Source organism: Saccopteryx leptura, chromosome 4, assembly GCF_036850995.1.
Source record: "Saccopteryx leptura isolate mSacLep1 chromosome 4, mSacLep1_pri_phased_curated, whole genome shotgun sequence".
Classification (NCBI taxonomy): Eukaryota; Metazoa; Chordata; class Mammalia; order Chiroptera; family Emballonuridae; genus Saccopteryx; species Saccopteryx leptura.
The window spans coordinates 31,037,197-31,181,375 of record NC_089506.1 but is presented as its reverse complement, the minus strand read 5'-3'; the positions used below and the strand labels follow the sequence as shown (position 1 = coordinate 31,181,375).

The window sequence follows — 144,179 nt, the reverse complement described above, 5'->3', positions numbered from 1 at the left end:
GTTTTAGTTCACCAAATCCTCAACTGTTGTAGTAATATAAGGTTATAGTAATTAAATATATAGAAATATAAAAATATTGAAGATATATAAAAGTAATTAAAAGGATATAAAAAATAATTATTAAAATTAAAGTTATGCCGTTTGGATAGGAATTAATATAGTGGCTTAGTGCCATAACTCTGTAATGTGATAAACAAACTCTGACTTTCGAGCAGAGCTCAGTTAGTATGTGTGTGAAGTTATACATAGATAAGAAGTAACTTGGTGCCATAACTCTGTAATGTGGTAAACAGATTCCGACTTTCAAGCAGAGCCCAGTTGGTATGTGTGTGAAGTTATACATAGATAAGAAATGGCTTGGTGTTATTTACATTAACTTTGTAAATTAATGAAAATAAGAACATTTTAAAAAGTGGTCGAATATAAACATTTCAGTAGATTGACATAAAGAGGATTCCCTGCAAGGAACTCCCAAAAAGGTGGTTTGAGGTGATAATCCTGTAGATTGACACCTGTTAGAAGGCATTGTCCAGAAAGGGTACTAAAGCTGAGGGGCCCTGTGCTGCAGTAGTTGCCCAGACTCCAACGTTGATGTGGACTGTCTCCATGCCGCTCTGAGCTCTGACCAAAGCCAGCCGAGAGGAGAACACCAACAGTGCCCCCTTAAGCTGTACCCAGGCACACCAAAAGGATTTGTGAGTAATAAATTGCCTGTGTGATTATTGCAACTAATTTGTGTGTCGGTCGTGTCTTTCCTCTGGTGGCATTTAACAGTGGCATCCTCATAGCCGCCTCAAGAGTAGTCTCAAAGAGGCTGCTAACCCCGCTGATAAGCAGGAGTGTCCCACTGCATGGGGAAGTTGAATCAGGGATGCCTAGTCGATGTAGAGCTTGGCTCTACTGGGACATCAACCATGTTCCCTCATGAGTCCTAACCCCCTATTCTTCACTGCTCCTGAACACAGAGAAAATATAACATTGTTATTATCTATTTTGATTTCTAGTTTAAGCTTCAATCTTTTTGTTTTTTAAGTGAGAGGAGGGAAGACAGTAAGATAGACTCCTGCAAGTGCCCCAAACAGGATCCATCTGGCAACCCTTCCTTGGGCAGATGCTCAAATCAACCAAGCTATTTTTAGCACCTGAGGCTGTGACACTTGGGCCAACCAAGCTACAGCACCTGGGCCAACACTCGAACCAATGGAGCCACTGGCTGTGGGAGGGGAAGAGAGAAAGAAGGGAGAGAGGGAAGGAGAGAGAAGCAGATGGCTGCTTCTCTTGTGTGCCCTGACCGGGGCTCAAACCTGGGATGTCCATACACAGGGCCGATACTCTATCCATGGAGCCAACTGACGAGGGCCTCAGCTTCTATCTTAATGAGGCTAGGTTGAATACTCATGACATGGTGTTCAAGTTTTTAGACTTACCTTTTGCCCAACACTGAAGCAGATGTTTTTGGTCTTCTTTGACCAATTTTATCTGCTTAGCAAGCTAAGGACTCCTGGGACCTGGGACTTTGTGCTGTAGTGCTCATTTCTAAACATTAGGATGAGAAAACTCTTCAGATCAGGCCATTCTTCTCTGGTTATGTTCTGGGATTGATACCAAAAAGACCATTTCATAAATCTGATGCTTTACATTTGTAAAACATTTATTCTCCAAGCTTATCTAAAACACAATGTCATGGACTTTTATCACCTCATTCATATAAAGAACTCAGAGCACAAGCATGGAAAGGTTGGTTAATATTTCCTTACTTCTTCTCAGTTTATGTTGGCAACAAGGACACCATGTGATTTCAGTGCATACAAAGACACTAATAACAACATAAATAATATTAGCAGTGGAAGTTCTCCTGGAAGGTGAAGACCTTTAAGATCTCATGATACATCATTCCAGAAAACAGAGTTATTTCTGCCTCTGTTAGAATCTTCTCAGGGGGTGAGTTTCTCTCAGGGCCCTAACAGAGCTAGAATCAATAGCAGGACATGTCCAGGATGAAATAAACCAAGACCCCAGGCTCCCTACCAGATGTCAGCATAACAGTGTCATAACTGTAAGGTATTTTTCCCCACCGAGAAGGAAGGAAGAGGCCAGAGCCGCAAAGTGTGGAATAATAAATGGCTTTATTGAGTACAGCGCATCCCGCCTGGCAAGGTTCCCTGGCCCCGAGGTAAGATGGAGGCTAGGGAAGTTGCAAGGATTAAACCACGTGGGAGATATTTAAAGGGGTCCCTCTAGGGAAGTCGAGCTAACATGATGTGGTGAAATCCCACTGGCTGGTAGACGGTCGCTTTTTTCCAGATGGTTCCTGTGAAGCTTCGTTTGGCACACTTGGTTGTGGGCGGTTCTAGCCAAAGTTCGCTGGTCTGAGTTCCCCAAGTGACCATCCCCCATTATCCACCAACCTTACATTCTGATCTTTTGTGTTAAATAGAAAAAGGGGCACCATTTATTCATCTGGCTACTTCCTGCTGAAAAGGGGCGTCATGGGGAGGGGGAGATCGGAAGGTGGTGGCTTTGAGGGGTGTCAGGAGGAACATCTGTGTGGCCGTGATTGGAGAAACTTCATGGATGCAGTCCTGTAAGGATTTTAAAAAACAGGGAGTAATAGGGGAATTTGTAGGGTCCAGCCTTTTGGTGAGCTGGAGATGGATGGAGTCCAGTGGTTCCGACTGCCAGTGGTCCTGTAAGGAGGCAAGCTTGAGGCAAAACTGCATGTCAGGAGTGGTGTAAAAAGGGGTAAGGAAGGGATCCCATCCATTCCCATAACCGAGACCTGTGAGGGAATTAGAGGTCCAGAGTGGCAAAACAGAGAAGGTAGCCCCTGTGTCCACAAGAAATGAGATGGACTTACCCACTTGTTGCAGCATACCCTGGGTTCTCCGAGTCCAGGCTGTGTCCTAGGAGTTCGAGCGATACACCCACCTGGCTGGATTGGCCTTCCCATTTGGGCGGCTTGTCCTCCATGTAGAGGTGCTGAGGAAAAACCTGTTGCCCAAAGGGGCAATCACTCCACCAGTGACTGGGCTGTTTGCAGTCAGGGCAGGGCTCAGTGGGCAGCCGCTGGCAGGGGCCCTGCCAGGACCAGTGGTCCTGCTTGCCACACTTAAAGCAAGCTGCTGGTGGCTCTGCTGGTCTCAGGGTTGCCACAAGAGTTGGGGTTTGGAGCGTTACCTTCTGCTGTATTGCGGGCCTGGCAAACAGCCTTGGCCTGTTTCTACTAGTTGGGACCGTTAAAAACTTTAAATGCCATGTTCACAGGTTCTGGATAGGGGTTTGAGGGTTTGGGTATAAAAGGAGGAGGGCTCATGCGGAGCCCGGCACCCAGATCCCGCAGGAAACACTGGAGCCAAAGGCAGGACAGGGCCAGAACTTCCTGCAAGAAAATTGGGGTTGGACGTCCTGAAAACCGGTGTAAGAGCCAATGCCAGGCTGAGAATGGCCTGACAGAGGAGGGGCTTAAGAACACAGTGAAGGGAGGGGCCCCTGGCCAGCAGGGGAGGAGAAAGAGATGGTAGTGGTGAATAAGAAACAGGTTTTTGAGAAGGGAGGGGAGGGGGCTCTCAGAGGGAAGAGACCTGAGCACAAAAGAGGTCCGCAGAGGGACCAGAGAAAAGTCCTGAGAGAGGTGCTCCCAGGGGTCAGACAGGAGGGAGAGAGGGTTGGGAGTCCACGGAGAAGGAAAGATTAGGAGTGGAGGTTTTAGGTGAGGTTTCTTTGGCCAGAAAAAGGCCTGCACAATGGAACAAGCAGCACAGAGATTAAGGATGGGTGCGCGAATAATTAGAAGCCGTGTATGTAAGAGATCTCCAATCAGTTCCCAGCTTTTTTGGCTATAGTTAAATTGGTGAGGGTGTTAACACCGAAAGTCCCTTCAGGAGGCTAATTCAGTGGGTTCTGTGGCCTGGCCACAGCGGAGAAGAAGAACAGTTTCTTCTTTAGGGAGGGAGCTTCCTGTGCCCCCACAGCCGCCCTTAGTCCTCGGAGTGGTCAGATTTGAGTGTTAGCATCATAAAACTCAAGCTCTGGCCACGGACGGAAAAGGTAAAGTGGATGTACTTGGGGAGGTCTCCACAGCACATGCACTCGGACGGACGGAAAAGACTTCACTGACATACCTATGGTTTCGAACAGGGAGTCTCGTAGGCAAGGGACTTACCACACCGTGTGCCGAAGTGGGTGGAAGGTCGGAGATCCTGGTTCTTTCTCCTAGTTCTTTCTCGGAGGGGATGAGGAAGAGGAGCGGTCCTTGTGGACTTCTACTCTTCCCGGGTTTTTGGCACCAAAATGTAAGGTATTTTTCCCTGCCGAGAAGGAAGGAAGAGGCCGGAGCCACAAAGTGTGGAATAATAAACGGCTTTATTGAGTACAGCGCATCACACCTGGCAAGGTTCCCTGGCCCCGAGGTAAGATGGAGGCCAGGGAAGTTGCAAGGATTAAACTGTGTGGGAGATATTTAAAGGGGTCCCTCTAGGGAAGTTGAGCTAACATGACGTGGTGAAATCCCACTGGCTGGTAGACAGTCGCTTTTTTCCAAACGGTTCCTGTGAAGTTTCTTTTGGCGCACTTGATTGTGGGCAGTCCTAGCCAAAGTTCACGGGTCTGAGTTCCCCAAGAGACCATCCCCCATTATCCACCGACCTTACAATAACATCTCTTAAACTCACTTCTGCAAGGGAGCATCAGAGAGAAGCAGCAGCTGTAGGAACTGCAATAAAGACTTACAAGTGAGCAGCTCTTTTACAGCTGCTAACAGTCAGGGGACAGACAAACTCTTTGATCTCATCTTTCAAAGTTGCTTTGAAATAAAGAGCTCCCCCAAAAATATCCTAGAGATTGAGACAACACAGAAACTACTTCTTTTGTCCTTAAAGCCCATGAATAGGAGGCCAGGTATCTTACTTCAAAATTATGGGCTACAGTAAGAGAAATAAAGGGCCATTTACTTTGTGTGAAGTTTATTAAGGAATGAGCCCCAGGATCATGCACCATATCTCAACATTGTCCTGAGAAGCAGAAAAGAAAAATTACTTACTTTCAGTGACTACCATGAGAAAGCAGCCATATGACACAAAGTGCATCAAGAGTGTGGATGATAAGAGCCATTTACAGGCTGACAACTTCAAGTCACAATAGTGGTGGGAAGAACAAAGAAGTGGGAGAGAGAGATCCTGCCCCGAGCGAACATAGAGCAGGCAAGAAATTGCCTAAAAGAAAAGAGCACTTCAAGAATGAGTTGAGGCCTGACCTGTGGTGGCACAGTGGATAAAACATCGACCTGGAAATGCTGAGGTCGCCGGTTCGAAACCCTGGGCTTGCCTGGTCAAGACACATATGGGAGTTGATGCTTCCTGCTCCTCCCCCCTTCTCTCTCTATCTCTTTCTCCTCTCTCTCCTTCTCTGTCTCTCTCTCTCCCTCTCTCTCTCTCCTTTCTAAAACTGAATTAAAAAAAAAAAGAATGAGTTGAAATAGATGTGGACCCTGGAGAATATACTCTTTGAATTCTGGTTTCTGGAAATTCACAAGACATGTAATAATCGCCTCAAAGACGAAATCAGAGATTGTATTTTCAATAAAGTCAACCACTTCTGAAAAATAAAGAACCAGTTCAAACAATAAGACACAAAGATATTACAGAGGGATGCTGTAAACCTCTTGCAAGACCCAGTGGAAAGTGCCAAATAAGTCGACATTAAAGCAGCTAGACTGACACTGGTCTGATCTGACCTCAGCTCCTCATCAACTCTATGTGAGAACATTATGTTGGCCTGAGCTGTGGTGGCACAGTGGATAAAGCGTCGACCTGGTTGCCGTTTCAAAACCCTACACTTGTCTGGTCAAGGCACATGTGGGAGTTGATGCTTCCTGTTCCTCCCTCCTTTCTCTCTCTCTCTCTCTCAGTCTCACTCACTCTCCTCTCTAAAATGAAAAAATTAAAAAAAAGAATACTTTAAAAAAAAGTACAAACTTTCAGTTATAAAATAAATAATTTATATATAAAAAAAGAACGTTGTGTTGATTAACAACTAAATTAACTTTTGTATAACATACCCAAAGTAAGGGACATTAGCTGAAATATTTAACTGTTTAAATTTGTTAGTCATACATCTCCCTCAAGGAATAGTATGATTGCAAACATAGCTAAGGGAAACCCACAGCTGCGGTCTCAGCACCTCACAACCATGTAGATAGAGCCATCTGGGAACTAGACAGCACATCACTAGAAGCACACGAATGCAGAGAATTGTTCCTCCAGGCAGCTCTAACTGGTATAGTCCCAGGTTGCTACCAATGCTACCTTAATCCTTCCCTTCCTCTAAGACAGAGGTCAGCAATCTATGATGGCATGTGGGTCAAATTCAGCCAGCTGCCTGATTTTGTAAAGGAGTTCTTTGGGTTCATTTGTCTACATATTCTGTGGCTGCTTTCTCACTACAATGGCAGAGTTGAGTAGTTGCAACCATCAATACACTTTCTCCATCGCCTGCATCCTTCCTTTTCTTTGTCTTCCCTCTTCCCTTCTTACGGCTATTGTCCAGCCATAACCTTAACCCCAGAAAGTATATATATCTCCATCTAATCAGCCAGTCCAGAATCCAGCTGCCACTACTGCTTCATTTTCATTTTGTTTTGGAGTCTGGAGAATTTTTCTGCTTATTAATTTCATCTCATTGGTTTTGTTAAATTAAAAACACTGCTTTTTTTTTTTAAAACTAAATCATTTTTTAAAATTTTATTTATTTATTTTTAGAGAGGAGAGAGAGACAGAGAGGGAGAGAGAGACAGAGACAGAGAAGAGGGGAGGAGCTGGAAGCATCAACTCCCATATGTGCCTTGACCAGGCAAGCCCAGGGTTTCGAACCGGCGACCTCAGCATTTCCAGGTCGATGCTTTATCCACTGCGCCACCACAGGTCAGGCTAAAAACACTGCTTTTAATAACAAGTCAAAAAGTACAGAGGAGCCTGACCTGACCTGACCTGTGGTGGCACAGTGGATAAGTCGTCGATCTGGAATGCTGAGGTCACCGATTCAAAACCCTGGGCTTGCTTGCTCAAGGTATATATGAGAAGCAACTACTATGAATTGATGCTTCCTGCTCCTTCCCCTGCCTTTCTCTCTAACCTCACTCTCTAAAAATCAATAAATAAAATCTTTTAAAAAAATACAGGGAAACTATTTTTAAAGAGACTCTTTCCTCCCTTCTACTACTTGAAATTATCAGTATTAATAGCAATCCCTCCATACTTTTTTTCCAGGGGTGACTACTTTTAAAAATCTGTAGTATTATAAGGCTGAAAGAATAAAATACTTAATATTTAACATGCAGAGGACATTCATTCACTCAAGAAATATTTTTGAATACCTTTATGTTTCAAGCAATACTCAGTGCTAGAAAATCAACTTAAAATTCTCTAAAGCAGATACCTGAATAGCAAATAATATCAGTTATTTCTTTTTTATAGAGTAATTCAATAGCCCCTACTATGCTTAATAAAGTAATAACAGTTTTATTGCACACACTAGTTAGTTAAGCCAAGGACAGGTGACATTAGGCACAAGGAAGACTAATAAACAGTTAAAGTCATTTGCCAGATCTCAAAAGAAAATCAACTCAAAATCCAGGGTAAAAAAAAAATTGGTAGGAATCTTCTTATACTCTTCTATAGTCATCAGCTATATTTAGCCACAAGTCTGGTTCTCAGCCTTCCAAGGGGCTTGGTAGGAGTGTACTTTTCACATCCTTGAAAGTAGGTAGCACTGTGACACTTTCACTGGAACTAGGAGATTGGAAAGAGGAAGACCACTTAGTAGGCCTACACAAAACCAAGGCACAAAGCAAAGAGGGCCTCACCTAAGGCAGAAATCGAGGCGCTATAGTAAATCACGTGTCTACTAGAGATTTAGGATGATGGAACTCAGTGCTTAGAGAATGAGACGATGAGTGAGAGCAAATGTCCAGCTTCCGGCCTGCATTATGGGTGGGAGTAAATGATTCCATTCACTGAGAAAGCATAATTGAACTAAAGAAGGACCCTGATGAGTTTGAGATAAAATGTGTCTGAGGTACCATGTGGAGATGTTTGGAAGTTAGATAGACAAGACTGAGATGATAGAATGCAGCCTACAGTAGAGGCAAAGATTTGGGGTTAGAGAATAAATAATAATTAAGTTCATAAATTTGGATTAGTTCTTTCACAGAAAGACTGAAGCAGCCATGTTCAATATAAATTTCTGCAGTAATAAAATTGCTCTATATCTGCCCAGTTCAATACTGTAATCATTAGACATATGTGGTTAGTGAGCATTTTTTAATGTGGCTGGTGTAACTAAGAAACTAAATTTTTAATTTTAACTTTGATTTACTCAAATTTAAAGGACATGTAATCAGTGGCTCCCATATTGGATAATAGCACAGTTCTCAAGTGAAAGGACAAATGAGCTAAGATTATAGTCTCAAGAACTACTGTCAAATATACTCTATTTATGTGTGCCCACATACATACCCATATATGCACTCAGTGTATATGTGTGTGTGTGTGTGTGTGTTAAAATGAAATAATTTCAATTTCTGCTTCCAGCCAAGATGGAATAACAGAGACCAAATTTACTTTCCCACTTGAAACAACTAAAAAAAAGGTGGGAGGGCAAGATATATAAAACAACATGTTTCAAGAGATTGGACCTTGGGCAATGAAATGACAGTGATTCCCTGTCATAAGAGGGAATGACAGTGATTCCCTGTCATAAGAAACAGTTGTGTGATCGCCCCAACTTATAGAAAGTCTTCAGGCTGTGATACAAAAAGAGAGAAACAGGCAGACCGTGTCTGATCCTCTTAGGTAATGAGATAGAGTTGGGAAGCTGGAAAGCCAAAGTACCTAAAATACACAGGGTAAATTACCAGAAAAGACAGAATTTCTTAGAGAGACAGAGTCATAGGCATAGAGTATGAGTGCTCTCTGTATAGTGTTCCCCTTGAGTTTTAAGTAAGCACATGCATGGGCAGTGCTCTCTGTATAGTGTTCCCCTTGAGTTTTAAGTAAGTACATGCACGGGAAGAAACCACTTGAGGCCAGGATAAAACAACCAAAAACTTTAGAGAAAACAATCTTTTGGGCTCACACAGAGCCAGGAATAGTTCTGTTCACACTACTGGGGAGGGGGGACCTCATGATTCCTTCAGCATTAGATAAAATACTCAGAAAAAACTGGCCTTGATAGCTGGGAGAAAAATTAACCCTAGACTAATATTTCTCAATCTTAGGCAATTATTGCCTCCCAGGGGCTGTTAGGCAATGTCTAGAAACATTTTTGGTCATCACCCTAGGGAGATGCTATTGGCATATAATAAGTAGAGACTGATAATTCTGCTGAACACTCTATAATATGCAGGCAGCCCTCCACAACAAAAATGATCCAACCCAAAATGTCAATAGTGACAAGGTTGAGAAACCCCACCTTAGACTAAATGCTGCCCTGGTCTCACCTGACAGTTTAAAAGCAAGCCATGAAATGATCACATTTCTAAATAACTTGGCTGCATTCCACAATAAAACTCAAAAATATTTATAGAAATACAGAAATATACAATACCTAATAATTTAAAATTCATGTCTGGCATCCAATCAAAGATTATCAAGAATGTAAGCCAGGAAAATAGAACATAATAGAAAATAGCATCATCAAAAAAACAATTGAGGCCTGACCTGTGGTGGCGCAGTGGATAAAGCATCGACCTGGAAATGCTGAGGTCGCTGGTTCGAAACCCTGGGCTTGCCTGGTCAAGGCACATATGGGAGTTGATGCTTCCGGCTCCTACCCCCTTTCTCTCTCTGTCTCTCTCTCCTCTCTCTTGGTCTCTCTCTCTCCTCTCTAAAAATTAATAAATAAAATTTTAAAAAATTGTTAAAAAAAAAACCAATTGATCAATTGTAACCAACAGAGAAATTACGCAGATAATAAAATTAGTAGACAAGGATACTAAAAGTTATTAGAACTGTATTCCATATGTTCATGAAGGTAGAAGATTGAGCATGTTAAGTGAACACATGGAAAATATTAAAAAGACCCAAATAGAATTTCTAGATGTGAAAACTGATGTCTAAGATGAAAAATATGCTGTGATATTAACAGCAGATTTACTAATGCAAAACAAAAGATTAGGGACTATGATATAATAATAAAGTATCCACAATGAAATACAGAAAAGAATCAACAGAGCATCAATGATCTGTGGGACTCTAGTGGCCTAATGTACATGTAATTGGAATCTCTGAAGAATAAAAGAGAGAAGGTGGATGGAAAAAGTATTTGAAGAACTAAAAACATCAGATCATTTACAACAACAAGGATGGAACTTGATAACATTATACTGAGTGAAATAAGTAAATTAAAAAAAAACTAAGAACTATATAATTCCATACTTAGGTGGGACATAAAAATGAGACTCAGGGACATGGACAAGAGTGTGGTGGTTACCGGAGGTGGGGAGGGGAAGGGAGGGGTTGGGGGGATAGGAAGGGCACAAAGAAAACCAGATAGAAGGTGACAAAAGACTATATGACTTTGGGTGATGGGTATGCAACATAATCAAATGTCAAAAAAACCTGGAGATGTTTTCTCTGAACATATGTACCCTGATTGATTAATGTTACCCCATTAAAATGAATTTAAAAAAAAGAAAAACCAACTATAAATAAATACCAAAATATTTTGATGTCTGATGAAAGCTATAAACCCACAAACTTCTTATTCACGAAGTTTGATAAATCTCAATATGAAGAAAATGCAATTGTTTTTATATAGGTTTTGATAGAAGCTTCAAGACTGTGGATGCCAGCCTCACCTGTCAACTCATTTGTCATGAGTTGAAGTATATCCCCCAAAGAGATATATTGAAGTCCTAACACTCAGTACTTATGAATATGCCCTTATCTTGAAATAGGGTCTTTCAGATTTAATCCAGTCAAGATAAAGTCATACTCAGTTAGGGTGGGCCCTTACCTAATATGACCGGTATTCTTATAATAAGATAAAATAGAAACACAGACAGAGACTCAAAGAAAGAATGCCAGGTGATAAAAGATCCAGAGACTGAAGTGAAGTATCTACAAGCCAAGAAACTGTAAGGATTGCTGGCAATGCCAGAGTCTAAAGGAAAGTCATGGAACAGAATCTCCCTTAGAGCCTTCAGAGAGAGCATGGAGCTGCTGATACCTTGATTTTGAACTTTTAATCTTCAAAACTGTGAGAGAATAAGTTTCTACTGTTTCAAGTTACCTAGTTTATAGTCATTTGTTATGGAATCCCTAGGAAACCAATATGTTGTCTATGCAGGACCTGTACAGAATCAGCCAAAACTGTTTTTGTCACACTCAGCCTAACCCTCTTTCCCTACCTTAAAGATAAAAAAAAAATGTGAAATTGAAAATTGCAGGATTTTTCCAATGTGCTCTGAGTCTCACCCTCACCTCCCCTCTCAGTGTCTGATGAATGAATTGATGCAGAAGGAGATGACAGGTAATCTCTTACCCGCCCCTGTACAGCCAGCCCAAAACCCACAGAGATGGATTACTAAGGCATTGGATCAAAATGACAAGGAGTTAAAATTTCTAAGAAGGGTTCCACTGATTCAAGGCTCTTAAAAACATTGCCCTCAAGCCCAAGAAAAGGACCTGGCTGATGAAACTACCAGAAGGAGTGTCAGTTACTCAAGGAAAACTAAATAGTCTGTCAGGCAGCACTGCTATAACCTGATGCAACGTGCAGAGAGGATCTCAGGACAGTGAACCTATTCGGTCTCTGGCTGTCCCCAAACACATCGTAATTCATATCAGGTTGTAGTGGTGTGCTTTATGGCGCAGCAACCCTTTTATTCCTCAGTCAGTGACTCTGAGCACTGAGGAGCACTTGGAAAGAGCACATGCAAGAGCACATACAGAGAGGTAGTGGAGGAAGGGAGGCCTACAGGCCCCTGACAGCTACCTGGGCCTTCTATTTCACATACAGATGCTCAGTGAGGCATCACATCTCTCAGTCCTTCTGTATGCATGGTGTGAGTGATATGAGTGACGTGTGCTTGTGTGTATGTGTGTGTGTATGTCTGTGTGTGGTGTATGTATGTTTGTATGGGTCGTATTGTACGTGGTATATGTGTGGAGTTGTGATGCAGTATGTGTACAGTGTGTGTGTCTGTGTATTGGGGAAGGATGAGGGGAGGGGGAGGGGACCTAATCCCTGGCTACAGGATTAGATTGAACAAAACAAGTCCTGAGTAACAGCTGCAGCATAAGCAGCAATTTGGAGCTGATCCATTGTCTGGACTATTTTTAGCAGTGATGCTGCTGTGACTTTGCACTCTTCCCTAATATAATTGATGACAGCAGGATTCCATTGGGAGTAGCAAGGACAGCTAAGAACTCTCCCTTTTCCATATCACACCATCCCATAATCCTTTTGAACAAATCATGAAGTATTTCTGTACCTCTGAAACCTCTCAAATGCTACATAATATTTTCCAAAAATCAAAGGGCAAAAGAAAAAATTGGTTGAATATATCAACACTAACACTATATGGGAACTTGTAATCTGTCACTCCAGTCACCTTAAAATCTGTAAACTAAGCAAAAAAATGCCAATGTAGTGAAAATTCATGATTAGCATTCACTAGAGGCAACAAAGAAAGGAAAATAGTATCATAGTATGAATTTAGTAACTTCTAGGCCCATTATAAAGCTATAGGGTAGGTAGCTATTAAATAATATTAGTATCCTTTTATAAGAGGAGGCTATATCATAGATATTACAAGAATTCATATCAAGATTATTAAGAGATATTAGTTGCCCGAGCAACTCGTCAGAAATGTAATAAAATGAAATGAAATGAAATGCTATTATAGACAAGCTCATGAACTCCAAGAATGCCAAATCTGGTGAAAAAGCAAATCCTCACTTCAGTAAAATTGCATGAACAATCAGGAAATGCCTGTGAGAATCACAGATTAATTATGAAACCAAAAGACACCTGAGCTCAAAACTTTCCTTTTACAGGCAAGGAAATGAATTGTCAAAGAGGTTAATGACTAGTCCAAGGTCATATCTCTTATGAGAGGCATCTCTTCAATTAATCCAAATCTTCTGACTTGTTGCCCAACATTCTTTATACTTCCTGAATTATACTGATACTCTCTATGTCTGGCCCTATGCTAGGTGTTATAGAACCAGAAAGATGAAAACCCAGTGATGGCCAATCAGGAATGCACTAGAATTCTCTTGTTAGTATGACTATCCTGAGATAGAGAAAAAAAACTGAATTATGACCACCATGAGAAGCTGAAGTCAAATCACCACAGTCTGCAGACTTTAATAACTGCTTCCCCAGTGGAAATGGATGGTGACCACTCTCTGTTCCTAAGAGTCCTCCTTGCTGCAACTCTACCACTCCAGGCCTAACTCTTAAACTGGACTGCTCTGTCAGCCCTGGCATGGGGAGGGAGTTGACTTTGGGTGAAGAAAGTCCAAGTATATAGATGGGAGGTAATGGGGAGACTAATATAATTTCATTTTCATTTTAAACACCTATTGATGTAGGCACTAAATAGTACAAAATTGAATAGTACACAGTACCTGCTTTTAAAGATCTTAATTAAGTGACAAATAGATAAATGTATCAGGTGCTATACCAGAGGTAGGTAATAAATCCTGATCTGAGAAAATATTTGATAATGAGCATAGAAGTTGATCTTCAAAATAGAGGCAGATGTGACCAAAAGACACAATCAACAGAAGGAAAAAGCAACTATGGAATGAGAAAATATATACTTCCCACAAAAATTAGGGGATATTTTATAACTTCATACTCATTTTAAAATATTCCTTAATTTTTTTGAGCAGCATATTTGTAAATTATATACCTGATAAGGGGTTTTATTCACAATATATAAAGAACTCCTACAACTCAACAACAATAAATAACCCTGTTAAAAGTGACCAGGTGGTGGTGCAGTGGATGGACTGTCGAACTGGGACACAGAGGACCCAGGTTCAAAACCCTGAGGTTGCTGGTTTGAGGACCAGTTCACCTGGTTTGAGCACAGCTCATCAGCTTGAGCCCAAGGTTGCTGACGACTTGAGCAAAGGGTCACTTGCTCTGCTGTAGCCCCCTGGTTGAAGGACATTTGAGAAAGCAATTAATGAACAACTAAGGTGCCACAACAAGGAGTTGATGCTTCTGATCTCTCTCCCTTCCTGTCTGTCCTTATCTATCCCTCTCTCTGTCTCTGTCTCTCTCTCTCTGTCTCTGTCACTAAAAAAAAAGTGGGCAAAACTTGAATAGACATTTCTCCCAAGATGGTATACAAATGGTCAAGAAGCACATGAAATGATACTTAATATTAGTAATCATTAGAGAAATTTAAATCAGAAACACAATGAGATATCATCTCATATCCACTAGGATGGCTACCATGGGAGAGGAAAACAGAAAATAGTAAATGTTGGAGAGGATATGGAGAAATTAGAACCTTTGTATATTATTGGTAGGAATGGTAAAATGGTAGGACCACTAATGGAAAACAGTATGGATGTTCCTTAAAACCTTAAAAATATAACTATCATATGATACAGCAATCCCACGTCTAGATATTTATTCAAAGAATTACTATCAGGTTCTCAAAAAGATATCTGCACACTCATAGTCATATTCTCACTCACAATGGCCAACAGAGGAGTATCTATTTATAAATGAGTGGCTAAACAAAATGTGGAACATACACACAATGGGATAGTCAGCCTTAAAAAAGAAGGAAATACTGTCATACACTTCATGACCAAACCTTGAAAATACCATGTTAACTAAAATCGGCCAGTCACACAAAAAAGAATATACTGTATATATATATATATATATAATAGAATCACATTTATATGAGGTATCTAAGGTAGTTATACTCATAGAAGTAGTCTGCCAGGAGCCAGGGTAAGGGAATAATGGGGATCTGATGTTTAATGGCTATATATAATAGTTTTAGCTTTGTAAGATGAAAAAGTTCTGAAGATCTGATGTACAGCAATATAAACATATATAACTGTATTAAACTGTACACTTAAAAATGGTTTAGCCCTAACTGGGTAGCTCAGTTAGTTAGAGCATCATCCCAATATGCCAAAGTTGCAGGTTGGATCCCTGCTCAGGGCACATACAGAAACAGCCAATGAATGTATAAATAAGTGGAACAACAAATTGATTCTCATTCTCTCGCTCTTTCTCTCCTCATTCCTCTATTTCTAAAATCAAATTAATTAATCAATTACTAATTTTTAAATGGTTTAGGTGGTAAATTTTATGTTATACACTTTTTATCACTATTTTTTTTTAAAAAAAAGAAGCCAGTAAGTTTCTCAGGCACAACAAGCTCTTTTTATTTCTTCTCACATCTTACCACCAGACAAAAAGTTGACTTACAAATTCAGAGCATTGTCCTCAAAAAAGAAGTCCCTAGTATGACCTCATATTACTAGAATATGAGCACTGGGAAAGTGCTGGAGTCCCTGATGAGGTGGGGAAATCTCCAAGGTTAAGTTGGGAAGGGCAATGAGTGCCTTAGATTGGTGGGAAAGAATACTCTTGGCAAGTAGAGGCCAATCAGATAGATCAGCAGAGGCCAGGTCAGGAGCCAGTAACAGCAAATCTGCAGACTGCCCAAGAGGGAAATCCTTCCTCACCAACGTCCACAGACTGAAAGGAGCATTCAATAATTGCTACCATGAGACTGTTGGATCCTATAATTTGCTGATATGGAGAGAACCCTTTTTGCTGATTTTCTTTGCTTTTATTACATTTTCTTCTGAAGCACTGTGGCTTGCAAGTGGTAAAATTAGTGTCAGGTTTGGGCAACAGTCAATGAATGAAAGAGAACATTGTCCCCAGAGTCTGAGACCAGTTGTACCACCTCCCAGACAAGTAATTCAAGCAAGTGACTTAAACTTTCTGATATTTCATATATAAATCAGAAAAAATGGGAGTAGTAATGTCAACTCAAAGGCTTGTTTCAAAGATGACAAAAGATAATGCAGATAAAACTCCTAACACTGTAGCTGCAGTTTGAAAAATGATGATCTGAATAAATTAGACCTACAAACTTTAAGAAGCTCTATGCCACATTATCATCCCAACATACTCACTTTACTACTTATATGGAAGCATGCCTGTTCAGATCAGCACCATCCTGAACTCTCCCATTCACCTTATGGAAACTCTGCCCTTCCTACTATATTAGTCACTGACTGATTCTCCCAAAAATAAGAGAAGACAAGACAGAGGCAGGGAGAAGGGCACATCCCCAGAACCAATCCCCAGTACCAACCATTATATTCAGATTTTCATAGGAGACATTTGCATAATATGCAGCTTGGGTCTTATTATACCCCTGCTCAAAAATCTTCTGTGGTTTCTGATATGCATGCTAAAGTGTGTAAGGAGAACAATAAAATGGGTTGATGGAATGATAGACGACCAGATATGTTTAGATACAGATTGCATAAACCAGTTGCTGGTCATAGAATTCTTTTAATTTTTCTCCATGGCTGAAAATTTTCACAATAAAATGTTGAGGGGGGAGAAAATTATTCCTGTCTCCCTAACAATGCAGTTTATGCACAAAAATGTTCAGTATGCACTTGTTGGATAAAACTACAAATGGGTGATAAATACTTGGTAACAGGTAAAAATTTCCACTGATGGAAATAGCACAAATCCCAATAGCATGTACACTATAGGTATTTAGTATAAGATCTGAGAAAAAAAATGATAACTTTTCATTCATTTTCCAAATCTTGTCAATATTCATTGTGAATGGATTACATTTTATCTGTACAGGTTCTCTGGAAAGCTTATCTAGACATGAAAAAAATCCATGTGGGTCTTACCACACAGATAATATGTGTTTATGCCAACTATAATGTCAAATCTATTCTTTTATCAAGAATTGACTAACCAAGAAACAGGGATGCACCAGTATAAATTCTAGTCTCAACTCTATTAGCCCTTTTCTATAAAGCAGTCATCAAGATTCTCATCACAACTGTACTTTGGGTCCCACAATCACCAGACAGGAGCCATATCAACTATATTAGAAGGTGGAACAGCCCTGCCTCAGAGACATTGCCCCTGAGCCCTCTTATTTGATATTCTGCCCCCTGTCAGGTATTACCTGTATGTTTCCTCTGTAACAGATGTGGCGATGATCATCATAATTCGTAACCATTACACAATAGTTTAAAGTCACAAAGTATTTTCCACATATATCATCCTTTTTAATGCACATAGCATTGCTCTTAAGTAATGTCATCTCCCTTTTATAGATGCATAAACTGAAGATGAACAACATTATGAAATTTTCTCATGGTCAGTACTGGAGGCAAGGACCAAGCCTGGGTCCCCTGGTTCTAAATCTTGTCTTGTTTTTACTGTATTGTCATCCGTCAAGGCTCTTTTATTAGATGTGGCCTCCATTTTAAATCAAAGTGATCTCTACAGTTCACAAACTTAGGACCTCTTAAGATCTCTGTACCCTGTTCCTGGCTGCCATTTTACTCCAGGCAGCAAATGGAGAGTGAATGCCACTGAATCAGGACACTCTGGAAACTTTTCTCCCCCTGGCTGAGGATGCCCTATTATTCATCTTCCCCACATGTCCAACTCAGCCCACAAAGAGTTTTAAGAGCAATTTTTAAGATAGATACATTTGACAGTGCCCCAAAACCTCCTCCTCGTTAAAAAAAAAGTGCAACTAGTCATCTCCACCATGCAAACAGGCACTGGATGACAGCTAAGGTGGATCTTGGAACATACATCCTCATAAAATATTGAAAGATAGAACTTTTCAAAGTCCCCTGAACCAAAGGTGCAAAGTGATGCTCACAGAACTTCAAATAAATAGTTAACACTTCTGCAGATATAACAAATAAGTTAAAAAGAAAAGATTCATCATAGAAATTGTCAAGTAAATGGGAACTAAAGGGAACAGGAAATGAGGAGGATGCAAGTGAGAAAGAAATGCCAAGTGTTTTGCATGTTTTGTCTCATTTAATCCTCATGACCACCTAGCTAATAGTTATTATTGTTCCACTTTACAGTAGAATAAATTTTTTTTTTTTTTTTTTTTTTTTTTTTTTTTTTTTTGCATTTTTCTGAAGCAGGAAACAGGGAGAGACAGTCAGACAGACTCCCGCATGCGCCCGACCGGGATCCACCCGGCACGCCCACCAGGGGGAGACTCTCTGTCCACCAGGAGGCGATGCTCTGCCCATCCTGGGCGTCGCCATGTTGCGACCAGAGCCACTCTAGCACCTGAGGCAGAGGCCACAGAGCCATCCCCAGCACCCGGGCCATCTTTGCTCCAATGGAGCCTTGGCTGCGGGAGGGGAAGAGAGAGAGACAGAGAGGAAGGCGCGGCGGAGGGGTGGAGAAGCAAATGGGCGCTTCTCCTGTGTGCCCTGGCCGGGAATCGAACCCGGGTCCTCCGCACGCTAGGCCGATGCTCTACCACTGAGCCAACCGGCCAGGGCTACAGTAGAAGAAATTGAGGCACAGAATCATTAGGGTATATGCCCAGGGTCGACTAGTAGAAGACTTGGGTTTCAAACTCAGACCTGTTTGAATCCAGCTATCATTTTATCACAAAGAGAACTAAGAGACGAAGAGAGAGATGTCAGGAATCATACAGGTTCATTCTTTTCAAAAAAGTTTGTAATTCATTGTTCATCTCACCCCATCAAGCCATTAGTAGCTCAAAAGGCCACATTATGTCCACTGTAAGAGTTTTTTTCCCAGTTTCTGACACACCGTCATACTCACTGATAGGACTCTCCAGTGTCTCCCTTGCAGAGGTGACCTGAGTCCATGCTAGCATTAGCAATGGAATTCAGTATTGTCTGCAGTCATATGTCTGGCTTCCTGGCAAGGAGTGAGTAGGTCATTTTAGGTGTCTCTGTCACAGTGTGTCAGGGGGAAACCAGAGACCACTTAAGTCAGAACCCAGATTGTTCTGTAGGCCAAAATTTTGATGTTCACCTTACCTAGGAGTGGAAATCCCAGGTATGGGCTGGTTTGTGCCACCACAGTTCACACTGGTCAGATTTTCTCCAGGGAAAGAGAAGTCCTTCATGTTGACCAGAGTACCAGGCTCTGGGCCACCAAAGAGACTTGTACTGTGCTAGGACTGGACAAAACATTAGTGGTCTCACCCAGTGATTTTCAGGACACCCAGCTCCCTCCTCTGCATTCATTTACACTTTAGGTTTTCTATAGAATTTTTTTTTTGAAATCTGTTGCTGGAAAAGAAAAAATTTAAAAACAATACATGATTCTAAATCTTTCATCTTTACCCTGGGAGACTGAGTCTCCCACAAATGCATGGGCTTGCAGGGTCACTCTAATAATCACGATGGGCAGGGTTATGCCAATGCAACAAAAACTTCAAAAGTCCCAGTGGCTTAACATAACAAAAAGCTATTTCTTACTCACACTGCATGCCCAACATGACCAGTGGTGGGACTGAAATAATTTAACAACCAGTTCCTGCCCTAATGACTGCTTTAAGTATAAAAAAAATGATATAGTAAAAGTTGGCTTATTATTTCGTGCATTTAATACTTAAATAAGAACAATAAGAGATAACCCAAACTAGATTATGTTATAAGAAAGTTTTAAAATATGAATGAAAAAAATATAAATAATACCTTAGAAAAAACAATAAAACTGTTATTTAAGATATTTCCATATCATTTCTTGATTGGCATCCTCACTTGCAATTTTTTTTCACCTATGGATGGAATGAACATTACTACAGGCATTTAGAATACGCTGTTGCACAGGTGAATGCCAAAAAAGGAGTAAGGAATGTAAATTTATGATTTCCACATTGGGAGGCTGCCCAGGCACCCACCTTAGAGAGAACCCCGATTACAAGTACCATTTTAACAACCATTTTGTCAAACTCAACAAAAAATTAGGTACCTGTTCTGGTGCAAACTGGCTAAATCCCACCACTGAACACGATTCTTCCTAATTCCTCCTCAGCAACCCAGACTGACAAGGGCTCTATCTTCACACATGCTTATGTAGTTACCACAGCAAGGAAGAGGGCAGTTGGCATCTGGCATTAGTGAGTCATTGCTTCTACCCACAAGTGACATGTCTCTTCCAATCACATTTCCGTACCATTGATGTCATATGGCCACACCTGACTTCAAGAGGCTAAAGAACAATAATCTGGGTACCTAGCCAAGTGGAAGATGGAAACAATGTTTGGGAACAGCCCTAATGACAACCAGAGTCACAAAGCTAGTTAAGGGCAGAGCCAAGAACTCTAGTCTTCCAACACCCTCTTTATGTATTTTTGTATCCTGGTCCTTCCAGGCCTAAGACAAGCTTACCTTCTTCACAAAGCTATCCCTGTGATTCTGGCCCATTTTTCTCTCTCCCTTTATTTCACTACTTTGACTTTTTTTCTTCTTCTTCTTCTTTTTCTTCTTCTTCTTCTTCTTCTTCTTCTTCTTCTTCTTTTTTTTCTGAAGTGAGAAGTGGGGAGGCAGAGAGACCAGACTCCCACATGTGCCTGACCAGGATCCACCTGGCAAGCCTACTAGGGGCCGATGCTCTGCCCATCTAGGGCATTGCTCCATTGCAACCAGAGCCATTCTAGTGCCTGAGGTGAAGGCCATGGCACCATCCTCATTGTTCAGGCCAACTTTGCTCCAATGGAGCCTTGGCTGTGGGAGATGAAGAGAGAGATAGAGAGAAAGGAGAGGGGAAAAGGGGAAGAAGCAGATAGGTACTTTTCCTGTGTGCCCTGGCTGGAAATTGAACCCAGGACTTCCACACCAGGCCAATGCTCTACCACTGAGCAAACCAGCCAAGGCCACTCTTTTGACTCTTTAAACTCTGTTTGGATACACTGGTGACTGTCTTCAAAGAAAGCACAAAACCTTCACTCCTTTAAGTCTAGGGAATATTTATGAGGTAAACATGCCTGTGCACTGAATGCAGAGTGTGCAGTTTTTAAGAGACCTTTCTATTGATAATGGATCCTACAGTCTCAAAAAGGGGTGCCAGAAAGAGAAATATCCTTCACTCCTGGGCTCAGTACAATATGAGACAAGGGAATTAAGAAGGGATAGTCCCAAGTGTAAGAGGATGCAGCAGGAACTGAGCCATGGGAAGCATTCTGACTCTATGAAGCAATGGTTGCTAGTCTGGATATTAATTTTGTTTTGTTTGTTCTGCAATCCACACTCATTCCCATTCCTCTCCTGCATTCTCCCCTGGATACCATGGGCTGGACTCCTAGAAGTAGAATCTCAAAATCCCCTTGCCTACAGAGGGATGAATGTGATTTATGTTCTGCCAGTGAGATGCCTTCACATGTGACTTGAAAGGAATAAAGGAGACAGAAGCCATTCTCTCATTTCTGCAGTAGTGGCACCAGATGCATCAGTTTTACATAAATAAGGGTGTCAATGGCCTCTGTGTTCCCATGCCAGTCACTCACCTCAGGATGGGAAGAGGCTGTGAAATCAGCAGCTATTTCCTGCTGGTTCCTGGCTCTCGGGTGACCACCTCTGGCTCTGGACAGGAGAATAGCAAAATTGAAAACTGATGGCTGATCCCCTGATTTTCACTCCTCAGGCTTCCCAGTGGTTTTTTAAACACCCAAATACCTGAATAAGATTATATAAAATTCTCATTTTTCTGACCAAACCCTGACTGGAACAATTTACCTTTTTAAATCTTTCCTTTCTGAGAATAAAATTAATACATAAAGTATAAGAAATAAATTTAAAGCAACTATAACTCACCACCCAGATATTACTCTGTACATATGTTGATGTATTTTATTCTACTCTCTTTTCTATACAACATTGTTCCAGTCCTAATGTATAGATATTTCAATATGCACACAGATGATTCCAAACCCTAGTCGTCCAGTTTCTGGAGCTCCTCTCCTCATGTGATCTTGTCCTCCACTTTACCTCGGCCACTCACATCCATGGCCACATCCACAATGGCCCTGTCATTACCAATCACTGCAATTTTCCATAAACTCATTTTTATGTATCTCACCTGCTGACCATCATTTACCTTTCCAGCTCTTACCCTCTGGTACCCAAAATCCATCAATACTGAGATTCCTCATAAGACCACCAACTTATTGGTCCTACGAACTTCTCCTTCTCCCTCACTCAGCTTATCTGTGATAAATAATTATAATCAATTTACTCCCTTATATCCCCTAATCCCCCTTGGCTTTCTCTTACTTCATCATTTTACTGTGATAATACCACAGCACTAATTAAATCCAACTTGCCACCTATACTATATGCCACCTATATGCCTACCCCAGTGCAGCTGGATGTGACTGAAGGAAAATATACCATCTATGATGACTGGCCTCACTATAACTCCAAAACACAAACCTCAAATATGCTCTTAAAGCTTCCCAACAATTATACTTTTATTTCTTAGTCTATTCACTCTTTTCTAAACCTAGGTGATTATTTCACATCTCTTCCTCTCTTTTCAACCTCTAAACTCTATAGCTCAATCAACTTTCTGAACCTAAGATCATGATTCCTACTTCACTAAGAAAATCCTCACATCTGAATAGACATCTTCTAAGGAAGACATACCAATAGCCAATAGGCACTTGAAAAGATTTTCAACATCACAAGTAATTAAGGAAATGCAAATCAAAACCACAGTTAGATATTACTTTATACCTGTTAGAATGTCTAGCATCAAAAAGACAAGAAATTAAGAAAATGTGGACAAAGGGGAACTCTTGTATACTGTTGATGGAACTGTAAATTGGTACAGCCATTATGAAAAACAGTATGGAGATTACTCAAAAAAATTAAGAATAGAACTACCTTATGATTCAGCAATTCCCATTCTGGGTATTCTGAAGAATATGAAAACACTAACTCAAACTCATGGACGTAGATAAAAATGAAGTGATATCAGGCGGAGGATGAGGAGGGGATGGGGAGAAGGGAGTAAAGAGGAACAAATATACAGTGACAGAAAATGATTTGACTTTGGGTGATGAGTAGACAACATAATCAACAGTTCAAATGCTATTGGAATGTTTACCTAAAGTCTATGCACTCTTATTGTTCAATGTCACCCTATTAAATTTAATTTTCTAAATAAAATAAATAGATAGATAAATAAAAGAAAACACTAACTCAAAAAGATATGTGTATCCCTATGTTCATTTTAGCTTCATTTACAATAGCCAAGTTATGGAAACTTCCATTGACAGATGCATAGATAAAGAATATAAATCTATACACACACACAACAAAACACACTACTCAGCCATGAAAAAGAAAATGGAACATTGGTATTTGCAACAACATGTATGGATCTTGAGGATATTATGCTAAGTGAAATAAGTCACACTTTTATGTGACAAAACATATGATTTTACTCATGTGGACTATAAAACAAAAAACTAAAAAGCAAGCAAAATAAAAACAACCTCATAGATACAGACAACAAATGAGTGGTTACCAGAAAGGAAGGGGGTGGGTGGGGAACGAAATGGATAAAGGGGATAAAATATATGATGACAGATGAAAACTAGACTTTCAGTGGTGAGCATACAACAGAGTATACAGGTGGAAATTATAATATACACCTGGAATTTATATAATGTTATTAACCAGTGTTACCTCAGTAAAACAAAATAATTTTAAAAGAAAATCCTGAGTACTTTATCCATCTACAGTATCTGTACTCACACACTGTGCCTTCCTGGATGCTCCAAAATTCAATTGTTTCTTAAAAGCCAATGTTGCCACTTATCTACCACATGCTATTCCTTCCAGCCCGTTCACAGACATCACCCCAGCAATCCTCACCATTCTCTCCTGCATCAACTTTCCCACTCTGGGTGATCTTTCTTATCAGAAATATATTCTATTTCTCCCATCTTTAAAAACCAAACTCTTTTAAACCTATATCCCCTGACATCTTATATTCAATTATTGCTCTTCTTTGTAGCAAAGCTTCCCCCCAAAAAAAGTTGTTTATGCTTGTTTTTTATAAATTCCTCTTCTCATTTTTAATTAAACCCATTCAAATAAAAATGTTTGTTCACATGACTGAAATTTGTCCGATAGAGGTTACAAATGACCTCCATGATGCTAATTACAATGCTATCTCAGTCTTCCTCTTTTTGGCACTTACACAACACCACACTCCACTAGATTTCCTCCTGTCTCACAGGTCCTTCCTTCTCAATTTTCTTGTAAGTTTCTCCTCTTATCTCAGAACTCTAAATTTTGTAGTGCCCAGAACTCTTCCTTGACTATTCATGCTCCTTGGAGATCTTATTTGGTCTGATGGCTATAGATGCCATCTATCTCCCAACATCTCTAACTTTACACTCTAACCTAGACATCTCTTCAGAATGCCAGACTCATATACCAAACTGCCTACTCAATGTGTCTAATTGGAATATACTTGACATCTTAAACTAAAAATTTCACAATTCAATTCCTGAAGTGTCCCTCCAGAAACCTACTCCGCTATCTCAAACAATGACAGCACTATTCTAGTTGCTCTGGCCAAAATTGTTGGCATTACACTTGATTCCATTCTTTCTCTCATACCTTATATCTAAAGCTATCTCCAATAGCTGTCAACACCTTCAATATATGTCCAGAAGGTGTCCACTTCTCATTATCTCCACTGCTACCATCCTAGATCAGGCCACCTTCATCTTGCACCTGGATCACTATAAAACATTCTAATTGGTCTCTCTGCTTCCATGCTTGGCCCCTAACATCTACAATCAAGTGTAAAGGTACAAAGTGATCCTTTAAAAACTCCAAGCCAGATAATATGACTCTTCTGTTCAAACTCCCCAGTAGTTCCCATTCAATTCATAGTAAGCCTAGAATTCAATAAAGCCTCATATTTTCTGTCTTCCTTGTTCATCTCTGACCTTATATCTTACTGCTTGCCTCATCGTCACTCTGCTCCAGGTGATCTGTTTGCTTCACTGTTGCTAAAATGGGCTCGTTCCTTAAAGCCTTTGTGCTGACTGTTCCCTATGCTTGGAATAATTTTCCTGTGGTACCCTCATAACTAACTCTCTCACCTTTCATGAATAGTTCCCTTCAATGATGTCTCCCTTGGCCAACTCTAGATTTTTTAAATTAATTTTAATGGGGTGACATTGACAAATCAGGGTACATATGTTAAGAGAAAACAATCTCTAGGTTATTTTGACATTTGATAATGCTGCATTCCCATCACCCAAAGTCCAATTGTCTTCTGTCATCTTCTAACTGGTTTTCTTTGTGCCCTCCCCTCCCCCAACCCCCTCCATCTCCTCCCCCCGCACCCCATAACCGCCACACTCTTGTCCATATCTCTGAGTCTCATTTTTATGTCCCACCTATGTATGGAATCATATAGTTCAGGGGTCCCCAAACTTTTTACATAGGGGACCAGTTCTCTGTCCCTCAGACTGTTGGAGAGCCGGAGTATAAAAAAAACTATGAACAAACCCCTAGGCACACTGCACATATCTTATTTTTAAGTAATAAAACAAAACGGGAACAAATACAATATTTAAAATAAAGAACAAGTAAATTTAAATCAACAAACTGACCAGTATTTCAATGGGAACTATGCTCCTCTCACTGACCACCAATGAAACAGGTGCCCCTTCCAGAAGTGCGGTGGGGGCCGGATAAATGGCCTCAGGGGGCCACATGTGGCCCGCGGGCCGTAGTTTGGGGACCCCTGATATAGTTCTTAGTTTTTTCTGATTTACTTATTTCGCTCAGTATAATGTTATCAAGGTCCATCCTTGTTGTTGTAAATGATCTGATGTCATCATAGGCAGTAAGTTCTCTGACATTTCTCGCAGCAATATATTTGCTGATTTATCTTCACGGGCAAGAGAAATAAAAAACAGGATAAACAAATGGGACTATATCAAACTAAAAAGCTTTTGCACAGCTAAAGACAATAAGAACAGAATAAAAAGACAAACTACACAATAGGAGAATATATTTGACAATATGTCTGATAAGGGGTTAATAACCAAAATTTATAAAGAACTTATAAAACTCAATACCAGGAAGACAAACAATCCAATCAAAAAATGGGCAAAAGAAATGAATAAACACTTTTCCAAAGAGGACATACAGATGGCCAATAGGCATATGAAAATATGCTCAATATTACTAATTATTAGAGAAATTCAAATTAAAACCACAATGAGATATCACCTCACACCAGTCAGAATGATGCTCATCAACAAAACAACACAAAATAAGTGTTGGCAAGGATGTGGAGAAAAGGGAACCCTCCTGCACTGCTGGTGGGAATGCAGACCAGTGCAGCCACTGTGGAAAACAATATGGCGATTCCTCAAAAAATTAAAAATGGAACTGCCTTTTGACCCAGCTAAACTACTTTTAGGAATATATCCCAAGAACACCATAGCACTGTTTGAAAAGAAGAAATGCACCCCCATGTTTATGGCAGCATTGTTCACAATAGTGAAGATCTGGAAACAGCCCAAGTGTCCGTCAGTGGACGAGTGGATTAAAAAGCTTTGGTACATATAAACTATGGAATACTACTCAGCCATAAGAAATGTTGACCAACTCTATTTTAAATTACAATCTTCCCTCATCTACATCCTACCTTCTTCCCTGTTGGTTCTGTCTTCCAACTACATCCAGAATCTGGTTCTTTTTCCTCTTTTCAATCACCTATTACACTTTTCTTAGATTTATTTATTTTTTTAATTTTTTTTATTTATTCATTTTAGAAAGGAGAGAGAGACAGAGAAGGGGGGGGGAGGAGCAGGAAGCATCAACTCCCATATGTGCCTTGACCAGGCAAGCCCAGGGTTTCGAACCAGCAACCTCAGCATTCCCAGGTCGACGCTTTATCCACTGCGCCACCACAGGTCAGGCCTTAGATTTATTTTTTATTGCTTGATTTCCTTTACTAGAATACATTCATAATTAGACTAGGCATATTTTGCTCACTGATAATGTCAAGTGCCTAAAATAGTGCCTAGCATAGCCTAGATGCTTAATAAATTTTTGTTGAACAACTTTATATATATTCCAAAGTGCGCTTTTTTTAGAAACAGGGTAGTGTCTCATAGCATGAGCTATCACAGAACAAAGATCCAAGGTCATGCTCTATCATCATTTCTCTACATCTCAGGACACCCTCTCCTCCACCTTTCAAAAGAAAGATGTTGCGGACACTATTGGTGCACCACACATTGGCCCTTTATACTCACCATTCAGTGCATACCTATTGTTTCTTACGACAAGCACCTGCAACTCTCTGCCTGAAGGCTTTCCCTGGCCACAGGAATGAACGATGCCATACACAGAGTTGGTAAGAAGTACCAAGGAGTAAACACCCTGGAGCAATTCTTTACCAATGTCACATGGTGACTGGCAGATAAATAAAACTAGTTCCTTTTTCCCTCTAGTGGTAACTCTTGTAACTCTGAGGTATGTTATACACTGTCTTCCCTGTTACTCATGGTGGTAACCTACACAGTAATGCAACCATTTTGGCTACCTTCCTTTTTCCATGTCACCCCTACTCCCCTACTGGTGGTCCCAGGGATCATCTCCTAAATAAAAAATTTGCTTTCAAATTCTTGACACAGAGTGTGCTTTTGGGAGAGAATCCAAGCCAAGGCAAGGCATTTGGATCAATGCTTGTCGAGACTGTGTTACACAATCTCTTAAATTTTCCCAAAGTTTCTCCTGAGCTCTCACAAAGTGCTAGAGACCAAAGAGTAGGAATTTAGAAACATCTCAAAACTCACACAATGCAGTTTTATTTTATTCTGCTTTATATATACTGTGGTTCCTCATAAGAATTGTAAAAAATAAAATATAATAAAGCTTCCCCTACAAAATGTAAAATTTTTAAAACCATAAAACAAGATGATCTCCAGTGATCTCGAAGGCCCCTCTTAGTTCTAATACTTGGTGATTCTAACCACACTTTTGTGAGTGTCACACCCAAGGAAGTTTTAGACATTCAGCTTTTACTATCAGTTTGTTACAAAGTTCTCATTGAGGTAGTGGAAACTGTTAAATTTGGGGGGTTTCTCAGGAAATTACACATGTAGCCATTTAGGCCCCTTGTGCCGTCCTCCTCCCTGGCAGGTGTCACTGCTTGGAGACGGTCGCCTTCCTCCAGGAAAGTGAAGTGTCACTCATACCCACAGGACCTGTTTCCTTCCTGTCACCTCTTGCCTAAGCATAATTGGCAGGGATAACCAGGCAGATGGATAAATGGCTGGAAAGAAAACTCTGTTCTCCTGCTATTTTTCCGATTAAAATTAGGTCAAGTGTTTGACATTTTGCTTTGAAAGCTGAGCCACTGGTGACACTCTACTGGGGAGTTAGCATTTCCAACGGGCAAGTGAGGGTTGCTTGTTTATCATAATTAGATCATGTTTAACTTGGCTACAGGGTATACCAATACGGACAAAAATATGTGAACAATTGCATTCCTACACCCCAGCACTCACAGCCTAGCTGCTGCTATTTGCTTGAATCCATCAGCACTAATCTAATTAAGGCCTTTCTGACTGCTTACATCAGTTATTTGAAGACTCCCCAGATTCCAAGATAACATTCTAATCTTCATAAGGCCATATATATATACCTTCTATTCCTTCTCCTTTACCCCTCTCCCAACTCCTGCAACCAGTCCGGTGTGCTGTCTGAAATTGTCATCATTTAATTCCCTCTACTTTCTACCTCGCTGCTACCTCTCTATGAGTTCTTTTTACTGACTTCTAACAAAAACCTGTCTCCCAGGAAGATGCTACTTCCCTGAAGCGCTCACAAGAAAATTTATTTCTTATCCCACAGTCATCAAACCATTGGGCATTGGGGTTCTATAAGCATCATCCTTGCTCATACTGTCATGTTAATTCTTCTACCCTCTTTTCTAAAAAAGTAAAATAAAAATAAAACTTTTAGCTTTGAAGCTAAAGCCATCAGACTATATTATCTCATATCCCCTCATTGCTGCTGTCCTTCAACAATCCCCAGACTAACCTCACCTCATTTCTCACTGATTCTTTTTTCTCATTGATTTTAGTTCCTGGTTCATTATCATTTTAAGACTACTCTTGTTTTAATTTTTGGCAATTGTGATACACATATAAATGACCCTCCCAATAATCTGGCTTCTATGTTCCTTAACATCCTCCTCTTCATTATCTTGTCCTTCATCCTACCTCAACCACTGACTTCCATGATCATATGCTGAATCTTGTCGTTATCAACACTGGACTTTTCAGACTCCAAATAACATGTCAATCCACCTGACAGCACCTTCCTGAATGTTCTGCCTTCCCATCTGTTAAGTCAGATAAGCACATTCCTAAATAAATCTTCCCCTTCCAAGTTCACACTAAACTCCTCTTTCTTCACCTATTCAAGGACTTCTCCAAAAATTTCCCTCTCATGGATTTTTCCATCACTACTGAATTTTTCCAAACAGAATACAGACATGACATTGTTTATCCATTTAAAAAAAGAAAAAAAGAAAGAAAAGCTATTGACTCACTTTCCCCATAAGTTATTAATTTCTTTGCACCCATTTGCAGCAAATCTCAAACGTGTTCTGTAATTTTGTGTCTCTCTATCAGTTCTCTCTTCAGCCCACTCTAATCAGCTCCTTTTTGTCTATATCATTCCACCAGAATATCTCTTGAATAAGTCACCAAAACCTCCAGGCTGCTAAATCTAATGGTCAGTTCATTTTACTTGATTTATTAGCATTTGACACAGTTCAATTCTCTTTCTTCCTGGACTTCACATGACTTCACATGACTTCCAGGCTACTATAATGTCTGCTCCCACCTTCTCAACCTCCTTTCCTTGCTCCTCCTTTTCTCTTTTCATTCTTAATATTGAAAGGGCCCCAGATAAATGGTTTGAAAGTATTTTCTCCTATTTCATAGGCTGCACTTGCACTTTGTTGACTGTTTCTTTTGTTGGGCAGGGGCTTTTTAGTGTGATGTAGTCCTAGTTGTTTATTTTTGGTATTTCTGTCTGTGCTTCTGAAGTCATAACCATGAAATCTTTGCCAAGATGAATGTCATAAAGTTTTTCCCTTATATTTTCTTTTAGGAGTTTTACAATTTTAGTCTTTAATACATTTTGAGTTGATTTTTGTGCTTAGTATTCTTTTGAATGTGAATATCCAGTTTTCCCAACACCATTTATTGGAAAGACTATCTTTTCCTATTGTGTATTCTTGGTACTCTTTACAAAGATCTTTATTTATGGATTTATTTCCAGGCTTTCTAGTCTGTTCCACTGATCTCTATATATACCTTTATGCCAATGCAATCTTGCTAAAAAAAAACAAAACCCAAAAAACTATTATTTTACTTTTTTGATTACTGTGGCTTTTGTTCATTTTCAAAACATGTAAGGAATTCAACTCAGATTAAAGAAAAGCTGATTTAAAAATGAGCTAAGGACTTGAATAAACATTTCTTCAAAGAAGACATATACACGGCCACTATATATGATATATGGAAAAAAATGTTTAACAATACTAATCATCAAGAAAATGCAAGGCCATATCTGGTTAACTCAATTAGTTAAGAGCATTGTCTCAAAACAACCATGTTGCAGGATGATTCCCCAGTCAGGACACACACAGGAAGCAACCGACCAATGCATGACTAAGTGTAACAACAAATGAACGCCTCCCTTCTTCTGCTCCTCTCCTTCCCTTCCTCTCTCTGCCTCTCTAAAAATCAACCACTCAATAAAACTCTGGCCAGATTACTCAGTTGGTTGGAGCATCATTGAGAGCACAGAGGTTGCTGATTCAATTTCCCAGGCAGGGCACTAGGAGCAGCTCAATGTTCCTGTCTCTCTCTCTCCTTGTCTCTGTCTCTCAAAATATATAAATAAATATGCAAATCAAAACCACAATGAGCTATCACTTCAAACATAACAGAATGGTTACTATAAAAAAAAACTGTTGGTGAGGATATGAAGAAGTTGGGACCTTTGTACATTGTTATTATGAATGCAAAATGATGCAGCCACTATGGAAACAGTATGGAGGGTCCCAAAAGAACTAATAAAACTACCATATTACCCAATAATCATACTTTTGTATATTTATCTAAAAGAATTGAAATATGGATCTCATAGAGATATTAGCATTCTCATGTTTATTAAAAGCATTATGCCAATATGTAGAAACAACCTAAATGTCCATTAATGAATAAATGGATAAAGAAAATGTGTCATATACATAGAAAGAAATGTTATTCAGCCTTAATAAAGACAGAAATCCTGCAATATGCAACAACATGAATGAACCTTAAGACATATGTTGATCCTAGCCAGCTGGCTCAATGGACAGAGTGTGGGCCCAGTGTGCAGATGTCCTGGGTTGCATCCTCAGTCAGGGCACACATGAGAAGTGATTATCTGCTTCTCTTCCCCTCCCTCTCCCCCTTCTCTGTTTCTTCCCCTCTTGTAGCCAGTAGCCTGAATGGTTCAAGCATTGGCCCCAGGTGCTAAGGATAGCTTGGCTGATTTGAGCATTGGCCCCAGACTGGGATTGCTGGGTGGATCCTGATCAAGGTACGTGCAAGAGTCCATCTTTGTATCTCCCTTCCTCTCACTTTAAAAAAAAACACAAAGAAAACAAAACAAAAACAAACAAACAAAAAAACATTATGCTCAGTGAATTAAGTGAGTCACAGGAAAATAAATACTGTATGATTCCAATTATATAAGGTATCTCAAATAGCCAAACTCAAACTTATAAAGGCTGAGAGCAAACCATGGTTGCCAGGGGTAGAGGGGAAGGGAAATGGGGAGTTGTTAATCAATGGGTTACAAAGTTTTAACAATGCAGGATGCATAAATTCTAGAAGAGATCTGCTGTACAACATTGGACCTATACTTAACAATATTGTATTTCATCCTTAATAATTTATTAAAAGAGTAGATCTCAACATGTTAAGTGTTCTTACTACAATAAAATACAAAATTAAAATTTTTAAATATATATTGGAGGGTCTCAGGACTCACTGTCTGATCAAAGTCTCTACTCTATCCTTACTCATTCCTTTGGCAATCATTAAAGTGATATGGTTTTTGAATACCATCTTTATGCCAATGATACTCAAATGAATATCTATAACCCAAATCTTTCTTCCAATCTCCAGTCTTATATATCCAACTGCATACCTGACATCTCCATATATATGTCCACAATATATAGTTTTCTATTGCTGTAGAACAAATTACCAACAGCAGTAGCTTTAAACAGCAGCTCTTTGTTATCCCACAGTTTTTGTAGGTCAGAAGTCTAGGTGGGCTAAACTGGGCTTTGCTTGGGATCTGACAAGGCCAAAGTCAAAGTTTTGGCTAGGCTGAGGTCATTCATACCTAAAGGTTCTGGTGAAGAATTGAATTACAGCTCATTCAACTGATTGACAGAATTCAATCCCTTGAAGCTTTAGGATAGATGTCCCTGTTTTCTCGATGGCTGTTAGCCAGGGACCGCTCTCTCAGCTTCTGGAGGGCACTAACATTTCTCATCACATGGGCTCCCTCCATCTTCAAACCAGCACCAGCATGTAGAAAATATTTTGAGCTTTAAATCTTCCTGACTTTCCTTCTGCTTTCTTCTTCTATCACCAACCAAAGAAAACTCTGATCTTAAAGCAGTGGTCCCAACCCCCGGGCCGCGGACCAGTACCGGTCTGTGGGCCATTTAGTACCAGTCCACAGAGAAAGAATAAATAACTTACATTATCTCCGTTTTATTTATATTTAAGTCTGAACGATGCTTTATTTTTTTAAAAATGACCATATTCCCTCTGTTACATTTGTCTAAGACTCATTCTTGACGCTTGTCTCGGTCACGTGATACATTTATCCGTCCCACACTAAAGGCCAGTCCGTGAAAATATTTTCTGACATTAAATGGGTCTGTGGCCCAAAAAAGGTTGGGGACCACTGATCTAACTACATACAATGAGACTAATAGAATGAGACAAGAAATAAAATTGGATAGGGAAAATATTTGAACTGATCATGGTTATGAGTTTTTTAAAATGAATGCAAGATATAGACTCATGAATTCAATAAACTCTTCAAATCCTAAGAATAATCAACATAAAATAACACATCTGGGTGTATCATAAATTGCTGCTAACCAAAGATAACGAGAAAAAAATCTTTATCTTTGAAAGTTACCGAAATAAAAATTTAAATACTAAATAAATACAACCTGTCAGTGAAGAATTTTTTAATCTAAAAGGAATATACTACAATAATTAAGGCAAAATAAAAGAATTTTATAAAAACAAAAAGCTGAAAAAATTACTTGTATAAAGTAAAAGACATGTTAAAATTTATATTAAATTATTTAAGTAAATAAAATATTAACATTATTATTGTACTTAGCATATATAATGAAGATATATGGGAAAACTTTAAATGTATATTACTAAGTGAAAGAAGCCTACCTAAAACGATTAGTTACTCTATAATTCCAACTACATAACATTCTGGAAAAGGAAAAATAATAAAGACAGTAAAGAAAACAATCAGCGGTTACCAGATATTCAAAAGAAGGAAAAAAAAGATGAAAAGTTGAGGCTATTTTGTATAATATTATGATGGAAAATACCTGTCATTATACAGTTATCAAATCTCATAAAATGTACAACATTGAATTAATTACAATGTAAACTATAGATTTGGTTGATAATAACATATCAATGTAAGCTTATTGATTGTAATAAATGTACTCCACTGATGCTGAATGATGATGTGAGGAAACTCTGTGTGTGTGTGTGTGTGTGTGTGTGTGTGTGTGTGTGTATGTAGGTGATATGCAGGTAAAAACTCTGTATTTTCTGCTAGATTTTTCCATTAACTTAGAATTGCTATGTGTGTGTGTGTCTGTGTAAAATATCTGCCAATAATAAATGAAGATAAAAAATTATCTTGTTGGGAAGTCCTTACAGTGTTCATGATACAGTATGTGGAATACAATATGTTGAATATGTATAATATAATCTCTAGTCACTAAAGAACAAAAAAATAAGTGGTATGTTTTAAAAATTAAAGAGAATAAATTGAATGGGTTATTAAAGTGGTTTCCATTATTTAAGAAGATAAAGACTTGAAAAAAATACAAATAAGAAAAAACTACTAGCAAGATGAGAGAAGTAAACAACACTTCTGTAATTAGAGCAAACGAAATGAACCTGTAACTCAATTACAGCCAAATATTGTCAAATTAAATTAAAAAAAAAACTATATGCTATTTACAAATACACACATTTTAAATATAAGGACACATTTTAAAGTACAAGAACTCTTTTAAAATATTGCATGCAAATTCTAATTATAAAAAATAAATCTGGCTATGGAATTTTGAGATAAAACAGACAATGACAAGGAGTATTACAATAAATAAAGAATGATATTCCTAATGATAAGCATCAATTCACCAAGAAAATAAACCATTCCTAAATGGGTACATAGCAAATAATATGTTCAAAATACAAAAATCAAAAACTGATAGAACACAAAAGACAGATAGAAAAATCTGTCATTTTATTTGACAATATTAAAAAAAACAGAGGCAAAAGAATTGGCAAGGTATAAAATATTTGAAACGCTATTATCCAATTTGACCTAATTGACACTTATAGAATACTATAATTCACAACTGACACTAATTCAAATTCTTTAATTTTTTATCTTTTTAAAAAATTTTATTTAGAAAATTAAATTTAACAGGGTGACATTGATCAATGAGAATACATAGTTTTCAGGTAAACTTTTCTATAGCATTTGAACTGCTGCTTATGTTGTATATCTATCACCTAAAGTCAAATCATTCTTTTAAAGTTTACAAGGAGCCATCTGTCTTAATAGACCATCTAATGAAGCATGAATTTTGTCTCAATGAATCACAATGTCTTAAAATCATTTAGAGTATGATTATGCATCAATAGGACTAAATTAGACATCAATAAGAAGAATGCAATTGGAACACCCTCAAATGTATAGAATTTAAATAACACATGGGGCAAAGAGAAATCATGATAAAATTAGAATATATTTTGAGCTAAATATTAATGAAATACAATATATCAAAATATGGCATGTTAAATACGATAGCATAAATTTGGTGAGAAATTAAATGACATTTATAGTTTTTATTTTATTTATTTTAATTTTATATATTTCTTTTTTTACAGGGGCAGAGAGAGTCAGAGAGAGGGATAGATAGGGACAGACAGACAGGAACAGAGAGAAATGAGAAACATCAATCATCAGTTTTTCGTTGAGACACCTGAGTTGTTCATTGTTAGCTTTCTCATATGTGCCTTGACCGCAGGCCTTCAGCAGACTGAGTAACCCCTTGCTCAAGCCAGTGACCTTGGGTACAAGCTGGTGAGCTTTTTGCTCAAACCAGATAAGCCCGCCTCAAGCTGGCGACCTCGGGATCTCAAACGTGGGTCCTCTGCACCCCAGTCTGACGCTGTATCCACTGCACCACTGCCTGGTCAGGCTGACATTTATAGTTTTAAATGCATATATTATAAAGAAGAAAATTTTAAAATAAATAAGAAAAACTTCCATTTTTAGAAGCTCAAAAAGAAAAAAATTGCACCTAAATTAGAAATAAAGAAATGAACACAAAAGCAAAAAATTAGTGAAACAAAAAATAAACAAATAGTAGAAGAAATTATCCAAACTTTATTTTTAAAAATAAATAAAAATATACAAAAAACTTCAAGAATAATTGATCATGACTAAATAGAAAAATCACAAAATTATCAACATTAAGAATTTTTAAAAAGGACTATCTCTACAGATGCCACAGAAATCAAAGGAATGAAGAAGGAGGGGAGAGCATTATGAACAACTTTGGCCAATACATCTAACAAGTCAGAAGAAATGTACAAATTCCATCACAAATTAAACTTCCTCTAACACAAGAAGAAGGAGACTATCCGAATATTTTTTAAAAAATTGGCTTAATAAGTTAAAAATTTCTATTCTCTCACAAAGGAAATTTTATGTCCAAATAGCTACATTTCTAAATTCTAAGAAATGTTCATGTCCTCTTCCCATTTTTTTATTGGATTGTTTGTTTGTTTGTTGTTGAGTTTTATGAGTTCTTTGTATATTTTGGATATTAGGCCCTTATCTGAGCTGTTGTTTGAAAATATCATTTCTCATTTAGTTGGCTTTCTGTTTATTTTGTTATCAGTTTCTCTTGCTGAGCAAAAACTTCTTAGTCTGATGTAGTCCCATTCATTAATTTTTGCCTTCACTTCTCTTGCCATTGGAGTCAAATTCATAAAAAAATGGGAAGAGGACATGAACAGACACTTCTCCCAGGAGGAAGTACAAATGGCCAACAGATATATGAAAAGATGCTCATCTTCTTTAGTTATTAGAGAAATGCAAATCAAAACTGCAATGAGATACCACCTCACACCTGTTCAATTAGCTATTATTAACAAGACAGGTAATAGCAAATGTTGAAGAGGCTGTGGAGAAAAAGGAACCCTCATACACTGTTGGTGGGAACGTAAAGTAGTACAACCATTATGGAAGAAAGTATGGTGGTTCCTCAAAAAACTGAAAATAGAACTACCTTATGACCCAGCAATCCCTTTACTGGGTATATACCCCAAAAACTCAGAAACATTGATATGTAAAGACACATGCAGCCCCATGTTCATTGCAGCATTGTTCACAGTGGCCAGGACATGGAAACAACCAAAAAGCCTGTCAATAGACGACTGGATAAAGAAGATGTGGCACATATACACTATGGAATACTACTCAGCCATAAGAAATGATGACATCGGATCATTTACAGCAAAATGGTGGGATCTTGATAACATTATACGAAGTGAAATAAGTAAATCAGAAAAAACCAGGAACTGCATTATTCCATACGTAGGTGGGACATAAAAGTGAAACTAAGAGACATTGATAAGAGTGTGGTGGTTACGGGGGGAGGGGGGAAAGGGAGAGGGAAAGGGGGAGGGGGAGGGGCACAAAGAAAACTAGATAGAAGGTGACAGAGGACAATCTGACTTTGGGTGATGGGTATGCAACATAATTGAAAGACAAGATAACCTGGACTTGTTGATCTTTGAATATATGTAACCTGATTTATTGATGTCGCCCCATTAAAAAAATAAAATTATAATTAAAAAAAAAAAAGAAATGTTAAAGGAAGAAATAATTAATCACAACATCGTATTAACTCTTTCAAAGACTAGGGAAAAGGGTAACATTTCTCAATTTATTTAATGAGGTCATTATGACTTTGATATAACAATTAACAATAAATTACAATAAAAGTTACCAATATTTCATATAAATATGGATGCAAAAATACTAAACAAAATGTTGGCATATTAATCCAGCAAAATATAAAAAAAAGATAATACATCATGACCAAACAGTTATATTTCAGGAATACAAGTTTGTTTCAACACTGGAAAAAATAATTTAATTCATAACATTAACAGAAAATGAAAAAAAACTATTTGATCAACATCTGTAGTAAGATACATATCGTAAACATTTCATCAAATTGAAAAATATAGTAAATTTCAAAATATAAATGTGTACCTACAAAATTCCATTGAATGTATGCCCTAGTATAGAAGATATTTGCAACTATTATATTCAACAAAGGAAACATATCTAGAATATGTTAATAGCTTTTACATATAATAATTAATCAGTCTCAAATAGGCATTTATAAAACAAGCTATATGAATGTCCAATAAATATGTAAAACTGCTAATTAACTTAATAATTAACAGTGACATTCATTAAGAATGATTATATGCAAGTAAAACCAAAATGCAGGACATCTACAGGTCCACCAAAATGAATAGAATAAAATAAAATAATAAACAAAAAACTATAAGCATTGATGTAAAGTGTAATTCTCATCTTGTAAAACTCAATGGAAGTGTTTTCTAAAGCATACCTGGTGATCAGGCAACTTCACTCTAGTAATATACCAGTGAAAATTCATATGTTCACCAAATGACATGTACAAGAACTAAAATAGCCAAATATAACTTTTAATAGCTATAACTACAAATGAACCAAATTTTAATAATAAAATGTAAAAACAGATGTTATATCGATTCTATCTGTAATATAGCCAAAAAGAATAAACATAACTATTGCTACTTACAACATGTTTGGATATTATAATCATTATAATAAAAGAACTAAAACATTAAAGAGCCCATGGTTGTATCCACTCATGTAGAATTCAAAAAACAAGAGAAAACGATGCTCTTAGAAGTGATGATTGCCAGAGGGTAATCTCGAGACATTAGTGGTTCTACATTTTATTTCTTGATATGGATGTAGGTGCTAATTACACTCGTTTGTTCACTTGAATATTAGTTGAGCTGTGTGCCTGTGGTTTATTGAAAATAATTATGTATACATAACTTTAAGTTTACTTAAGAATTATATATGAATCTTTCTGTTAATTAGCTGTTTCTTCAACCCTGCCGTTTAGAAATGATTCTGCTCTTATTTAACCTCAAACAGGCATCCAAATGAGTTGAGGCCTCCTAATGCTTAGATTTAAGGGGCTAAGATCATCCATGTTCAACAGCTCACAGCACTGACCCTCCACCCACCTTCGCTCCAACAGCTGCCTGCCTCTGCAAGGGTCTCCTCGCGCTTCCAACTGTCTTCTACCCAAGTCAACCGCCATTATTCAGGCTGGAATCCAGGACGTCAGACCATGCTGTGCTTTCTGTTTTTGCTCATTGGGCTTCCCGGGCTCCAGACAGAGAATGGCAAGTACACTATTCTCCCCAAGCCCCTTTGACCTGTCAGAATATCAGCCCTCTTTTGGATTTCCCTCTGAGAGGTTACCTATCCCTGGGGAACCGCTTTCTTGTGGGGATCCAACTCGGTAATTACGCCTGAGCCCACTCCTTCATTGCCGTCTTCCGCAACTGATACTCACATTGGATGCCAGGAGACTTTCCCATTTGTCTTGGGACCACTGAAAAAATGGGAGATGTCATGTGTGGCTTGAGTGGACGCCTCAGGATTAGTGTTTCATACACTGCTCTGCAGTTTTTACCCCTGGACACTGTAGTTGGAAGGTAGAATGCACCCGAGTTTATATCTACTGACAGTGCTTGGCCCTATTGTCTCAGGACTGCTGCGAATTGCCCACAGATCAATATTCTTAAAGCAATATAGCTGTTTCTCTTTACAAAGTCTTGTAATTACAGAAAGACTGTGGTTTGAGGGTATTTGAAAAGATAGTAAAAACAAGTGATGGTGCATAGAATTCATATGAGGAATTATGAATTCCAAAAAGGAAATAATGAAGGAAGATATGAGGCAATGGGTGTTGTTCAAACAAAACATTTTGAACCTTACAGATTCTGAAATACTACATTTGCAAATTATAATTCCGGAGAAAACACGGTCACTATCAAGAGAAGAGGATGAAACAAAAGTAATTAAGCCTTAACATATTTTCTTATAATCTAAAAACCATGTGACTGTTTTGTTCCTAAGAAATAAACCTGACATTTTTCATCCACACACACTTGCTGAATTTTTTATTTTTACCCATTTTTCTTGAGTAAAAAAGTCCTTTGATATTGAACCAAGATTAAGAATGTTTTATAGACATATTTTGCAGTGATGCTGATTTTCAAAGCTCCAAGCTTCATCTTCTAAATGTGTTTCTTTCTTGACTGAGTAATCCTTGGTATGATCCATCTAGAGATTCTCTCTTCACTCCCTCACCAGGCTATATTTGGAGGAAATTGTTCTTAAATAATCTTATGGCTTCTTTATGTGGGATAATGATCATTTGACTTAATGAATTGTTATGTGATGATTTTTTTCATCTTTTTTGCAAACATGTTCATCATTAAGCCTGTTCTTTCATGCCATGTTAGTTCATCTTGGTTCAGCATTGTTTTCTTTTTTTTTTAATTTCTTCAAATTAATTAGAAAGATTTGTATCTTTTCTACTAATTTCTAGAATAATTTCTAAGGAACCAAAAAGTGGTTTTAGATATATAAGCTAGCTGGGTAGTAAATGTTCTGGTAAATTGAATGCAAATGTTTCTTAGCAACTTCTGCTTGTCACCCTAATGCAAACATTACAAGCTTAAAATTTTCTGTATATCATTTTTAAAAGGATGCATGTTTATGAAAAATTCAAATATAATTACTCAAATGGCAAAAAGAGATAAAGCATTTAGCAGTATTTTAAATGCTTTATTTTATGCAAAAATACATGTAATTGTTTGGCTATATTAGAAAATAAACACAGAATCTCTGAACACATTACACACCAGTAGTTTTATTGCTAGTTTTACCCAGTGGTCAGATAAGTTTCTATTGAACAAATACCAAAAAAAATCATTTTGCATAAATTTAAAAGTACACTTTAAAGTTAAATACCACGTGCATTTTGAAGTTATTTATTATATGTTCTTACAAGCTAATATCTTTTGAAAGTATGATACTTTGTAAAACAAACCTTAGAACGGAAAACACGAGAAGTCTTGTGATCTGTCCACAGAAGGTAATATCTTAAACTAATCACCACTAAGTTTTATGCCAGCAATTCTCATAACATTTGTAGAAAAATGTCACCTGTATTCAACTGTCTAATTTATGAAGAAAAAATTTAACAATGTGTTAACTGTGTTTAGAACAGTGCTGACTACATAATAAAGTGTTAATAGCATTTTTTGAACCAGTAAGGGTTTACTGATCCAACAAATGCTACAAACAATATAAAACAGAATATGTTTATGATTATTACAATTAATAAAGATTAAAGGTCATAGAAGAGAATATTTGACTTGAAAAGACTAAGAGATTTTAAAAAAACAGAATGGAGCTTCTAGATATAAAAATTATAATATGAAACAAAAAGGATAAAGAATTAACTGTAGACCAGATAGCTGAAGACAGTAAGAAGATGTAACATACAAATGGCTAAGGAAAAAAGGAGGATAGAATCAGAGGCTCAAGTATAAAATAATTGGAATTCCTGATAAAAAAGCAATAAAAAACATGATGAGGTTACATTTAACATATATTAACTGAAAATTTTTTTAAAAGAATCCTCAGATCAGGTATTGCACCACAAAATGTATAAAAATCAAAGAACAACTTGACAGAATAATATCAAAATACCAAATCAAAGAAAATATCTTAAAAGCAACTAGGCATAAAAAGTCCTCAACACTGAAATAATAGACCCTCAAAATCAACAATGGGGATGAGAAAATAGTGAAATACAAGCTTCAATGGTCTGACTTTAAATGATATATCTTCCAGAAATTAGGGTATTTGAATAATTTTCAGATTATAAGATAAGAAACAGTTAAAGTAATATCTTCAGCATGTAGAAATGAAAACTGGGACAAATAATAACATAAAAACTAAAGCTGGTAAAAAAAGTAGTGAATATGTAACTCCAAACAAAAAATATTGAATACAGAATTGTAACAAAAGACTAGAAGGAATATATTAGTCTCAATCTAGTAGGAAATAAAAATAAAATTTAAATAAAAATAATTGATTATCAGAAAATACACATATTTCAGATTGGATTTAAACATACAGAAGAAACAAAGTTTAAATTACAAGGAAATAAAAGTCTAAGACAAAAATATGAAAAATTATGCAAACCAAGTTGTAACTAACAGTAAGCTCATGTAGCCATATTTTCATCAGGCAAAAATAGTCACTAAGGCAACACAGAAGAACAAAAGTATAAAAAAAACTATTAGTAAAGTTGAAAAAGTGATATAGTGATATATAGAAAGGAAATTTTAAAAATGAATGGTACAATGAATAAATGTGCCAACAAATTTGAAAACCTTCAGGAGAAAAGCAATTTTGTAGAAAAATGGACAAGACAAAATATTTAAATCTGTATATAAAACCTCTTTCTAATAGGAAAACTATTAATTAAACATAAGTAGGATGTCTTTGACAATTATGAATTAAAGAAGAATGGCTATTAGGGTTGTTTCCATTCATTACATTTGACATTATAACTTAGGAGTAAGATGAGAAAAATGATGAAAGACACAAATAATAACAATAAAGAAAAATTTAGAGTGATAAAAGTAAACACACAAACATATATATATATTCATTCACACATATAATAATATTTATTATTTATTGGTAAATAACTCTTATTATAAAGTGTGTATTGTATATATATATGCACATGTATATATATGCGTGTGTATGCATGTATATATAACACACACATATACAATACACACAAGTTTTAAAAAAATATTAGTTATTACAAGAAAGGGGTGTCCCCTTTCACCACTCCTATTCAACATAGTCCTGGAAGTCCTAACTATAATCAGACAAGAAAAAGAATGAAAAGGTATACAAATTGGAAAGGAAGAAATAAAACTGTCATTATTTGTAGATGACGTGATTCTGTACATAGAAAACCCTCGTTGCCGCAAAAAAACCTATTAGTTCTAATAAATGAATTCAGCAAAGTGACAGGATATAAAATTAATATTAAGAAGTCAGTGACTTTTTTTATGCCAATAATGAACTTTCAGAAAGAAAAATGAAGGAAACAATCCCATTTACTATTGCAACAAAAAAATAATAATGAGGTACCTAGGAATAAATTCAACCAAGGAGGTAAATGACTTGTATTTATATTTAGAAAATTATAAAGCATTATAAAAAGAAACTGAGGAAAATGCAAACAAGTAGAAGCATTTACTGTGTTCATAAATAGAAAGAATTAACATCATTAAAGTCTCTACACTATCTAAAGCAATCTATAGATTCAACTCAATTATTTTTAAAATGTCAATGGCATACTTCAGAGATCTAGAACAAATATTACAAAAAATTATATGGAACCAAAATGAACCCAAATAACCTTAGAAATATTAAAAATAAAAAACAAAATGAGAGGCATCACACTTCTGGATATCAAGCTATACTGCAAGGCCATTGTAATAAAAAAGCCTGGTACCTGCATAAGAACAGACATATAGATCAATGGAACAGAACAGAGAACCAGAAATAAGCCCATGCCTTTATGGTCAATTAATATTTGACAAAAGAGGCAAGAGTATACAATGGAGTAAAGACAGTCTCTTTAACAAATGGTGTGGGAAAATTGGACAGGTACATGCAAAACAAACAAAAAAACAAAAAAAAAGAAACTAGAACACCAGCTTACATCATTCACAAATACAAACTCAAAATGGATAAAAGACCTAAATGTAAGTCTTGATATCATAAAAATCCTGGAAGAGACCATAAGCAGTAGAATCTCAAACATCTAATAGCAATATTTTTGCCGATACATCTCCTCAGGCAAGTGAAATAAAGGACAAAATAAACAAATAGGACTATATCAAACTAAAAGGCTATGGCACAGCAAAAGAAACCATTAACAAAAAAAATAAACACCCATAATTAGTATAAATATAAAAATATATATGGAAATGATAAACATGAATTTTATGATGTTAGCTTGTGTAAGAAAGGGAAATAATTATGAAAATGGTACTAAGAGTACTTAAAATTATTTTCAAGTACTTATAATTTTTTATTTTTTAATATAGAAATTGGTGACAAGGAATCTTATATGGTTATATGGTTTTCTTTATGGTTTGTTTGCCTAAAATATGTAATAATGTAAATAATAGCAAGTTGAGGTTTACACAGAAGTTTAAATGCCTTTTATAAAAATGCATAAAGATGAAATAGTAAAACTTTTCTCCTGATATGAAGAAAAAAACAAGAATATACATTATTACATTTTGTACCTATCATTGTTCTGGAAGTAGTAGCCAGTGAAATAAGGAGAGAAAATATCCAAAATTTATAATAGACATAATAGTTGAAAAAAAATTATCATTATTTGCAGATAAAATTATTATATACAAAACAGATTCTAAAATAATCTAGAGAAAATTTAAAATAACACAATAATTTAGTAAATTCTCTGGAAACAATAAAAATTAATTGTATTTTTAATCTGCAAAGCAAAAATGTAAAATGAAAATTTTTAAAACTTATAGTTTATACTTCACAAAAATTAATAGCTAAATAAATCTCACAAAGCAAGCAAAACCTCCTTACTACAGACAGTAAAACTAGGTGAAAGGAGTTAAAGACCTAAGTTAATTAAATATATCCAATGCATATGGATTGGAGGGCCTATAATATAAAAATTTCAAAGCTTTCAAATTGATGTATAAAACTAAATTGTCCATTAGTTAGATATCATTTTCTAATCCTAATATTAATAAAATAGATTGAATATTGTACCTAAACTGACAGTATAAAATGTACAAATATTTTGTTATATGCTGTTCATTCCTTGCTCTACTATGTAAATTTTCTATTGAGTAATTTAGTCATACTCTTTTATTTTAAACAAAAGTTTTGTAATGTTACCAATTTTTCCTTAGATACAACTATTGAATAAAAATAATCAATTTTGAGACTATTTTATTGGATAAATTTAAAGTTAACAAATAAGGAATGACACAAATTATATTATTCTACACATTTTATTATAAAACCCAATATTTTAATATCAAATTCTACTGAAATACATCAATATTAAATTATATTTTTATTGTATTAGTGTGCTTTGTAATGTAATTATCATCAATATAAAATGACAATTTCATTTCTAACATTCTCACTTTATTTTGGCTTTTTACTATACTCTCCTGCAAGGTGTCCTACAACATTGTAATTGATGGAAACACATATACTGTGAACCTGATGCAAAAGTAGGTGATCTATATTATTTTATCACATGTCTATGTTCTATTTATAATTGTCACTTATAATTATCCAGAAGGTCATTATTTTGCATTTGCAAATGTTTCTAGGTACTTATTTTATCCTTTAAAAAATCTTAAAAGTCTATATAATAAATCTTGAATCTATGTACAAAGAACTTGAATCCACAGTGAGGCTTCCATCTTTCTTCATGTAGAACCAGATTTCTCTTTTGGTTATCCATGTTATTTCTAGGGGATGAATTTTGACAATTTTCTATTTGAAAGAACATTGAGGATTTTCAGGTAAAATAGTGATACTTTTTAAAAAAAGTTTACACATTGTTTCAGAATATCTTGAGAATCTAGAATATAATTTTAACTAGCCAAACTTGATTTTATACCTGCTAATAAATTTGAGGAAAACAAGCATAACATACTAAGGAATAAATAAACATCAAAATTGGAATGGTCTATTTTTTAATGATAAGAAAAGACATCCAAAAATGATGATAATCAGACATCTGCAAGTGAAATTTACCAAATTGATATAAAACTAAGAAATACATCAGCATCATTTCTAGAACTCAAAGCTGGAATTCTTTCATATATCATAGTTTGGAAAATGTTTTCTGTGTGTAATATGAATGATGCTAGTTTGAAGGAAGACATTGAAAACAGACTCAAAACTACCTCCTCCTGAAGAAATGCTGCTGCATTTTTGCAAAAAATACCTTTAGAAAATCTAGAATCTCATAGCTAACCGCTAGTTTGGAATGCCAAGTGAAGGACCTCAGAGTGAGCCAGTGGTCGGACCTAAAGCATCCTATGCATAATTGCCAGTATCACAGCCATGATATTTACTGAATGCTTAGTATGTTTTAAAATATGTGAAGTATATTGTTTAGAAATATAAGAAGATTTGAATTAAAATGCAATAATAGCAGTTGATTTCTTAGACTCAAAAGGTATAGAATACAATACAACTAATGATGACTTGGGGTGGTAAACATACAATATAATGTACAGATGATGTGTTATAGAATTGTGTACCTGAAATCTGTGTAATTTTTTTAACTAGTCTCATCTCAATAAATTCAATAAAAAGAAAAAATAATAATACAACTAATGGTGATATAATAATTCATGAATCACATATTATACACTCTACAAGTACAACTTTTTTGTTCACACACAAGCACTCAAAGCACATTTAAATAGAAAGCAATCACATACTAGAACACACAATCTTTTGAAGGAGAACGTTCTCAATGTTTAGCACAGTAAAATTCGAACACCATAACAATAAAAAACACCAGCTTTTTTTGGCTCCAAAATATTCAAAACATTGTTACCAAATCATCAACAGATTAACTTCAAGTAGACTATTATAAAAAAGTTTTTAAATATTACCAAATCTATGATCATAGCAAAATGCAAGCTGTCGCTGTTTTTACATTTTATATACAACAGATCAGAATAAAACGAGTGATATGCTGAGATACGGAGAAGACAGAATAAAGTGTTGTCAGGTTCCCCCTGCTGGTGGAGTCATGAAACCTTAAGTAACCATTGTTACTGGTTTGCCTCAAGCCCTGGCAGCCCTTACCAAGGAAAGGTATCTTGGTAGCTAGTTTAAGGATCAGCCAACAACTTGTACAAAAACAGAGTGATAACCACTGCACTGTCAACAGACTATGAGGCTTGGATTGTGTTTAGAGCTAGCATCAATCTGTCCCTTGTCACAGCAATATGGCAATCCCCTAAGCTAGGGCCTTCAAACATGAAATTTGAACAGAGACTAATTTTATCACATTTCTCAATGGTATTCTTGCCAAACTCAGGGATCAATCTAGATTAAGATATTGAGAGTAATACTAATTCCATTGAGTACTCTGATTATCTTTTAAGATGCTATAGTTTTTCTGCAATATGCTAATCATGTGTTTTTGTTGTTATATCTCCAAAACTTCTGTGATTTTTGTTTTGAAGATTAATATCTTTGATTCAATTGTGGAAACTTCTTGCCAATTTTTAAAATTAATATTTCCTTTCCCCTTACTCACTTAATTAACTTTTTATGGAATGCTGTTGGATATATATTGGGCCCTCTTAGTTGAAGTAAACCTGGGTGAATGATCCTTTGGTTCTTCTAAGGAAGCAATTCCTGACTCACTTATTCTATCACATATATTTCTAATATTCTTTTTCCCCCCATCATTCTTATTTTATGGATTATTCTTATTTATTTGTTTCTCATAATAAAACCTCCTTTGTTACTGGACTCAAACTTAGAGGTACAAGCTCTCAGGGAAGACAGCTTACGTCTCTGGTGGCAATCTGTACCTGATGTTTTTCTTTGGCCTTCTTCATTCTCTTGGCCAAAAGTTTTGCATATTGTATGGCCTCTTAATTATTTTTTTTAGCATGTCATTTTTTTAGAGCAATACAGCCACATTTGTGGTGCAGAACATACAGAGAAACAAGATGCTGGATCTTGGTTGCTTGGTTTAAGCTATATTTCTTACCTTTCTTTTTTAGGAGCTTTCTCATAATGTATTGGCAGACATTATCTTCTTTGGAGACTGAAAAGTCTGTGGATTCTGCTAACTCTTTTGGGCCCCAAGTGAGGAGGCATAGTAATATCAATGAGACCAGGAATATCTTTCTCCCCCCACCCTTTTTTTTTTTATAATGACCAAGTTGAGAACACTGAGATTGGCATCCACTGTACAACCTCAAACAGATTTGTGCTTTCTCTCTCCCGTCCTTCTTGGTCTATGATAGGTATGCCCCTTACTCAGTAGCAGGTGGACACAGCCATGGGTCAAGACACCCTGCTTCACGGGAAAAGCTTGCTTGTTGTTGCCACCACTGATTCAAACCCCATAACCCTTCTATTCTTTATCCAGAGCATCAGCAGCAACTTCAGTGGTCATACATAGAGGTACATACAGTGTACCTTTATCATAAAAGGTAAAAAATTTGCCCTCATCATCTGCTTCAATGAATTTCTGGCAGCTAGTAGCTGGAAGAGATGTTCAGCTTCATCCTAAAGCAGCCGACCACCTCCAGGACACACCAAAAAAGAGGCTCTCGTTGTTTTTTATTTGTTCTTTATTCTGGGTAGTTTCCTCAGATTTTAATTTACACTTTAAAGTATCTTCATGTAAGTATGTCTAACCTACTTTTCAGAGTTTTTTCTATGGCTATACTTTTAATGTTTAGAATTTCTATATAAACATGGATATTTATGCTTCAAATCTTTTTTATGGTTTCTATTTCTGTCTTTTTTTTTCTTTTGAACACAAAAGTATATTTATTCTAAGTTAGAGTTTAATTATTACTTAATTATTGTTATTTCTCTGTACAAAAATTCTCTCTTTTTTTAACCTCTGAGTTTTTCTATATGTCTGCAACTATCATTGATGAACCTTTTCTACTGGACATTATCTTCCAGTGATATTTCCTGACCTTATATTGGGTTGGAGAGGCTTCTCTCTAGGGTGGTTTTATGAATGATTTTGCAGATCCTGCACGAAATTAAGAAAAGAGACTGATCTAGAAAATAGGATGAGATCAGGAGGCCTCTTCAATGCTGATGGCAAGATCAAAGAGAGAGAGCCCCCGATCTGCCTTATATTTATAGTGTAGAAGTTAAAGCCTTTAAGCCAATATACAAATGAGGAAGTCTCTGATACAAAGCCATTTATCTGAGGCATAAATGGGATTCCTCATAAGAGTGCACCATCCCACATCATGCAATAGTCAAGGGTATGGAGAAAAGCTTAGCTTTGAGAAGGGTGTTGAGAAGATCTTAGTATTATAAGGGTATGTGGAAGATCTTATTATTAGAAGGCTGGAGAAGTGCTTAGTCTTAAACTAAGCCCTAGGCCAGTGGTTCTCAAACTTTTTGAAGTCGGGGCACATTTAAATTCTACAGATAATTATAGGTTCACTAAATACAAATTTCTGAAAAATATGTTATAATAATTAAGTCAAATATTAAAGAAAAAAATAAAGTCCAAGCGCACTTTTAAGGTAATTAAACAAAATAAATACGACAAAATTAAATTTATTCTGACATTAACATTTTTATGTTACATTTTTTGAGTTATATTTTTTAGAAATCATAAAAAAGAGAAGTTAAAAAATAAAAAAAGACAGAAAAGTTATCTTTTTATATATATATAGATACATTCTTAGTAAGATTTAGTAAATTTGGCACGTCCCAGCGCAAATGTGTTAAGTTTTTTCATTCTTGTGTTTATGAGAAACATAAGCTTGATGTGTCCTAGAGATTTCTTCAATGTTTGGGCACATATCTGAAAGGCAAACTCTCATTTTCTCATCAATACATTGAAGAATTCCTCTCTTTTTACTCTTAATTGTGTTGAGGGTAGAAAATCCTAATTCACATAAATAGGATGTTGAAAATTGTAGTAAAATGTTCAAAGCTTTTTTAGATATTGCCACATATTCTTCTTTTATAGAAATCCAAAAGGCTTCAAGAGACAATTCCTTATGTTTAATCATCAATCCACGATCAGTGGATATAGCTGCCAGTTCTTCTTCTTCTGTTAATGTTAAACCAAAATCACTTGAAGCTTCCATGAATGGGTTTCTAATCCAATTGTATTATTCAGTGTTAAGTGTTAGACAATGCTATAAATTAAATTCTGCCTGTCAATCTTCAAGTCCTATTTTATTTACACTTAACTTTTGCTCACTTCCAGAATTGGATTCTTCAATATCATGATTCTTTTTGAGAAATCTATCCATCTTATTTGGGTGTATTTATCTAAAAATAATATAATGATGTGTTAATAATAAATATAATAATGATGTGTTAACAAAAAGAGCAGTATTTCTGTAATGAAATGGTATAATAGAGTAACTATATTTATTTTTATATCTGGGCACATGCTGTGAACCAGCACAGCTAGTAATTCCAGGTCCTGAATGGGAATGCTGTGGAATTAAGAAAATACACAGAATTAAGAAAATATGGGGTCAGGAGGGCCCAGTAATTGCTGCTGGCAAGAACAAAGCACACCCAAAAACCACATCTTGCTTTATTTATAGGGCAATTTTGTCCATTAGCATATCAATGAGATCTTTGATCATGTTTCCAAGGCAACCCAAGAATTTTACCAAGTACAGAAATCCCCCTCCATACATATTATCTTAACTTTACACCAAAGGATAGAAGAAACTTGCCTCCAGTCTTTCCTGAGAACATGGGGGTAAACAATCCAGCACCAAAGTTTAACAGCCTTTTGCAACCTAATCAGGCAAGTGAAGTGGGAGTTGGGCAGACTGTCAGCTTACAGCCAATTCCCCACACCTCTGTACCCCAAAAATGTAAACTCCAAAAACCCTGTTGGTTTTTTTGTCCTCAACAGGCACATATTTCTCTGGAATACCATAGGGCGCACCTAGAAATCTTCTAGGGTGCACCAGTGTGCCCTGGTGCACACTTTGAGAACCACTGCCCTAGGCTGTAAAGATTTTATCAGCTTACAGTCTGTCTCCCACACCTATGGGTTTATTTGTTTGGTCCAATGTCTATTTTTCTTGTCATCTCAGGATTTCAGCAATGATGGGGCTATTTGTAATCCATTTAACACCTACCCGAGATACAGTTTAGGGTATTTGTTTTTGCATGCAATGTTTCTACTATGGTCAGGACTGGATACTTTCCTTCTGTCCATAGTCTGTGAACAGAAGGTATTGATTTTTCTTTTTCCTGTTCCTTAATTGAAGAGAATATTTCTAGCTCAATGCACTTTATTGGAACGTTGACTATATTTTCTCATACTAGGGACAACTATTTCAAATCATATCTTTTTATGCTAGGGACCAGAGGGCATTAAGACACTATAGAAGCCACTATTCTGAAGGCACAATTCTGGTCCAGATTCTTCATTTGCACAGTGTCACTTGCTCACTACTTCAGCTGTGGCACAGGTCTTTGTTTCTATTTTTTTGGTCATTATCTTTAAAGCAAGAGTCAGATAGTAAATATTTTAGACTTGAAGATTATTGCATCTTTTTCAGGTCACTGAAATGTAGAGTGTCTGGTAATGCTCACCTGTGAAATACCTTCACCTGGAGTTCCTTAGTTTAGAAACTTTTTATTATTGATTTTAATTTTTCTGAAGGCTTTATGATTGTGTATTTTCTCTTATTGAGTCTGTTTTTATACATTTTCTAGGTATTCCATCATCTCAATTTAACATTTCCATTTCTGGTTTATAGTATTATATTTTTTTTTCTAAAAACTGCTTTTTCTAAGGTCATCTCACCTCTTCCATTCTAATATTAATTATTTTATCTATTTTCTTTTTTCTCTGACAAATCACAATATAACTTTGTGAACTTAATAAGCTTTTCTTGAACTAATTTTTGTTTTGTTGATCATCTATATCAGTGGTTTTCAACCTTTTTACACTCGGGACTGGTGAAAATAGGAGAATTATTTCAGGTACTACTAAGAAAGAAATCACCCTGCTCATAAATGAATTTGACTAAGGTTATTGGGTTTATAATCTTCATACAACATCACAATGATTAACTCTTTCACAGACCAGCACAAAATTTCTGGCAGACTGGCATCTGTCCAAGAACTGACGGTTGAAAAACACTGATCTATATTATATGATTTTTATATTACTACATTGTTTTATATCTTTTGGGGTTATTTTTTTTCTTTGTTTATAACTTCTTCAAACGAATCCTAAGTTAATTATGCATCAATCATTTTAATTTTTAATTTAAGAATTTAAGGCTAATTTTGTACCCTAAATACTATTTATCTATCCCTCATATGTTTGCATATGCAATTTTCTCCAATTTACCACTAGCAAACATTTTCTTAAAATAAGTTATTGTTTAATATACAGTCATGAATTATATCCTTGATACATTTTAAATGTTCAGTATTTTTATTCCAGGCCTGCATGCCCCCCACATTTCTGTTTATTTCTATACTTCCAAGTAGTGGCTTTCTCCTTGGGACAAATGTGGATATTTATAGTTTTTGTTTCTCTGCAAAAATAATCGTACCTGTATATCACTAGCTAAATTTCTTTGTATAGTTTCAACTCAGAACTGGTGTGTTCCCTGGAGTATCACCTCTCTGTAGGTCATCTCCTTCCTTCCTTCCTTCCTTCCTTCCTTCCTTCCTTCCTTCCTTCCTTTTTCTCTCTTTCTTTCTTTCTTTCTTTCTTTCTTTCTTTCTTTCTTTCTTTCTTTCTTTCTTTCTTTCTTTCTTTCTTTCTTTCTTTCTTTCTTTCTTTCGAGACAAGAGAAAAAAAATTTGTTCCACTTGTAAATGGCTTGGCTCTTGGACCTGTTGCTTCAACAAATTTAGATTGTCATAACAATCACAATCTTTATATTATACTAGCTTGGGAAAATGAAAATAGGATAGCTATACCTACATTTCCCATTATAGGGCCTTTTAAGCATATTCTTGCCATATTTACAAATAATATATTTTAATGTGAGATGCCATCTAATCTGTTGAACATTTGTCATACTACATAGTTTAGTATTCATTGGCCATTTGCTACTTACCAGATATTCTTCTAAGTGCTTGAGATGCATTAGTAAACAAAATAGATATGAATCTCTTAGTCTATACTATTAGCAGTAGATTCTAATAATGATTTAGTAAATAAATAGATTAGGAAGAGTGTTAAAATGCTTAAACAAAAATATAAAGCAAAGTAAAAATATCTTTTGAAAATCCAATAAAGACTTGAAGTAAATGAAACGATGAGCCATGCTGAAGAATATCCCAGGAAGGGACAACACTTGTGCAAATACCCTGAGGCAAATGATGTTTTGTTTTAACTTGTGTTAAAAACAAAACAGCTAGCAGGGCACTGTAACAGTAAAGTGAGTGAGGGGAGTATGGGAAACTAATATCTTTGAGAAAAATGAGAGCAAAACAGAGAATAAATTTCTCTGTATTTTCTTCTATATCTCCCTTTGTTTACCTGCTTAGTTATAATAAATATAACAAAGTAAATCTTTTCAAAATAAAAGCTTAGAAAAGAAGAGTTCATTTACTGAGCAACGGAAGAATGCCCTAGATTGGCAGAGCATTGCCCCCTAGTGGCCTTCCTTGCCCAGTGGATCCTGGTTGGCACATAGAGTCTGTCTCTGCCCCCCCCCCCATTGAATAAAACAAAACAAAACAATTTTTTTACTAAATTCTTTTTATTTCTTTTGCAGAGTTTTTTTACCTCAGTATTTTAAAGTTTATGGTTATAGTGACGCAGGCTATATGAAACCTTTTGAACAACAAATTCAGGTATGATTTTAATTGTTTCTTTTACTCTTGTTATGATCACATCAATTTGGGTCCTCTTATTGCTGGAATACAAAGGGTTGAAGTTATGTTTTGTTTTGACATGAATTTAAACATCTTTTTTTGATGAGTTGTCTTGAGTGAACCTCATTACACAGATGATTCTTCAAAACAAAAATGATCGGGATGTTTTAAAGTTATTATTTTTTGATGATGTACATCTATGTGCTCATGTGGTCAAAGGGTTGACTATGCTGTGACACACTAAAGACAAAAATGTACAATTTAAGTTAGGAAAGCTAAATCTGGAAATAAAAGGAGAATCCAGAGACTTTTCTGAAGTATTTTTAGGGACCAAGCAAATACACATGGAATTTTATGCACATTTAAGAATATATTAAATTTTCATATATTTGGAACAGTTGGAGCTTCATTTTATAGAGTCTGAAATGCTGTTTTTATTTTTACTTTTGCCCTCCTCTACCAATTCCTGTTGTTTTTTCCATTTGCATTACTGATTTCTATATGTGGAATCTACCAGTACTTTAAAATTAAAGCATTTTTATACAGACTAAGCTCTTAACAGAAGAAATGATAGAGATAGTGAATAATTGCTTTAAATTTTGCTGAACAAACTGGATAAATATATGTGAGTTATCTATGGGGTAGTCTATACAGATATATAGACAATACATGGTCAAACAGTATTATGACATATACATATACACAAATATATGTTTATATGTATGTTTATGTGTCATGTATGTGTGTGTGTAAGAGAGAAGAGAAAATGTTAAAATCAGAGAAACAAAGAGATACATAGCACAATATCTCACAGCTGAATTTTATATAATTTTGCTATTACTAACACTTAACTCTACTTTCTACTACCTAAAAGGTAACCATGAAAAGTAAATGTATTATTAAAAAAACAAAGAAAGCTTTATTAATAACCTGAATGTAGTAAGTTGTTAAATATTGGTCTCTATTATAATGGGCAGTCCTGTGCCACATAATGACATTTCTGTCAATGATGGAGCATCTATACAGTAGTGGTCCCATAAGATTGTAACGGAACTGAAAAAATTTTAATACCCAGTGACACCATAGCCATTGTAATATTGTAGGGCAGTGCATTACTCACATGTTTGTGGTGATGCTGGTGTAGACAAACTTGCACTGCCAGTCATATCAAGAGATGGTACATACAATTATGCATAGTTCATAGTACTTGATAATGATAATAAATGACTGTGGTACTGGTTTATGTACTAATTATACTCTGTCTTTATCATTACTTTAGAGCAGGGGTCCCCAAACTACGGCCCGCGGGCCACATGCGGCCCCCTGAGGCCATTTATCCGGCCCCCGCTGCACTTCCGGAAGGGGCACCTCTTTCATTGGTGGTCAGTGAGAGAGCACAGGATGCATCCTGTGTGCTGTATGTGGTGGCGCCACAAAGCGCAGCGATGAGGGACACACGCGTCAGGGCTCCGGAAGCGCGTCATATCACTTGTTATGGCTAGCATTGACAAATATGGAACCAGACACTGACCATCTCATTAGCCAAAAGCAGGCCCATAGTTCCCATTGAAATACTGGTCAGTTTGTTGATTTAAATTTACCTATTCTTTATTTTAAATATTGTATTTGTTCCTGTTTTGTTTTTTTACTTTAAAATAAGATATGTGAAGTGTGCTTAGGGATTTGTTCATAGTTTTTTTATAGTCCGGCCCTCCAACGGTCTGAGGGACAGTGAACTGGCCCCTTGTGTAAAAAGTTTGGGGACCCCTGCTTTAGAGTGTACTTTTTCTACTCATTAAAAATGATTATTATACAACAGCATGTTGTGTTACCCTGTACAGGCTCTTACATCTAATTGAACTTGGAGGTGGGGAAGGAAGGAACTTGGTTCAAATAAAACAGGCTTCCATGCTTCTTTCTGAATTTTCCTAAGTTTACTTGAATAGCTATTTATTCATTTTATCTTAAAACTGCTTGCGTTTTCGACCACTTCCAGAAAACTTTAGTGGTTGTTTATTTATAATATCATTTATTTTGCTAAAGAGCAGATTTGTGGAGCTTCTTATGTTGTCATACCAGATGTCAATTCTCTACATCTTCATTTTTTAAAAGTAATTTTTCTTAATATGTAATTCTGCATGCCACAGCTTTTTTCTCTCCCAGAACTTTATTTTATTTCATAGTATTCTGGTTCCATTTCTATATGTACCTATACCCATATCTATACTTCTATCTATCTATCTATCTATCTATCTATCTATCTATCTATCTATCTATCTATCTCTCTATCTAGTAAAAAATATTATTGTTTGCATTATTTCTCTGAATGTTATGTGCTATTTTTCTTTGGTTTATTTTAAGATTTTCTCTTTATTTTTGGTTTCCATCATCAGTTAGTTCATTATGATGTGCTGAGTTCCTTATATCTTGTGAATATGAACAAAAACCGAACACATGAAAATAACCAAAAGCTATTTATTCAATGCTTACAATAGCAAGGGAGTCAGTCACCATCATTTGTATTTTGGCAGATACTGTTACTGGAACCCCAATGATTTTTCTGAGTTTACCTGTCTGCACACACTTGTCCAAAGAAATACATAACAGGAGTTGGCAGTATAAAAAAATAGTTTAATATTGAATTAACTAATTTGGAGATAGGAAGCTAATGCTTCTAAAAACACAACTGATAACGTATATGTTATCTTTAGCCTGCTGTAGGTCTGGACTATGTGACCATTAGATTTCTGCTACAATCTTCTACTGCCACGGGAGCTGCTTATTATCTGGGGGTCTCCAAGAGGTACATATAGACTGCTCACAAAAATTAGGAGATATTTCAAAATGAATATGAAGTGATTTTAAAAAAGCGTTTGATTTTTTATCATTATTAAACAAGAACATCTGAAAAGCAAACGACAAGTCAAAGAAAGTTGTTAGATTATGCAATTAAGATGCAAAACCAACTTTTATTTCACTGGTGAAAATGCACTGTACAAAAGTTTCTGAAGATTTTTACCTTGATCCTAAGGATGAAGAATGTCATGTTTAATTTATAACAAGAAAAAAATTACAGTGTACTAATTCTTTTTTTTAGTTGATTGATTTTTAGAAATAGAGGAATGGGGAGAGAAAGAAAGAAAGAGATAGAGACTGATTTTTTATTACAGTTATTTTTGCATTTATTAGTTGATTCTTCTAAGTGTCATGACCAGAGATCAAACCTGCAACTTTGGTGTACTGTGACAATTCTCTAACCAACTGAGTTACCAGACCAGGGCCTAATTATTTTTGAACTTATGGGAAGAGTTTTGGATAACTGGAGCAAATATTCATCTAACAGTTTTATAAATATGTTTGGAAACAATGAGTATTTCATGCATATATACAAATAAACATTTGCCTTAAATATTTGAAAATAGTACCTTTAGCATGAGTTATTCTAATAGAGATATTTATACTTCATCTTTTATTTTTCAGAGTTCTTGCTACTACCAAGGGTATATTGAAGGTTATCCAAAATCTGTGGCGATCCTTAGCACATGTTCTGGACTCAGGTTGAGATATATAATTTTATAACTACAAAATAATTATTTTAGAAATAATTTTTTAATTTTAAAAATTATATTCAAGGGTTCTAATGTGAGGCATGCTTTATTGTGGAAAACTGTCTTTGGAAAAACATAGTATAGAAATTCTTTTAATGCCTTCTACTCGTACTCTGAGTTAAGATTTTTGATATATTCGGAGACCAAAAAATATCGATAGCTAAGCAAGTACCAATAGCATTGCTATTCAGTACCACTCAGTTTGTGGATACTTAGGAATTTCTTCCTATTTTACCATCCAAGACTAATACTGAAAATTATCTACATACTATTAAACAAAAACCTGACTAAATGGCATTTTATGTACTTTTAAAAAATGCATCTTGAAATTTATAGGGGCATATTACAGCTTAAAAATGTAACTTATGGAATTGAGCCCTTGGAGCCTTCAGTTGGTTTTGAACATGTGATTTATCAAGTAAAACCTAAGAAAACAGGTTCTTCTTTATATGCTGAGGTGAATATGGAGACAAAAGATATGTCTTATAAGATACAAAGTTTACAGGTAGGTGATTAACTGAGTAACTATATGGTTATTATTATTTATTGTATAAACAATATATTTTTCAGATAAATTTTTTACCTTAGTAAATATGATTGAATGATAGAGGTGTTAAATGTACCAGAAACTTTGTGAGTTATATTATAAGCCTTAAAACCAAACATTAAGGTGACCAATCATCCTCCTTTAGGGAGGACAGTCCTTCTTTTGTAAGTTTCGTCCTCCCTCGAAAAGTGTCCTCCTACATGTCCTCCTTTTTAATATTGGAAGTCTAATCTGTAAATGTCTGTATTTGATCGATGTAGAGTTGATTCATTGTGTGTGATGTGATGTATTTGTATCTAAATGAGTACTTTTTTCTTACAATTATTATTAAAAATTAATAGACTGTAAGCATAATTACAATATTAAATATTACAAATGTTTTTATTATGCATTTATCATATTATAGAGTATTGTTGCAGTGAATAATTTTTTTTTTATTCATGATATTGTTTTCTTCAATTTATTTTTGTCTTCCTTTTCATTGTAAAAAAGTTAGTCACCTTACAAACATTCAAATTTCCAGAACTACAAACTGACATCTTTCATTGTTAGTGGCCCTTTCCCCCTGTAATTGAGACCTTATTGTCTGCAGATACACTTCTTTCTTCATTATCATTATGTCAAAATTTTGGTATAATAAATACAAATGCCATTCTCATAAATATTGAAGACGTTTTCTTAATAGTATCACTTGGATCTTTTTAAAATTTTCCCATTAATTTGAGAAAGAGAAAGAGGAGGAAGGAAAAGAAGGAAAGAGAGACAGAGCCATCTACTTGTTGTTCCACTTGGTTGTGCACTGAGTGGTTGCTTCTCCTATGTGCCCTGACCAGGGATGGAATCTAGCACCTCTATGCACCAGGACTATGCTCTATCCACTGTGCAACCCAGCCAGGTTCTCACTAAGGTCTTTCAAGACAGCTGCATCAGGGGAAACCATTATATTTTCCTCAAGATTTAGGGTTAATTTCTTTTTATAATGAGAATGAGCTATTTCTACTGGCAAAGAAGACTTCATAATTTAGGCATCTGGTGATCCCTGATTGATCAGTCTTCCAATATGTTCCCATTCCAATTATTAAGATTTCCATTTTTTTCCTGATTGATATCCTCAGTTTATCAGTATATATTCTGTGATGGAAATTCAATTTGTGTTGTAATTCATCAACTCATAGAATGAGATTCTGAGTTTAGTTTTCAACCATCTCTGATCTGTGGGTAAGGTGTTTTTTTTTGTTTTGTTTTTTTTTTGTCAAAATAGGCTGAGAGAACCAACAGGATATCTGTATACATACATTTGTGTGTGCATATATAAATGTATTTGTTTATACACACACATTAATGATATCTGGACATTGTGGCCCAGTTATCTTGACAAATAAAATTAACGATCTCAACAGGGTTATAAATTTTATTTCTCTATTTCTTCAATAAGTTTTATTGTTGATTTCTTACATTTGATATATGATTTGATTTAAGTTAATTTTGTATGGCATGATATAAGATTCTAAGTTCATCATTATTTGTTTGGCTATTTAATTTTCCCAACATCATTGGTTAAAAACAATTTTTTGCTCCACTAAATTTTCATGGTCCTTATTTTCAATGATCAGTTGACCATAAATGTTAGGGATTATTCCCACAATTGCAGTTACACTAATTTGATTTTTATGTTTATTCTTATGTCAGAACTGCGTGTGTTTTTTTTACTATTATACCTTTGAATTAAGTTTTGAAATGAATGAGTGTGCATTCTTCTTTTTTGATATTGTTCTGGCTATTCTTGTGACTATAGATTAACAAACGAATTTTAAAATTTATTTATTTCAATTTCCCAAAAAAAGCAAACTGTGGTTGTGTTGATTCTGATGATTCATTTGGAGAATATTGCCATTTAACATTAACTCTTCTGATCTATGAACATGTAGTAGCTTTTTGATTTTAGGTTTTCTTTAAAAATTTTCTGCATTGTTTCTCATAGTTCAGTCTTCAAGTCATCAAGTAAACTGATTTTGTTAAATTTTGACAATTTTTATTATTCGAATGCTATTGCACAGTTAACTTTTTTATTTTAAATTTGCTTTTCTCATTATTAGTGTTTGGAAATGATTAATTTTGTGTACTGATTTTGTATTCTGCAGACTTACTGAAATTTTTTTTTAGCTGTGTTATTGGACTCTGATTTTCTTTGTACAAGGTCACGTCATCTTGAATAATGATGATCTGATAATTTATGTTCTCCCTTTTCAGTTAGCGTAACTTTTATTTCTTTTTCATTGCCCAGCTGTCCTGGTTAGCACCCTCCAGTATTTGTTGAATAGGTGAGATGAGATATCCCTGTCTTTCCTCAATTTCAGGAGGAAAGGATGGAGTTTATTACAATTAAGTGTTATGTTAATGGTAAAATGAAAATAAACAGCCCTAGAATTTTCAACTCATTTTACTCTCCAATGAAACAGCCTTTTTCTCATTCTATCTCACTTTTCCTGATTTTCCTTGAAGATACTGATATTTTATGTTATGTTTCAAGTTTTTGTTGGTTTGTCTTCTATATTTTTCTATGATCTAATCTACAGTGATTTACATATCTCCCACTCTCTTTCCAATTTTTTTCCTGAGTTATTGATCTATATTGAACATAATGGTTGCTCAAGTTAAAGAAAATATAGGAACACATTATCTATCCACCTACTTCTCTATCATCTATCATCTGTTTGTCTATCATCATCATGTTCTTTTGCACTCCCTGAATATCCTTACCAATGACTTTTTATGTCTTTTTAATTTAACTCTAACCCATTTATATTGTATCATTCAATAGTATTCTCTATTGTGCCTGAATTAAATTCTTTAATATTTACTTTACTAAAGCAAACTTTACTGCAATTGAAGTTATCTTTATATGGTACGTAGTTAAGGAATTTTTCTCCTTAAATGGCCATATTGTCCTATTACATAAAATGGCTTTTGAGGTCGTTTGAAATATAACACCTGCTCACCTTTCAACGGACAAACTTATTGACATTCTCTTATGCACCTTAGTCTTAAATTTATTTATTTGGCTAAAATAGACTTTGTATCTTTTCTCCATAAAATTTATTGTTTATTAAATGAATGAAAGATTATTTCAAAGAATATTAGACAACTGTGTTAGACAACATTCCTTCAGGGAATGTTTAACACTTATGTTGGTTAAAACAAAGAAATAGTTTGAATCCCTCAATCCATTAATACCTTGTTTATCTGAATTAATTTATGCATTTATATTTATCCTTCAGTAAAGTACTTCCTTGTTTAGGTACTTTAATGAAAAGATGGAGTCCTATAAGCAAACTCATAAAATATCTGGTGCTTAATTTTTAATGAAAATGATTAAAAAGGCCCTGGCGGGTTGGCTCAGCGGTAGAGCATTGGCCTGGCGTGCGGGGGACCCGGGTTCGATTCCCAGCCAGGGCACATAGAGGAGGCGCCCATTTGCTTCTCCACCCCTCCTTCCTCTCTGTCTCTCTCTTCCCCTCCCGCAGCCAAGGCTCCATTGGAGCAAAGATGGCCCGGGCGCTGGGGATGGTTCCTTGGCCTCTGCCCCGGGCGCTAGAGTGGCTCTGGTCTCGGCAGAGCGACGCCCGGGAGGGGCAGAGCATCGCCCCCTGGTGGGCAGAGCGTCGCCCCTGGTGGGCGTGCCGGGTGGATCCCGGTCGGGCACATGCGGGAGTCAGTCTGACTGTCTCTCCCCGTTTCCAGCTTCAGAAAAATACAAAAAATTAAATAAATAAATAAATAAATAAATAAATAAAATGATTAAAAAACAGTAAGACAATAGGGATTTAATTTATTTTTTCTGTTGTTGTTGTTTGCTTGTTTATCTTAAAAAAAAACCCTGAAATCTCCAAGGCTTGGGACAATTGGAGAAAAATGAGTGATCAGTCAGCTTTAAATATGTATTACTGAACTTTCCCAACTTTTCTCTTATTTTGTGACAGAGACCGAGAGAGAGAGAGAGATAGGGACAGACAGAAAGGGAGAGAGATGAGAAGCATCAATTCTTCATTGCAGTTCTTTAGTTGTTCCTTGATTGCTTTTTTATATGTGCCTTGACCAGGGGGCTCCAGTAGACTGAGTGACCCCTTGCTCAAACCAGCGACCTTGGGCTCAAGCTGGTGAGCCTTGTTCAAACCAGATGAGCCCACACTCAAGCTGGCAACCTCTGAGTTTTGAACCTGGGTCCTCCACATCCCAGTCCGATGCTCTATCCACTGCGCCACCACCTGGTCAGGCTCAACTTTTCTTGTTCCTTTAAGTTACTATAAGCATCACTTTTCTAATCTCTACTAAATCTCGTATTTCTTGATCTCTCTTTAGTGCTCCTTAATGGTGTGACTAAAATGTGGGATAGTTTTAAACTTTAATGTGAAAAAAATGCATACACTGAAATTAACATAATAAAAGTTTCATAACTTTCTAGATATTTGTACAGTGTTTGTAGACAGTATGCTATTTTAGTAACAAGATATTTTGAGTTTTCTACAGTCCTAAAGAGTTTGCAATGTTTGTATTACAAGTTTTTACTAGTGCATTTCTCCTAAGCTATCTTCATGTAAAAATAATTATGAAAATAAGTAACATTTCTTGATAGGTACAATAATTACTTCTATATCCCCATTTTTTGGCAGAGTTTAAGTCACATAAGTGACAAGCCAAAGTTCAAATCTCAACAGACTTGACAATTTTGCCTGACTTAACTACTAGATGACATCATATCCAGAATTTACATTTTGAGATAACTATGGTCAAATTTAAGAAAGTTAGTCATTTTGATTCTTTGTTGCTCATCTTTTTCTGAGGAAAAACTTTATCGTTCAGATGAAATATAATCACTCTATACACAGAGGTGATTCCTTACACTTTTAGTATTATGTATAATTGCCTCATTAAGCTAATAAAAATGTACAACTTTTGTAATGAGTCAATGAAAAGGGTTTTATTTCTTTCAGAAAAGCAAATAATGTAAATATTTTAAAACCAATGAGAATATGGAGAATGAAAGGTAGAAGAAAGTTATTTTCTGAGTAAATTATATGGTTGATCAGCTGCAAGAAAGGTGACAAAGAAAATATTCTAAAATGAATCTTTGATACCTAGTTTTACTGATATTATCTGGTTCTATATATATATAAAATTCAATTTTTCACATTTGAATTCATGAAGTAGTGATAAACACTAAAATATTTATATAATTCTTAATTTTCATGTAATTTTTTCAGCCATTTACAGAGTTGCCTCGGTATATAGAAATGCATGTTATAGTTGAAAAAAATTTGGTAAGTATATTATGATTTATTTGCCTTATGTCAATTTATATTAGTTTCTTCTGATAATGTCTTGTTTTTCTGGAAGATTATGAATCTCCTATAATTTATATCTTTTTTTGCTTAATAGTTATTTCACAAATCCCACTTTTATTTTTTTTGGCTGGTCCTTAGACTCAATAATTTCAATTTTACTCTTTTCAAGTTTGCTGATTCTTTGTCCCACCTCTTCAAATCTGTTGTTGAATCTTTCTAGTGAGTTTTCAGTTCAATTATTCTATTTTATAGCTATGGAATTTATTTGGTTTCTTGTAATAATTCCTATATTTTTGTTGATGTTCTCATTTTGTCTATATGTAATTTTCTTGATTTTCTCCAGTCTGTGTTTTTTTTAGTTCTTTGATTATATTTTAGACAGTTATTTTAAAGACTTTGGTACATCTGCATTTACTCAAGGATTATTTCTGTCAATTTATCTTATTCCTTTGGGACATTTTTTGTTTGTTTATTTTATGGTATAGACTTAATATTCACATTTCTCTGAAAATTATATAGAAACCTAATATAATGTGATGGTATTTGGAGGATGGGGCCTTTGGGAGAAGGTTAAGCCATTAAGGTGGAGACCTTACCAAGAAAGTTAAAGATTTTATAAAAGAGACTCCAGAAAGTTCCCTCACTCTTCTGCCATGTAGGACACAAGAAGAAGATAGCAAGATGGTCATTTCTGAACGAGGAAGAAGGTTCTCCTCAGATACCAGATCTGCTGCGGTCTTTAGCTTAGACAATTTCCAGAACTTAGAGATAAATATTTGTTGTTTAAGCAACTGGTCTATGATATATTTGTGATAGCACCTCAAACTGACTAAGAAACATTGTGTTTTTTGTTGAAAATTCAGCATTTGAAATAAACACTTCTTGCAGTTTTTGCAGATTGGCTCTGCACCAGGGCAGTCCTTCAGTGATTAGTTAGGCTTGTTCTCAATTTAGAGGTCAGCTGAGATGGAAATTTAGGATATTCTCAGATCTTTTCTGAGTATAGGTCTTGATAAGCTTTCTTTTTGTGTGTGTGTGAGAGAGAAGGGGAGATAGAGAGACAGACACCTGCATACGTCCCAATTGAGATTCACCCAGCAACCCCCCCCCCCCCCAAGCTATCCTCAGTGCCTGGGGTGATTCTCAATCTAATCAAGCCACTGGCTCCTGGAAGCAAAGAGGGAGAGAAGAGGGAGAGCAAGGGGGAGAGAAGCAGATGGTCCCTTCTCCTGTGTGCCCTGACCAGGAATTGAACCCAGGTGTCCACATGCGAGGCCAATGCTCTATCCACTGAGCCACTGGCCAGGGCCAATAAGCTTTCTTAATTTCACCACATACAGGGCTACTTTTGGGTATTTCAATTTCCCAAAGAGTCTTATTCTGGCTTCTTGAGGTTTTAGCGGGCCTGTTGTATATCTTCACCCATGATCTCTTACCCAAGCATCTGACAGTCTGTCACCCCCTCAAGCTTTCCCAAGTAGTGGCTATTCCTTTCTGTTGCCTGAAATCTGAATTGGGTGAGACAGAAACCAGCCCTTCAGGCAGCGTTTAGACAGGTTAGATTAGAACATTTCAAATAAAGTCTTTTCTGCAGGCCCTGATTTGACGGAGGAAATGGAACTGGGCTGCAGTCTCTTCCAGGTTAAACCATGTGACACAAGAGAAGGCATAGGGCAAGGGAGTGTAAAAACACCACAGTATTTTCCAATATTTTCAAGTTGACTCTCTCTTGATTGGACATCTGCTTGGTTGCTGTAGTCTTTCAATTGGTTTCCAGAACTCTTATTAGTTTATTTCAGCTATTTCTGATTGATGTCAAAACAACAAGGACTTGGAGTTTTCTAGCCCTCCATTTTGCAAATGCCACTCCCCCTGAGGCATATTTTTAGTTTCTTGTTGTCATATTGCCATGAAGCCTACTGTAAAAGCTTTGTCAGGTAATTCTAACAGATTATTTACCTTGGTGTTGACATATATTGGTTGCTTTTTCTCAAGTTGTGATTTTCCTGGCTCTTGGTATAGCTAGTGTTTTTTGGTTGTTTTCTGGACATATCGACTATTAAGTTATGAGATTCAGGATTCTATTTAATATTTTAATTTTATTAGATATTAGTATTGACCAAGTTATGCAGTTGTACTCAGTGACTAAAGTTTTCAGAGCCTTCATGATGCTATTTTGGTCTTGATTCACTTGGTGTTTCTCTTTTTTTTTTTTTTAGGATAATATTCTTTTACTGGGATTTATTTTTATTTATTTATTTTTTATTTATTCATTATAGAGGGGAGAGAGAGAGAGAGAGAGAGAGAGAGAAGGGGGAGGGGCAAGAAGCATCAACTCCCATATGTGCCTTGACCAGGCAAGCCCAGGGTTTTGAACCGGCAACCTCAGCGTTTCCAGGTTGACGCTTTATCCACTGCGCCACCACAGGTCAGGCACTTGGTGTTTCTCTTGATCCCCTGTTGCTATCTGCCTGTGCTACCTGCAGGAATTGAAGGTTTTCTTGTCCTTCTGCTGCCTCTGAGGAGGGGATTGTAGATTGCTCTGTGTAGTGTAAACATTTTAACAGTATTCATTCTTGAGCATTGAATTTATTTTCATTTATTCTTTTTTTTTTTCAATTCTCTCATCACGATCTTATAGTTTTAAGTATACAGATCTTTTGCTTGCATGGTTAAGTTTATCTTAGGTATTTTATTCTTTCTGATGTCATTGTAAATGGGATTGTTTTCTTAATTTATCTTTTCGATAGTTTGCCTTTAGTATATAAAAATGAAACAAATTTTTTTTTTCGCATTTTTCTTGAAGCTGGAAACGGGGAGAGACAGTCAGACAGACTCCCGCATGCGCCCGACTGGGATCCACCCGGCAGGCCCACCAGGGGCAACGCTCTGCCCACCAGGGGGCGATGCTCTGCCCTTCCGGGGCGTCGCTCTGCCGCGACCAAGCCACTCCAGCGTCTGGGGCAGAGGCCAAGGAGCCATCCCCAGCGCCCGGGCCATCTTTGCTCCAATGGAGCCCCGGCTGCGGGAGGGGAAGAGAGAGACAGAGAGGAAGGAGGGGGTGGGGGTGGAGGAGCAAATCGGTGCTTCTCCTATGTGCCCTGGCCGGGAATTGAACCCGGGTCCCCCGCACGCCAGGCCGACGCTCTACCACTGAGCCAACCGGCCAGGGCCAAAAATGAAACAAATTTTGCATATTCATTTTTTTATCTTGCTACTTTACTGTATTTGCTTAATAGTTCTAACACTTTTTTGGTGAAAATTTTGGAGATTTCTATATATAATACCATGGAATCTACAAATAGTGACGATTTTACTTGTTTTCCAGTTTGTGTGAATTTTATTTATTTTTCTTGCCTAATTTTTCTGACTAAGACTTTCAATTCTCTGCTAAGTAAATGTGGTGAGTCTAGGAATCTTTGTATTACTCCTAATTATAAGGGAAACATTTTCATCTTTTCACCATTGATCATGATGTTATCTGTGGGCCTGTCATATATGGTCTTTCTCATGTTGAAGTATATTCCCTACACATATATTTTGTTGAGAGGTTTTATTATGTAAAGATGTTGAATTTTGTCAAATTCTCTTTTATGTACCAATTGAAATGATTATATGATTTTCCCCCTATTATGTGGTGTATTGCATTAACTATTTTGTGAATATTAAACCATTTTTTATCCATGGAATAAATCTCACTTAATCATGGTGTGTGATCACTTTAATGTACTGTTGATTTCAGTGTACCAGCATTTTTCTTGAGGATTTTTGCATCTATTTTAATCAGAAATATTGGCCTGTAATTTTTTGATTGTTTTCTTCTCTGGATTTGGTATCAGAGTAATGCTGGTATTGTCCAATGACTTTAGAAGTTTGTAGTCATTTCTTTTAGTATTTTGTTAAATATCCCATTTTTCACACTGAAACTATATAATATTATATCTATAATTTTTAACAACTAATAATTAGTAGTTTAAATATTTTAACTCACTATATTAAAATGTAAACAAATAATCATTAAAGACTAAGCAATATATATTGAGATTTAAAATGTGTGCCAGACTGGGTGGTGGCGCAGTGGATAGAGTGTCAGACTGGGATGTGGAAGACCCAGGTTCGAGACCCCGAGGTCGCCAGCTTGAGTGTGGGCTCATCTGGTTTGAGCAAAAGCTCACCATCTTGGACCCAAAGTCACTGGCTTGAGCAAGCAGTTACTCAGTCTGCTGAAGGCTCGCGGTAAAGGCACATATGAGAAAGCAATCAATGAACAACTAAGGTGTTGCAACGAAAAACTAATGATTGATGCTTCTCATCTCTCTTCGTTCCTGTCTGTTCCTATCTATCTCTCTCTCTGACTCTCTCTCTCTGTCTCTGTAAAAAAATTAAAAATAAAATAAAATGTGTGATTATCTTTTTCAGTATGATCATCTGGGTTCTGATACATTTGTTGTTACTCAAAAAATTTTGCAGTTGATTGGATTCACTAATGCTGTAAGTGTTTGTTTTTTAGTACTTTTACATTTGCTGTATCTCTTAAAAAATTCTCGTAGTTTCTTTTATGAGACTGTCTGAATCCACATCTTGTGTGAAGGGAAAATTATATCATCACTTTAAGGTTCAGTTTTCTAGATGTTTAATAGAAATAATAAATGCATATACCTAATTAGGTTATTGTAAGGATTAAATTAAGTAAAGCACTTGACATGGGACTTCTTGAGTACAAGCTTTTCCAATATTATTACTTGTTTCATTAGTAGTATGTATTATTTAGGTTATAAGATTTAAAACAGACTTAAAATTCAATTTTCAATACTTTTCATGCATCTAGTGTTTATTTTAACACTTAGTTTCTAAATTTACTTAGACCATAATATTTGAATATCTTTTCTTTATGTGTTCTATTTCAGATTTTTACTTCATTTAATATTACAATAATTCTATCTTCATTGGAGCTTTGGATAGATGAAAATAAGATTCCAGTTACTGGAGATGCTAATGAATTATTACACAAATTTCTAAAATGGAAAAGATCTTATCTTGTTTTACGTCCACATGATGTAGCATTTTTACTTGTGTAAGCATATTTTGGCATTATTAAATCTTATACAAAAAATCCATATTCATATATGATCTAATTTATGACAGTTGACAGGTTTTTAGAGAAAAAAAGTTACATACTATTTTTTTCACATCTTGTGAATATTATTTTTCACAACATGAGTTTTATAGAATTATCAATATCATCTATTTATTTGTATATGCAAGATTCACTCTTTCAATTTTGTTACCTTATGCTTCATTACCCTATAGTATAATGTCTCTAACTATTCATAAAATATATTAATAATGTATATGTAAAGAAATGTGCCTGAATTCTATGAATATAGTAATTTGTCTTCATTTTATGCTTTATTTCCATAAAACAATAACAAGGAAATGTGAGCACTATTATATATTTAAACATCTTTAACATAATGCATTCAAATTGTGCTACCTTTTTACAAATTTATGATACCCTTTTTATTTAATAAGCTTCTTGTTTTTCTTTAATTAATGTTCAGAACATATATATATATTTATATATTTTCTAATTTAAAAATATAAACTTCTATGTTATTTTCTGCGCCCGAAATATGCCATACCTTTGCATGACTCTGGCATTAAGGAGAAACTTCAGTTCATAAGATGACTCTGCCTATTTATAAATGTGTTGCCTTATATTTTTAATTTTAAGAAATTTTACTTAATTTTCTATTTTGATCTTCCAGGAATACATTAAATTTTAATGAATGCTACATAAAAAAACTCCATTCTTTTTAAAAAGAATTTTGTATGAGAATACACTTTATAATATTTGTTTTAAGATCTATTTTATTTTCAAAAGAAACAGAAACATTTAGTAATTTTATGCTTTGTTACTTTAATGTTCAGTGGATATATCTATGAGTATATTATGTAAATATGCAAAAATATATCAGGTATATTCAAATTAATTTATTCAAATTAATATTCAAAATGTTAATTGTTTTTAGTTTTAAAAATTGTGTAATGTTATTTTTTTAACAAGTTACAGAGAAAGATCAAAATATGTTGGTGCAACCTTTCAAGGGAAGATATGCAATAGAGAATATGGAGGAGGTATTGCTATGGTTGGTATAATTTGCTTGGCTAAGATATATAAATAGAATGTTGTTTAGATCATATGTAGTTAAATATTTACTTCCTTTATTATTTCTAAGTATATTAATATTTGCATAACAAATCTAGTGATCTTTGTTCCTGCTGCTGAGAGAAATATTTAAACTAGGGCAACTCTTTATTGAATTTAATACACATAAATTTTTACCATTTTCCTCTCATGAGTTCAAAATATTTTTTTTAGGATGTTAATGTAGTGACTTATTTTAGTCTTATAAAATGCTGATATATTTTCTTGTATTTGGTATTTAATTATTACTTGATTTTAATTTCAACTTTAGATTTTGAACATTTTCTTAATTATGTAGCTAACATAATTATGACCCAGCTTAAAATAAAACTTTTGAAGCTATTTATCAAATGCTTTAAAATGCTTTGTAGGGCACAGGTGAAGAATAACAGAATCAAATGCCCTAATTGACATTATTTACCTTAATAGAAAATCTTGGTGTGTTTATAATTGGTATATGGTTCTGACCTCTTTTGTAATGCTATGGTTATTCTGACATGTAAGACTTGCCTTTTTGTGTGTGTGTGTTTGTGTATATACAATATCTGTTTTGGTTTGTGGGAGCAATGAACTCTTAGTGAACAAGTGAAGCTAAGTGAAGATATAAAAATATAAATCAGTCAAATGAAGACACAAATATCAACTTTCAAATTTATATATCATAGTTTGGAAAATGTGACTTACATTTATGAGCAAACCACTAACCAGTCTCCAAAGCTGGAATTTAGCTGATTTACCCAGGAACATGTAATATTGAAATATCATATCACTCTCATGTGACATAGGACTTTCATCAATCAACAAAAAGTTGAGGAGAAATCATTTTCTCTAAAGGCAGGTTAGATACCAAGTAGAAGGAGATATCATTATTTACTGGAAAGTGTGTAGCTCATGGGTGGTGGGGAGTGGTTTCTATATTGAGAAGAGTGATTAGAGAAGGGCTTTCTGTATTATCCTATTCTGCATATTTCATTGGGATAACTATTGCCTGACCTGTTGTTGGAAAATCAGCAATAGCTGATATTCAGTGTGTGAGTTGTTGAAGCAAACAGTTGACGCTGGGGCTTCTGATATAAATCTCAACCTTCCTCCCTACTTAATCCCCTTGTGGCACATCTGTCATTAAATCAGAGCATCATATTTCTAGTCTTTTTTTTATCATCATTGGCATTTTTTTTCTGTCCTTCCACCAACAACATGTTGTCTTAATAACTATAGTTTCATGGTAAATCATCAAAAATGATAGAGTAAACACTACTATTACTTCTTTTGACTAATTTAGCTAGTTTAGATTCTCTGAATTTCCATTTTAAAATCAGCTTTTTAATTTCAACAAAAACTGCTTGGATTTTGATTAATTTTGAATTTAATTTTTAGGCCAATTTAAACAACATAGACATCTTAGCAGTACTGAGTTCTTCTATTCATGAAATGAATAAACATGTGTGATATGTTTGGTATATTCACATAATGTAAGTAACAACAACAACAAAAGCTTCCTGTTATGCATTCAACATTGGTGGATCTCAAAAACTCCCTTGACCAAAATAAGCCAGAAACAAACAAAAAAAATGTTTACTTCATTATGCCATTTTTATGTGTAAGTGAGGATATTCCATCTTGATAAAAGTCAGAATAAGAGTTACAAATTGTGGAGCAGTAATGCCAGAAAACACTGGAGAGAACTTTCTGGAGGATAAAAATAACCTATATTTTGTATAGTTTAGTAATTATTTAGATATGTGTCACATACTTCACAAATATGTGTATATATGTATGTATGCATATATAATATTATAAATAGTGTATATGAATGTGTATCTATGTAAATATCCTATTTGTTCATACATACATATGTATATAAAATGACATCAAAGCTCTTAAGATTTGTGCATGCCATATAAAACAAAATTATTTAAAAGTCATAAAAATATCACACAAATAAAATGTTATTAATAATTTCAGAAGGCAATAATAAAATAAAAATACTTTAATTTCAGCTATTAAAAATAAAATTTATCTCATTATTTTCTCTTTTTCAATTTTAAACTCATATAAATGCCACAAAAAATTTAACCCTAAAGAGTAAGAAAAAGAACTGAATATATCTCCAAAGGAAATTTGATACATCAATAGTATAAAGCAACAAAATGTTCCTCACATAAACTAGATATGGATTTTAAGTGATTATTTAGAATGGAACAAAAATTTACAATATAAGCATATATATGAACTCATATATATATCATATATACCTATACTCTATGAACTCATATATACCTAACTAAGATGCAAAAAGCAAACACTGAAAGAGCTACTAGCAGGAATAAGTATACTTGGCTAACTAATTTATCAGACCAAAATTTTAGAAAGTTTGAACAGATAACAATCTTGATCTAAAAGGCATATATAAAATCTTGATTTCTAATGTTAGTGACTGGAAGTTTTTACAAAGCAATCATGGCAGACACATTTATGGAAAGTAATCACATGTTGTAAAACAAAAGAAGTATCCATCAATACTTACTTGCCTGCAAATTTCTCACTCTAGTGATTGGCACATATGGAGTCTTAGTAAATGTCAACTGCTGTTATTGTTATTTGACAATTGTTATCCTAAGCAGGTATTTTCACCAAAAGAAATCTGTCTGCTAAGTTGTAAACTTTTATACAAAATATTTATATATTTCAATGCTAGATGTAATTTCAGTTTTTCCATTATTTTCAAAACAAAAGTAATCATAACATTATCCTATAGAAAATTCTAATACTCCAGTTTATACGTCTTTGAGGTTATTTTTATTTAGTCTGCTATGAACTAAATTGTGTGCTTAATTTGCTGAAGCCTTAACCTCCAGTGTAACTACATATTGGACATTGGACCTTTGCAAAGGAAATTAAGATCAAAGGAGGTTTTAATAATGGGTCTCTAATGCAGTAGGACTGGTGTTCTTATAAATAGAAGAAAAGACAAGAGACCTCTATCCCTGTGAATACACAAAAAAAGGCCACATGAGGACACTGTGAACAGGCAGCCCTCTATAAGCTAGGAAGAGCGACCTCACTGGAAAGCAACCCTTTTGGCAACTTGATCTTGGACTTCTAATCTCCAGACTGTGAGAGCATAAAGTTCAGTTATTTAAGCTAGCCCAGTCCATGGTATTTTGTAATGATAGCCTTAGCTGACTAATAGAAGTCCAAACTGCTATTGCCACAAAGAAAATGCAAAGGAATGTCTTCTCCAGTACAAACCATATCTTTACCCTAGTACACTATGAAAAGAAAGACCAGAAAAGATGCACTAGTGAAAAGATAGAAAATAAAGGAACATGGGAGTGCTGGGGACAGCTTTTATACAAATGACTAGAGTGAAACATTTTGGATGTTGTTATTTCCATTTTATTGAACTATAAAAGATTATAGGAAACAGGAGCAACAGAGAAAACAATTATAAAGCCATATTGATTGAATGGATACCAGGCCTTTTCTACAACCTAAAAATGAATAACAAACACTAAAATAACTATACTAATAATATAATATCCTATTATTTATTATAATACTATTTATAATATTCTATTATTTACATTATTGAAATTTAGCAGAATCCTCTATTTTCTTTTCCACAGAATCAAACATTACTCTTCTTCCTTTTCTACTTTTTCTACTCTCCCCCGTGTTCTTCCTCCTCTTTTCTCCTCTTCCCCCTACCCCACACCTCCATCACTTCTTTCTTTTTCTCTCTACTACTCTCTGAAAATAGATGGTTACATTCAACTGATAAACGAGTTGATCTTGTGCAGCCATTGTGGAAAATGGTATGGAATTTCCTCAAAAAAATTAAAAATGGAACTGCCCTTTAATCCAGCTATCACATTTTTAGGAATATATACTAAGAATACCAAATCACTGATTCAAGAGAAGAAATGCACCCCCGTGTTTACTGCAACATTTTTTACAATAGCCAAGATCTGGAAACAGCCCTAGTGTCTGTCAGTGGAAAGTGGATAAAAAAAGCTCGGTACATATACACAATGGAATACTATGTGGCTGTGAAAAAGAAGGAAATCTTATCTTTTGCATTGGCATGGATGGACTTGGAGATTATTATGCTAAGTAAATAAGCCAGGCAGAGAAAGACAAATATCTAATGATCGCACTTATATGTGGAATCTAATGAACAAAGTGAACTGAAGAATGGAATAGAAGCAGAGGCAGGGTCACAGGGAGCAGAGGGACAGCAGTCAGAGGGAAGAAGGATGAGGGGATGAGATCAGAGAAGGTGTAGGGATTAATGAAATTATATATACATAACACATAGATACAGATAACAGGACAGCAAATCCCAAAGGGACGGAGGGAGAGAGTTAGGGGGAGGGATGCAAAGGGGAGGTAATGGTGGACAAGAAACAGGGGTGAGGGAGTTATTTTGAGTGAGACACTTGAATCCATGTTAACACAATAATTTAAAATTAGTAAACAAAAAATGAAAAGAAAGTAACCAGTTATCAATGTGTATGCAAGACATTAGGACTTTGTACTGTCTCAAGACTAGTAATAAAAATATTTAATTGGTCACCCAAGCTTGAAGGAAAAGACAGAGTCAGTATATTAGGGTCACACACAGAGTACAGAGACTTCTACTCAAGAATTCAGACAGTCAGAGGTGCCTTGACAATGATAATAATAAATACCTTGCTCTTTTCTCACCCTCTCCTCTCCATTAGACCAAAATAAAGCAGAGGGCAAAGGAACCTTTTGGCATAATCTATTGATGTCATCCTGGGCTAGAAAGCAGGGTGGGAAAATTGATGGATAGTTGATGAAAAGAAGCAAATAGAAAATGCAAAATATATTCTTTGAAACTTACCCTGAAGTACATTTATAAAAGTGTTATTATTAATGAACACCATCCTGACAGGTGTAAGGTGGTAACACAATAAATAAAAATTAATAAAAAAAATAAAAAAATAAAAGAAGAAAAAATTGGTAGTTACAGAATAGTCATGGGAATATAGTCAGCATAGGGAATATAGTCAGTAATATTGTAATAACTATGCATGATGTCAGAAGGGTATGAGATTTATCAGGGTGATCTCTTAATAAGTAATGTACCGTCTTATCACTGGGGTATAAACCTGAAACTAATATAATAATATATGTCAACTGTAATTGAAAATAAATAAAGAAAAGAAATGAATGTTGAACAAATGCAAAAATAAAGATATATTTTAAAGCTGTGGTCCCCAACCCCTGGGCCATGGACCGATACTGGTCCATGGGCGATTTGGTACTGGTTCACAGAGAAAGAATAAATAACTTACATTATTTCTGTTTTATTTATATTTAAGTCTGAACAATGTTTTATTTTTTAAAAATGACCAGATTCCCTCTGTTACATCCGTCTAAGACTCACTCTTGTTGCTTGTCTTGTAAGTTCGACAATTATATTTTAAAATACCACAGTTTTTACGCCAGTCGCATAATTTTATTTTGTGCATTTATCCGTCCCACCCTAAAGGCCAGTCCGTGAAAATATTTTCTGACATTAAGCTGGTCCGTGGCCCAAAAAAGTTTGGGAACCACTGTTTTAAAGAACTAGTGTGATTTGTGGATTTCTCTTAAACTTCATATGTTTTGGTATGGTCCAAATGTATTAATGATAATAAGCACATTCATTTAAAAAAGAAAATGATAAAGGCATTTTAATTTTGAAAATAATGTTTAAATAACTGTGGAAAGTTGGCATTTTCTACCAGTCATTATAATCATAATATAAATTAATTTAATGGGTTAATTTATGATTTTTTAAAATATGTGAACATTTATATAAAATATATCTCTAAATTATCAAATTATAAATAAGCATTATTATAAATTTGATGCTGTATGTGTTTATGTATATATCTTTAAAAAAATTTTTGTTAGTACAAATGTGACTTTAATTATTGTTATATATAACTATGTTATTGGGGCAATTTCTATCATGTTCTGATGCCACCAAATGAACCATACATTTACATTTTGATAAAATTTTAGATTTCACTATCCATATTTATCTTATATTGATAATAGTACCTGTAACAAATTAGGCCAGCACATGAATGACATTTCTATGGTTAATATATTAGAAACAGCTTACCATTTTGTCATGTGACTATTTTTAATGACTACATTATTCTCCCAATAACTGAATTATCATCTAAAATGTGACTATGCACATGTATGTTTTTTCTTCCCCAGCACCTCAAAACCATAAGTCTGGAATCGCTTGCAGTTATCATAGCTCAATTACTCAGCCTTAGTATGGAAATAGATTATGATGACATTAGCAAATGCCAGTGCTCAGGAGCTGTCTGCGTAATGAACCCAGAAGCAATGTAAGATGCCTTATTTTTATATGCTTTATACTTATGGTATGTATGAAAATAATTTTAGTATATTTAAAGTCTACCCTGTTAAAGTAATTTAAAATGTTTGAGCATAAACTGTGACCAGTGATCTTCAGATCAAAACACATAATCCTAGTCCCAAATATCTATCTCAATATTTCTTAATTTAATGTCATACTTGCTTGGTCATATGTTATCTATCCCTACATTTATTACTATATTTACTGCATGATTTTATAACTTAAGGCTTGAATAGGTAAACAAATACTGATTTGTGATCACTATGCAAGAATGATTTACTAGTATGGTTTTATCTGCATGAATCTCCTTCATTCTACCCTGGCTCACCTGAGGTCTTGGCATCTGTTAATTTTGTAGATGCTGTGATTCAGCTTTTCCTTTGTCATTAAAGAAGGTCTATTGTAATATCCTTATCATGCCTTAAAATCCAGTGAATTTTCTATTATCATCATTATTCTTAGTGTATGCTATGAGATTTTATAAAATTGGGACCAAATAGTCAAGGGTTAGAAAATTTATCATCAAATCAGTGACTGGAGCCAGCCTCTTATCTTTCTGATGGACAATTTTTGGAGATGTTTTCTGATTCTTAGGTGTATTAGAAAAATCAAGGTCAATTGTCTGTAAAAACAAACTTAGTACCATCTCACTCTCTTCATTCCCTCACTCTTGCTCCCACAATTATTTCCTAAAAGTACTTGCATTCAAATTTTTATCTCAGTCTCTAATTTGTGAGGAACTCATATAAAAATAGTTATCCCGAAAGTGGTTATAGTAAAAAAACATTTATGAAATAATTGTTGAACTGGATCAATAAGTAATCTGATGGTAACAAGGACACCTTTGGCAGGAGATGCTGTACAGAGAGCACACTGCAGCAGGAGCAGGATGCAATGCAGGATGCCTGTTCTTTGGTACTTATGACCATTAAGATACAATAAGACTAAATATATTCCTGATAAAATAAGTTTCATAGGGAACCTCTGACAAGTGTCAAACTTTGTAGTGCAGACCCCTGGAGTACTTTTTCAGCTTTTGGTGGGCTACTAGACCCTTGGATAGTTGAGCATGCATCCGGGAAACATGAAGTTAATATGTTCCTGAAGTTGAATAATTTTATCATACTTTGTGTATTTTTATAACCACAGAATTATAAGATCAAGTAGGCATATTAATCTATCTGATGACCAAAACAGTATATCTGAGAATAAGCTTAAAAAGATCCAGATAATGCAAGTAAATAACACAAACAGGGATCCCAAATCCCCAAGGCTCTTACAGCTATTGGACCAATATCTCAATTTCTTCACACCAATGGCAAAACAAGAGTACCTAAAACTGACTAGACAGAGAAAATGCTGTCTGGTTTCAAAAGCACGCCTTCACAATGTTAAAATTTTTAAAAATCACTATTCCACATTGTTTTCTAACTAGATTAAGACTTAAAGACAGTAGAAAATAGTAAATGTCTAGTAAGCATATTTACAAATAATTAATTTTTATCTTGTATGAGAGAAATGCCAGAGATCAGGATGTATATAACCTGAGCTGTGATATTTTTTTTTTAATTTTTTTTTTTTTGTATTTTTCTGAAGCTGGAAATGGGGAGAGACAGTCAGACAGACTCCCGCATGCGCCCGACCGGGATCCACCCGGCACGCCCACCAGGGGCGATGCTCTGCCCACTAGGGGGCGATGCTCTGCCCCTCCGGGGTGTCGCTCTGTTGCTACCAGAGCCACTCCAGTGCCTGGGGCAGAGGCCAAGGAGCCATCCCCAGCGCCCGGGCCATCTTTGCTCCAATGGCTACGGGAGGGGAAGAGAGAGACAGAGAGGAAGAAGAGGGGATGGGATGGGGAAGCAGATGGGCGCTTCTCCTGTGTGCCCTGGCTGGGAATCGAACCCGGGACTTCTGCACACCAGGCCGACGCTCTAGCACTGAGCCAACTGGCTAGGGCCTGAGCTGTGATATTTGATCAAGGATCTAGATGCTGCAAACTTGGAAATTTAGAGACAAGAAAGTGTGGAAATGAGGAATGTGAATGATTTGTAATGAGCAAAAAGTATGCATATCTTTATAACTTTAGTTCACATTCCACCTAAAAGTATTTCTGTATTTTTTTTATTTAGAAATTTAAATTTAACAGGGTAACATTGACCAACAAGTGTACATAGATTTCAGGTAAACATCTCCCCATCATTTGAACAGTCAATTATGTTGTATACCCATCACCCAAAGTCAAATCATCCTCCACCACCTTTTTTTGGTCCCTCTTTATACCCTTCTCACAACTCCCTTCCGCCCTCCTCCCCAACAGTTCTCCTCCCCCTGGACCTTGAGAACATTATCAGAAAAAGCTAAAAACTATATGATTTCACACATAGGTGGGATATAAAATTGAGATTTATGGACATACATAAGAGAGCAAAAGTATTTCTTTAACAAGAAACACTCAATGACCTGGTCAACATTTTGAAATCCATGAAATATTAATCAGCTTCTTCCTTAGGCTATCCATAAAGTGGGCCTTAAAATGAAGGCAGTCAGCACTTTCACAGGAGCAACCTTCAACAAGTTTATTGGAACACCAGATCCTGACTATCTAAGAAAAAATTAATTAAATACTCTATATGCTTCTTTCTGGTCCCAACAGAATTAAGCCACTATTACCATCTCAATAAAACATACCTAGGTTGACTTTTCCTCATTCTCTTTTTCTATTCCTACATTCTTAATCTTGCTTCCTAGGATCACATCCCCAAATAAATTTCTTGTAATAAAGTCCATGCCCTGTTTTTTTTTCTCCTAGTTATTTAAAATAAAGACAAATGATATTTTATGTAGCTCATAATAATAATATTAAGCACTACTTCTTAAATTTTTATTTATCTTTGATTATAGTTCTTTTTACAGTGATGATATGTTGCTTGTGATACTGAATGTAATGATGATAATATTTATGATGATGATGAAATTATAAGAAGGATTAGAAGATTTTAAATATTAATAGCTTTTTGGATCCTCTACTGCTTCCTAAATATTGTCAAATTATTCTTTGTTCAATTTGGAGAGTAGTTAATTTGGTTGGGATACCTGAATTAGTCTCATCATGATTAGAAACTTTCAAAATGAAGTTTCCTCACTATATTTTTTTGGAGAGATTATTAAGTCTCCAAAATTATTAAATAGATTGACATATATTGCTTTTTTTAATTGTGCCTACTATATGACTATGATACTTCCATTTTTTGTGACAAATATATATTCTATTGATCATTTTATATTGAAATTACATCCTATAGCTTTACTAAACTAACGTATTAGTTCTAGGATTTTAATTTAGCTTTATTAAAATTTTACACCTGTGCAATTACATATTGTACATTCAATTTTAATTATTCTTTTCAGTCATTACTTTTTTCAATTTCTATATTTTGTCTTCAACCATGATTAGGACCTCTACTTTAATGTAAAATAGGAGTGGGATATGTGTCTGTCTTGGCTTTACATTTATTTGATTTATGGACAAAAATCTTTAATCTTTCACCATTAAATAAGTTAGGTAAAGGTTTTTTATACAGGTTTTTTAAAAACAGACTGAGGAAATTCTTTTTTATTTTTTATTTGCCAAAGTTTTTTTTATGAATAGATTCTTCAAGTATTGAGCTGATCATGTGTTTTTTCTATTTATGCTGTTGAAATATTAAAATACATTTTGTTGATTGTCAATTGTGTAAATAACTTTATTTTCCCAGGATAAAGAATATTTGAGCATGATGTATATCCTTTTCTTTTGTATTTATTTTATTTGTTGCTGTATTTTTTTCTTTACATTTGACTCCATATTACAAGAAATATTTGTTTTTAGTTGTTTTTTCTTGTAAATATTTTTACTGGTTTTATTATCAGGGTAACATTGGTAATTTTGAAAAATTGGTATTAATTCTTTTTAAGTTATTTTTTAGAATTCACCAATGAAGTCATCTGTAATTAGAGATCTTTTTTGAGGAAGGTATTTAATAATCAATAAGTAGTCTGACCAGGTGGTGGCGCAGTGAATAGAGATTTGGACTGGGACGTGAACGACACAGGTTTGAAACCTGAGGTCGCAGGCTTGAGCACAGGTTTAACAGCTTGAGCATGAAGTCAATGGCTTTAGCATGGAATCATATTCATGACCCCTCTGCTGTAGCCCCCAGTCAAGGCACATATGAGAAAGCAATCAATATGAGAAAGCAATCAATGAACACCTAAGGTGCTGCAACAAAGAATTGATGCTTCTCATCTCTCTCCCTTCTTGTCTCTTTGTCCTTATCTGTCCCTCTTTTGGACTCCCTCTCTGTCTCTTTAAAAAAAAATTAAGATATAAAGATATTAAGATTTTAATAATTTTTTCTACTATTTTTATTGAAATTAATTTTTATAAAGTATTAATAGTACTCATTTATTTTTCCTTAAAAGTAACTGGGATCTCTAGTGATAATTATCTCTCTTATCTATGACATACCATAGATAATTTGTATTTTCTCCTTTTATCTTAATCACTTCTAACAGATTTCATCAAATTAAGTTTTTTAAAGATCATATTTAATTTTATTCACTCTTACTAGTCCTTGTCCATTTTGTTTTTCTTTATTTGTGCATAGTTTGAGGTAATTTTGTTTTTTTCTCCAGATTTTTATATGAAAACTCAACTAATTGATTTTAAACTTTCTTTTTATATCCTGAACATGTTTTCTTTGAACATATGTACCCTGATTTATTGATGTCACCCTAGTAAAATTAATAAAAGAAAAATAAATAAATAAACTTTCTTTTTGTGTAAGTCCTATAAAGTTACATAATTTCCTCTAACCACAGTTTAAATTACATACATGATATTTTTTATATTTTTAAATTTGTTTTTTCTGTGGTTGAAATATTTTCACAACTTCTTTGAGATTTCTTCTTTGTCCAGTAGATTATTTTATAAGTATATTAGTTAATTTTCAAATAATTATGAAATAATTCATTTCAGAATTAATGTCAGGCATCATCCAAAAATACGTTTTTTAGATATATCATATTTCCCTATATATAAGATGCTCCCATGTATAAGACAAACCTTAATTTTGGGGCTCGAAATTTGAAAAAAAAAAGTATTACATTAAGTTATTGTACTGAAGTTTTATTCATCATAAAATTCATACAACTTCTCATCTGTGTGAAAAAGCAGGAAATGCAAGTAAAAAATTCACAACCACTGTATAAGATGTACCCAGTTTTTAGACTCCAAATTTTTCAAAAAAGTGTGTCTTATCCATGGTAAAATATGATATATCTTTTGAAGTTGTTACAATTTATTTAATAAAGTATTTCTAAATCTCTCTTGTTTACCATTTTTGCTTGATTTTTTTTCATGCTGTGCATACTTCACAGTAAATGAAAGAATGTGAGGTGTTGTTTTTCTGTATTTAGTTGGTAATGGAGATGCCACAGTTAATTTCTTTAAGGTTATATTTGAAGACAAGCTTTATTTATTTTATTTCTAATAGTGTTGCTTCTGAAAAATGAAATATATGGAAAACATGTTTTATTTATAAAGTAAGAAAAAGGTACTCTATTCTATTATTCTCTACAGCATTGTAATGAGAACACTACGACCTCTTATTAATGCTTAGCAACACTGTGGTCAAGAAATAAATATCTAAGATGTGATTAAAACAGCAGTACCCTGATTGAGATCTGTATTTATTGAGACAGTTTGTATTTAAATTTTGCTGCAAGTAATAGAAAACCCAAAGTAATAATGGCTTAAACCAAAGAGAAACTTATTATTATTTTGGGAAAATTCTATTGTGTAACATTTTGCAATTAATTTCACATTGATTTCTGCAGAGTGTCTTCCATTTCCAAGATAATGTTATAACCCATGATGGTAGCTTTAACTCAACAGTTAAGCAAATTTATGGTCATCAATAGATCAAAGGGGCACATAAAAGATTGTTGCATAAAAGCATGGCTGTTAACATTACTTCCTAGAACAATTTTTATGGCTTCTTTTTAGCCTAAATATCTAACCTTTATATTTGCTCACACCTAATTTTACAAAAAGTTGAAAAATTTAGGCATTTATACCAGAAAGTTATGTGTTGATCTGAAAGTCAGAGACTCTGTTATCAGGAAAAATTGAGAGACTAAGTAATGGAAATATCCAGAAAATCCATGCAAAGATTCAAACTGCAAATAAATTCTCCAGTTGGATATAATTATTATTATTTTCTTTCTAATGAAAACATTAATTTTATTACCAAAAAGTGTATCATGGACTAGTTCACACATAGCAAACATACCTTGCATTGCCTGGTTCTCAGTAATATTAAAATTTTATTCAGTTCTTCCTTTTGATTTGGTATTTAGATAGAAATAATCTGAATTGTTAGTAGTGTAATAATAAATCTATTCATCATGATTAATATCACTGAAAAGCATGTTCAACCAGAATGTGACAACAACAAAAAAATCAAAATTGGTACTATGTTCAAAACTCCCTAATTTGTTTGAAGTCCTCAAGTAAAATAACATTTTCATGTAGTAATCTGAATGACTAAGATTTAAGTTTATGTGGCTTTAAAGTTCAATAACCTCATTTTAGCTATATATGTCATCAAATTATAACCCTTCATGATTGTATCATTTTTACTTTTTGATACTGTTCAGAATAATAAAAATTATAGCAAAAGAGCAACCAAATAATCTACTATACTACATTTTTAACTTGTTGTGTATTATTTATATTTTTAAAAATAATCATTGAGCTCTTAACTTTGTGCTAGTGAACAAAACAAATGAAATGCCTTCTCCTAGAGTTAAAAAGTTAGTATGACAAGATAATCAATACATATTAAGTAAATAATATTTCAGTTTTTTATCAAAATGTTGAAGAAAAATCAATGTTACTAAGGGAATAAAGAGAAGTAGTAACTACATGTGTGCTTAGAAATGTTATCTCTGTTTAAACACTGAGTAAAGAATTGGATATTGGACTCTAAAGTTTAGCTGATAAGTTTGAGTTAGAAAAAATAAATATCTTGAGTTGTCAGGTACTGGAGTAATTTAAAACCAGAACTGAGTAAAATTACTTATAAGTAAATAAAATGAAGTGGAAATGCCTAATCTTTTTGTCCATACAAGGATATTATAATATTTAGAAGTCATGAAAGGAAAAAAAAGCAAAAATGAAACATATACACCACTCTGTGAGGTAGGAACTAAAGGAGACAATAGTGTTATAAGTAACTGTAATAGAAGATCTAATAAAAATTTATTGATTAGCTATTTATTCTTATTAAAAATAGTTAAGATAAATTTTTGCACAGTTGACTTACTATACACAGATAAACTTGAACACTATCAAAATTGAGCATTTTGTTGGTTGTAGAATGTTATTAAATAAGTTTATTCCCATGTTAGGCAGTTTATGGATGCAATGCTTGCAAAAAATTTGAAGTTTAATATATTTTTAGTTATTCCAGTGGTGTGAAGAACTTTAGCAACTGCAGCATGGAAGATTTTACACATTTTATTTCAAAGCCAAAATCTCAATGTCTTCAAAATCATCCACGTTTAAATCCATCATACAAAGATGCAGTTTGTGGTAATCAAAAGTTGGAAGATGGAGAAGAGTGTGACTGTGGGACTACGGAGGTTGGTGATAATTTGAAAGACTACATACCAGAATTACATAGAAAATTATTTTTATAGTGTTACACTGTTATTTACCATAATTTATTGAACTCACTTTTCTATGAGGATCCAGAGAAGGCATATAAGAATTTTAATAAACTAATGAGTGCACTTACATATTGAAATATAGATTTAATGGTTTGTAAATTAGCCTTACAACTGATTTTTCAAGGTCTTTCATCCTATAACTGAGTTAACCTAGGTTTCAACTCTTATGTATTCTTTCCTTGTATTTATTCTTAAGCAAAATCCTCCACCATTCAGAAAGATATAATAGGTTTATAATTGAGTAAAAAAAACATAGAAGGAATGTTTCTGGCTTTAGCATTTTAATTCAGGTCAATAGTTAAGCCTAAAAGATTTGGGCCATACAAATTTATAGGAGCTGGTTTTTGAACACAAAGAGGTCTTACAAGAAGCTACTGGATCAGAGGGAGGTGGAAAGAGAGGTGACAAAGGGAATGCAATGACGGAAAGAGAAACTGCAAGACTCACAGTGAGTGGTGTAGACCTGAGAGAATCAAGAAGATGTGAATAGAGCTCAGTGTTTTTCGCTGCAATAGCTGAAGTTATTCATGTGTACCCTCTCCAAAAGGAAAAACATATTTTAAGATATGTAGCTGGGTAATATGTTTTTAAGAAATTATTCCTCAGCACTCACCTGTTCTTTGCTTGTTTAGATTTTTTTGGAAAGGCCTTGAAGATTTCTAATAAAAATTGACAGTAGTACTGGATCTCTTGGCTCTAATAAATGTCACATAATTGAGTCCCAAATCCCTGTTATATAACCTAACCATTTGGACTCCCATAGAGATAGCAATAGCAATGATGATGACATAGATTAGACAGAATAGTTCTGGAAAATATTGCAAATTTAGTGTATTCTATTAAGCATTATGTTAACAGTTCAGATTAAGATCACTGAAATCTGATTTACTGTTGTGCAACTTATTAAAATTTTTAGCCCAATTAACCCTACTTATAATCTATGGGAATTTTAAAAGAGTGTGTGTGCGCGTGCACAAGTACATGAATGCATCACTCTCCAGCTTTCTTTTCTTACAGGTTTCTTTTATTAAGCCTAATAAAACGTTAGAAAAATGGATTCACTGGGCATAGATGAATTACAGCATAAAACACAAGACATCAAGAAATATGGATGAGTGATGTAAAGGTGATAATTTCAGTCACCATAGAAACATCATTTCTAGCTCTTCATCTTTAAAGAATTAAAAGTGATATAAACTTTGAATATCTCATAAATGTTACAGATTTATTAAATAGTAGATTCATAAAGAATAAGTAAGAACTAGTTATTAAAATGAAATTGTTAAAATTCAGCTTCCATTTCATAGCTTGTATTTAACTATCTTTATCTATAAGGACCAGAGAGTTTTTCGAGGACTGTTTAGGTGGCCTCCAATATTTCAGAAAATCTTACCAGTATAGTCAAACCTACTCTAGAAAATATAAACAATTCAGTCTAGCACACTGTAGGTAACCAATACATTTCTGGTAAATATATGAATGAATAAATGTGTTTAATTTTTCTGTTTGCCAACATGTAAGTTAAGCATCTATCTGTAATATATGTATTGTACAGAGACATCTTATTTTAACATGATTAAATTATGTACCTATGTAAATAGCAGTTGGAAGATATTTAAGAACATTTGGTTTGCCTTTCAGCAATGTTTAGATGAAGAAAATGTTTGCTGTGATCCGGCCACATGTACAATAAAAGCCGGATTCAATTGTATTTCTGGATTATGCTGTTCTGATTGTAGAGTAAGAGCCTTCTTAAAATTTCTATATTACCTATGTAAGTAAGGTTATCATTCTTTATAATATTTATTATTCCATTCTGCTTTATCCAATATCATTTACCTCACATCATCAGTATAAAGATAAAGGAGAAACATGCAGGGATTCTTTAGATGACTGTGATCTGCCGGAATATTGCAATGGATCAGTTGCATCATGTCCTGATGACGTTTACATTCTGGATGGTTTTCCCTGTGGAAACAATGAATGGTTCTGTGTGGATGGAAAATGTTTGAGCCTGTCACAACAATGTCAGGAACTATTTGGTGAAGGTATTTATTATTATTTTATTTCCTGTATATGCATTATTTGGAAACTGGAAAAAAATAGATATTGATCTATAATTGTGATTTTTAAAATAATGTAATTTTATTATAAATATTTTAAAAGATTACAGAGAGAGAAGAGGAATACTCTAAGGAAAAAATTTATAAAAGTCATCTGGGATTAAAATTCTGAATTATGTTCACAAAATAATAAAAGGAAAGATTCAAAGTGTATGGGATCTGTGTTCAAGAAAAAAGAAGGCAGAATGAATGCAAGTTACACTTCCCCGTACACTCCATATTAACAGATATTTTTGTAAATGTGGAATAAATATGTATGCCTATGGACAGTAAAAGGAGCATAAATATAAGTTGGAATACAAGTACAATTTAAACTACATGTGCAGAAGCAGAGACAGAGGCACATGTTCACATCAGAAAACTATAAGGGTGATTCAAGAAAATTCAAAAGAGAACTAAAATCCAGGAACTATGAAATCATGAAAATGTTGAGAAGTCAGATGTCATCTTTATGGGGGCTCAGTGTAGGTAATTAACTGCTTTTCTCTTGCAGCTTTTAGTATTCTTTCTTTGTCTCTTAATTTTGGCATTTTAATTATGATGTGTCTTGGTGTAGGCCTCCTTGTGTTCATGTTTAATGTTAATCTCTGTGCTTCTTGAACTTGTATGACTTTTTTCTTCATCAATTTAGGGAAATTCTCAGCTATGAAAAAAATATGGAACGCTTCTGGAATTTGTGTGTCATTCTTGCATAGGAACCATGCTGATCTTCTCTCTATCATTCCAATTTTAGTATATGTGCTTCCAAAGTGAACACTAGTTGAGTGTTTTTATCATTAAAAGGTGCTGAATTTTGTCAATTTTTTGCCTCAATTAACATAATTATGTGATGGGGTTTTTTCCACCTTTTATTCTGCTATTTTTGTATATGACATTGATTTATTTGTGTATTTTGAACCATGCTTGCATTTCAGGAATAAATCCCACTTGGTAATGTTGTATAACCAGAAGAGTCCATGATGAACAGTATTATTATTATTTTTTAATGTATTTGGAATTCACCATTAAAAACATTTGCACATAGTATTTTATTGTGGAAAATTTTCCAGTTAGTAATTAAAATTTATCAACTTTGTTGATCTTTTCAAAGAAACACATTTTATTTTATTAATATTCTCTATAATTTGTCCATTTTTATTTTATTATTTCTGCTGTAATCCTTGTATTTCTTTTGTTATATTTGCTTTATGTTTAGAATTCTCTTTTTTCAGTGTTTTAAGATGGAATGTTACTACTGATTTTAAATCATTCTTTTTTAATTTAAATATTTTGTTATAAATTTCTAAATACTGTTTTCAATGTTTCTTTCAAATTATTGTATACCATGTTTTTATTTCTATTTATCTCAAAGTATTTTGAATTTCCCATGACATTTTTTGATGTTTTGGTTATTTAGGAATATGTTCTTTAATTTCCAAATTTTTGCATTTTCTTTATGTACTTTTGTTGTTATCTTTTAAATTCAATATCACTGTATTTGGAGAACATAATTTTTATGATTTTAGTCCATTTTAGTTTATTTAGATTTTTTGTCCTCACATATAGTCTATCTTGAAGAATACCCAGATACATGAAGAAGAATAGGTATTATTTCTATTACTGAATAGAGTGTTCTATAGATATCTACTTTATTTGTAGTGCTGTTCTAATTTTGTATTTCCTTGCTGATCCTTTATTTGTTCTATCCTTTATTGAAAAGTAGACAGAAATAAACTATGAGCTATGGGTATGGTGCTTTTACCAGCTCAAAATAGATCAGACCATTTCATTAGCTGTAAGGTTGCTGGCTTTTGGTTACCACGGAACTAAAAAGAGATAAGAATATTTTCAAATTAAAACACCCCAAGTCCCTTTGTCTTATAAACTTTATTAGCCAGGATTCCAACACAGTAACAAAATCTGTAGGAATTATATTTCTTTTCTGTATATGTATGTGTGTGTGTATATGTATATGTGTATGTATATGTATTGTTGTCTATCCCCTACCTACCTATCAAACTTAAGGAATTGGCTTTTGTGATTCTGAGGGTAAAATCTCTTTTCTGAGAGTACAGGAGAACTGAGACAAAGCAGAGGGAGAAAGGGAAAGTTCAAAGTTGATGTCTGCCATCCTCCACCCCCTCAGAGAACATCGGTAAGCCTCTAGATGTATGCCAAACAAGATGCCTTCAACTCAGGCCAAAGCTCCAGTTCAAGCAAAGAGGTCTCTTAAACAAAGAGGCTGACCATGTGTTTCAGCCTGCTGTTTATTCAGTGCCCTGATGGTGGGAGCCAGCTCTCTCTTTGATTGTTACCACCCCTGGCACCCAAGAATGCAAGCCCTCTGACCATGGAAACCAGATGATTTAAGGGCACCTCACCCCCTGGGCAGCAGCCACAAAAACTGTAGCAACCAACTTAAAAATCATGGCACCAGATATGTGTAAAAGCAATCCTCTGAAAGATATTTGTACTCTGGAGCATGGCAGATTGAAAGTGTGAATATAGAACTTAACCTCTGAGGTCTAAAAAAATTAATGTAAGCTTTTTGATGTGTGTTTTAGTTTACATGTATCATGGTTCTCTTACTCAATTATGTAAAAAATATAGATGTTTTCATTTTATATTCTTTCTTGAGGTTTTTTTAAAGATAAAGCCAAATACTAGTTAAAAATTTTCCGCTATCTCTGTCTTTAATTTTTTCCCTTTGATAATCCCTGTTTTCAGTCTAAATACTTCTCTTGTATAGATACTGATATTGTGTCTTTTTCTTCTGTTAGGTACATTAAATGAAAAACTAATCACTTTTATTAAATCAGGAAGTTATTGTTAAAGTTAGAGATTAAAGAAGGCTCAATCTACATTTAATTCACTCGTTTCTGGGGCATAACTTTCCAGGGTTTTCAACTGAGATTTGGTGTATTTACTGAGATACCTCTTCTGGGCAGGTGTGTAACCAGAGCACAGAAACTGCAGAAAAACCTGTACTGTTTCATAGAAATTATTTCTCTATATTTTAGTCTACTTTTCATATATTTAGAAGTAGGAGCAAACCTTGGGGGAGGGCTAAGCTATACCTTAAGGCCCCCTACGTCTAATTTTATCACTCTTGGTATAAAATATCTCCACTTTGACTTATTTTAGGTCTACCAGCAACCTCCTGCTTCTCTTGATAAGCTTATAAGTTTGACTTTTCACCCATACCCAGCTTTGCCAATGACCTCTGGACAAATCAACTGTTTATTTTCAGTTCACTACTGACTCTGAGTTTCAACTGAGAATCTGATGTGACTGCTGGGGCTTCTTTTCTGGCATTCTGTTTGTTTTGTTTTGTTTTGTTTTTAAGCATCCTGATGCAGTGCTTAACTCTTATTATCAAAGGATTTTGACTTAAGTTTTCAAATGGAGTAGAACTGATGATGGAGGGTTATGATAAGCAAATTGCTCTTTAAGTAAATTGGGTCTTATGAGAATTAAACACATTCTATGTATGGATTGGATAATGAATGTGAAGATGAATCAGTTGTGACTCCAAGATATTTTGTCTGAGGAAGTCATGATGAACAAAATAAGAGATTAATTGAAGGAAATAGTTGACTGGCTTGACTTGAAAAGACATTTATGCAAACACAGACTATTGACCAATAAGTTAATTTTTTTGTTTTAATATACTTATAGATATGCATTTCTAGACTTACTAAAACTTAAAATATAAACTGCATACCATGTTTATATATAAGTACCTGGATAGTAAAAGTGTGCTTTCAGTTTCTAAATATTTCATTGAAGTTTTATGTGATCTCAAGCCAAGTTGCTATTTTCAATTTATATTATAATCTTATTTTTTACAATGTATATTAAAGTATTTTAAAATAAGTGTATTTTTAATTTTTAATTTAATATAAGTTCAATATGACTAACCAAACTTTATTTTCAGGGATAAACAGTGGTCCTGAAGAGTGTTATAACTACCTTAATGCTATGACTGATCAATCTGGGAACTGTGGTCATGATGATACAGGATACAAGAAGTGTCAACCTAAGTATGCTTTACAAAATCTACCTGAGAAACTATATTTATTGCCTTAAACTTAAAAATACCACCAGATAAGTTTACATGTAATAAAAATATCACCTAGCTATGAAATTATAAATTTCTGACATAGACAATGTCCGTACCTCTTTTTTTTGTATATCCAAATTACGCTTTGTATTTTACCACAAACTGCTTAATTTATACACACAGGTTCATTAATTATCCAAGAGTTAAAAGGACTGATTTTTTTTATTTTGCATGCTGTTACTTTAAAGATTTTATTTATTAATTTTAGAGAGAGGAGAGAGAAAGAGAGATAGGGAGGCGGGGAGGAGCAGGAAGCTTCAACTCAATAGTTGCTTTCTGTATGTGCCTTGATTAAACAAGCCCGGGGTTTTGAACCAGCGACCTTACAGCATTCCAGATCGACCCTGCATCCACTGCATCACCAGAGGTCAGGCTTGCATGCTGTTAATGTAATTTTACAAAGAACAACCATTCTTATAATGATGAATTGAAAACATTAATTTTTATTATCCAAGAAGTAATAAAGTATTGTGTTTGAGCATGTACTTTACAGCCAGACCTTGAACATATGTTTCTCTTTTCTTATATATAAAATATAAATATCAATTTTACTAACATCATTGGTCTGGTGCCAGTACAAAACTTAGATAGTCTGTGAGAAGCACTTACAATGGGACTTACATACTATGCACACCAGAAAGCAGTGGTGGAATTCAAGTAATTTAACAGCGGTTCTCTGCCCTAATGACCATTTTAAGTACATGTGTCTTGCAAAAGAAAATTTACCTTTTGAATGCTAGTTACAGTAGTCTCCAGGTTACAAATAAAGTAGGTTCTGTACATTGGAAAATGTTTTAGTGTTTATATGCACAGAAAGGTAAAAATAAATACTATGGTAAGACAAACATCTGTCTAAGTTGCATTTAATAGATAAATGTATCTGTTCCAATTTAACGTATAAATTCACCTTAAGTACTAACCTAGGGAATGTATCTCATTTGTAATCCAGAGACTTCTGTACATGATATACCCAGGATAATTTTTGAGATTCAAATAAATTGCTCTCATATTAGTATTATTTTTTTTGCTGAACAATTCTAAAAATCACTGAAAATGATAAATACAACACAACTAACACAATCAGTTGATCCATTCACTAATTTATGGTCAATTATGTCATGAATCGTTTTGAGGTATTATGAATAAATTTGCTATAAGCTTTCAAAGAAGGTCAGATTTTTATGGTGAGATATAATTTCATTTGTGTTGGGTACATAGATACATAAGATTATTATTACTGAGTCATATAAGTACATATGAACCTTTTTAAAGAAACTGATGAATTGTTTTAAAGTGGCTGTGCAATTGTATATTCATGCTAACAGAATCCAAGAGTCTTTGTTTCTTCACATTGTGCTACTGCTTGGTATTGTCAATCTATCTTATTTTAGTCATTCTAGTTGTAAGTTATTTTTGTTTTAATTTGAATTTATATTGTATAATTAATAATTGTTTTAAACATTTTTCAAGTATTTTTGTCAAATGTGTATATCTTCCTGTGTGATAATCTGTTAAATTTTTCTCTGTTAATTTGGAATGGTTTAGTCTTCCTTGCATTGAGTTTTACTTTTGTATCTTTTTATTCTGAACTAATTTTAGATTTACTAGAAATGGCAAAAATAATATAGAAAGATTACAGAGGCCTACTGTACCTTTTAGCTAGCTTCCCCAAATGGTAGCATCTTATTATATTTATCTTATCTGTAGTACAATATCAAAATCAAGAAATTAGCACTAGTAAATTCATAGACCTTAGTCCTTAGCTTTCATTAGTTTTATAAACATTGTTGTGGGGGGGGGGTATGTAGTGAATTGGCATCTTAATGATATTCAGTTTTCAATTTATAAATATAGAATCTCAATTTTATTTCAGTCTTCTTTAATGTTTTCAGACAACCTTATTAGTTTTCAGTGTTCAAGTGTTATGTCGATTTTATTAAATATATTCCTAAACATTCTATTTTCATATTTTTGAAACTTATGAATAGGATGTTTTTCTAAATTTCCTTTTCACATTGTTCAATACTATAGTAATAATGAAAATGTATAACAATTTATATTGATCTTTTATATTGTATGGCATCCTTAAATTCTTTCTTTTGGCAGGCAGGAGGGGAATTAATGTGAATTTCTTAACATTTTCATGTCCAGAATAATATCAACTGCAAATAAAGTTTTAATTAATATTCTTTTCTAATTGGGATACCTTTAATATATTTTCTTGCTTGATTATACTGTATTCATATCCATTAAAATGTTGAAATATAAGTGGAGAAAGAGGAGAAGCTTGCTCATTCTCAGTTTTATGGGAAAAATTAAGCCTTTCACCATCAAGTTTATTTATTTATCTGATTAGGAAAGTTTCTTTGCATTCCTTTTTTGTTGACAGATTTTAATATTGAATGGTTGCATTTTTTCAAATATTTTTCATCCATCTCTTGATATGATTCTATGGTTTTTGTCCATCATTCTAGCCATAGAGTATATTATACATATTAATTGATTTTCAGATGTTGTACCAACCTTGGGTCAGATTTTAATTATTCACCCTGATAATGTCTGATTTTTAATTGGTTGTTTAGACCATTCCCATGAAAAGTTAATACTGGTATAGTTGGATTTATATCTGCTATCTTCAAGCAACAATACATGACAGAGTGTTAACATACCTTCTAACAATGGTATACTGCTCTTTGTGTCATACAGGTTTGCTATTATCCCAATTCTTCCATCTAGTCCTTTCTGACATTGGTATTATTCATTTTACTATTACATATGGTATAAACACTCAATACTTTGGTATATTATTGCTTTAAGTAGTTCTATTTTAGGTCAGTTAAGAATAAGAAAGGTAAAAACTATTATTCTCTTATGTATTCATTTTCTGATAGTCTTCCTTTAATTATGTAGATACAATTTCTGACTATTCATCTTTATTCTATCCAGAGAATTTCATATAACATTTTATGAAATCAGACCTAATGGCAAAGAATTCTATTTTGGTTTAACTGAGAAAATTTTTATTTCTCCTGACTTTTGGAGGATAATTTCACTGGACACAGAATACTGAGTTAGCATTTTTAACACTTAAAACTTTCCTCCACTCTCTTCTTGAGTTATATTTTTTATGAAATGTTTGCTGTAATTTTTATCTTTGTTCCTCTGAAAAACGTGCACCAACCTAGTTGGCCTTCAGGATTTTCTCATAGACTGGTTTTCCTCTGTTTAAATGTGATATATTTGTGGGTGGTTTTGTTTTGGCATTTATCCTGCTTGGCATTCTCTGTGTCTCTTGCATTTGTGGTTTCATGTTTGCCAATAATTTTGGAGAGATTTTAGCCATTAATTTTTAAAATATTTCTTCTGCCATTTTTTCTTCTCTTTTTGCTGTTCTTATTCAGAGAATATTGTACTCTTTGATATTATTCCATAGTTCTTGGATTTTCTGTTTTGATTTTTTTCATTACTCATTATAATTGTGGTTCACTCTAAGTTTCTGTTGGCCTATCATTGACTTTACTGAGTCTGTCTTCCACTGTTTTGATTAAGTTTGATTGATAAGCCCTCAGAAGCTATTTTGTATTTCTGTTACATTTTTGCTATTATTTTCTTTTGAGTCTTGTTGGTTTTTATAGTTTCCGTATCTCTATTAATATTTTCTCTCTGATCTTTCATGTTGACATAGTTTGCCTTTAAAGTCTTTGAGATACTAATTATAATTATTTAAAACTTTACATTTTATTATCTCAACAGTTGGTTTATATTTGATTCTGTTGTGATGCTTGTTTTGTCTCTAGACTTTTTTTTCATGCCTTTCCACATACTTTGTACTTTTTTGTTGAAAGGTATTATGTAGTGTAATAGACACTGAGATAAATAGGCTTTTAGTGTGAGGATTTATGTTAACCTTTTTAGAAGCTGGGCTGTGTTTAATGTTTTTTTGTAGCTATAGGCACCAGTATCTTCTGATATCTTTAATGGGTAGTTTCTTCCTCCTCTCTTAGAATTGGGGCTTCCCTTCATTCTGCCCCTCAGAGGAATTGTACGTCTTACAGATCTTTTAGTTTTAATTCATTGTTATTGTTATTGTTATTGTTATTGGAGCTTCCCTAGTATGATGATAAAGATGATAAGAGTGATGGAGGGGACCATCTCTAGTTTTCATATCAATCTCAATCTTTTATTATGTCTGTGTTTCAATGGTGTGGCTTTCAGAGATGTTCCTGTTCCTTCTCCAGGTATAGAGCTTTCCATACCATGCTCCCGTCCCCTCATCCCTGAAATAGCTACAGCATTCCCAACCTATTATCTTAATCCCTTATCTATTATTGACTATGATTAATTTATTATTTTTTCTTAGGTGAGACAAGAAGAATAGAGTTGGCCAGAGTGACATGCAATTTCCTTTCCCCAGCTAGAAATAATGTTTCAAATTTGCCAGCTGATAATGTTTTTCCACTTGCAGATTAAGCTTTTGTTAGGAAGAAGGGCCTTGGAGGGTTTCACAATACTCTTCTCTTTCCCCTGCAAGGTCTACATGAGAGCTTTGTTAAATAAGCCTCCTGATAGGTTTCTTAGAAAAAGACAAAAAGAAATACAGTTGCACCTTAGACTATGCTCCCTGGGAGCTTCTAATTCTCATGTTAGTCCACTTTTGGTTTCCAGAAATTTGTCATAATGGCTCATGTAGTTCAGTGGTTTCTGCTCCAGATAAGCAAGTTGTAGTTACTATACTGACTGTTTCTGCCTGTATTCAGCTTTCCAGATTCATATAAATGGTTTTCTCTGCACCCTCAGTTTTCTGATGGATCCAAGATGAGTCACTGATATAAGTTTCTTCAGCTTTTTCTCATAATGACAGGAGAAATGACTTGTAAACTCTTACTGTAGAAGCTCTTATACAACTTTCAGAGCTTTTTAAAGATATCAATCACTTTGCTAAAAAGCAATCCATTCATTTAGGAGGATATTTTACTTGCTTTGTTATAAATTTATAGAAGCACAAAAATCACCAGAATTCAGGATCATTTTGAATTTTTCTTTGTGCCATTTGGACATTCTTACACTTGATCCCAGCATCAAGCAACCAGTGACTTTCTTTTTCTACATCAATTGCTTTTTCAGGAGATTTTACTAAAGAAAATTTCACAAATATGTAGTTCTTTTGGGGTTTTTTGTTTGTTTGTTTGTTTGGTGTCATTTATCATATTGTGTTTAAGGTTCATCCATTGGTAGTACATATATAAGTAGCTTATCCCTCTTATTGCAGAATAATATTATATGGTGTGGATATACAACATTTTGTTTAATAATTTGTTTAACCATAATCAGGTAATGGGAATTTAGAATACCTCTAATTTTAGACTATTAAAAATAATGCTATTGTATACATTCTTGTGCAGTATTTTGTTTGCTTGTTTTGTAAAAGCGTATATTTGTTGCTTTTGCGATATAATAAATGACAAAGGCTCAAGTGTCTATGTAGACATACTTTTCCATTTCACTTGTATATAAACTTAGAAGTAAAATTTGTGAGTCATATAGCAAGTGTCTGTTTAACATTTTAAGAAACTATCCAAATATCTGCCAGAGTGACTACACCATTTTATATTTCTATTAACAATATATGCAGGTTCCACTTTTTCTACATCTTCACCAACATTTAGTATTATCACAACGTTTCTGTGGAGTTTTTTACTAGTCTTATTTTCCATATTAAAGGGACATCTCATTTTAGTATTAATTTATATTTACCTTGATTTATGAAATTATCATTCTTTCATGTAATTATTAATCATTTGCATATCTTCTTTGGTGAAATGTCTTGAAATTCCTTTTTTTTTTTTCAAGTGAAAGGAGGGGAAGAAACACACTTGAGCATGCGCCCTGACTAAGATCCACTGGACATCCCTCATCTGGGCTTGATGCTCTGCTCATCTGGGGCCATGCTGGCAACTAAGTTATTTTTAGTGTCTGAGGCAGAGGCTCCATGGAGCTATCCTCAACACCTGGGATGATGAGCTTGAACCAATCAATCCATGGATGTGGGAGGGGAAGGAAAAGAGAGAGAGAAGAGGGAGGGGGGAGAGGTCGAGAAGTAGATGGTTGTGTGACCTGTGTTCCATGACTGGGAATCGAACCAGAAACATCCACACCCAGGGTCAATGCTCTACCACTGAGCAAACTGGCCAGGGTTATGTAGTCCATTTTTAAATTAAGTTTTGTTATTATTATTGAATTGTAAAAGTAGTTTATACATTTAGAATATAATATTTATCAATATATAAATTATTAATATATTTTTGGCTATCCTTTATCTTTTTTTCTTTGATGGATGGCATCTTTTGGAGAGTAAAATATTTTAATTTTTATACTGTCTAATTTATTTATTTATGTTTTTACACATCATGGCTTTGGTAAAATACCTAAGAAATCTTTGCCCCATTACATAAAAGTGTTGAAAACAGAAATGTTTGTCTTGCCTGTGATTGAAGGGTGATAACATTCAATCTTTCAACTTCAACCATGATAACATTAATAGGTTACACATACAAGTCTATCAGATTGAGAAATCTCCTTTCTGTGTCTGGTTAGATATGAGTGTTTATCATGGATCACTACTGAATTTTATGAAATGCTTTTCCTGTGATTATACATTTTTATTTTTCTCTTTATAGTCTACAAATTAGAATCATTTAGATATTAACTCAATCCTTCTCTCCAGGTTAATTTCCACTTAGTCATGGTATATAAACATTTATATGTAAATTTTAAATTTGGTTTGATAATATTTTATTAAGAATTTGTGTATCTATGTTCATCATATTTTGATAACTTTGGCTTGATAGCAGGATAATACTTGCTTTACAGAATGAGTTAGAAAGTGTTTTACACTTCTCATTTTCTATAAAGTCTGTATAGAATTAGTACTATTTTTTCTTTATATATATATTTCATAAGGTTCATCACTGAGGTCATCTGGCATTGTGTTTGAATGTGTGTGTGTGTGTGTGTGTGTGTGTGATTTTGTGATGGCTTTTTTGTGACTTGGGAAGCACAATGTAAAGTTTCTTCTGAAGCTATTTCAAAGCAATCTTTCTCAAGTCTCCTCAGCAAATGCATAGCTAGCAGAAAAGTGATGTAAGGAAAGTTTTTACCACCCTTTTTTAGAGCTTTCATTTCTAGAATTGCACCTTTAAATTCTGGCTTACATATCACTAACCTCATTGGGACCCTCAAACTCAGGCTAAAAGTGATGCTGTTTTTACATACATTCCCTACTAAGTTCTCTACTTTTACTCAAAATGCTGCTGGGTGAGAATTTTTTTCTATCCGCTGCACCAAATCAAAAACAAACCCCTCTGAGATTATATTTATTGGTTTTCATGGTCAGGCCTGCTCTGGTAAAATGACAGTATCAGTGGACCTGGGAGAGGTCGTGGGAGCAGACTCAGGCAAGAAGACAGCAGCTTCTTATTATTTTTGCTTGACGTTACGGCAGCTTTTCATTAATGCTTCTCTATTTGTTGTCTGTCTTTGGTCAGTTGTGTTGTTTCACCCAATTTGCCCAGTTTAATACTTGTTTTAGTGGAAGATGACTTAATCTATATCTTCTCTCTCACACAGTAACCTCCTGTGTATTTATCTACACAATTTTCTTTGTTTTGTGTCTGATTTATCACAAAATTTAACAATGAACCATGATAAATGCTCTCATCTAACTAAAATAGAAATCTTCTCAATCACATTAAAGCGATATATGCATTTTGCACTTATACAAGCCACATCTAGGATAAATTTCCTTCAACATAAAGAACTCATTTTACATTTTCTTTTGTCCAAGACTGCTTACTGGTGACAAATATTCTTAATTATTGTCTGAAAATGTCACATTTCATTTTGAAAGAATATTTTTGCATATATGGTAAAATGTAAAGACAGATGACAGTTTATTTCACCTTTGAATATATCATTCAGTTATCTACTGGTTTCCATTAGTTCTGTTGGAAAGTCAGTTATAAGTTGTATTATTGTTTGTAACTAATGCTTTTTTAATTTTCTGGTTATTTTCAGGATTATTTTTGTGGTTTATACTGCTATTGTTACAATGCATTTTAGTTTTTTATATTAATATTTATTGCACATAATACTTCTTGAGTACAGATCAGTCTTGACACATAATGCTGAACATAGGTATTATGTTTAAAAAACTGAAAGGAAGTCAAATAAGACTGAAATTAGATGAACTTTACTAATTTTTAGGATAGAATAAACTAGAAATTGATTATATCTAAGAATCAAAAAGGTAAAGGAATCATTACCAAAAATTATTTGCTAACTAGGAGTTAGTTCATAATTACTAAAATGTTTAGTTATTTTTTTATTGATTGATTTTAGAGAAAGGAAGAGTGAAGGAGAGAAAGAGAAAGACAGAGAAAGGAAGATCAATTTGTTGTTCCACTTATTTATACATTCACTGGTTGGTTCTTATACATGCCCTGACCTGGGATCCCAACCACAACCTTGGCATATCAGGATGGCACTCTAACCAACTAAACTACCCAGTCAGGGCTATTTAGTTATCGTTAACAATGCAAGCAAAATCTCCCATTTTTTGTCTTTGGTGTTTCACAATTAATTGACTATACCTTTTTTAAAAAACTTCAATGCTTTATTTAAATCCTTTAGCTTTGAAAATAATATTCTAATATCTTCTTGTATTTAATCTAATGTTTTCATTTATTGGTAAATTTTAGAGATGTGATGTGTGGAAAATTAATATGTAAATATGAATCAAAACTTTCACTTACTATTTCGGATGCCATTACTTTCTATACTAATGTAAATGAAAACATTTGCATCTCACTGGAGTATTCATCTGGTCATGAAAAGTACACAAAGATGTGGGTAAAAGATGGAACTGTTTGTGCTACAAATAAGGTATGCAGTTTTTTACTTCCAAATGATTTTATAGTTTACATTCTGTTTTTAAATGTATTTTTAGTAATTTTTTCCTAATTTAAGTAAAGATTTAATTTCAAAAATAAGAAAAAAATTAAATATTAAAATACTTAAGAAAGAATAAACATCTGCATTCATACATCGATGATATCACCATAAATATTGTATTTTTTAAATTATGTATGTTCACTGATTTGTGTATCATATTGTTCATTCAGTATATTTTGTTAAATTATATAACACAGAGTATTTGTAATGTCTTGAGTTATCTTATGATATGCTTACTTTAATATACTCTTAAATAATATATGTTCATTTTTGTGCTGAAAATAATAGAGAATGCATAGAGTAAAGCCAAAATTAATTGAAGGCACATATCTGAGGTGTATATACTCTTTGTATTTTCTTTTTTAAGATCATGAAGATATTTATTTTTATTTTTAATCTATTGTGTGAACATGGTTTCAAGTGTTTCGTACAATATAACATCCTTACCCAGTGGGGGGATTCAATTAATTTAACAGTTGGTTCTCTGCCCTAGTGACAATTGTAAGTATAAAAAAATATATACCTAAAGGTAACTTATTATTTCATGCATTTAATACTTAAGAACAATGGAAGAGGTACACAAAACTAGGTTATGCTATAAAAAAGTTTTAAAATATTAATGAAAAAATATTAAATTATAACTGACAAAAAACAATAAAACTGTTACTTAAGGTATTGCCATATTGCTTCTGGATTGGCATCCTCACTTGCAATTTTCTTTGCTTCTATCCAAGCATCATCAGCTGTGTGATTTATTCTTAACCGTCTTTTCACTGTAGGAGTAAGATATCATTCCTTAGAAGTTGGCTGATTAGACTAATAATCATCATGTTCGATATATTAGAAACAGGTGACTTCTCTTCTCTAAACATATTATGTTCATCTTTGAAAAACCCCATCTTAGAGAGAACCCTGATTACAAGTGCCATTTTACCAACCGGTTGGCCGAACTCAACAAAAAATTAAGTAGATGTGAAGCATTGAATCCCACCACTGCCTTTACTTCCCACCCCTGCGCTGTGCCCCTCATGCCCATGCAGTGTCTTTCATTTCCATTTTCGAGGAAACAAAACGCCACTCTGTTTCCCACTGTGGTTGCACAAGTCTGCATTTCTCCCAGCAGTACAGGAGAGTCTCCTTTTCTCCATACCCTCACCACTACTATTAATCATTAATAAAAAAAATTGATGATAATGTTGGAGAAGTTTCTGTTCCAGGTAGAGAGGTAGAGAGGATGAGTAGAGCTCTTGGAAGGTGTTATCCAAGTGGTAGTAACAAAACATTGGCTGCATGTATATCACATTTATCAAAAGGTAATCAAGTTAGCTGCATGTTGGCGCTCTAAAAACTTTATGTATTCTGCAAATTAGAGTGTTATTTTTTATATTCTCATATATAAATGTTTGTCTGAATTAGAATAAACACATTGTTACAAGAAATTTCAAAATTATTTTTATCACCAAAGATACAGCAAGAGGCTTCGAATCATTGTTTCAATTCTGAAACCTTACCGACCACGTTTAAAAAATAATTGTAAACATTACCACCTATGTGCACAGTTAATCCTGAAAGGACTCTAACAGGCATATGTCAAAATTTGTTATTTAAAGTCTTGATCTTAAAGTTCAAGTAGAAATTATAAGCATAATTACTGATGTAAAAATGTTTTTGGGGTTTTTTTTGTGGGGTTTTTTTGTATTTTTCTGAAGTTGGAAATGGGGAGGCAGTCAGACAGACTCCCATATGCGCCCAACTGGGATCCACCTGGCATGCCACCCGGCATGCCCACCAGGGGGTGATGCTCTGCCTATCTGGGGCATTGCTCTGTTGCAACCAGAGCCATTCTAGCACCTGAGGCAGAGGCCATGGAGCCATCCTCAGCGCCTGGGCCAACTTTGCTCCTATGGAGCCTTGGCTGCGGGAGAAGAAGAGAGAGACAGAGAGGAAGGAGAGAGGGAGGGATGGAGAAGTAGATGGGCGCTTCTCTTGTGTGCCCTGGCCGGGAATCGAACCCGGGACTCCTGTACTCCAGGCCGACGCTCTACCACTGAGCCAACTGGCCAGGGCCTGATGTAAAAATGTCTTATAAAAAGAAATAAATTCAAATTCTCATAAAAATATTTCAAGAAGATTAGAGTAAGAGATATCAGTTATGATTCTGAAGAAACTGAAGGAGTTATAGATGAATATGATGGAAACGAGATATCCCACACAAACACTGTCATTCTCACTATGTAGCAGGCCCTCTATGGTTGACCACAAGAAAACACAAGTGGAACATGACATCACCATTGAAAACAAAATGATAATTATGAACACTCCAACAAATTAGTGTTTCAATTTTTCCTTCAGTAAAAATTGTAAACTTTTATAGTATGAAAAGATCTCTACAATGTGGACAAGGTAATATTTATCTGACTCTTCTTCCAAAATGGATCAGATAAACTGGTTGTAAGTTGCTAAAATACATATAAACCATTTATATGCTCATAAAAAATAAAACACTGAAGAAGTATCAACTCTTTCCACTTAGTTGTTCCATCTAATTTTGTACTCATTTATTGCTTCTCATACATGCCCTAACTGGGGATTGAATCCACAGCCTCAGCATACAGGGATGATGTTCTCTATCCATTGAACCACATGGCCAGGGCTGATTCTCTTTTATTTTTTTATATTTAACTGTTTTCTATTATAATTAATGTATTTTAAAATGTTTTTTAAAGTTGTCTGATTTATTTGGATTATCTTGTGTTTTATTTACATTTACTCCCTTTATTGTATTAAACAAATATTCTTACTATTATCCCACGATTCCAACCATGGAAAACAAGTGTATTTGTTCAAATTGTGTTTTCCTCATATACTACAAAATTTAATACATAATTTTTAAAGATGATCTTGTCTCATGGGGATAAATATATATATACAGTTGGTCTTCAAACAAAACTACTTTGAATTTACACTTATACACAAAATTTTTTTCAATAAATAGTCAGTTCTCCATATCCATTGGTTTTCCATGGTGGATTGAAAACATGGATTTTTGATCCATAATTGGGAAAACATAGACATGGAGGGCTGAAGGTATTAATTGTTCTATGCCAATTTATATAAGGAAATTGAGCATTCGTGAATATTGGTATCCATAGAGGTTTTGGATGCCAAGGGCCAACTGTAGATAAGTTTTGGAGAAGCCAAAAGTTTATGGGGTGGCAATAGCTAGAGGTAAAGGGAGCTAGGGGTAAGAGAGGAGGGCAAAGAGGGGGCAAATGAAGGTGAAAAGAGACTGTTTGTGGACAAGGTGCACAATGCAATGTGTAAATATTGTTATATTGAGTTTTACACTTGAAATCTGTAGCGTTTGGAGAATCATGTCATCTCAATATATTAAAATACATATATGGAAAGAGGGGGAAATGATGACTTTTTAATGAAAACTAAACTTTAAAATATTGGTAATTAAAAGACAGTGCTTTAATTTTAAAGTGCAAGTGGGTCAGCGCCTCTAACCCCTGATATGTTCAAGGATCAATTGTATTGTTCTCACAACATGAGATTAATGATGACACTTCTTATTCTAGTCTATCAAACACTGAATATAAAATACTATATATATTTTGTATTTTTCTGAAGTGAGAAGTGCGAAGGCAGAGAGACAGACCCCTGCTTGTGCCCGACTAGGATCCACCCGACATGCCTACTAGGGGACGATGCTCTGCCCATCTGGGGCATTGATCTGTTGCAACAGGAGCCATTCTAGCACCTGAGGTGGAGGCCATGAAGCCATTCTCAATGCCCAGGCCAACTTGGCTCCAGTGGAGCCTTGGCTGTTCGAGGGGAAGAGAGTAATAGAGAGAAAGGAGAGGGGGATAGGTGGAGAAGTAGATGGGTGCTTCTCCTGTGTGCCCTGGCCAGGGAGCAAACCAAGTCTTCCACACATCGGGCCAATGCTTTACCACTGAGCTAACCTACCAGGGCTATAAAATACTATTTTTTTTTTAAAATATGCAAACAATAAAATTTACCACTTTAGCCATTTTTGAGTATACAGTTTAGGGACACACGTATATTCACATTTTTGTGCAACCATCATCACTGTTCATCTACAGAAAATTTTCATCATCCCAAACAGAAACTCTGTACCCATTAAACTAGAACTCCCCAGTGACACCCTCTTCCCAAAGGCCCTGGTAATAATTGTTTTACTTTCTGTCTCTATAAATTTCAAGATTCTAGGTACTTCATACATGTGAAATCATACAGTATTTGTCCTTTTAAGTCTGGCTTATTTCACCCAGTATAATCTTTTCAAATTAATTATGTATCAAAATTTTACTTCTTTTTTTTTTTTTTTTTTTTATATAGTTTTATTTTTTTAATGGGGTGACATCAATAAATCAGGATACATATATTCAAAGATAACAAGTCCAGGTTATCTTGTCGTTCAATTATGTTGCATACCCACCACCCAAAGTCAGATTGTCCTCTGTCACCTTCTATATTGTTTTCTTTGTGCCCCTCCCCACCCCCTATCCCTCTCCCATTCCCCCCTCCCCCCCCCCGTAACCACCACACTCTTATAAATGTCTCTTAGTTTCACTATTATGTCCCACCTACGTATGGGATAATACAGTTCCTGGTTTTTTCTGATTTACTTATTTCGCTTCGTATCATGTTATCAAGATCCCACCATTTTGCTGTAAATGTTCCGATGTCATCATTTCTTATGGCTGAGTAGTATTCCATAGTGTATATGTGCCACATCTTCTTTATCCAGTCATCTATTGATGGGCTTTTTGGTTGTTTCCATGTCCTGGCCACTGTGAACAATGCTGCAATAAACATGGGGCTGCATGTGTCTTTACGTATCAATGTTTCTGAGTTTTTGGGATATATACCCAGTAGAGGGATTGCTGGGTCATAAGGTAGTTCTATTTTCAGTTTTTTGAGGAACCACCATACTTTCTTCCATAATGATTGTACTACTTTACATTCCCACCAACAGTGTATGAGGGTTCCTTTTTCTCCACAGCCTCTCCAACATTTGCTGTTACCTGACTTGCTAATAACAGCTAATCGAACAGGTGTGAGGTGGTATCTCATTGCCGTTTTGATTTGCATTTCTCTAATAGCTAAAGAAGATGAGCATCTTTTCATATATCTGTTGGCCATTTGTATTTCTTCCTGGGAGAAGTGTCTATTCATATCCTCTTCCCATTTTTTTATTGGATTGTTTGTTTGTTTGTTGTTGAGTTTTATGAGTTCTTTGTATATTTTGGATATTAGGCCCTTATCTGAGCTGTCGTTTGAAAAAATCATTTCCCATTTAGTTGGCTTTCTGTTTATTTTGTTATCAGATTCTCTTGCTGAGCAAAAACTTCTTAGTCTGATGTAGTCCCATTCATTAATTTTTGCCTTCACTTCTCTTGCCATTGGAGTCAAATTCATAAAATGCTCTTTAAAACCCAGGTCCCTGAGTTGAGTACCTATGTCTTCTTCTATGTACTTAATTGTTTCAGGTCTTATGTTTAGATCTTTGATCCATTTTGAGTTAATTTTTGTACAGGGGGAGAGACTGTAGTCCAGTTTCATTCTTTTGCATGTGGCTTTCCAGTTTTCCCAGCACCATTTATTGAAGAGGCTTTCTTTTCTCCATTGTGTGTTGTTGGCCCCTTTATCAAAAATTATTTGACTATATATATGTGGTTTTATTTCTGGACTTTCTATTCTGTTCCATTGGTCTGAGTGTCTATTTTTCTGCCAATACCATGCTGTTTTGATTGTCGTGGCCCTATAATAGAGTTTGAAGTCAGGTATTGAAATGCCCCCAGCTTCATTCTTTTTCTTTAGGATTGCTTTGGCTATTCGGGGTTTTTTATAGTTCCATATAAATCTGATGATTTTTTGCTCTATTTCTTTAAAAAATGTCATTGGAAGTTTGATGGGAATTGCATTAAATTTGTATATTGCTTTGGGTAATATAGCCATCTTGATTATATTTATTCTTCCTAGCCAAGAACAAGGTATATTCTTCCATCTCATTATATCTTTTTCGATTTCCCTTAACAATGGTTTATAGTTTTCATTATATAAGTCCTTTACATTCTTTGTTATGTTTATTCCTAAGTATTTTATTTTTTTTGTTGCAATCGTGAAGGGGATTGTTCTTTTGAGTTCCTTCTCAGTTGTTTCATTGTTGGCATATAGAAAGGCTATTGACTTCTGTATGTTAATTTTGTATCCTGCGACCTTACTGTATTGGCTTATTGTTTCTAGTAGTCTTTTTGTGGATTCTTTGGGGTTTTCGATGTATAGTATCATATCATCTGCAAAAAGTGATACCTTTACTTCTTCTTTTCCGATATGGATGCCTTTTATTTCTTTGTCTTGTCTGATTGCTCTGGCTAGAACCTCTAGTACCACATTAAATAACAGTGGAGAGAGTGGACAACCCTGTCTTGTTCCTGATTTAAGGGGGAAAGCCTTCAGTTTAGTGCCATTTAATATGATGTTAGCTGATGGTTTATCATATATGGCCTTTATCATGTTGAGATATTTTCCTTCTATACCCATTTTGTTGAGAGTCTTAAACATAAAATTGTGTTGTATTTTATCGAAAGCCTTTTCTGCGTCTATTGATAAGACCATGTGGTTTTTGTTCTTTGTTTTGTTGATATGGTGTATTACATTAACCGTTTTACGTATGTTGAACCATCCTTGAGATTCTGGGATGAATCCCACTTGATCATGATGTATTATTTTTTTAATATGTTGTTGTATTCGATTTGCTAGTATTTTGTTTAGTATTTTAGCATCTGTATTCATTAGAGATATTGGTCTGTAGTTTTCTTTTTTTGTGCCATCCTTGCCTGGTTTTGGTATGAGGGTTATGTTGGCTTCGTAAAATGTGTTTGGAAGTATTGCTTCTTCTTCAATTTTTTGGAAGACTTTGAGTAGGATAGGAACCAAGTCTTCTTTGAATGTTTGATAAAATTCGCTGGTATAGCCGTCAGGGCCTGGACTTTTATTTTTGGGGAGGTTTTTAATGCTTTTTTCTATTTCTTCTCTACTAATAGGTCTGTTTAGGCTTTCTGCTTCTTCTTGACTCAGTCTAGGAAGGTTGTATTTTTCTAGGAATTTATCCATTTCTTCTAGGTTGTTGAATTTAGTGGCATAAAGTTTTTCATAGTATTCTACAATAATTCTTTGTATATCTATGGTGTCCGTGGTGATTTCTCCTCTTTCATTTTGGATTTTGTTTATATGAGTTCTTTCTCTTTTTTCCTTGGTAAGTCTTGCCAAGGGTTTGTCAATTTTGTTGATCTTTTCAAAGAACCAGCTCCTTGTTCTATTAATTTTTTCTATAGTTTTTCTGTTCTCTAATTCATTTATTTCTGCTCTGATTTTTATTATCTCCTTTCTTCGGCTGGTTTTGGGTTGTCTTTGTTCTTCTTTTTCTAGTTCCTTAAGGTGGGAAGTTAAGTGGTTCACTTGGGCTCTCTCTTGTTTGTTCATATATGCCTGAAGTGATATGAACTTCCCTCTTATCACTGCTTTTGCTGCATCCCATAGATTCTGATATGTCGTATTGTCATTTTCATTAGTCTGTATATATCTTTTGATCTCTGCACTTATTTCTTCTTTGACCCATTCATTTTTTAAAAGTATGTTGTTTAGTTTCCACATTTTTGTGGGATTTTTTTCCTCTTTTTTGCAGTTGAATTCTAGTTTCAAGGCTTTATGATCAGAAAATATGCTTGGTACAACTTCAAATTTTCTGAATTTGCTGATGTTGTTTTTGTGGCCCAACATATGGTCAATTCTTGAGAATGATCCATGTACACTGGAGAAAAATGTATACTCAGTCACTTTGGGATGAAATGTCCTGTAGATGTCTATCATATCCAGGTATTCTAGTGTTTTGTTTAAGGCCACTATGTCTTTGTTGATTCTCTGTTTGGATGACCGATCTAGAGCCGTCAGCGGTGTATTGAGGTCTCCAAGTATGATTGTGTTTTTGTCAGTTTTTGTTTTAAGATCAATAAGTAGCTGTCTTATATATTTTGGTGCTCCTTGGTTTGGTGCATATATATTAAGAATTGTTATGTCTTCTTGATTCAGTGTCCCCTTAGCCATTATGAAATGGCCATTTTTGTCTCTGAGTACTTTTCCTGTCTTGTAGTCAGCATTATCCGATATGAGTATTGCTACACCTGCTTTTTTTTGGATGTTATTTGCTTGGAGTATTGTTTTCCAGCCTTTCACTTTGAATTTGTTTTTATCCTTGTTACTTAGATGAGTTTCCTGTAGGCAGCATACAGTTGGATTTTCTTTTTTAATCCATTCTGCTACTCTGTGCCTTTTTATTGGTGAGTTTAATCCGTTTACATTTAGTGTAATTATTGATACTTGTGGGTTCCCTATTGCCATTTTATATCTTGCTTTCTGTTAGTTTTGTGTCTTGTTTGATCCTTCTCTTTTGTTTTTCTATCTTTTGTTTTTATTTGGTTGTATTCCATACATCTTTCCACTGTTGCTATCTTTTTTATCTCATGTGCTTCTGTGGTGGTTTTTTCAATGGTGGTTACCTTTGAATAATGAAAAGGGTCCCTACCCTGTTCATTGTAGCGAACTATTTTGTGAGTACTTTTGCACTCCATCGTCCTTTGCTACTGTTAATCTCCATCTTCTCCCCCTCTTTCTTTTTGTTGTTGTCACAGTTTAAATTTGGTTTTATTGTGTTCTTCTTGGAGCTTTTACTTGTGGCTCTGTTTTTTTTTTTGTTCTTTGTATCTGATTGGAGAACCCCCTTTAGTAATTCCTGGAGTGGGGGTTTTCTGATGATAAATTCCCTCATCTTTTCTGTATCTGTGAATGTTTTTATTTCTCCTTCATATTTGAAGGATAGCTTTGATGGGTATAGTATTCGTGGCTGAAAGTTCCTCTCTTTCAGGACTTTAAATATTGGGGTCCACTCTCTTCTAGCTTGTAGAGTTTCTGCTGAGAAATCTGATGATAATCTAATGGGCCTTCCTTTATATGTTGTATTCTTCTTTTCCCTGGCTGCCTTGAGAATTTTTTCTTTGCTGTTGGTTTGTGTCAATTTCATTATGATATGCCTTGGAGTAGGTTTGTTGGGGTTAAGAAAACTCGGAGTTCTGTTTGCTTCTTGAACTTGAGGCTTTAGTTCTTTCCACAGGCTTGGGAAGTTCTCATCTATTATTTGTTTGAGTATGTTCTCCATTCCATTTTCTCTCTCTTCTCCCTCTGATATACCTATTATTCTTATGTTATTCTTTTTGATGGAGTCAGATAATTCTTGTAGGGCTATCTCATTTTTTTTAATTTTTGAGTCTCTTTCTTCTTCTCTCTGTTGTGCCTCAAGTTGTTTGTCTTCTATTTCACTAATCCTCTCTTCTATCTGACCTGTTCTATTAGCTAGGCTTGTTACTTCGTTTTTCAGCTCGTGAATTGAGTTTTTCATCTCTGTTTGATTTGTTTTTATAGTTTCAATTTCCTTGGACATATATTCTTTGTGTTCATTGAGTTGTTTTCTGAGCTCCCTAAATTGCCTTTCTGTGTTTTCTTGTATATCTCGGAGGATTTTTAGGATTTCTATCTTGAATTCTCTGTCATTTAGCTCCAAGGTTTCCAATATATTAAATTTTTTCTCCATAGATTTTTCCTCATCTAGCTGTGTTACCTCTCTTTCTTTTGTATCCATGATATTCGATTTTCTCTTCCTTAATGGCATCTGAAGGTGGTTTTGTTGATAGTATTAATGAGATTTAATAAAGAATAAAAAGTTTAAAAAAATAATAAAAAAAAATCGAAAAAAGTTGTTTTTTTTAAAAAAAAATTAATAATGTAATAAAGAAAAATAAAATAAAATAAATTAAAAAAAAAAGGGGGTTATTCCCCCCCTCCTTTTTTCCTCTCCTCTCCTCTCCCCTCTTTCTTGATAAAATCTTGTGGTGGACTGAATTATAACAAACAATGCCTGTGATGGAGGGCCTGAATTGGGGAAAAGTAATAAAGGGGCAAAAAAAAAAAAAAAAAAAAAAAAAGAAAAAAGAAGAAGAAGAAAAAAAAAAGAGCGTATGGACCCACAAAAAGCAAATAAGGAAAAAATTTGGGTCAAGAATAAAATGATTTGCTTTTAGGTGTTGGTTGTCTAAGAGTTATGATGAGAGGATTAAGAGGAAAATGGAAAAACGGGGGGACAAATTAAAAAATTAATATTGTATTTAGTGGAACAAGAACTAGATAATATGGAGAGCCAGGGATGGGAGCACTGCTAGTGAGTTAAAAAGGTGAAGTAAAAACCCCCCAGAATGCCACAAACATAAGTTTGAGTCCCAGATAAGATAATTTGTTTGTTATTGAGGTTTGAGTGAGAGGAGATGTAAAGGAGAAAGGAAGAAACTAATATAGAGGGAGAAAAGAAAGAGAGAGAGAGAGAAAAAAAGAGGGAACCACTAAAAGAAGAAAAAAGAAAGGAGAGAGAGAGAGAGAGTTAAGGGTTTTGGAGTGCAACCCTCATAGAGAGAAAGGAAGAGAAGAGAAAAGATAATGGGAGATGTAACACTTATGGGTAGTGTAGTTCAAGGAGAGGAGAGAGTAAGACCGGTAGAGAGTTAATCGGCCAAATTGGAGGAGGAAAAAAAAAGTATCAAGAATGAAGATAAGAGAAACAAACGAACAAATATAATAAAATGGGATAGGTTATAAAGTCTGCAGATTATTCTTGATTTTGAGAGGTTATCTTCTTGCTTTTTCTTTTCTCTCCCTCTTCCTGGTCGGTGACTCTGTACCCCGGGTTTTGCCCCTTTGCCACGCTCAGGTGGAGGTTTGCAGTTGATAAGTCTCTATGGCAAAGTCATGTATTGTGCTTTAGTCTCGTTGGCAGTCTAGGCTATTAGCATTTATAGGCTCCGACAGTGAGAGAGTCCGTGTTCCTAGAGCCTTTCTCCTAGTCTTTCCTTCCTCAATTAGCAGCCTGATAATCCAGCTATGGGGTTGCTGCTGCCTCTGCCTGGATAGTAAGAGGCTCAAAGAGCTGGCAACTCCCCACTCTATTTCCACTCAGCACAGGGCTCTGGGTAAGGCTCAGTCAGTCAGAGCTGCTAGCATAATCAGGTGGGCTTTCCGGCCATTCAAAGACCTCTGGCTCTGCCACTCTGTCCGGTAACACAAGCGGGTGCCCACTTCCGGGGCGCTTGGAGGAAACTCTCACTCACTGGCTGCGCGCGCAGACCAGGATATCCGGCCAGCAGTCTCACGCTCTGAGTGAAACCCCCAACCGCAGGGAAAAGTTGCAGCGTTGGAATTGAGTCTCGCTCCGTCCCCGTGCGCGGCTTTTGCAAGGCGCTGGGGCGTCCCGAGATTCTGCTTTGGCCCACACAAAGGCCCCTGACTCTGCCCCTCTGTGCGATAACAGGGGCGCGCACTGCCGAGGCACTCGGAGGAATCGCTCACTCCTTATCTGCGCGCGCAAACCAGGATATGAGGACGGCAGCTTTCCCTCTGAGTGAAACACCCTCGGCACGGAAAATCTCCACCGTTGGAATTAGTTCTCACTCCCTCCCGTGCGTGGCTTTCCCAGGGCGCTGGGGCTGCCCAGAGACTCTGCCCTCGGCCCACAGAAAGGCCTCTGACCCTGCCTCTCCGTGAGGCAACACGGGCACTGACTCCCGGGGCCTAGGAAGAAATCTCTCGCCCACTAACTGCACACCAACCAGGAGACCGGGTAAAATGTCCGCGCCGCTTGTCTTTCTTTGTTTGGGTTTGGCGCGAGTGTTAGCTTGTATTGCCCGGGTTGCCACAGGATCAGATTTTCCTCGGCTTGGATCTCCGTGCCACAGCCTGGTTCGGCCGTTTGTATTCACCCCCTTTGCCCGCCTCAGTTTCTATATTCACAGTTACCAGAGAAAGCCGCCCTGTTTAGGTTAGTGAGGAAGGCGGAGCATTTCTTACTCCCTAATTCCTTCGGGGTTTGGTTATATATTTAGCCAATTTTTCACTCAATCATACCTTTGGGTGTATTGCGAAGCATCTGGAAGCTCCAAGTATAGGTTTTTCTGTTTCTGGTTGAAGATCTTGTTGAGTTTTGGGGGAGATTTATCGGTATCGCTTCCTACCCCGCCATTACTCTGACGTCATCCCGAAAATTTTACTTCTTTTTAAAGCTCATTAGTATTCCATTCATTATTTATACCATATGTTGTTTATTCATTTATTTGCTAATGGATATTTAGTTTATTTCTACCTTTTGGCTGTTGTAGAAAATGTTGCTTTTATCCCTGATGTACAAATTTATGTCCAGGTCCCTGTTTCAAATATTTTGGTTAGATAAATAGCAGTAAAATTGCTGGATCATATGGTAATTCTGTTTGGTTCTTGAGGAACTCCTATAGAGTTTTGTACTACAAAATATTCCCACCATTAGTGCACAAGAATTACAATTTCCCTACATCCTCACCACCGTTAGTGTATTTTTAAAATATTTTTCTAATAGCTATTCTAATAGTTGGAGTGGCATTTCAATATATTTTTTTTTTATTTTTATTTCTCTAATGATTAGTGATGTTGAGCATGTCTCCATAGCTTTTTGGACATTTGCATATCTTCTTTGAAAAATGTCCATTCATAGTTGTGCCCATTGTTTAAAAATTTGAGATGCTTTTTGGTGTTGAGTTTTAATTCTTTATATATTCTTGAAGCACTCCTTAATTAGATACATGATTTCCAAATATTTTCTCTCATTGCATGGGATGATTGAGTCATTTCATGTACAAAATTTTTAAATTTAGATAAAGTTCAGTTTATTTTTTTTTCTTCTTTTGCTTATGCTTTTTGTGTCATATCCAAGAATTTCTTGCCAAATTTAATGTAAATTATCAGGTTTTCTTCTAAGAATTTTACAGTTTTAGATCTTATGTTTAAGTGTAAGATCCATTTTGAGTTAATTTTTATATATGGCATAAGTTAAAAGTCCAATTTTACGTGGATATTAATATGAACTTCTGTAGCAACCTATTGAGAATCATTTGACCGTATCTGAAAGACTTTATTTCTGGATTCTTTATTTTTCTCCACTGGTTTGTATGTCTGTCTTTTTCTCAGTATCATACTGTTTTCAATATAGTGGCTATTTTAGTAAGTTTGAAATCAGTAAGTGGGTGTCCAAATTTTTTTCTTTTTTAAGATTGTTTTAGCAATTTGTATTCCATTAAGATTCTATAATGAGTTTTAAAATAAGTTTTTCTATTTCTGGAAAAGCATTGGGATATTATAGGACTGGGCTGAATCACAGGTTTCTTTGAGTAGTATTGAAAACAATATTAAGTCTTAAATGCATGAACACAGTATATCTTTCTATTTGTGTCTATTAAATGTTTCAGCATTGTTTTATATTTTTTAGCATACAAATGTTTTAACCCCTTGATTAAGGTTATGCTTAAGTATTTTACTTTTTTTATTTTTATTTTTTTACAGAGATAGAGAGAGAGTCAGAGGGATAAATAGGGATAGACAGACAGGAATGGAGAGATGAGAAGCATCAATCATCAGTTTTTTGTTGCAACACCTTAGTTGTTCATTGATTGCTTTCTCATATGTGCCTTGACCATGGGCCTTCAGCAGATCAAGTAACTCCTTGCTCAAGCCAGTGACCTTGGGTCCAAGCTGGTGAGCTTTGCTCAAACCAGATGAGCCCGCGCTCAAACTGGCGACCTCAAGGTCTCAAACCTGGGTCCTCGGCATCCCAGTCTGACGCTCTATCCACTGTGCCACTGCCTGGTCAGGCTACTTTTTTTTTATGCTATTGTAAAAGGAACTGTTTACTTAATTTCCTTTTTAAAATGTGCATCATTAATGTATAGAAATGTAACTGATTATTATGTTGCAAAATAATAAAAAATAAAGGACATAACTTAAAAAATACTTTATTCTATAAAATGATAACCATCTCTTGAGTCTTTAGTAAGTCATAATCTTTATAATAGTAAAAGGTCTTGTTTTGACATTGATGGCTGCTGACTGTTTAGGATGATTGTTTTTGAATATTGGGGTGGCTAATGACAATTTCTTCAAATAAGACAATGAAGACTGTTTCACCAATTGACTTCTTTTCATGAACAATTTCTCTACCTTACGTGATGTTATTCAATAACATTTTCCTAATAGACCTTTTTTCAAAATCGCAGTCAATCCTCTCAGACCCAGTGCTGCTTTACCAGCTTAATTTATGTAATATTCTAAATCCTTTGTTGTCATTTAAACAATCTTCAGCATCTTGACCAAGGGTGGATTTCATTTCAACAAACCACTTTCTTTGCTCATGCATAAGAAACAACTCCTCATCAAGTAAAATTTTATCATGAGATTGCAGCAAATCAGTCACATTTCAGGATTCACCTCTAATTCTAGTTTTCTCACTATTTCCACCACATCTTCAGTTGTTTCCTCCACTGAAGTCTTGCACCCCTCAGTCATTCATGAGGGTTGGAATCAACTTCTTTCAAACTACTGTTAATGTTGATATTTTGACCTCTTTCCATGAATCATAAGTGTTTTTAATGGTATCCATAATGGTGGATCCTTTTCAGAATGTTTTCAGTTTACTTTGCCTAGATCTATCAGAGGAATAACTACCTACTATAGCAGCAATAGCTTTACAAAATGTATGACTTAAATAATAAAACTTGAAAGTCAAAATTACCCCTTGAGCTATGAGCTGTAGAATGGATGTTGTATTAGTAAGTATAAAAAAAAAGAGCATTAAACTCATTGTACATCTTCACCAGGGCTCAGGTGTCCAAGTATACTGTCAATGAGCTGTAATATTTTGAAAAAAAAAATCTTTTTTTTCTAACAGTATGTCTACAGAGCTGGCTTAAAATATTTAGTAAACCATGTTGCAAACAGATGTGCTGTCATCCAAACTTTGTCGTCACATTGATACAATGAAGGTTTAGTATAATTCTTATCAGTATTGGTTTTTTTGCAATGTTAAATGATCATTGACTTCAACTTAGCCACCAACTGCATGAGCACCTAACAAGAGAGTCAACCTGTTTTTGAAACTTTGAAGTAAGGCTTTGACTTCTCCTCCCTAGCTATTAAAGTCCTGGATGACATCTTCTTCCAATTTAAGTCTGCTTCCTTTAGACTGTAAGTCTGTTGCTTAGTTTAGCCACCTTCATTAATATTTGAGCTAGACATTCTAGATAACTTGCTGCAGCTTCTACATCAGCACTCAGTTCATTATGTACTTTTTTTTTTTTTTTTTTTCTGAAGCTGGAAACGGGGAGAGACAGTCGGACAGACTCCCGCATGCACCCGACCGGGATCCACCCGGCACACCCACCAGGGGCAACGCTCTGCCCACCAGGGGGTGATGCTCTGCCCACCAGGGGGCGATGCTCTGCCCCTCCGAGGCATAGCTCTGCCGCGACCAGAGCCACTCGAGCGCCTGGGGCAGAGGCCAAGGAGCCATCCCCAGGGCCCGGGCCATCTTTGCTCCAATGGAGCCTTGGCTGCGGGAGGGGAAGAGAGAGACAGAGAGGAAGGAGGGGCAGGGGGTGGAGAAGCAAATGGGCGCTTCTCCTGTGTGCCCTGGCCGGGAATTGAACCCGGGTCCCCCGCACGCCAGGCCAAAGCTCTACCACTGAGCCAACCGGCCAGGGTCTCATTATGTTCTTTGATGTCATCAAGATTGCTTATCTCCTTAATCTTCGTCTTCTGGTTCAAACATTTTTTTTTTCTGCAGCTTCCTCATCTCTCAACCTGCATAGAATTAAAGAAAGTTAGGTTCTCGCTTTAGATCAGGTTTTGGCTTAAGGGACTGTTGTGGCTTGTTGGACATTTTAGCCAGACCACTAAAACTTTTTCCATACTTGCAAGAAGGCTGTATTGCTTTCTTATCATTTTATATGAACATGGTTTATGGCACCCCGAAACAATTCCCATAACATCAGAGGTCATTGATCAGAGATAACAATTAATCATCGATAACAAATATAATAATGAAAAAATATAACATATTGTGAAAATTACCAAACTATGACACAAGGACATAAAGTGAGCAAATGTTATTGAAAATATGGTGCCAACAGACTTGCTTGACACAGTTTCTGCGAAACTTCCATTTGAGAAGAAAACACAAATTCTGTAAAGTGCAATAAAGTGGAGCATAATAAAATGAGGTATGCCTGTACTGTGTTTTTCAGCACTGCAATTTGTTTTGATTGCTGTTTATAATTGCTATCTCTTTGTTGATACTCTCATTGTTTATGTAATTTTTCTAATTTCCTGTCATTCTTTATCCATGTTTTCATTTATCTTCTTCAGCATATTTAGTATAGTCATTTAAAAATAATATCCATCACTTCATTTTCTTCCTTTAAATGAGACATGTTTTCTTTTTATACCTTGTGATTTTTTTTAAACAGTCACTTTTCTCATTGTTTTCAGACTGACTCTGTGCAGGGGAAGTCGTTTACTAATTTGGTGGGTAGCTCTGAGCCTGGGGATTAGCCTGAGGAGAAAGCTTGTGGTCTTCTAATATTTTTTGTGATATGCATCTTTCCAAGGCCTCTGTATGACTTTTTTGATTTCTCACCTTCTTGGATGTGTTTAAATGTCTTCTTTATTCAGTAGTCTGATGCAAGCATTTTTTTTTTTTTTTTTTTTGCATTTTTCTGAAGCTGGAAACAGGGAGAGACAGTCAGACAGACTCCCGCATGCGCCCGACCGGGATCCACCCGGCACGCCCACCAGGGGCGAAACTCTGCCCACCAGGGGGCGATGCTCTGCCCATCCTGGGCGTCTCCATGTTGTGACCAGAGCCACTCTAGCGCCTGAGGCAGAGGCCACAGAGCCATCCCCAGCGCCCGGGCCATCTTTTGCTCCAATGGAGCCTTGGCTGCGGGAGGGGAAGAGAGAGACAGAGAGGAAGGCACGGCGGAGGGGTGGAGAAGCAAATGGGCGCTTCTCCTGTGTGCCCTGGCCGGGAATCGAACCCGGGTCCTCCGCACGCTAGGCCGACCCTCTACCGCTGAGCCAACCGGCCAGGGCCTGATGCAAGCATTTTTTGAGGGCAGTTTTCATTGGCCTGTTGTATGTCTCCACGTATAATATCTTGCCTCAAGTTCTGCAGAGTCTTAGTTTCCTTGTAGCTTCTTTGAGCAGCAACCATTGCTTCTCTCCATCTGAGATTTAAGTTAGGTAAGTTGTGACAAGTACCCAAGTAGCTTCTCAGACAGGTTGCAATATTGAAAATATGGTCTCCTCTGTTCCCTTCAGGTTAAGGTAAGGAATTGAGAACTCAGCTGCTACCATCTTCAGATCAAAACTGTGCTATGTCAGGCAGGAGTGGGGCAAGTGTGAGCAAAGAGCCACAAACTTTTCTACCATTGGGACTTTCTTTTGATTGGTATTTGCTTCGTTGCCTTAGACTTTATAATGCTTCCAGAGCTCCTATTGGATCCCCTTCCTTCCCCTCCTTCCTTCCTTCCTTCCTTCCTTCCTTCCTTCCTTCCTTCCTTCCTTCCTTCCTTCCTTCCTTCCTTCCTTCCTTCCTTCTACCTCCTTCCTCCCTTCTCTCCCTCCCTCCTTGCTTCTTCTTATTTTTCCTCTCTCCCTCCCTCTCTTCTTTCCTTCCTTTTTTTTTAATTAAATAACTCCAAGAAAGAACAGGATTTAGGGCTTCTTAGTGCAATATTTTGCTAATCTCACTTTCTAGAATATTTTTTTCAGGATTAGGTAAAACCTGCCTATAAGCATCACTGGTATAGGGTGCACATAATCAGTTAAATCCTATGTGTTTGGTCACTGGTGGTCACTGGAATAATGCTGGCTTCAATCTTTAATTCTTTTGAAAAATAAAAATTGCTTCACATTTTCTGATCCTAAAAATAATTTACACTTACCTCTAGTAACAACCATATGTTTTGCATACACTTTTTTTCTTTGTTTTATTCCCCAGTTTAGGTTCTCCAAACAAGGGGGTTTCTAAAGAAACCTATTTTTTTGTAAATGATAAGAATAAGAAAATGCATTATCTTTCTTATAACAAATTTTAAAAATCTACTTCAGAGAGTTTGGTGAAGAACCATTATTTTCTTTTTATTATTTTTATGTGGTAGAAAAATAACTTTTGTTTTGTAGTTAGATTCTTACTTTGGATGGTGTTTCTCCCTAGCATTCCTGCTTGGTGCAAGAGAAGTAAGAATATTAAATCATAAAAATAATTTTATTGAACAGAAACAGTACTAATAATACCAATATTCCCTTCTCAACTTCTTTCTAGTCTGACTCAAGTAACACTATGGAACAGAATTTTTGTTGCATCCACAAAAACACTTGTTCTTACTTAATTTGAATGTGCTGATCTCAAATTTGACATTAGTTTTTCTCTGTAAGCTACAGGATTTTTTGCAATTCAAGATTTTAGATTTTCATCTTATTGTAAAATTTTCAACATTTAATTTAAAATAATGAAGTAGAATGTCTTCTTGGACATCATCTTTGTGAAAATATATATAATAATTTATATAATGCAGTAAATATGCTAATACACTAAAAGATATGATTGCATCAGATTTTGTCTACAATTTCAAAATAGAACATATTAAATACACTTATTTTAATCACAAAATTTGTGCATAACTTATTTAAATTCTATTCAGGCAAAATTTGCGTTTGTAGCTCTTGTGTTTGTGTACTTGTTGAAGACAATCATGTTTGATGCTCCAGCAGTAGTCTGCTCATCACTAACAGCTCCAAGATTTTCGGGAAACTTATCAAGGTGACTGTTCAGGAAGTGAATCTTAACACTCATGTTATATCCAATGTTGCAGAAAGCCAATAGCATCCTTTGAACCAGAAGTTTATAGTTTTCTGCTTTTTTGTTGTCAAGGAAATTCTCTATAACTGCCACAAAAGATTGCCACACTGCTTTCTCCTCCTTATTCATCTTCCTGGCAAATTCTTCATCATGTATGAGGGTTCAAATTTGAAGTCCATTGAATACACCTGCTTTTATCTTCTCAAAAGACAAGGCAAGAAAAGCAGAAATAATATGTTGAAAGCATTCACTTTCTCTATTCAAAGCCTGAACAAACTGCTTCATTAAGCCAAGTTTGATGTGAAGTGGGGGAAAAATGATCCTGTCTCAGTTAACTACAGGTTCATTCACAATATTTTGCATCCTTACTTCCAGAGCTTCACGTTTCGGCCGCTCCTTCTGTGTCCAGTGTTTCTCCCGAGCTCAGCTGTCCCACAAACACAGAAAGCAAGGATACTTCTTGAAACCTCTCGGTTGTCCTAGCAGGAAATTTACCATTTTAAGATCCACACAAATGATCCAGTTATGCTTCTCATATTTCAGAAAGTTGAGGACAATTTTTATGTCATTCTTACTAAGTCATTCAATTCGGGTTGGCTAAACTGCTGAGGGGTTAATGACCGCTTGGCATCAGAAGAAGACCCTTCAAATTCTACAACCATTTCCTCATGCATCTTATCAAAATACACTTGATCACCATGTTCACTTTTTTTGTCCTTAGAAAAAATAAAACCATTGAAAACTGGAACCAGGAGTGTCTCAGAGTGTGGAACAGGTCGTATTGCTGAAGGAATATTAAGATATGTGATCATAAACTGTTTTTTCTTGCCGATGGCCTTTTGTATGGATCAGACAGAAATAACAGTCACTGCTGTGGTCCTTAGGTTCACGCCAAACCATGGGAATACCAAAAGGCATTCCTTTGTGTTTTCCTTTTGTCCAGTCACAAAGCATTTCCTCACAATGATGACACAAAATATGAGGAGCCTAATTCTTGTCTTGATTGCCAAGGGGAACTGGAAAACAGGCAATATATGCACGGGTCACAAATGATGAAATATTGCACCTTTGATGTTGAAGTGTATAACAGCCACATATATAACAGAAGGTGTCAGGACTATTCTTACATTTACACGTACTCAAAGAAGCCATGATTCAATCTTACAACAAAATAAGAGGGAGTTTTTATCAGATAATAATTTTTTACATTTAAAAATAACTACAATTATGTAAAAGTGATGTTTTCAAACATTAATTTCCTTGTGGTTATGTTCAATCCAACAGTCATTGCCTTTTAACTCCAATTTAAAAACCAATGCATGCCATTAACTGTAACAAAAAGAAATTAAAATTGCATAAAAACTAGAGCATGTATCAAAATACGAATTTCAGATTTGGAATCAGCGATGCAGAAATATATAGAAACAGTTCTAAAAACGCATGCAACAGAAAATAAAAAACAATTGTTCCCCAGTGTAACTTATTTAACAATTCTGAGAAATAAGTTTATCTTCTTCTGGAAAATAGCTTTGTATATTTTATTCTCTGTGCAAGTTCCAGTTAGGTATTAAGGGTTCATTATAGCAGAACAGAAGTATTATTAACTGTAGCAGCACTAGTCTGTATTCAGAGTGAGAACTTTTACACTATTATCACAACCTCAAAAATAACTTGACCATATTTGTCATTAGTGTATTTCTTTCTAAGTCTTAAACAGAGGTATGTGCTGTCATAATTATCAGGCGCTATCAATAATGTATTTTCCCATGCTCAGTATTGTTTAGCAAAACCTTTGTAAGCAGATTCACTCTCTGACCTTAAAAATTAATATATTACATTATATATATTTCAGGAAAAAATTCCAAAAAAATATTGCCAATGTCATTTGGAAAACTTTTTTTTACAAAAAGTGATATTTCCAATGACATGTTATTTGGTTTCACATCAGTTACTCTAAGGCTTTTTATGAGTACAATAATTTAAAAAAATTTTTAAACATAGTATTATTTAATATTATAAGTCAAAAGATGTCTTAAAAAATAATGTTTAAAAATTTTAAGCTTTATCCTTAACTTTTCCTACAGCAGTTAATAGTATCATAACCAAGAGAGTGAGACAAGGCAAAAACCTTGTTGTCATTGACCCATCTCTTTTCATTCTTCATGTAGCATCTACTACTAAAGTTAGGTGGCTTAAACTTTTTAACTATATATCAAATACAACCACTGGTTTCTATCTAAACCAGTGGTCCCCAACCCCCGGGTCACAGACCAGTACTGGTCCATGGGCCATTTGGTACCGGTCCACAGAGAAAGAATAAATAACTTACATTATTTCCGTTTTATTTATATTTAAGTCTGAATGATGTTTTACTTTTAAGAAATGACCAGATTTCCTCTGTTACATTCGTCTAAGACTCATTCTTGATGCTTGTCTTTGCCACGTGATACATTTATCCGTCCCACTGGTCCATGAAAAAGGCTGGTCCATGAAAATATTTTCTGATATTAAACCGGTCTGTGGCTCAAAAAAGGTTGGGGACCACTGATCTAAACCCCTACCACTAAATTTCACTCTATAGTTATTATTTTCTTGTACTACTGTAATGATATTGTAATTTATTTCTCTACATTTATTTTCTTTTGTTTTTGCATTTTCTTTTCCAAACCTTGCTTTTTATCAGCTTTCAATCTTTCAATTAAATTTCTAAATAAAATCAATTACCTATAAGTTATAGGCCAACTTTTTGATTAAGATGGGAAGGTCTTACATCATCCTGCCATAACAAGTTCTGTGAAATCACACTTAGTTTCTTTGTGTGTGTTTCTATATCTTTACTGCAATATGAGCAATATGATTTTTTTGTGTTCTTAGGGCCAACCACATTGTAGAAATTGAATATTTAATTAATTAATAATTTAATGGCTTTTTTCTGCATAACAGCTGCATTAACCTTAATATTTTTCAAACGTCCTATACAATTTTTACTGTAGGGTCATTTTAAATATTTCTTTTCTTATAAGGATATATCTTTCATTTCTATGCTTAAGCTCTATTATTTTTTAATTTCCACTCTTTTCAAAATTATTTTTAATTTTTTATTGAACTTATTAGGGTGATATTTGTGAATAAAGTTACGTAGGCTTCAGTAATGCAATTCTATAATATATCACATGTATATTGTGTGTTCATCATCTTAAGTCAACTCTCCTTTCATCATCATTTGTCCCCTTGTACCCTCTACTACCTCTCCCTACCCCCTTTTCCCTCTTGTAATCCTCATACTGTTTTTTAGTGTCTATGAATTTTCTTTTGTTTTTTGCTTAATACTTAAGTTCTGTTGAACATTAGGGCTCAATAGAAGATTTTACTGTGTTTTCACTTGTATAGACAAATTCCCTGAATTTTTTTTGTATAACTATTTTTCATTATACTAATTATCAAGTGTTAATCTTTGTTTTTATTTATTTCATGTCTGTACCTTCCATCCCAGCTAAAGAGAAAAGGACTTTTATTATACATATTTTGTTTACTCTCAGAAAATCAGTCTCATCTAGTTTAAAAATCATAGTAATGTTATAAATTAATCATTTATTGTTAGTATATTAATATTTACTGTTAAATCAATACCTCTTAATGAGATGCTAAATACAAATGACATTCTATTTAACTTGCTTTGGTTTATTTCTTTTTTTAGGTGTGCAAGGATAAGGAGTGTGTAGATAATTATTTGGATTTTGACTGTCCTCCACAAAAATGTCACTCTCACGGTGTAAGTACTATATTATAATGCAAGAATAGAAATCATGGAAAGTAGTCTTAGGTAAGCAAACATACAGCTATACACATACACACAAACACACAAACGTATTGATACGTTCATATACTCATAAACCACAAAAGAAAATTGGATCATCTGACTTAAGTATATTTTTAAATTCTACTTGAACACAAATACTTTGAGCTACTTATAAGGTAACATTCCTCCTGTTTCCAGATATGCAATAATAAAAAAAATTGTCACTGTAACTTTGGCTTTTTACCTCCAAATTGTGAAAATGCACTAGATTCATGGCCGGGCGGAAGTATCGACAGTGGCAATTTTCCACCTGATAAAACAGCCCGCAGTCCTGGTAAGTATTAATAACAACTTGAACACATAACTAAAATGACATTTTAATTTATGAAATTAAAAAACATTATTTTGGCTCCCAGTTTTATATTATGTTCAGACATCAAATGGTAATTCATATACAGCTATGTAATTTATGTTTTACTTATAGAGAGTAATGTGATAGAACTTATTTAACATATATTTTGGATAATCTATATCAGTATGGGCCCAGGCTGAAAAATTGAAGTCACTTTAGTCCTTTATACAGAAGAAATTTAAGATAAGGCATGAGGTAAGAAATAATGGCAGAGATAAAAAACCAATCAGAGAATGGTGAAGCAAACCAGAGATTAACAACAACAAGAATCCGCTATCACTTCTTGGGGCTGGTGGGACAGTAAAAGGTGGTATTTCTAGAACCAAAATTTGAGCTATCTGGTCATCTGGCATGACTTTTAACTATGGTTAAGGTTACATATCAGTATCTAGACCACAACGAGAGGTACTGGCCAGCATGAGGTAGACATATGGAGTATTCACAGCCATTATTAGATATGTAGGCAAAGATTGGAAGATAAATACCATGGATTATTTACTCTTTTGACTCCCTTTGGCTAAATCTAACTAGAAGGCAGAATGTCAAGAAGCTTGGGAAATAAATTTTCTACAATTTTTTGTTACTGTTGTTCAACACAGAGATAGACTTTAGCCAGCATATCCAATGATGTATAGAGAGACTTCCTTTATTTGAAAACCTAAATTTACATATAATTAAAACAGATTTTTTCAGATTTTGAGCTTGAGGCAGTTCTTAACATTTCCACACTCATTCCATTGTTTAAGGCTATAAGGTAATAGATTACTAAATTATAACATTATAACATATTTAAACATTTTTTATTTTCATAGTAACAATTAACTTGCAGTATCTTCTGTTCAAATTGACTGAAATTAATTGCTTCTGTTCATGTACACATCTGCTTTTCCCAATGAGCAGAGGAGACCACTCTTTTCAAAGAATACAGGTTGACCTTAATAATATGATTAATCAATGAAATATACAGAAGTGAGAACCTAGGACTTCCATAGTCTTTCAGCAGATTCTGCCTGGCTTTTTTAGACTACTAATTCTTGGTACTCACATGATTGGAATACTAACTCTGTTGAAATTCATTTGATTTGTATAAAAATTGACTACAATGAGAAACAAAAATACAACTAAACATTTAAACTTTCCCTAAATTCATAACCCAGAAAATGATTAAATTTAAATGATTGTCTTAAGTTACTAAATTTGTGAATAGTTTCTTACACAGCTCTCTCTGATATGTATAAATGAAAATAATTTGATACTAGAAGGTATATTTATATAACAAGTATCTAAAACATGTGACATTAGTTTTGGAATTGGATGGTAGTAGCTGAAAGACCTCTAGGAAACTGTTGAAGATTATTAGTATATGATAAAATTGTCTTGAGAAGACAGTTGGTGAGTAATTCAAAAGCATGTTAGAAGTTGGCAAAATGAGTTTTATTGTGAATTGGTGAGTTATTTGCCATCATTTCTGCCTGTGATAATGTGAAAAGTAGAATTCATGGTTCTGGTTGGCAAGATTTTTAGGTAAGATGTAAAGTGTTTCAAGTAAGTGATTTTAATTACCTATAATTAGATATAAAAAGACAGTTATAATAAAAGAACAGGTCAATTTTCAAGTAAAATGTAGAGCAAATATAAAAGAGCTAACTTTATTTTTGGTTTGAAACTGAAATTAATTATTATTCCTGGTTTGTTCCAGAAAAAATATTCTGAAAGCAATGTCTAATTGCCAAATTTGAAATTGATCTCAGGCCCTGGCTGGTTAGCTCAGTGAATAGAGCATTGGCCTTAAGTGCAGATGTTCCCAGTTAATCCTGTCAGGACACAGGGAAGCAACTATCTCTTCCCTTCTTTCCTTACCTTCTCTCCTCCTTCCCTTCTTGCAGCCAGTGGCTCAACTGGTTTGAGCATCAGCCCTGGGTGCTGAGGATAGCATGGTTGATTGTGAATTGGCCCAGGACAGGGGTTGCTGGGTGGATCATGGCTGGAGTGCATACAGGAGTCTGTCTCTCTCTCTCCTCCTCCTCTCACTTAAAGAAAAAAAAAAACAGAGAAAGAAATTGATCTCAGATAAAAATTAAGTCTAGCATGTGACTATAAACTCCTGTATGAAAACCTCAGAAAAACTTAAAATGTTTCTTAAGATATCTTCATCTAAACAAAAGCCCTTGTATGTATTGTATTGGAATGTCTTATAAAAACTCTCAAACAGGCTGTTGCCAGTTGTCTCAAAATTAGAGCATCAGCTAGGCTTATGGAAGTCCCAGGTTCAATTCCCAGTCAAGGCACACAGGAGAAGAGACCATCTACTTCTCCACCCCTCCACCTCTTCTTGTTCTCTATTTCTTCCCTTCCCGCAGCCATGGCTTAAATGATTCAAGCAAGTTGGCCCTGGGCCCTGGGTTTGGCTCCATGGTCTCATCTCAGGCACTAAAATAGTTTGGTTGCTGAGCAACAGAGCAATGATCTCAGATGGACAAGAGCACCATCTGGTAGGGAGTTTGGAGCGGCGCATGTGAGAATCTTTCTCTCTGCCTTCTCACCACTCACTTAATAAAACAAATAAACAAACAAACACAAAAAATAAATAAAACAAAAAAACCTCTCAAAGAAAGTTACTAAGAATCTTAAATATGTTATTCTATGACAGTCTCACTAGCCCAATATAGAAAATGGCTTATTTCAAAGAGATCTGTGAGTGTGGCCTTTATTAAATAGGACGTATGTTGAATTTTTTAAATAGTTCTTTTTATAAGTGTTTATTTCAGCCAAACTGACAACATATGCCTGGAAGCAAGATCTCAACTGTTCCCTGAGTGTATATTTGAGACATAAGAAATTTACACATCCTAGTAAAATTAATAAAAAAAATAATAAATTTAAAAAAAAGAAATTTACACATTTTAAAAGAAATTATATTAGGCCAGCCTGAAAGTGATCTCAGTAGCCTATATACTCTTTAAGACCAAATCAATTATGAGAATGAAGCTACTCAGATATAAAAGGGCTTATTTCTAATGGAAATGGAATTATAAATTAAAGGGTATTGCCTGACCTGTGGTGGCGCAGTGGATAAAGCGTCAACCTGGAAATGCTGAAGTTGCCAGTTCAAAACCCTGGGCTTGCCTGGTCAAGGCACATATGGGAGTTGATGCTTCCTGCTCCTCCCCCCTTCTCTCTCTCTCTCTCTCTCTCTCTCCTCTCTATAATGAATAAATAAAATCTTTAAAAAAATAGTTTCTTCCTTTAAAAAAATAAAAATAAAGGGTATTATCAAGAAAACAGAAGCCAAAACTACATAGGTCTGTGAGTTTCTGTTTTTTTAAAAATCACCAACAAAAATAAATAAACAAAATATACAGGTCTAGATGGTAAAAATACAGATTAGTTCCACTAAATTTTTTCAAGGAAGAAATACCATTTAAAAAAACAGTGATGAAAGAACTTCTATCACCTCAATGTATGAGGAAAACATAACCCTGGTGCTAAATCCAGACAAAAATGTTTTAAAAAATTATAGAAAATTTTTTTCATGAACATAGATGTAAATATAATCAAGAGAATTTTAGATCATGGTATATAGCTATCTATATCTAATTATTAAAAGAATAATAACCTAGACTATGTGGGGTTTATCTTAGAAATACAAGACTCATCATTTTAAAAGCAATCAGTACAATTCACTAAATCAACAAAATTTTTAACAGTATATGGTTTTTCAATTTGATACAAAAAAGAAAATCTGACAGAAAGTCACTACCTATTTATGAATGTTTAAAAAGCTGCAGAAGTAAACTTTATCAAGCTGATAAAAAAAATCAACAAAAAACACAGTCAAAATATTTAATAATGAAATACATTGTTTTCCCAAAATACTGAGAAGAGAATAAAGTCTGCTGTTAATATATGTTTTCAACATTTTATAATAAGATCTAACCAGTGCAATAAATAACAAAAGGCCAAGAAATTGGGAGAATAAGATTGGAAATAATTAAATGAAACTGCAGATGATATAGTTAATTACATAGAATGTCCTAACAGATTTACAAAAACACTTCCAGAAGTAACAAATATATTTTGAAAGTTCAAATGAAAAATGTTCAAAGGTCAGTAGCACAATTATATATTAGCTGCAGTAAATGGAAATCACCTTAAAATCAGTACCCTTTACAATACTATAAAAATAAAAATGATCCAGAATGAATTTAACAAAAGATGCTCAAGATCTTAACATTGAAACTAAAAAAAAAAAAAAAAAAAAAAGGAGATAAATGTTAAACATACAAATAAATGAAGAAATATACCGTATTCACGCATTGGAAGGTGTATTGTTGCTAAAATTTTGATTCTTACCAAATTAAACCTGTAATTTTAAAATATCATAAAAGCATGAAAATTTTAGATAGTAACATTTTAATTCTAAGATAAACAAAAAGTGCGCAGAATAGCCAAACAACCCTGAAAAAGAATAAAACACAGAGACAACTAAAGCTATTTGCCTTATTGTTTTATGTTGAATTTAGAATAGTATAAATTAGGATATAGTTACATTAATTAAGACAGTATGCCATTTGTAAAAGATAGATATACAAGTTTCAATAGAATAAAATAGTGAGCCTAAAAATTTACCCATTAATATAAGGTTAATCAATTTTTTAGGAAAAGTACAAAGATCATTTAATGAAGTAGGAAAGTCAGTTCAAAACGTTGTATTATAACAACTGGAAACTTGCATAAGCCTAAATAACCTCAAAAAATCTCATCTTACTTAATTATTCATATGAGATAGATCATAAATCTATAGGAATAAGCTTAAACTATAAATCTTCTTAAAAGAAAGATAAAAATTTAATACGCTCTTAGATAAGCAAATTTCTTAGATAAAACATGATAATATGTCTAAATGCAGTAAAAAATTATTTTGACTTTACCAACATTTTATTAAATATGTATAGTATTTTTTACTAAAAATTGAGATTGAGAGGCCCTAGCTAGTTGGCTTAGTGTAGGAGGGTCAGCCCAGCATGTGGATGTCCCGAGTTCGATTTCCGGTCACTGCACACAGGAGAAGCGTTCATCTGCTTCTCCTCTCTCTCTCTCTTTCTTCCCTTCCTGCAACTGTGGGTTGATTGGAGTGAGTTGGTCCCAGGCACTGAAGAAGACTCCATGGCTTCTGCCTCAGGCGCTAACAAGAGCTCAGTGGCTGAGCAATGGAGCAATGCCCCAGTTAGGCAGAGCATGACCCCCTGGGTTTGCCAGGTGGATCCCGGTCAGGGTGTGTGCTGGAATCTGTCTTTGCCTCTCCTCCTTTCACTAAATAAAAAAGAAAAAAATTGAGATTGAGGTAAAACTCAACTTTTAATTTTTTTTTAATAAAAGATGCTGCAACTAAGAGTTGAGGCTTCTTTTTTTTTTAAGACTTTATTTATTTATTTTAGAGAGGAGAGAGGGAGAGAGAGAGAGAGAGAGAGAGAGAGAGAGAGAGAGAAGAGGGGAGGAGCAGGAAGCATCAACTCCCATATGTGCCTTGACCAGGTAATCCCAGGGTTTTGAACCGGCGACCTCAGCATTCCAGGTCGACGCTTTATCCACTGCGCCACCACAGGTCAGGCAAAACTCAACTTTTACAAGGATCACACCCTTTCATTCTTTTCATCTATATTATCAGATAGCTCTGAAAAGAGACTGCATGGAATAGAAGTCAACAGCAGGGGATAGAGCTATTATTGTAAGGTTAGCAATGTCTCTTTGGGCACTTACACTGTCAACTTATCTACTTCATAAAGTGTTAATTATAAAATTAAGTAGTTAAAAATTTTTATTCTAATTAGTTTTATTAAAATACAGACATATCTTTACTATATTCCTCATAATTACTTTTAAATCATTGATTTTTTTTCCTAGAAAAATTCTATACTGAGACTGATTACCCTTCCAGACCTTTGAGATGGCCTTTTTTTCTACTCATTCCTTTTTGCATTGTTCTCTCTGCAATGATCACGATCCTGGTAAAAGTTTTTGTCCAAAGAAAGAAATGGAAAACTGAGGAGTATACAAGCGATGAGTAAATTGATTTCATATTTAAGATTTATTATTTTTATAATGTGTTAGCATCCATAGTAACTTATTAATAAATATTACAATAATGTTACTTAATATAATTCAGATTAATTTTATTTTTATATGGAAATTTATCCTTAATATATTAAGGATTAATATAATGAAAATGAACAAAATTTTTTTAAATGTCAGGAATTTTCAATCTTATAAAAACTTGGATTCTGTTATGGGTAAAATTAAGTGAAAATTATTTCTAGTTAATGTGATTATTTTTATTAATTGATCTTTATTAAACATGTATCAATTATTACTACTTTATTTTAATAGTTACATATTTCAAATAATTTTGCACAGATTGTTTGATTAAAAGATAGAAGGGAAATCCAGGAGAGCAGTTAGCAAAATAAGTCAGTCAGAGAAAGACAAAAACTGGCACATATACACTATGGAATACTACTCAGCCATAAGAAATGATGACATCGGATCATTTACAACAAAATGGTGGGATCTTGATAACATTATATGGAGTGAAATAAGTAAATCAGAAAAAACCAAAAACTACATGATTCCATACATTGGTGGGACATAAAAACGAGACAAAGAGACATGGACAAGAGTGTGGTGGTTACTGGGGGTGGGGGGGAGGGAGGTGCAGGAGGGAAGGAGGGCGAAGGGAAGGGGGATGAGAGGGGCACAAAGAAAACTAGATAGAGGGTGACAGAGGACAATCTGACTTTGGGTGATGGGTATGCAACATAATTGAATGACGAGATAACCTGGACATGTTTTCTTTGAATATATGTACCCTGATTTATTGATGTCACCCCATTAACATTAATGAAATTTATTTATAAAAATAAAAAATAAAACATTTAAACAATAAAAAAATAAGAGAAAGACAAAAACCATACAATTTCACTTATACGTGGAATCTGAAGAACAAAAGAAATCAATAAACATAATTAAAACAGACCCATAGATAAAGAGAACAGACTGATGGTTGGCAGAGGGGGTGGGGGTTGGAAGACTAGATGTTAACAGCGAAGAGATTAAGAAATACAAGTTGGTAGTTACAGAATAGTCATGGGGATGCAAAGCACAGCCCAGGAAATATAGTAAATAATATTGAAATTATGTATGGTGCCAGGTGCATACTGGAATTATCAGAGAGAACACTTTGTAAAGTATTATTGTCTAGCCACTATTCTGTATAACTAAAACTAATATAAAATAATATTGAGTGTAAACTGTAACTGAAAAAAAAAAAACAACGAAAGAAACAAGGCAGAAGATAAATAGCAAAGACGTTTAAAGTTATTTAACCAATAATGGTATAAATATGAAAACGACATGAGTTTATTTTCAGGTAAAATTACATTACTGTGCTTATTTCTTTCATTAGTCTTATTTAGCAGCTGAGAGCTGATTTCAGTGGTAAGGTAGTCTCAAATACTTGCTGCTCCCAGATCTCAGTTTGAAATTCAAAACTGTTTTAAGACTGGCACATAGTGCAGTTTTGTACAGTAATCTGTTAAGAAAATATAATTTTAAGTAATTATGTTTGTTTTTAAATACAGAGAATTTGAAAGTGAGAGTGAATCCAAGAGTAACCTGGAAAACAAAGAATCCATAATATCATAGTGAGTATGAAATATTTTAAGGATGAGGTGGAGAGACAAAGAAAATTTAATGTATTAGATAAAAACAAATAATATAAATATATATTGAAAGGTGGCAGTCATATAGATGCACATAATGAATATTAAATTAGAGAATATTTTAATATTATAAGCTATATAATAGATTAATAAACTATAAATGACATTCAAGCCATCATTTAAATTATTTTGTAGTGTTAACATTTAAATTTTTTTCTAATAATGTTTAATTCTTTAGTGTTTATGTATTCAAATGTTGGTTAAAAATAAATTACATTATAGAATTATAATAAGGTCATTCTTATGTTATTTGTTGCATTAATCATTATTTTTAACTGGGCATACATGTGACTGTTTCCCCTTATTTATTCTTCCAGAATAATTATCCTCAATGGACAGGAATAATGAAAAAGAAAAAGAAAAAAATACATGGATTGCTGGTTGCCTGGGATTCAAAACCTATATATTATTGTTTTAATTTGACAAAAATTAGAAATTTTCATATATAATTTATGTTTATTATATTATTTATATATTATATAACATTGATATCTATTTAATTGCACAAATAACTTATTTGTAAAAAAAGGCATGTTTATGAGTTTTTATATTGCACATTTTTAAAGTTATCTCATACTTATTCTGTTAGTAGAAACTGTTAATCAGCAGGCATGAGATGAAAAATGGTTATAGTATAATAAATGCAATGACATGAGTAAAAGCCACTGTCACATTTTAAATTGCAAAGTTATATAATTATGTTATTATCTTATGGTCCATAACCTATCAAAAGAAATCTTGATAGGGTTTAACATTGTAAGCATTAATAGAGATAAAGAAGAATATATCATAATGCAAATTATCAATGTAAGAAAAGCTATAATAATGCATATATATATTACTTAGGATTCTCCAGAGAAAAAGAACCAATAGATGATTATAGTTAGCTGATGATAAATAGATAGATAAATAGATAGATAGATAGATAGATAGATAGATAGATAGATAGATAACATATGACTAAGGAGGTTTATTATAGGGATTGGCTCACATAGTTATGGAGGTAAAGAAGTCCCATAATCTACCATTTACAAGCTGGAAAACAAGAAAAGTTGGTGATATAATTCAGTAGTCTGAAGACCTGACTATTGAGGAGTCTATGGTGTAAGTCCTGGTCTTAGTCCAAAAACCCAAGAACCAGGAATACCAATGAATGTCCATGGGTGAGAAAAGACAGATGCCTCAGCTCTAGTGAAGAATAAATTCATCCTTCCTTCATTTTTGTTTTACTCATGCCCTCCAAGGATTGGATGATGTCCACTTGCATTGATAAAGATAATCGTCACTGAGTCTAATGATTCAAATACTAATCTCTTCCAAAGTCACACTCACAGACATCCAGAAGTAACATTTTAACATATACCTGGTCATCCCTAAGTTGACACACAAAATTAATCATCACAAGTTTACCCTTTGTCAACTTGGTACACTTGTGTCTCCTTAAACCATACTTAATCTCCAAATAAAGGACATAATTCAGGCTAATATGATATAACTATCCTGTATACAACCAAAAATCCACTAATGAACTAATTTTTCCCCCAGAAGAGATAAAATCCTTGAATGATGTTTACTCTTCTCAAGATGCCTCATAACTTAAATACTATGCTGTAATATTAATACTGATATGAAGTCAATCATCTTATGTTATATGGTAAGAGAATAAGAGAGGAAAGAAAACAAAAGTGTCTCTTATGTATGTACGTATGCACACAGATATATTCAGAAGAAAATAAGGAGAAAATACTCATTACAATCCTTCTTTCTGTAACTGGTCATGTTATTGTTGGTAGTATTTATAACTACCTTATTCTACTACCCATTCTGCATTCTTTTAATTTCAGCACATACAAGAGCTGATTTGGAGAGCCAAATTTTCACTTCTGAAGGGTCTGAATTATTATTAGTACTGTCTTGATTGAGTTGTAGTTTTCCATTGATTTTAATTACAAGGCATAGTAATACAAAGAGAAATCCTAAAAAGCCTCCTGTATTCCAGACATCCTGTTTCTTACCTCAGCCAACACCTTAACTCTCTTCTTTGCCTATTGACTTAGAAGCATGAGGAACCCAAAGTAGCCAGGTGTCAGTCTTAACTTGTAGTTCAAGGGATTATTATTTTTTTTTTTACAAAGACAGAGTCAGAGAGAAGGATAGATGGTGACAAACAGGAATGGAGAGAGATGAGAAACATCAATCATCAGTTTTTTGTTGCGACATCTTAGTTGTTCATTGATTGCTTTCTCATATGTGCCTTGACCATGGGCCTTAAGCAGATCAAGTAACCCCTTGCTCAAGGCAGTGACCTTGGGTCCAAGCTGGTGAGCTTTGCTCCAACCAGATGAGCCCACGCTCAAGCTGGCAACCTCGGGGTCTTGAACCAGGGTCCTCTGCATCCCAGTCCGACACTCTATCCACTGCGCCACCGCGTGGTCAGGCTCAAGGGATTATTTTATCTCCACATGAAAGCATTTCTCCCTCTGGGACTAAGGCCTCTAGGCCAGCAGAGCATAAAGTCATGGAAACAGGAAGCAAAAATTTTGCTAGTGAGCCACTTGGGATAACAGTGACTGGTGTTGCTTTTATTCTCATCCTTCAATTCCTGGACCTATAAATCTTATTTATGGGAGAAACAGAACAATATATTGGACACTGATTCAAAACATACATAGTCTTCTGGATAACCTTGCCCCAAACCTGAAAACTATTGCTTACTTAGCTGGCACTATAACTGAGTCCATCATTTCACCAAGCCAGCTTCTTTCAGAGGATAAGAAACCTGTGTATTTCATGGCTAGGTCTGTTGACACACTTCTTTTGTTGTAAAGTTAGTTCCTTGACCAGAAGCAATGCTGAGTAGAATGCCATAATGGTGGATAAGGCATTTGGTAAGTCATTGAATCACAGTTTGGGCAGAAACATTGCATGCAAGAAGGCAAATCTGGAATCCAGAGTAAGTTTATATTCCAATAAAGAAAAAATACTGTTTCTTCCATGATGGAAGTTGTCCAACATAATCAACCTGCCATGAGTTTAGCTCATTGGTCATTCTGAGGAATGATGTCCTATCTGGAGCTCAGTAGTGACAGTTTAGGAACTTAGCAATGACTGTAGCCAGGTCAGGCTTGGTGAATAAAATTTCCTGTTGCTGAGCCCATCTATAAACTTCACCCTTGCCATCATGACCACACTGGGATTCATTTGGTGATAACAGCTGTTGCTATGGATAGAAGCTGACCAGTATCCAGAGAAGGAGTGATCCTTTCCAACTGCTTATTAAAATATTTCTATGCCAAGGTCACCCTTTAGTGAGCATCCACATGTGACCCAGATATCGTCACAAGTTTTGCCCATTCATAGATTTCTAACCATATACATTTTCCCTAAATTTGTCACTTCCATTCATGTTTTTTTTTTCAAGTCCCTGACCAACCAAAAGACACTGATATATAACAACATGTCTAGCTGTTTCTCTTACCAAGTGAAGTGCACAATCAGTTACACTGCCTGAAATTCTTCCCTCTTGGGAAGATTTCCTTTCACTGCTGTCCTTCAGGAATGTCTAAGAGAGCAGTTATAATGCTGCAGCCGACTTCTTTCAGGCAGCACCTGTATATAATACAGAATCACCTGTTAACTAGACCCCAGTCTTCTCACCTTTGACAAATAATGGTAGGAAAGCCCCTATGAGACCATAAATGCAAGCTGAGAGAGAGGGGCAGTGTAGCAGACTTGGAGACCATGGCCTTTAGGCTACTTCTTCATGTAACTTACCTGTGCCTTCAGGTACTACTTAGGCCTGATCACATATTTATCATTTCTATTTGATGATGGAGTGTTACTGTGCATGTCCATGTTTATGGCTTGGTGGACCAGAAAAAGCCCAGTTCATGATCAGCATCTGAGGCTGCATGGTAATTTGGGGGCCTATGGTTAAATGTTCAGTAGCAGGCAAAGTTGTTTCTGAAAAGGAAAACAGTTATATGTAATTCATTACAGGGCCTTTCTTCAAAATTTTAAAAGTCTACCCTGAGATGCACCTCTGGGGCCTGCAAAGTCTTCAAACAGCGTCTCTATCAGCCCTGATGCTTCAAGACCATTGGATCTGCTGAATCATGTGACACAAGTGGCAGAAGAGCTTGCACTCCAGCCTTTACCTGTTGAAGAAATTTCTCCTGTTCTGGGCACCAAAACAAAAACAAAAAAACAAAAAAACAACAACAAAAAAAACCCCAACTAGCAGCTTTATGGGTCACTTGTTAAATAAGTTAGAATAACATATCCAAATGAGAAATATGTTGTCTACAAAATCCAAAATCCCACTAAAGCAATTTTTTTTGGTTGTAGGACAGTGCATGTGCAACAATTCATCTTTAGCCTAAGAAGGAATATCTGAACATGCTCCACACCTCTGAATGCCTATAAATTTTACTACAAATAGAGATAGAATATCTATAAATTTTAGTAAGACTTATTTTCCACCTTCTGACAGCAAAAGACTTAATAGTAATTCTAGAGTAGTTGCTGCCTCTTACTCACTTGGTCTAATAAGCATATTGTCATCAATGTAATAGACCAGTATGATATCTTGTGGAAGGGAAAGGAGATTAAGATCTATATTATGACATAGGGCTGGAGAGTTGATAAATCTTTGAGTAGGACAGTGAAAGTGTATTGCTGGCTATGCCAGCTGAAAGGAAATTTTCTTGTGGATGTTATGGACAGGCATAGGGAAAAGGGCATTTGTCATCTGCATACCAGGAACCAGAAGATGTGTTAATTTGCTCAAGTAATAAAATCATATCTGGTACAGCAGATACAACTGGAGTCATCACTTGACTAAACTCAATCTAATCTGTGGTTATTCTCCATAATCTGTCTTCTGCACAGACCATAGAAAATTTGAATGATTATGTGGTGGGAATCACTACCTCTGCATCTTTAAAATGGTGAAACTAACCTCTAAATCTTTTCTTTTACAATACATCAAACTGAAGAGATTGGATATTTATAATATTCTCACAATAAATCATGTTTTGGTCCATGTTTCATCCAACCAAACAAACATTAGAGCACTTTTAACTTCCTGAGCTGCAATATTACATTCATAATCTCGCTTAGTGGGCCCATATCAATAACTTTGGCCTAATCCAACTTTATGTTTCTTCCATTATTATCTCACACTCTTTGTATCCAGTTCCACACAGGTTCCCCAGATGTTTGCTTGTGTAAATTAAAAAACGTATTCTTTTGAGTAGTTCACTTCTTCATGTTTACACTTCGTACTTCCCCTGTAAGAATCTGCTGGGACTTGAGTTTAGTTATAGGCCTAGAAGTAAAGAAGGTGGTTGGGGTGGTTCCTAAAGACAATCAACATTATCTTGCAAGGAATTACCTGAAAGAAGTCAGCTGCAGCATTGTAACTCCTCTGTGGGACATTCCTGAAGGACAGAGGTGAAAGGAAATCCTCCCAAGAAGGAAAAATTCCAGGCAGTGTACCTGGTTGTGCACATTTCTTGATAGGATAAATAGCCAGATTTATTATTACATGTCAAAATTGTTTGGCTGGATGGTCGGGGACTTGAAAAGAACATGAACGGAAGTGACAATGGTAGGAGAAATTTATGTGGTTAGATCTTTCTGAATGGGCAAATATTGTCATTAAAAATAAAAAAAATTTAAAAATCATCAAATATAGTGAGGTATTTAAAAAAAATAATGATCATACTTGACATAAAAAAATACTATAGCCAAAAATGGAAAAATACACATGTTAAGTATATGTAGTAAAAGCAATCTAAATATCTTTCAGTAAATGAGTGGTACATCCAGACAATAGAACATTATTTAGTGCTAAAGAGAAATGAGTCATCATGCCATGAAAAGTCATAGAGAAAAAAAAGTCATAGAGAAATGTAAATATATATTACTTAGGAAAAAAAGTTCTATATAGAAGGTTATATACTGTATGATTTCAATTATATGACATCCTAAAAATGCAAAACTATGTAGACAGTAAAAATGTTAGTGGTTGCCAGCAGTCACAGAGAGGGAGAGAAGAATAGGCAGAACGCAGAATACTTTTAGGCAATAAAACTATTAAGTTTGACACTATAATAGTGGGTACATACCAGTATACATTTGTCAGAATCAATTGAATATACAACACCAAGAGTGAACCCTATTGTAAACTATGGACTCTTTGTGACAGTGATATATTAATGGAAATTCACCAATTGCCACTATGATATGAAATATTGATAGTAGGGAGGCTGTGCATGTGGAAGATAGAAGGGTATATGAGAACTCAAGTACAATTTTGCATTTTTCTGTGAACATAAAACTGCTCTGAAAAAATATCTTCTCTAAAACAATGACAATGAAACAGAAAACAAAGACTCTACGTACAAAATAAGAGAAACAAAAAGCTTTTTGGAGAGAAAATTGAAACAATTTATATAAATGTGATACAATTATATACATGTTGAGGACAAACAAAGAAGGCACAAATAGCCAGTACTGGGAATAAGAGCAGATCCATCATTATTGCTGCTTCTGATAATAAAAGGATGCTGGCAGAATTTCATGCCAATAAAATTAAAAACACATGAAACTATCAAATTCTTTGAAAGACAAAAATTATCAAAGCTCACTCAAAAGGAAGTAGATAAGTTACCCTACATATATTAAAGAAACTGAAATTATAATAAAAATTGTGTCTTGAAAGATATTTTGAGGTCCACATGGTTTCACTGGTGAATTCTACTAAACATTAAAGGAAGAAATAACACAGTTCTACACAAAATTTCCAACATAATTGAAGGTAATGGAAAGCTTCTCCACTCATTCTAATGAGGTCAGCATTAACCTATTACCCCACCAAGCTAAGAAATAAGATAATTATACATCTGCCTTATGGACATAGATGCAAATGTTAAAACAATTGTAACAAATTAAATCCAACCAAATTCAATTTTAACAAAATATACAAAAACTAAAATCATGACTAAGTCTGATTTTTCTAGGAAATACAATATAACTCAATTTTAAAACACATAAAGACACTTTAGCAGAATACAGCACAAAAACAATAGAGCACATATCATCAACTCAACAGATGAAGGAAAAAACATTTGACAAAAGTCAATATATATTCGTGGACAGCACTCTACACACACTAAGAATAATGGGAAATTTTTTTGACCTGTTCACCATCTGTATGTCCTATTTGGAGAAATATCTGTCCTCTTGATCTTTGTCTTATATTCAGTGATACTGAACAATAAGGCTTTTATAAACAGTGCATTGTTCTTTACTTTCTTTTAGAAGCTAGTTCTTTGAAAGGCAGATAATTGTTACATTTGGTTGAGTGAAAACTCATAGTATCTGGCCCTGGCCAGTTGGCTCAGTGGTATAGCGTCAGCCTGGCATGCAGAAGTTCCAAATTCGATTCCCGGCCAGGGCACACAGGAGAAGCACCCATCTGCTTCTCCATCCCTCCCCCTCTCCTTCCTCTCTGTCTCTCTCTTCCCCTCCCGCAGCCAAGGCTCCATTGGAGCAAAGATGGCCCGGGCGCTGGGGATGGCTCCTTGGCCTCTGCCCCAGGCGCTAGAGTGGCTCTGGTCGCCGCAGAGTGATGCCCGGGAGGGGCAGAGCATCGCCCCATGGTGGGCAGAGCGTCGCCCCCTGGTGGGCGTGCCGGGTGGATCCCGGTCGGGCGCATGCGGGAGTCTGTCTGACTGTCTCTCCCCGTTTCTAGCTTCAGAAAAAAAAAAAACACCTCATAGTATCAGCTGTTGGGAAGGCTTCAGGGCAGCAGCTAAGTATACTATGTTAGTTTACTTTAACTTTATTTTATGTTATAGTATAGAATTTGGCTCACAGGTGTCTTATACTCTACTCTCTTTCATTACTGTCCAGAAATGTAAAAAGTTTTCATTTTCTTGTTTATTTACCTTCAATTAGGCTAGTTTCCACTCGTGCTTTTCTGAGAATCAGTGGTTTGATCTAATTTTTTTTAAAAAGTTTTGATTTAGATAGACCAAATCCAAGTGCAAAGATATAGAAGACAGTAGTTTAAACAGCTGTTTTACTGAAATATATGATGAAAGAAAAATTACTTGAAATGAAAAGTTGAAAAAGATGGGCAGTAAGCAATATTTTAGAAATATGGTAAAGACTAACATCTGAGTTAGTTTGCACACCATCTGGAGTGCAATTATTTTTTTAAAAAGTCAAAAAGTTGAAAAGAAAATATGTATAGCTCGATATCTTTCCCTAAATGGGTAGTTCATAATATATGTTTCTCCCTCTTCAATGAGCTTCTGCCTCAGGCTCTAAGAAGAGCTCAGTTGCTGAGCAATGGAGCAAAGCCCCAGAACATCGCCCCCTAGTGAGCTTGCTGAGTGGATCCTGGTATCTTGTTGTCTATTAAAGAGGGAAAAATTATTCGTTCATTGGCTTACTCTTTTCATCATTTTTCTAAAATACTAATATACTTGGTAAAAAGTTGGTCCTCCCATAAGACACAATAATCAAAAAGTTTAAGCTTTTTTTCTTAAACACTTTAAGAAATATAATAGGAAAATTTTTTAAACGTGTCAATTGCAAGTTTAATTGACTAATGTGAAATAGTGCACAATTACCTCATATTGAAATTTAAGTAATTTACTTTGAAATACAACATTTAAGAAATTGAAAATAAGAGAAAAGTGAAAAGTAAAGTTATCTCAGAAAGAAAAAGATATTCTTACATAAAAACAATAATTACAAAACAACATACTGATACTGACTGCTTTATGAAATTGTTTCATCTCTTCAAATCACTTAAAGCAAATTGGAAAATAATGTTTATTATAAATATAATAAATAAATACATAAATTTACTAACTTAACATAGATTGATTAGAAAAAAACACTAAAATGGTATATATATGTGACATAATACAAAAATAATTTGGTCTTTGTCCCTAGTTTTTGGCAGAGTTCCCAATCCCAGTGGAATTTTCTGGGTGATAGTAATGTATTTTATTATTAATCACAAGCCCCGTCCAATCAAACTGGATTTATACAAATGATGTGACTTAGGATGGATCCATGGATAGCTTCAGGATGGGGCTGGTTACCAGAAAGACCAACTCATTGAAGGGCTGGAACTTTCAGTTCAGTAATCTTGATTTTTCCTTGTTTGCAAAGATAATAAATTAAGAAAGCAATAACACAGTTTAAGTAAAAATGTTTCATACAACTAGTTAACGTGTCCAATTTCCTTTCTCCTCCATCACAGTAAATTGAACATGCTAGAAAATTGTGACATAGAGAAACAAAATTACCAAGAACCTGAGAAAAACAAATCATGCTTATCTGCCCCTTATGCCACTACTGAAGGGTTTAAACAATGTAAATTCACGCACAACAAATCAGTTGTGCGAAAACAGACACGCTCCTGGCTGGGGTTTCCCTTCCCAGCCCTGTGGCAGCTGTCCAGCCAATCAGGATCCCTAAGGGTGAGCCAGCTTGGGCAGTAAGCACCAGCAGTCATCATCACCCCAGGGCCCAGAAGTGCGTGCTGTAGTCTTGGGTACTCCCACTGCCGCGAGCCCCAGAGTTGCCTAACGGCTTTCAGTCTTGACCACGTTCTGCGCTCTGGCCCAGCCATGTTCCTCCTTCTCGTGCTGCTCGCTGAGCTTGGAAACCTGCACGCCCATATGGGTAAGAGCACTGGAGCCTGGACTTCTTTCTCCTTTTGCCTTTGAGCAGGGCTGGGCTCTTCCTGGAGAACAATTTCCTGTAGCTGTGGGAACACTACCACTTCTTCTTGGATCTCTACTGGTACCTTCCTTGTGTTCCCATCCCCAACCCCCACTCCCACCTCCACCCATGACCTCTTGCCTCCTCCACCCACTCCGACCCTCCCAAACCCTGGACCAGGGCAGGTGACTGATGATGTTAGCCAAGGAGTCCACTCTGCATCAAGGGTCCAGCATCTCCGCCCCTGAGGCTCAGCTGGTCTTCTTGGCTCATTTACTCTGTGGCCATTGAATTTAGGGGTGTGTGGAGTGCTCTCAAATTATTCCTCAAATTTCCAAGGGAATCAGCCCCAACATGGTTCTAAAGGAAGAGAATGGTCCTATAGAACAGCAGTATCTAATTTTTGTTTTTTATCTTAGCCATTTTCAATGTGTCATTAAAATGTAGTGAAAGCTTTGAACCAAAAAGGCGGGAGGGCAAATATAATATAAATAAGTTTACTGACAATTTTAGACCCCACCATGGGGTCTAAAAAGTCCATGCTTGACTGAGATGATTGTTGGCGAAGAAAAAAAAAGCAAACCATTTTCTTACTGCAGATTCTGAAGGAATATTTCTGCATGTCACAGTTCCACAGAAAATAAGGTCAAATGCAAGTGAAGATACAAAGAGGCAGGTAAATAATTGAGAATATTTGTTTTACAATGTTAAATATTAAAACTAATTTATTTATCTTTGTATTAAGTCAGATGATACTGATCCGTATTCATTTGCAAAGCACGCTTCACTGTGCTATTTTGTCATACTCATATTTTAGTCTCCCTTTTACTTCCATTGCTGACTCCTGTAACCTTCCCTTCGTTTCTTCATCTCTCTGACATACTTGTTAACAATTTTCATAAATACACTGATAGGAAAAATCATTATGATTAACAATGCTCCCACAACAAATAAATTGATCTTGAGAAAATTTAGTCCTTCAAAATTTTGACCCAGAAGCATCAGACTTGGTGGAACTATGACCAAAAAAAAGATGAAACAAAAAAGAAAATGTCACACTTGCCCGATTATAATGAAATAGATTACAATAATAAAATATTAACTGGAAAACAAAGTTTAAAAACAAAAGCTTACCTGTTGTATAAAAAAGAAATTAAATTGGAGGCATTTAGTCTTGAATATTTCAAATTGGCATAATTTCGTTTTATATTATAAACCAGAAGTCATAATGCAAGGGTTCAGATTTTCATGTGGTTAAATTGGTGTTGTCAATATATGGCAACTCTGGAACAAAAATCATGTTGAAGAACAATTATTGAAATAAAAGTAAACAAAAAATTAAGAGTGCATTAACTCTGTTTTTGTCATATAGTAATGGAACCTACCATGATTTTGTTCTATTACTGAACAATAGTAATAAAAATAAAGTGTATGTGAAATTATAATTGAAAATAATAAAATAACTTTTTAGAGAAGTTATGTTTTCATGTACTAATCCAGTGGTTCTCAAAGTGTTCGCCAGGGGGCACTGATGCACCCTAGAAGATTTCCAGGTGTGCCCTATGGTATTCCAGAGAAATATGTGCCTGTTGGGGACCAAAACACTAACAAGGTTTTTGGAGTTTAGATTTTTGGGGGACAAAGGTGTGGGAAATTGGCTGTAAGCTGACAGTCTGCCCAACCCCCCACCTCACTTGCCTGATTAGGTTGCAAAAGGCTGTTAAGCTGTGGTGCTGGATTGTTTACACTACCCCCCATGTTCCCCGGAAAGACTGGAGGCAAGTTTCTTCTTTGTTTGGCAAAGTTAAGATAATATGTATGGTGGGGGTTTTCTGCATTAAATACAATTAAGAGTAAAAAGAGAGGAATTCTTCAATGTATTGACGAGGAAATGAGAGTTTGCCTTTCAAATATATGCCCAAACATTGAAGAAATCACTAGGACACATCAGTCTCATGTTTCTCATAAACACAAGAATGAAAAAACTTAACACATTTGTGCCAGGACCTGCCAAATTTACTAAATCTTACTTGTTTTTTTTTTATTTCTTCACCCCTCTTTTTTATGAATTCTAAAAAGCATAACTCAAAAAATGTAACATAAAAATGTTTTTTAATGTCAGAATAAGTTTAATTTTGTCATATTTATTTCATTTAATTACCATAAAATCATGCTTGGACTTTATATTCTTTTCTTTAATATTTGTCTTAATTATTATAACATGTCTCAGAAATGTGTATATAGTGCACCTACAATTATTTGTAGGATTTTAAATGCTCCTCGACTTCAAAAAGTTTGAGAACCACTGTACTAATCTCATTTAATTCTCAGATTAACCTAAAGGAGAATATGAATATATATGCAATATAAATGATAAATATATATACCATATATAGGTATATATTTAATAAAGAAGATAAAAAATATTAAGGACATCAAAATTTAAAAATTCAGGGCATAAAATCTGATTTTTAACTTATGACTAATTCCAAGTACTACCTTCAGTTGAAAATAGTTTACAAAGCTTTTTTTCTGATTTATTCCTAAGAATTATCATTGCATAGTCAATTTGAACTTTAAATTGTTTACTTCAAATTGCCTGTTGCAAAACATAAGCACTATAGGACATAAAATGCTTTTACTGTGCATGACCACATGGTGATGCAATGGATAGAGTATTGGCCTGGGACTTGGAGGATCCAGGTCTGTAACCCCGAAGCCACTGGTTTTAGCGTAAACTCATCCAGCTTGAGGGTCACTGGCTTGAGCGTGGGATCATAGACATGACCCCATCATCACTTGCTTAATCCCAAAGGTCACTGGCTTGAAGCCCAAGGTCATTGGCTTGAGCTCAAGGTCTCTGGCTTGAGCAAGGGCTTACTGGCTTGGCTGGAGTCCCTAGGTCAAGGCACATATGAGAATGCAGTCAATGAACAACTAAGGTACTGTAATTATGAGTTGATGCTTTTCATCTCTCTTCCTTTTTCCCTTTCTGTCTGTCTCTTTCTTGTGAAAAAAAATGCTTTAACTATGAAGTGTTTGATATTTATATTTAGGTTTTTTGAACTGTCTTTATGCAATTGCAAAAGCCATTATTCTTGTTTTTCATTTTACTATTATTTTTTTTATTTCTCACTTTAAAGATTCAAATGTTTTATCTGGTTCCTGCATAGTTTCTGGTGAGAAGTCTTAGGACATCCTTATTACTCTAAAAATATTTATGTATTTTTTTCTGGTTATTTTAAAGATTTTTTATTACTTATTCCAACTTGATTCTATCTTAATTTGATTTGTAAAAATGTAGTGTAGTCTATGTATGTATATCTTACATGGCAATCTGATGCTTAGTATCACATATAAGTGATATCATGCAGTATTTGTCTATTCTCAATTAGCATAAGGCCCTTTATATTCATCACTGTTGTTGCAAATGGCAACATTCTCTTCTTGTTTAATGCTGGCTAGTATTCGATTGTATATGTATATCATATTTTCTGTATTCTTTGTTGACAGACAGGTTGTTTTCATAACTTTGCTATTGTGAATAATGCTGTAGTGAACATATAAGCATAGATATTGCTTGAGATAATTTTGTTTCCTTTAGATATATACTAAGAAGTAGGATTGCAGATTTTATACTAGTTTAATACTTAGAGAAACAATCAGAATGGGTGTACCAATTCCACATTCTCACCAGCATTTGTTACTTCTTCTCTTCTTTATGTAGATGTACGATGATATCTCATATTGATTGATTTGCTGTTCTGGTATTATTTTAATATCAGAATTTCTATTTATTTCTATTTTATAATTTCTATGCCTTTATAGATATTCTGCATTTGATGAGATATTATTGTACTGTTTCTTTAGCTCTTTGAAATTATTTAAAATACCTACTTTAAAGTAATTTTTTAGTATATAAATTTAACATCTAATCTTCTCCCAAAATAGTTTTTACTGATTGCTTCTTTTGTGGGCCATACACTCTTAGTCTTTTTCATGTCTTATGATATTTTGACAACTAAAACTGGTCATTCCAAGTAATACGTTGTGGTTACCTGGAAATGAGATTTTTCTTCCTCTCCAAATATTATTGCTATTTGTTTTAGTTGTTTAGTTTGTGAATGTTTTTACTGATTCTCTAAAATCTTTATTCTTTGTTATTTTTTTATTTCTCATGTTGGTTTTATGTAGAAGAGAATTTTTGGTTGTTCTCACTCTGATTTACAATGATGTCACTTCACTACATACATTTTATATAACATGCATTTATATTTTAACATAACGTGTTTTTAAATTTTCCTTGTTGTTTCTCCAGTAACTCATGGGAAATTTTGAAGTGTGCATATTGGGGCTTTTTCTAGATTATCTTTTTGGAAGTGATTTTTAATTGAATTTCACCATGCTCAGATAATGCACTTGACTCCAGTGTGTATTTTTCTGTATATACTATACTGTGCAGTTGTTTTCTCTTACTGTACTGTAGATAATTTGTTTGTATTCAAAACTTCTGTTTTCCACGTCTTTTATTCTTATAGGAATTTTGTAGTTTAGGTCTGTTATCACAGTATCTTCCTGAGATGCATACCTGAGATTTGTCCCACATATTTAATTTTTAAGTAATATGCCATTATTAAGTATTGTATTAAAGTAATACAGGATAAGTTTGGCAAACCTTTGCTATTTACTTTCAGACATTCATTGGTTTTGTCTAGAACTTTGTGGGAAAATTATAACATATTTCTTTCTGAAGAGTTGAAGAAACATTAGCCGCTTGAGAAACTATACCCAGACTCATCTCTCCTACTGCCTTTGTGACACCAAATCCTTAGTCTCTTGGCAAAAGACTAAAGTGGTTTTTGGCCTGAGGACACTATTGAAACTCTACATCTAGGGAAAGGAAGAGGGAAAAAGGTCTAAATTTTTTTTTTTTTTTTTTTTGGTATTTTTCTGAAGCTGGAAACGAGGAGAGACAGACAGACAGACTCCCGCATGCGCCCGACCGGGATCCACCCGGCACACCCACCAGGGGCGATGCTCTGCCCACCAGGGGGCGATGCTCTGCCCCTCCGGGGGGTCGCTGCACCGTGACCAGACCCACTCCAGCGCCTGGGGCAGAGGCCAAGGAGCCACCCCCAGTGCCCGGGCCATCCCTGCTCCAATGGAGCCCTGGCTGCG

General features: G+C 34.9%; 1 protein-coding gene, 1 non-coding gene and 1 pseudogene across 2 annotated transcripts; 1 reads left to right on the top strand and 2 right to left on the bottom strand.

Moving 5' to 3' along the window:
* Nucleotides 1–47,186: 47,186 nt before the first annotated feature.
* Nucleotides 47,187–47,992, bottom strand: LOC136404137 (small ribosomal subunit protein eS6-like; annotated as a pseudogene).
* A 2,189-nt stretch (nucleotides 47,993–50,181) lies between these two features.
* Nucleotides 50,182–138,778, top strand: ADAM2 (ADAM metallopeptidase domain 2). The gene is made up of 20 exons (XM_066383598.1): nucleotides 50,182–50,235; nucleotides 50,531–50,592; nucleotides 53,186–53,264; nucleotides 56,766–56,842; nucleotides 57,230–57,398; nucleotides 62,702–62,758; nucleotides 67,202–67,273; nucleotides 67,690–67,856; nucleotides 68,850–68,931; nucleotides 75,234–75,370; nucleotides 82,908–83,088; nucleotides 84,817–84,915; nucleotides 85,028–85,223; nucleotides 89,215–89,320; nucleotides 98,157–98,340; nucleotides 120,960–121,034; nucleotides 121,260–121,395; nucleotides 127,378–127,537; nucleotides 129,111–129,173; nucleotides 138,538–138,778. The coding sequence occupies exons 1-20, from the start codon at nucleotides 50,182–50,184 to the stop codon at nucleotides 138,776–138,778; spliced, it is 2,397 nt and encodes a 798-aa protein (XP_066239695.1).
* On the bottom strand, nucleotides 85,949–86,055 carry LOC136404628 (U6 spliceosomal RNA). The gene has a single exon (XR_010751349.1). It is a non-coding gene; the product is annotated as a U6 spliceosomal RNA (small nuclear RNA).
* Nucleotides 138,779–144,179: the final 5,401 nt, after the last annotated feature.

Excerpts from the sequence above, each read along its gene's own strand:
- ADAM2 (XM_066383598.1), top strand. The coding sequence starts at position 50,182 with ATGGGGGTAAACAATCCAGCACCAAAGTTTAACAGCCTTTTGCAACCT. Across the intron at positions 53,265-56,765 it reads CTTTTGAACAACAAATTCAG|AGTTCTTGCTACTACCAAGG; the intron begins GTATGATTTTAA and ends TTTATTTTTCAG. Across the intron at positions 121,035-121,259 it reads AAAAATGTCACTCTCACGGT|ATATGCAATAATAAAAAAAA; the intron begins GTAAGTACTATA and ends TCCTGTTTCCAG.